This window comes from Neopsephotus bourkii, unplaced genomic scaffold (genome assembly GCF_033783945.1).
Source record: "Neopsephotus bourkii isolate Nb327-2 ecotype Australia unplaced genomic scaffold, CSIRO-AGI_Nbou_v1 NB_1707, whole genome shotgun sequence".
NCBI lineage: Eukaryota > Metazoa > Chordata > Aves > Psittaciformes > Psittacidae > Neopsephotus > Neopsephotus bourkii.
In genome coordinates this window covers 4,360,516-4,503,115 of record NW_026902181.1, presented here as the reverse complement: position 1 = coordinate 4,503,115, position 142,600 = coordinate 4,360,516, and the positions used below count along the sequence as shown (strand labels likewise).

Genomic DNA, 142,600 nt, shown 5'->3' with positions numbered 1-142,600 from the left:
TGACCACAGTTTATGATGATGATATTGTATGATTGCATGTATGTATTCATTATTATTACATGAATATTTCATAGATCAGTGGAAAATGTAATTACACCTTAGTATCTTTGCTTAATGTCAACAGTTTGATCAGGATTAGCATAAATCCAAGTTAGTTATTTTCTCAATATGGATCCAAGTTTCTCATCTTTGGTATCAGGATCAAGATTTTGGGGATCATAAATCATAATAAGATGCTCAGGGTACTTGATGTTTTCCATAGCTTGAATCACTCAATAAAAAACTTCTTAACTCAATGGCAAACATAGGAGAGGGGGAAAATCATGTTTAGTTTTCTTGAATGTTTAATCCTAGAAGAATTAAAAAGGTAGAACATTCAGTTGCTGAGTGTGAGGCAAAGATCTGCAGTCCATTTAAAGGTATTTGTCCATCATTCTTGCTAGTTTCAGGAAGAGTCCTTAATAAAAAAAATCTTTGTATCCTGCTGTCAGTAAGAATAAGATATTGTTTCATTGCATGCTAACACCTAAACTCGCAATTACATTAGTTGTTTACAAATTTCCCATTTGCCTGAAATGCTGGAAGTTCTCCACATTCCCTAAAAATTAAAGATCAGAGAGAAAATAAAGCACTCTTTCCTATTTTCATCAGTGTTTACTTTGTTCCGTTGTTCGTGTGTCCTACACAAAACCATTTCTGTTTCCTCCGTCAAGACAGTTTCACTTGCAGTTTCAGTATCTTTCTCACAAAGCAAGAGAAAACGTGCTTTAAAAATGGGAAAATGTGATTGTGAAACCACAAACTTGTGTTTTGTATGAAAGAGAGATGAATATGGAGAGACGAATAAAAGAGCTATTGCACAGAAACCCCTTTTATCTAAGTTTTGAATTGACAAAGTCTTATTAAAGGCAAAACTCTTCACTTTTATACTCATACCAGCCTTGGTATCAGAACCTGTGTACATTCGTGCGTGGGAAATGATTTCTCAATATTATTCAGCCACATAATTTCCCTTTTTTCTTGTGATTCCCCATTTTCAGCACCTTTTATTTGTTAGTACTGCTGCCCCAAATCATTGATCATTTCTGAAATACTTCTGCTGAGATCCTACATCATGAAGATTTCACTTGATTAATCCATCAGTGCTGCACTGCTGAGGCAGCAGCATGGGACTTGATTCAGGTCCATTGCTGGCTTGGTCTGCTTTGAATGTTGCTCAGGGTTTGGGGTTTTTGTAATGATGAAGGGATGGAAGGGAATGCGAGGTGGGAAAGAAACCCTTTCCATGGACAAGTTCACAGACAACTTGTTTTTCTGAGCCTCTCAATTGTGAAGTGTGTACTGACATTTTCTACTAGAGGTCTTGCCAATCTCTGATTGATGTATAGAGTTTTGCTTAGGTCTTTACATTTACTTGCCTTTCCTGTGTGTAAGGCAGAGCTTCATACGTCCTTCAAGGGACATATTCCCACCAGTGAAACCTGCCAGTGCTGCTTCTGATCCCATTCCCCTGGGCATTATGGATCCAGACCACATATGGAGGTCATGAGAGGTGGATGGCTGAGGCATGAGAAGGGCTTCTGAAGTTCAGGGTGCTGAAAAACCCCATGGGGAGAATCATCTGCTGGTCAGAAATCTCTTCAAGGCTGTGAGTGGTGTGTTCTCTTGGAAAAACTGATGGATTTTTGTTACTTTTAGGAAGTGATTTGGTTTGGAAGAGTTCTGGAAAAGGAGAGAGGATTTGTCTTTGCCAGAAGTCCTTCTAAGTCATGTTGGCTTATGAGATTGAGATGGTTCCCAGATGTCTGGACCAAAACCACCAGCCAAGGTGACTGTATGCACACAGTTTGTCAAACATAATGTGCATAGTGCCTGGCAACTAGGGTTTGTAACACATTGAGTTATGGGAAGAGAATGCCCAGGCCCAGTGTCCGATATTTACCTGTAAAAGGCCTCCAGTTACCAAAGCCTTGAAAGATGCTTGGCAGAGGGTTGACAAGAGCCACAGGTTCTCCAGGCACTGCTGATTTGGGGGGTGTATAGCACTCTGTGTTTCATCCCACGTGGGCTGTTTTTCTTGGCATAACAGGCTGGTTTCAGCACTTTGCTACCCCCTAACCACTGCACAGCCAGCACCATTGTACCTTCAGCTGCTAAGCCTTTGGCTCTTAGTTTTAATCTTACTATTCTTTTCCCTGTTTCAAACCTCAAAGGTCTGTCCTTTTATCTTTGCACTACTGCTTGTTCTGCAGCTGAATCTTTCCCTGATGCTTCCCTGGTGCTTTGCATCTGAGGCACAACACAAAGACATGCAATGAAATGTGCTCCCTCCTTATTATTATAGATTGATGTTGAAAGGAGTGCTGGATGTAAGATTTTAATCAAGAAACTGCAGCAAGTTTATGAGCAATATATATCTCTCTTAATTTGGCCAGCAATGAAAATATGGTTGGCAGGGGGAAAGAAGAAAACTTCTCTCTCACCAATGTACTTTCCAACATGAAAAAAAGGATTTTGAATAAAGTGGCAATATGGATGCATTGAAACTGCGAAATGTGATTCTTAATTGCTTGTGATTGTCTCTCCAACAACTGGTAGGTTAACCACGGCAGGCTGACAGCCTGTACTAACTGACAATCAATATTGTTGAAGCACAGAACCTTTGCCTGCAAGACACAAAAACATTTCATTTTCAAACACTACAGGACATCTGCTTCTGGAGAGAAAAAGTTGCTTCTTCTCGGCATTATGCACCAACTTGTAACTTGTTTTTTTTCCTTGCTCGGAGGAAACAAAAGTCTTCTGTATATCATATCCCTTCCACTAAGCTGGCAGCTATCCAGTGTGGGTTTAAACAGATGTTCTGGAAAAAAATACGGCATATACAAATGAGATGGAATCCAGGAACTCACTCATGGATTATTACAGATGTAAAATACAAAGGGCTGAATTCTTCCCAGATACACATTCTATATAACATTTGGCACTAGATCCAAGAGCAGCACACAAACAAATCATTAATACTCTCATTATAATAATTATTATATATTTAGCTCAAAGACCCCAGGCTGGCTTAAACCCTTCGCATTAAATACTGTACAGATGCACTTTCAGGCTGAGGAGTTTATTCAAATGGCTGCATGCACCAAAGTCTAAGATATGTAAGTAACTTTACTTGTGCATGTTTACAGGATTAAGCCTCACATATGATTATATTATTGCCAACAACAAGCAATGAATGATTTGTTGTTAAAGCATTTGAGTCTTGCTATGTATAAGTCTACTAAGTCTTAAGGCCGCTGCAGGGTTAGAAGCTCAGTGGTAGAAATCACATGGACACACACTTCATAAATATGTATTACACACAAGGCAATGAAACCGACAAAATTATTTATTTAAATGCTGAAAGACATCATATGGTCTACTGATGTGGAGGGCAACCACCTAAGGCCTGAGCTCTGGTAACACTTCTGGTGGGACCTGTAAATGCAGCTGGGAAAGGAAGCTTGTACCATGCGAATGATGGGGTGGGAATGATGGCTGCTGGCAACTTTGGGAAAGGCACAGAGAAATTGCTTTCAGCTTCTATTTGTATCATAGAGTGATTATGCCCTGATGAACACCCGGTCTTTTCACACTTCTGGGTGAATCCTTGCCTCCCATATTTAGCCTGAACTCCTGATGGCTGGGAATGAGCCTACCATAACCTGCTGTTCTCCAAAGCTTTTATTTTTAGCTTTTCCCATTTTCCCCCCTCCCTCACCTGATTTCATCTGAATTTGAAACAAATTTGCTTCAGGCAGTTCTGGTGTCCTTTCAACTAAATGTATGCTCCCAAAAAACAACCCCCCTTTTGAATACCCTAAGAATGTATAGCAACAAAGATCAGTACTTAATGGAAATAAACTAAAAAACCCCACTTTTTTAGCATTCACAAAGGACATGTGATGACTTAATAAATAATTCTGTTTCCTATTGTTCTTATTGCTGAACAAAATGTTGAGGAAATGCCATGGTGGGGAACGGGAATGATTTATTTGTCCCCATTTTCCCAACTGTTTTTCTTTCAGTCTCTAACTTCTCATAACTTTATCAGCTTCAGAAAAGTGACAGGAAAATTAAAGTACACTAAACTCTAGCTTTTCTACCCCATACTTTTTGAAATGAGAGCTCACTTGATGCGTTGCAATAGAGGAATAATATGTAAATAGAAAAAAAGAACTGGGAAGGCTTTTTTTCACCTGGACCCAAGATGAAACACTAAACAGCAGAAATTTACGAAATCCAAGGATATCAGAAAACTGCCATCCAAGAAATATTCCAAATGCAACTGGAAAAGCTGCTGCATTTGAAATGCCATGAAAGAAATACAACCTGTTCTTCCCTTTCCCCACTGCTGCTGCTGCTGCTGCTGCTGTGCATACTTTCTGCCTGACTGCTGCAAAGGGCTGAGCTCACTCCGAGAGCAGCACTGAGGGCAGATGTTCTGATGCTAGGAAAGCAGAGGTGATGGCACTGCCCATGCCAGCCTGCATCACTGCATGTACTCTCCCTAATGCACACAGCCACATAAACCCACCCGGCATCCACGAGTACTTTATGCCTCTGTGGAAATGCTGGTGAACAGTCACACAGAGCTGGTTTCATTACATACTCTTGAGCAATTTTAACCACAGAAGAAGGAGCTGAACTGAACATGCGGGCTGACTGCTGCAAACTGCCTGATTCTGGTTAAAAGCTCAAGAAACCAAGTGAAATAGAGAGCAAAGCTTGGTGTATCCTCTCTAAGCCAGTGAGCAATTCAGGCTTAGTGAGTTATTTAATGATATTTGACTCTCCTCTTATATGAATAACATCTGCAAATATGCTGAATCTCTTTGGAATTGTTTTTGCTTAAAAGAATTTGTTATTTAGAGCATTTAAACCAGTCACTCCCTGGCTTGCTGTTTTGGCTGGTCACAGTGTCACGTTTGAGCTTCCCCATCCCTGCCTCAAGAAACAGTATTTCATAATAATCAGGTGTTTGTTATAGAAGCCTCTAAATACAACAGGAGAGAGCACTCATGCTATGAGCCTACTGCTAGGGGTTAGAAATGAGGATGATGCTAAAGCAGAGAAAGAAGACAAAATTAAACGTAGAAAAAGATCCAATTTCCCAAATTCCAACAGCTATGCTTAGATTTCTCAGCAGCAGCCAGCTCAGTGTTAGGCTAGTTCATGTGTGTGTCCTGCTCCATGTCACTGCATCCACCTGACTGCTGTGGCAAGGCCAGTGACACCAGCAGCTTTAAGCATCCCAAAGGGTCTTCCTGAACAATGATGTCTGTTTTTTCTAGGAAAGAGCTCAGGCAGAATTATTTGCCTTTTTCAAACCAGTCAAGTCACAGGAAGGAATTAGGAGGACGATGCTAGAAAAATCAGTGGCCACCACACCTACCTCCATCATCTCCACCATGTCTAGAGGACTTTTGGAACTGCCACCTGCAGCAGAGCAAAAGCAAGCTTTCTGCTTTATCTCAAGATAGTAACATAAAAAAGGCACTGCACAAGTGCCAGCAGCGTGTCACCAGACAGATCAGCCTGTACCCAGCCTCTGCATGTGTTTAGAGAGACAGTGATGTTCTGCAGTTTTAATTTTTTCACTATTTGCCCAACATTACCTCCTCTTTCCTTCCAGACTTACTTTAAGGGAAGCAACCTTAAAAGCAGCTCCAGAAGTGGGCAGAGGCTGAAGAAGAAAGTTCCAGAAAACACATCTGGGCAGGGAGAGGTGGGAGGGAGGTACATTCCCGTTTGCACCATCACCAGCCTGCCTGATAAGCGAACTAATATCATTTGTGTGGGATTTTCCTTCCCCTCCCGCAGATCAAAAGGACAGCAGCAACGCAATCTGCTGTTTGTGTAGGAAATGTGTCAGAAGAGGGACGGAGGGGATACACGTGGGGACATCTGCTCTAAGAAGCCACTTGAAAATTAACCATTTAGGTCCTGATCCAGGGAGCACCTGTCTAGCGCCAAGCCTCAATGACACTGGGGCTGTGCCTGTTCACAGCATCTTCTACAGAGTCCTGAAGGAGGATGAGGATGATGAGCATCCTTCATTTTTCTCAGATGGTGCTTATGCAGGCAGATGGAGCCCTTCCTGGTGCTGCTGTCACTCTGATGGCTGCACTGAAGATGTGGAAAGAGTTGTGCATGTCCAGAGTCACTCATCTCCATCCAGGCAGACCTGGACTAGTGCAAGATTTGCATCTTGGCTCCCTGAGTCATTGGTGACAAGAGCAGGGCATGGAAGAGATTTGTCTCATCTGTCTGCAGGGATTTAAGCACCTAAAACTTCCTTTGTGCTCTGATTATTGCTCTCCTCCTCTTTCTGCTTCAGCTGGACCCAGCAGCCCTCAGCTAAAGAACCCATTGCAGAAAGTTAAAGGTGGGAGCTGAGACAAAGGGGGAGTTTTCTCCGAGTCAGAGCAGCACACCCTGAGGCTTCTCTTCTGTCTGTGACTATTTCAGGTGCCCTGGTCACTCACAGCTGCCCCTTGTGACCTTTGCACGAAAACTTGCACCAGAATAAAGTATTTGCTGACCTGGCTTTGTAACAGCACCACACGTAAAGATGAGTACAGAGGAAAAAAAAAAAAAAAAAAAAAAAAAAAAAAAAAAACCAAAAAACCAAACCCAAAACCAAAATCACAAGAAAAAGAAATAAAAAGGTCGCGTTCTTTCTTCCTCCTGCGCATAAAATTAAAAATCTCACATTGTCCCGGTGCAACTGACTGGAGCACAGAAGGGAAAAAACAGCCCCGTGTTGTTCTAGGCCAGGCGCCAAAACAACTTGTGCGAGTTTGTGCTGGCAGCCGCGTCCTGCGGCAGAGGGTCCGCGCTCGGCCGGGGCAGAGCTGTAACCACCGACCCGGCCCCCCAGGTCACTGCGCCACCTTCCTGTGAGCCCCCAGCCGCCCCGAGCTCCCGCACGCTTAGGCAAAGCGGGAGGGAGGGTATTTAATTTACTCGGTGCGCCCTGGGAAACGTGTCCCCTGCTTGCCGCTCGCTGCCTGGGCTGGCGCACGGAAGACTGCCGTCTCTGTGAAAACACCAGCCTTAACCCGGCTTTGGACGCGGTCCAACAAATCCTTTACCCACAAAAATACTTTTGCACAAGTATTTAAGTCAACAGGATTCCTTGCATGAGTAAGGGATTGTGGGATTTAGCCTTTACCCATCTTACTTTTCCAGTAAATAAAATGTACTGTTTTCAGCTGCTCTGGAGAGCCTCACCATTTTTATTCTTTTGCAGCTCTTCAAGTTTTGCCTATTTCCCCAGAGTTCCCTATCACTTCAAGCACCATTTAACTTGCAATTTCTTTCTTTCCAATCTCTCCTTGATAGAAATCTCCTTACATTTGCCCACCTTATCAGCAGACATAAGTTAAATTGGCAACCTGATCTCCTAGTTAGGAGAGAGAGATTGTTTGGATTTCAGTTTCTGCAGCAGAGCCAGTCTTCTCAGTAGTGATTCTGCATCAAATGCAGTGCTGGAAGAGCTGAGAGAGTCTTGGTAACTTCTGACAACCAGAAAGCCCACAATTTCAGGGGTTTCTTTATTGTAACTGGTCTTAAAAGGACCTTTGCTTTTCTCTTCTTGCACTGCCTTTTTACAAGTCTGGTCTAAACGTGTGTAGTCACAAATCTTCCCCCACATTCATCACTAAAACACATCAGAGAGCCTGTGAGTATCCTTATTACAAAGGTGTAGGTTGAATGTTGCTCTGGACTTGAACTGGAAGCTACCTATGCTTCACTTGGCTGAAAATAAATACTTAGCCTTTTGGACTGTGGAATTAAAAGCAGACATGAGCAGCAGCACATCACTTTGTGTATGCTGCTGGCTACAGAAACTAAAGTTCTACAGTCGTACCAGCCAAAAGGACCATCTAGGCACATCGTCCCGTCTAGGTCTTGAAGGTCATCCAAACTAAGAGCGATATAAAAACCACAGGGTTTTGGCTCACCGCTACTTCATCTGCAACTCTCGTTGTCCATTTAGTTTTACTCTTAATTCCCCCCCCCTTTTTTTCCCTGCAAAGGAACACTTGATTGTTGTGCCAACTTCTGCAAAACCCCTTTGTATACCACATGGAAATACTGTCATCAGCACTATTTCCATGACAGTGGTCCCTTCCTCCCATCCTGCTTTGACCAGACAACATCCTACCAGTGATGCCCAAGGTCCTCAGCAAGTGATTACCATTCCAGGTCTTTTCCTTTCACTTATTAACTGTTACAGGCTGACCTCCAGTTTAGCATGGTGTTAAGTGTCTTTTGGAAGCCTTTTTTTCAAATGTTCTTTAATAAGTGTCACTGGGTTCTCCAGACAAGACTGACACTTTGCAGAACATCGGGAGTATGTCTTAAAGAACTGGCATTTTTTTCACAAGGTTTTGTATGTTTTCTGGCATCTTCACTATCCATCTCATTTCCAAAAGCAACCTACTAAAAACTAGCTGTGGTGCAGGAGGAACTAGGTAATGTAATAGCTGGGATCCCAATCTGCAGCCTGAACCCCCAGTGCCATGAAGTGCGTCATTTAGTTGCACAGTGAAGCCATAAAGCAGGAGCAGTGTTCAACAGTGTTCAACAGTGTTCAACAGACAGGAAAAAAACTTCCACAGGCCAATGGGTCTACCTGAAGCTAAATTCAAACCCACTCAGTTTTTAGATCATCCCTGGTGCTCAGTGCTCCACAGGCCCAGCCAGGTGGCCAGCTTTAAGTACGTAACTCTGCAGCCATATTCTGAAGTTTAATGCGATTCACATATTTTAGTAATTCATTAAAACAGGACTTACACTGAGAGTTTAATTAAGACCAAAGTTCCACATGCATTTCCAGAGCACTAAAAGGCAAGTTATGTAAACTCACAGCAAGTACTTCTTCTTTTACCAGAAGAGCAAGATAAAAGCGTAAAGCACATCCATAGGCAAAACAGTAAAAGAGAGGAGTGAAGATTTTTGGCAGACAGTGCGTAAGAGAAGGAAGTCTAGAAAGATATTTTTATTTGCATTTCTTACATGACACTCTCTGGACTTTCCCTCCACCTGGAATACATCAGAGGGAAGTAGAGCGACCAGTGTGATGACTATTATACAGCCCCAAGAAACAGCAGCTCTGTTGGACTAGAAAAAAAAAGCTCTGTCTTGCTCCCCAGCCTCCCATTTCTCTTTCCATCCCTGGGGGCTGGGCTGCTGCAACAGGCATGGGTTTGGCATCCAGGCTCCAAAAAGGAGTCAAGCAGAGGTTGAGAGCATACCAAGCCCAGGTTCTCTCTGCACAGAGACTTACCCCCACATCCTTCCTATCCAGTGCCACTTCTCTCAAATCCTCATCCCAGCTCCTCTGACTAGAATCATAAAATCACAGACTCGCAGAACAGTTAGGGCTGGAAAGGACCTTAAGATCATCTCGTTGCAACCCCCTGCCATGGGAAGGGACACCTCACTCTAAACCATGTCACCCAAGGCTCTGTCCAACCTGGCCTTGAACACCGCCAGGAATGGAGCATTCAGTTTCCCTGGGCAGCCCATTCCAGTGCCTCACCAACCTAACGGTAAAGAACTTCCTCCTTATATCCAATCTAAACTTCCCCTGTTTAAGTTTTAACCCATTACCCCTTGTCCTATCACTACAGTCCCTAATGAAGAGTCCCTCCCCAGCATCCCTGTAGGCCCCCTTCAGATACTGGAAGGCTGCTATGAGGTCTCCACGCAGCCTTCTCTTCTCCAGGCTGAACAGCCCCAACTTTCTCAGCCTATCTTCATACAGGAGGTGCTCCAGTCCCCTGATCATCCTCATGGCCCTCCTCTGGACTTGTTCCAACAGTTCCGTGTCCTTTTTATGTTGAGGACACCAGAACTGCACACAATACTCCAAGTGAAGTCTCACGAGAGCAGAGTAGAGGGGCAGGATCACCTCCTTCGACCTGCTGGTCACGCTCCTTTGGACTACACTACGAATGACACCAAAGAAAGGTTGAGTCATGGCAAAGAACAAGACAGATGCCCATGCTGAAGGGGCCTTGCATGACAACACAAAAAGGATATGGGGTGAGGAAAGAATAAAATGTCCAGGGACGGTACAGAATGGGGTTAAAGATAATACCAGTGTGATCACTCCAAACTAAGGAGGGTCTTGGAGGTGGGAGCAAGGAGCTCGGTTCTCATTCAGTATCTGATAAAACAAGAAAGAAGCAATAGAGGTGATTGTTGCAGCTATGCAGATGGGTTTGAGAAGGCAGAAGTGGGAATCACTAAGGCCAACAACGACAATGTAGTACACATAGGACTGCGTAGCTCATGAAGGTTTTTGTATGGGGAATGAAGAAAAGTGAGATTATTAGGATTTTATTATTTTAACTGGCATCTGAGATGCTTCTGTTTGTTTATATTTGCTCAGGCTGGGTGGATTTGGAAACCCCATGGAAAAGCAAAACTCAAGAGAAGACCGAGATTACATGCCACACACATGGGAAAAGATAAGAGTCTTTTATGCCCTCTGATTGCTGCTTTATCTAATGAAGATCACAACACTTATTATAAGAATATTGTCAGCCAAACCCACAAGTCCCAAAAGATTAACGGATCCTGCTTGAGAGACCTTTTACAGACAGTGCGATAGGTACGCCAACTCTCTGCCATACAAAGCTCAGGCTAATTGTTAGAGGTAAATTGATTTATCCTGGGACAAAACATTTTCTGAGGGAGTGCTTCTAAACTGGCACCAGAACACTGTTAGTATGAAGCCCTTTATTCTAGGTTATACTTTCGCTTAGCAAGTATTTCCATTGTGAGATTTCCCAGGCCTAATCTAGCACTTCTGCAGTATTTAGCCCTCTCCTGGGAGTTGCTAAACTAAAGTGCATTGTTAACACAGTGTATTATTTGTTTACAAATAGAGCAATGCCAATTAGGAACCTCTCCTTTAATAAGAAATTAGTAACTACGCTGGACCCTACCAGTGCTGCTCTGCTGATCTGAGAAAATATCAGCATCTGATTTAAAGACATTTGCATGGGCCTGCTAAATCTTATGACTGGTCCCAAAGCAGACATCAATTTTGTCTCCTACTGTCCACTGGTATTTATGGCCTTTCACTGTCATTCTCCATATATCCCACTACAAACTTCTATACATGTTACTTTATGTACAAGTTAATTTATAATATGGGCTCTCAGATCTCATTCTTGGGGATGGCTAAATAAAACAAATCGTAAGAATTAAGTAACAGGCTTCATTGTATTAAATTATTTTTTAAGTAGATGCATATTATATTCTGAATGTGCCAAAGGAAACCCAAGAAACATTAAAATATGGCTGCCAGGGTGATTAGCAGGGGTGAAAGAGGAAAAAAACCCTCTCAAAGAGGAGAGTGTGTTTTATCAATGCCATGCAAATTTCCTTCACCACTGCAAACCAAGAAGTGTGTTCCCTTTATGGAAAAAAAACAATGTATTTTTAAAGGCTGAAAACGTACCTTCATTTACCATTTCTAGAAATCCGCAACACGGCAGATTGTAACAAAACCAACCAGAAGCTTAGGGTTTGGTAAGCTGAGTGCAGCTATTGAAGATGAATAACTGTGAGGAAGCTGTCTCCCAGCTGCTGACAAGGGAGCTGAAGTACAGGTGTAACATTAAATGCCTGGCTGGTTCAGATGGGGATATTGCAAGCTCTTGCTGTGGAGTCAAACATGACCTGTGCCACCGGTACCTCTGAAGAGTCCTTTGCGCTCTTAATGCATGTCGCTAGATTGGTGCATTCTGATTTGATAGCTGTGTTATAGCAAAATCAAGTTAATACGTAATTTATATATGCAGCTTAGTGCTGTGAGCCTATCTATTTGGTAGAATGATTTGACAATGGCCCTAGCTGCTTCAATATATACTCACAAATACTCCAGTTCACATAGGGTCTCGTTATCAGGGAGAAATCAGCAGGACAGCCATAAACAAAATACGACTCACATAAGCACACTTCTGAGGGGACTGCAATATATGCTCTGATTAATGCCTGGAATGGCAATAGTGCAAGTTAATGCTTGCTTGAGTCTTAGATGACCTGCTTGAAAAGATCTTTGGGAAGGTCATGCCCACTTTTATGACTGCAAACTGAGCAACCCCCTGAATCCTGACCTTGGATTTGACTGCAGGGTAAGTACTGGAGTAGATTGCTAATTGGGGAAGATCCATGGACACCGATGGAAGCTCCTTCTCTTACCACCCCAGTGCTCAGCTTCCTTTGGGGTTACATTTTTCCATTTCAGAGGAGGGAATGAAGCATTCAGTCCTTCTAATGCCCTTTGATGTCTGCATGAGATAAACCAACCTTTGGGAAAGTTTGGAAGAACTTCAGCAAACAAACCTCACTATGACCAATGCACTTAAATTAAACCTGCAAGTATTAAACAATCTCAGGCCCTGACTCTCCGTCTGAAATGCAACTGGACTACCACAAAGTTGCCCTACAAATAAAACAAAACAGAGCAAATGAACAACATAAAAGCACTACAATCATGTAGAAATGAACACAAAGAGGCTTCTGCCCAATGTGGTGAGAGAAAAAATGATTAAATCGCATGAAAAACCTGTTGCTACCACTTCTGCATTTGGCCAACAAAAAGGGCTAGAGAGGCCTTGCTCAGTAAATATATATTCTTGTTGGATCAAAGGGGTAAAAATGGAAGTGAGTCTTCAGGCTTTATGGACCTGATCCAGTTGGGTTTTCTGCTAATTTCTGTGGGCTTTGGCTGGTGTCCAGGCAGCATAAACAACCAGGAGTGGGGCTAGCCTTGCTTGGCAAGTGAAAGCTGTGCCAGCACCACTGATTTTCACTCTCTCTGCCCTAAACCTAGGCTTTATCATCAACTATAGAAGGCTCCATAAGCAGCATAAGGCTCGCTGGCACCCAGGAGGGTTTTAGCCAGACCCAGGAAAGCACGTGGCTGCACAAGGATGACTAACATAGTGGCTCCCAACATCTTCCATCAGTTCCTGTTCAATTTCAGCCATACTACTGGCAGCGCAATGGTTCTGATCTGCCCTGAGCAGGGACACTGGTTGGAGAGTTCTGTATCGTCCAAACAGCTGCTGCCTGGCTCTGTTCCCTCGAGGAAGGACTGAAAACGGAGCCTCTTCATTACTTCATGGTCAGGGAGCTGTCAACCTGCAAAGAGCTCAGGGGCCAGGGAGATGAAAGCCGAGGGTTTGCTTCCCGTGTCGTGCTTTCACAAGGGCCTTCAGAAACACAGGAGCACTTGAAATAAAGTTTCTGGGGCAGTTCTTCCTGTTGCCTTGCCTCCAGTAATGACTTCAGGCTTGTTTACATTAGAGAGTTGTACTACCAGTATTTTATACAACTGTAGTTAAATCAGTACAACACCTGTATTGTGTCTATCGTTGTCCTGGTGTGAAAGTGAGTATAGCACTTCTGAGCACTGGAAAAGCAAGCCAGCAACACGCAAAATGGATACCTAGAGAAAATGGGAATGCTGTTGTGTTTTCTGACATGTCAAACTCGGTAGTGACCAGAGACTTGTGAAATTGGTTTACTAAAAATAAGACACTGCCTAATTGTAGATAATTATTCCTAGCTTATAGCACCCAAACAGGACTTAGAGCCTTAGTTCTTTTTTTTTAATCGTATTTTTTCTCCCCATATTATTAAAGGGGAGAGGGAAAAATGAACAATGTATTACACAAAATAAGGGATTTCTGCCAAGCAGCGTAGTTTACATGAATGCAAGAGACTGCCTCACATTTCCAGTGTATGAAGACACCGAAACTCTGCAAGGCAACAAATCCTCGGAGTAACTTAGTGGAAGCAGCACTTGTACTTTGGGGAAGAAATTGTTCTGCTTTTGGAACAGGCTGTATTATCAGGCTGCACCTGTGGGGTAAGACCATCTTCAACAGGAGAGTGACCTCCATTCCCTGGTCGTGTCTGCCACTGTGGACAAAAAGATAAAAGCTCTCAGATTTATTGAACAGTGACAGATTTAACCACAGGACCTTTAACTATTTTGTTAGAGCTGGGCACCTTTATGTTCTGGGCTGCAGTTTCACAATTTGAACTGTATGGATGATAGTATTACCAAACAACTAAAAGCTCTATGATGCCGCAGTCATTAATGCTCAAAACCACCAAAATATCCTGGCATTCACTGCCAACGGCTTGAGGTCTGTGAGAAAAAATGTGTCAGCACTTCTCTGACAAACTGCCCAAAGATAAAATAACCAAAACCAGGATTAAGTTACTAACAAATATACCAGTTGATAACCTGATGTATGAAAGGTGCTGATACTACCATTGTGCATTGGAGAAGACATACTAAAAAAAAAAGAAAAAAAAAGGCAAAAAGTGCTATCCTGTGGTTATTATGATCTAGACAAGGCAACCCAGGGGAAGGAAAGGAAAGGAGTTTCCCTGCTCTACTCGTTGGTGGCTAAGACATGGGAGAGAGACTCTGACGGACACCTCATAGGGTGCTCGCAGTGAGCTCTGAAGTGACCCCACAACTCTGCTGCCCCCAAACCCAACAGGAGTCCCAAACTCGTCCCTTTTCCTTTCCAAGGACAGCAAACACCTAAGCATCAACCTCGACCCGGACCCCCAACCCGCTGCTTCAGGCCTGCAGCCACTCCAGCGCTGCCATGGCCGGAGCCTCCCGGGATATCCCCCGCAGCCCATCCCGCAGCTCATCCCCACGGCTGCAGCGTCCCGCGGAGGCTCCGGGACTCCGGCAACCGAAGTTCAGCGGCAGATCCCTGCGGTGGCCGGGTCTGACCCCGGGCGCTGCTGGGGGAACCGCGGCCAGGCCCCGTCCCCGCTCCCCTCCGCTCCCTCCTTCTGAAGGCGCTCACTTTTGATGGGATTACAGCTAATTAAAATTTAAAATTCAAATCAACGATCGAAAAGGTCATCTTGAAAAATCCGTAGGCATCTGGTATTTATCAGCTGACGCTCAACTACAGACAAATCCACGGGAGCGCCTCGCCTCCCATCGCCCCATCCCCGCCGCGGTGCAGGGGCCACACTCACACCCTCCCTCAACCCCGTCCTTCCGCGGACGCGGCCCCGCTCTCCGCGGCCAGCCGCCTCCCCCCCGACACGTCGGGCTGCAGCGGGCGGGCGGGCGGACGCGCCCTCTGCGCGGCGGCGCAGCGGAGTTGGGAGCGGGACGGCGGCGCTGCCAATGCAGCGGCCGGGAGGAGGGGGAGGAGAGGGGGAGGGCGCAGCCGGCAGCGCACACCGGCCGCCGCCGGCGGGGCTGGCCGGGGCGGCGGGGGCTATTGTGTGCACCAGACGGGGACACACGCACACGCTCAGACTCAGACACACACACACACACACACACACACACACACACACACACACACACACACACACACACACACACACACACACACACACACGGCTCGGAGGGAAAGTATCGCGAGAGCGGCCGGCTAACAACCTGCTCCACAACACCGCTGGCCCCGCGCCGCACCCGCGGAGCGCTGCGCACATGCGGACGCTGAGCCCCGCCGTCGCACGCCGGTGAGTCGCGGTGAGCTGGCCGGTCCCCCGTGCCCCCCCCTCCGCAAGGGAAAGTCCTCCCTGCAAAGTTAGGGAGCGCTGCTGCAGGCCCGGGGGGGGGGGGTGGTGGTGGTGTCCAAAAAGCGGCTCCGTGGTGTGTTTCCACACCCCCGCCCCCCCCCCCGCTCCGCGCTGCGCGGAGCCGGGCACCGGCGAAGGTCACCGGGGAGGGCTGCGGGGAGAAACTTTGCGAATGGAAGTGTGTGTGTGGGGGGGGTGTATCGGGGGGGCCGAGTGTATATGGGGGGGGCGGGCTCGGGGCAAGTTTGTGGGATTTAAGCGCGGGCTATAAATGGGGCTGCTGGAACTTTAAAAGGCAGCAAGCTGTGGTTGGCTGGTAGCGAGATTTGGAGTAACATATGGCATTAAAAGGCGCACAGCTGGAGGTAGCATTTCCATCGCAGTGAAGTCAGAGCAGCTGACTCTCCAGCTTGCGGTGTAATTAGCAAACCGAGCACTCCTCCTTCTCTCCCTCCCTCCCTCCTCCCTCCCGCTTGCCTCCCTCCTCCCGCCGCGCCTCGCTCGCACTCACACCCGCGCTCCCTCCTGCCCGCCCGGCTCCGCGCCCGCGGCCGCTCCGCCGCGCCCCGCGGGAAGGTAAGCGCCCGACCTCGGCGGATGGCCGGCTGCCGCCTCAGCCCTAACCCCTCTCTGTCCTCACGCCGCTGGTTTTGCTCCTTGGCTTTTAATAACTTCAAGGGAAACTTTTTTCCCCTTTATCCCCTTCTCCCCTTTCCGCATGCGGGGCCGCGGTCGCTGCCCTCCGCACACCCTCCCGCCGCCAGCACGCCGCTTCTCCGGCGCCGGCCGCGACCGTTTTGTTGTGATTTGGTGCATAACGATAGAGGCTAAAGTTTAAATATGCGTGTGTGCATGTGCGTGACGTGGGTAATAAGCTTTATTAAAAGATGCCCCGAGTTAGCGTTGCTGGGAGGACATCCTGGGAGTGTATGGTGGTGTCCCCCCCACCCGTGTTTGCGCTTTCCTGCTCTTAATTTTATTAAAGTGCTCAGTGGGAGAAACAAAGGTTGGAGGGGCTGCTGCTTTACTAGCTTTTGTTTACTTACAATCAAGTTTTTCCTGTTTGGAGCAGGTGCGAAAGGATGAGAAGCATGTTGTGTTGGTTCCCCCCCCTTAATAAAACTATTACAGACAATTAACAGTAAACGTTATCTCCAAGGCTGTTTCTTTGGCTTGTGTTACCAAAAAGCCGATCTGTTTGTTACAGCTGCTAGGAGGCTTTAGTTTACAGTAGCATTCAAGTTTTTCCTGTTTTGAACAGGTTATGAAGGAAGAATGGAGTTTCCAGACCATAGCCGCCAGTTGCTGCAGTGTCTGAGTCAGCAGCGTCACCAGGGCTTCCTGTGTGACTGTACTGTTTTAGTTGGAGAAGCTCAATTCAGAGCTCACAGAGCCGTTCTTGCCTCTTGCAGTATGTACTTCCATCTTTTCTACAGGGACCAGTTAGACAAAAGGGATATTGTGCATCTGAACAGTGACATTGTCACAGCCCCAGCCTTCAGCCTGCTGCTCGAATTCATGTATGAGGGAAAGCTGGAATTCAACAGTCTCCCGGTGGAAGATGTGCTGGCTGCGGCTAGCTACCTTCACATGTATGACATTGTGAAAGTCTGCAAGGGCAAGTTGAAAGATAAAGAATTATGTTCGGAAGAGAAGATCAATGATGAGACGGCTGGTTTGGAGAAAGCGGAGCATTTTCTAGATGCTGGAGTGCCACTGGTCCACGAGTTTGACCCAGGAAACAAACAGAAATTCAGCGTTGCAGAATATGAGAGAGCAGCAGGCAAAGAAAAGGTCAGCAGTCACCCTGCCTGGTCCTCTGATCATATAAGTGTCAGCTCTGTGCCGACAGAGGCAGAACCGTGTGCCACAGCAGCTGGAAAAACAAAGGCTAATGTCAATAGTTCCACAGGACCTTTGTCCCAAAGGTCTGTTAACTATCCCCTGGCTTCGAGTGATGTGGACTGCGCGCTGGATTTGTCTTTCAAGCCTGTGCTGGGGAGAGATTCCTTACACCCCTCTTATGTCTTTGGACAGCTGGCTTCCGACAGCCAGCAGCAGGGTACCGAGCCACTTGTTAAAGATGAACAAGACTTGCTGTCAGATCAGGAGGATGGTGAAGCCAGGAGTCCGGAGAGTCAGCATTTTGGGAATTCAGCCAAAAGCCTAGTGACAGGGTTAGGACACATGTTCGTGGGGAATGGCAGCTCTCATGCCCGAGAGGAGGATATAGATCAAGAGCGAGATGAGAGCGAGGATGACATGGATTCGGCGGACATCTCTGCGGGTGTCCTCGTGCCTGCGGGGCATATCTGCATTTGCCCCCTCTGTAGCAAGGTGTTCCCGAGCCCGCACATCCTTCAGCTGCACCTGAGCTCTCACTTCCGCGACAAGGACGGCTCCCGGACCCGCCTGTCCCCCGACGGGTCGGTCCCCACTTGTACCCTCTGCGGAAAGACTTTTTCTTGCATGTATACGTTGAAGAGGCACGAGAGGACTCACTCAGGGGAGAAGCCCTACACCTGCGGCCAGTGCGGAAAGAGCTTCCAGTATTCCCACAACCTCAGCCGCCATGCAGTCGTGCACACCAGGGAGAAACCCCATGGGTGCAAGTGGTGCGAGAGACGGTTCACGCAGTCTGGGGATTTGTACAGACATATCCGCAAATTTCATTGTGGCCTTGTAAAGTCCTTGGTGGTTTGAGACGTGGGATCCTTCTTTTTTTTTTCTTCTTTTTTTTTTTCTTTTTTTTTTCTTTTTTTTTTCATTTCTTTTTTTAACATTTAGTTTTGTTGTTATCCCCCCAACCCTTTTAAAACAAAACAGGAAAAAAAGGCAGCATCTGACTTATCCCTCCCCCCCCTTATTGTATTTTGGTGATACTTGCTTCAGGTATGTGATCTTAAAAGATGCAGAGGTATACACTTATACACTCCAGAGGCCTTTTAATGCAATCCTTCCACCCCTCCATCTCTTTTCCTGCCACCCTCCCTTCCCAGCACTGTCTTTTAGGTCTTCTCTTGCGCACACCCATGTTATATTATTAATGTGAAATGATCTAAGTAATTCTGCAATGATTTAGCATCTGTTTTCACACTGGGAGTATTCACTTTGTGGTCAGATTTTTTGTTTGATTGTTTGTTTTCTTGGTTTGTTTTTTTTTTTAATTTAGTATAAAGAAAGATGATCAGCAAATTCCAGAGAAAAATTTAGATTCCATTAAGCTCTCCTAATGCTCTCTGTGTGTTGCATAGAAACATCCAAAGAGATGAGCTATGATTTAAATGCATTTCAGTGTAGAGAAACTTGTCTGCATATCGCAGAGTAAGCGGATGTACTCTTATTTTATAGAGCTAGATGAGATGTTAAATTGGCCCAAATTATAAGAGGCGGTTGAAGATTCCTGGCTGTATCTTTGGTACTGGTCATTTTTATTCTCTTTATTATAGTAGAATAGTTCTGCATCGCTCCTGAAGTCTGAATGCGAAGGTTTTGCCTTGGGACTTGACTTAAATTTCCTCTCCCCACCCATCCTCCTCCTCCCTGGGCTGACCTACTGAAAAGCTGCTTTTGAGTATAGAATGTGAATGGAAAAATTCTTTCCCTCTGCAATGTATTCACTCCTGAAATGTAGAAGGATGCACACTAGGACATAATAAAAATCATATGGTATGTATCAATACCCAGGGGCTCATCCTGTTCCCCCTAAGGGAGACAGCAGCCCTACAGCAGTTAAATAACTCCTCTCAGTATGGGACTCCTGGGGTTTCGTAGTAAAAGGTAACTCATACCATGTGTGTTAGGAGGTGCCCTGATGTCTTGTCCGGGGAGTTTGCTGCTATACTAACATCGGCAGCTGACATTCTATTTTATTTTACTTTTTAAGAAGTCGGTGATTTCCTCTGCACCAAATTCTGTGCAATCGCTGGTGTTGTGAAGGGGCACTATGAAGATAAACCACTGGAGTGAAGACATGGCCCAGCATTTTCCCCCATGTCTCACCTTTACAGGGAGGTTTTGGGGGTATTTTCAGGTGCTGGGTTTTGGTTTGTTTGGGTGGTTTTTTTTCCAGTTTTGGTTGTAAACTGAGGCTGCTTCTAACTATAACCAGTTTTAGTCCAAATAACTGAATTACTTGCCTAATAGAGCATCCTTTGGTGTGTGCATGTTGGTAAATACGAGATTATTCCCTTCCAGTCAAATTACGTGTTCAAGGTACATGTACATGGGACTCAAAAATAGCAATAATAATAATATCTGAGGTTTTGAATGTCGTTCTGCTGTGTTAGCGTTGCCTCACCAGCTTTCCTGACACTCCTGAAGTTCTTTTGTGAAACTTAAGCATTTGTTTTGGAATTAATTTGAAGCACTGAGATAGATGAATTAAAAAAGTTGTGCTTAAAATACTGTATTTCATCTTAGGAAGAAGAAACTTCCCAATGCCTTCCCCCTCTGGTCCATAAACTGAGCACTACCTACATAAATAATATGGGATGGATTTTTTTATTTTAAATAAGTACTTCCTCTCTTAAAGAAAATCAGGATATACGTGTTACAGCCTCCTCTTGTTATTCATCTCTTAAAATATGAATGTACATGTGATGTGAAATTTTGCTTCTATTTATAGATTTGGGGGTTTCATTCTAATTTCTTAACTGTAAAATATTTTTGTTGAACCTGTTACATATGAAAGTTGTGGGAGAGTACTGTATCTTGAGCATAAGTGGCTTTGGTACTGTGGTCTTATTCTACTTAATCAGTTTTTTCTTTTTTTATTCCTTTTTGCTGTGATTGGAAATAGCACTGAACAAAATCTACTAAAATTAAGTTATTTTTCTTTCTACTAAAATTAAGTTATATTTTTTTTCTCCTGAAAATACTTGATATAGTATTTATTAGATTTTTTGTTGTTGGTGTTTTGTTTTTTCTTTTTTTCTTTTGAAGTGGAATTATTACTGTTAATCTATTTCAAAACTAGTTAATTTACACTTCACTTTAAATTCTGTAACGATGGGTTTTGCATGTTGAGCAACATGTAACAAGTTTAATGTAGAGACAGCATTACTGAAGCTGGTAATCTTAATTTTGCATTCTTGTTTTGCATTTCAGTCTTCAATTACTGTTTTTTTATTTTTTTATTTTTTCTTAGAAGATCATAAAGTAGGATGTGCCATAAGAACATAATTAGCAGGGAAAAGTTGAAATGAGTTTGTGTCTGATCTTAGTATAGAAATAATTCATTAAAACTGATGCTATGAGCATGCTCTGTACTGCAGTGAATATGGGGCAAAAGCGTGGGGTTTTTTTAAAGGAAAAAAAAGACTTTCTCATTCTTGACTATGGACACACTGTTCTCATAGTCTGGTATTTGTGTTCCCATTCCTCATAGCTTGAATTTCTAAAGTAAAAGAATGTTTGCACTTATTTTTGTTCTTAAGGTGACTTTTTTTTGCTATCTCTCTGTGTGTCTCTCTTACTTTTAAGTTGCAATAGCTTGGAGCATGTTTTCAAAATGGTTCATGAGTCTACAGAGAAGTACTAAAAACATGGCACACTTAATCCTTGTCTCTTCATGAACTGTTTCACTGTGGGGCAGTTACTGTCTCTTCAGAGAACAGGCCTGCTCTGCATTTTAAACACTGGATTTGACTTCTACTACAAACAAATACTGTGAAGTTAATGTAAAAAAAAAAATCATTGATATTTTTAATTGTTTTTAATCTTGGTGCAGTTCAGATTAAATATGTATATTTAAAGACACTAATTTTTGTGGGAGAGTTTTATAGTATACAGTATGTAGAAAAGCTATTGGAATGGAATATATTTTATAAAAACGTTCTATCACTGTTTTATAGTGAACTATTTTTTCTTCAGTGTTAGTGTAATACTGTTAGTCTAGATATGACAATCGCAGGAAGAGTGATTCAGGCTACTGTTAGCGCTTAGTTTTGTGTGGAGTTCTGTTTGCAACTGTATTGGTATGTGCTGTACAATGTGACAATCGTGACTAGGATTGTTGTCTTTATAAATTTACACAAAATAAAACGTGCTAGAGTTGTAAGCTTGAGCCTCCTCCTGCCCCCTTTAGCAGAAGGGGTGTGGTGTTCGGGTGTTTATTATTATTAATTATTATTACTAATGTTTTAAAGGTGGTTTGTAAAACTATTATGTACTCTAATAATTTCTTTCTTTTTCAGGGCCACATGGGATCTTAGCCATGTGAGGAGCTGCTATCTCTCAGTCAGAGCCTGACCGAGCACTTCCTTGGGCAGGGCTAAAACCAGCACCACTCCTGCATTTCAGCGAGAGTTTTGAGGAGGTTTGAAGGGCCTCAGCTCTCCCTCTGATGCCCCAAGTGAGCTTTGGGTCACCCCTGCCCTGACGATGCTGCTTTGCAGCCAGAGATGGGTGTTGGGGACCAGGTAACAAGCCTGTGAATGCAGAAGTGATGCAGTGTGTTAGGACTGGCTGACCAAAGCCATGTCAGCTAACTTGTGTGAGGGGGTTCTCTTAAGTGCCAAATCTCTCCCAGGCTTGGAAGAGCTGGTGTCTGATCCAGCTCCTGCTAACATCCATGTTAAAACTTGGGTTGACTTTAGCAGAAGCTGGGATTATGGGGAAGAATACTGGAGGTGTCTGCCAGCTGCTCCTCAGGGGAGGAAAACAAGCTGGTGGGTAGGTTTGCACCTGTACTACGTGCACTGTGTCTTACGTTTCTTAATTACTTGGAGGTGGAGGATCCTGGCGGAATCAGGCTGCTTGGAAATGGTGCTGGTTGAAGGATGGTTAAATCATAGTTAATGCTGATGTGGAAGCACAGCTCTCTCCCCTCTTGCTATCGTGTGGCTGCTGCTTTGCTACTGTCTCAAAAAAGGTAGGCATGTTCGAGCAGATGTCCTGCCTTGCAGAGGTAATGCCTCAATCCCTGTCTGCAGGGAGGGTGGAAAGCTGCGGGAGATGCACAGTGGTACTACTGTGATGTGGTAAAGTGTTAGAAACTAGAAATATATATATATATATTTAAAATCTCTTCCATTGAGGGGGTGAGTGTCCCCACAGCTATTTGTTTGTGGCACTCTGTTTTCACTTTTTCCTCCTGTTGTCTATGTATGAAAGAACATTCAAATGTGTTCTGTTTCCTTCCCTGCCCCCCCCCCCCAATAATGTGTCCAAATCTGCGTTCTGTGCAACAGAAAAGGGGAGCAAAAAGCTTTTCTTTGAGGGAGAGGGTGCTCAGAAAGAAGCAAGCTTGAAGCTAAACCTGGGAGGTGGCTGTCTTGCAAATAGGCTATAAATAACTGTGAGTGGATTGAGGAGAGCAGCCCACATCTACTCTGGCATGGGCATGCTGTGCCCATTTTCTTTGTTGATAGCAATTGCTAATGTGAATTCTGGCACTCCAAATCCTGATGCCTGTTGTTCTGATAACATAATTAAATCTTAGGAATGTGAAATATAAAAAGCTTTGAGAAGAAACCAGACCACTAAGCGGATACTGGGAAGGGGGGTGTGGGGTGTGTATGTACCGACTAAGCAATGGGATCCCTCTGGGCAGGGTTTCCTGCCTGCCAGCTGGAGGGTATGCTGGGAATGATTCTGCCTTTCCCTATGGGAAAAGGGGTGACCCCCTGGAGTGTCTGCTGTCCAAACCCCAGGCTGCAAGGGCTGTAATCTTCCAGGATTACAGCTCGGAATGGGCTCCTTAGGTTGGCAAGGGTCAGTCTTACCAATGCCAGCAGCTTGGGTTCCTGCCACCCTTGCGGAACCTGGTTCTCCTTGGGGTGGGTGTTGTGAAGCACTTTTATTTATTTTTAGCTTTTGTTTTGAAGTGCTAAGGGCCTTCTGGAGGTGGTCTGTCCTTGGTATGCACAGGGGTGGCTGTGGATGTCTGGGTGCATCTGGCCATGTGTCACTGAATGCCACCGTGCAGCTGGAGACCACAAAGGAATGACTTTTTCTTAGCTTGGATGGTGGGGTGTGGGTTTGGACTGAGTGCCTCTTGACTACTGAAAAGAGTTCATGCTAACTCATGGGGATGTCACCAGGTAAGGTCCGTGGTGCAGCTGGATCCTGTGCTGTGGGAAGCACTGTGCAGATGGACCATAATTACTGCTTAAATTGGATTCTTGCAGGTGAAATAAGCCTCCAGGCATGTTAATGAGGGAGTTCCCTCATGAGACGTAGATGCAGTGGAGGGGTAGAGGGATCTTTACGTTGCCTAGCTTGTTGGTAGTGCCATTGCCATCCAGCTGCTGGTGCCCAGGACTGGATCGTGCTACCCTGAGCGTTGCTTGCCCCTGTCTTTCTGCAATGTTCTGCTGAGCAAGGCACACAGAGAACATGAAGCAGCAGCTGTTATCTGAGGAAATTAATGGCAGGTGTGACCCAGCAAAAACAGCCTACGTAGGACAAAGCTGGGCTCAAGTGAAATGGAGGCAAGCCTACGGTGCAGTTGGTGTGTGAAAACGCCTTGTCCTGGGAGGAGTTGTGAGCAGGGCTGCGACTGACCTGCCTAGAGAGCATTTTGTCTCAGATTACTCCGTTTTTTGTGCTGGGGAGCACCTGGCTGAAAGTGCTGCAGACTGAGCAGCTTTGTGCAGCGGTGTCTTCACAGTAACTGCACCGAGGGATCCTGGTTTCTTACTTTTCCTAAGTGGGGATGAACTGCTGCGGAAGGATGCTGAGCACTTTCCAAGGAGTGAGCTTCTGTGTCTGCACCGTAGCCCTCTGTTCCTGACCAGCTCCTTTCATCCCAAAGCAAGAAAGAAAAAAGAAAACATTGCTAATGCTGTTTAACAGGAGGAGAGTGAACAAACATCGGTTATTGTTACCTGTTTCCTGTTTGTTTTTTCCTCTCCTACAGCTGCATGCTTCTGTACACAGCTGGCTCCTCTGCCCTTTCAAAATAATCTGTTGCAGAAAAGTAAATTACTTGCCAACCTGGCTTGAAAACAAAACAAACACCCCTAATACACCCCCCCAAGTGAAACCAAAAACCCCAACACACACACCTCCCCCAGTCCTCTGTTAAGATTTTGAGGCCTCATTATGTGCATCAACCTTGCATGTGCCCTACCCCAGCAAGAGGACTTTGGCACAGGCAGGGATGAGGGCTGGTGCTGCTGCCAGCCACAGCAGCCTGTGCTGGCCAGTACTGCCAGCATTTTCCAGTGGCAGAAGGTGGGCTCTGGCATCCCAAGGGGTTTTGAAGGCTTTCCCCAATGAATTTTGAAGGAATATGTTTTGTAGACCTTGGGACAGAATTGTTAGGAAAAGGATGGTGTAAGTCTTAATAACATAGGAATTTGGGGAAACAAAAGTTTGTATTACGACCTTATCCATAGGTTATTTATCCCTGGGGATAGCTTAGCCCCCGCAGACGGTACTCTCTGTTCCCCAGCCTTCCTTATCTCTCTCTTTTTTCTGTGCTATCCAGGTGGTGTTAGGAACCATCTGCTGCAGTGATTCAGCAGAATCCATTTAGCACTTTCCCAGAGAGGCCAGCATCTGCCAGGCAAGGGGGAGACCATGGGGAAGCCCAGCACATCTGCTGCTGTGTCTGCGAGCAAGGTCTGGGGTCAGCCCCTAACCTCCTCCCGGCTGCCTTGCTGGGCACAGGTTGTGTGGGGGGAGCACAGCGGTTTTCACCTTCATAGTCACGGCTTGTCTGGCTTGATCTGGGTGGTTAATTATCAAATGGCTGTTTTGGCTTTGGCTATGGAAGTGAAGAACCTCTCTTGCACTTTGTGATGTTCAGTGGTGTCTGGCTGGTGCTTGGCAGTCTCTGGGCTTCCTGGCTGGCACAAGATGGGAGACACTGCCATCTTCATTCCCAAAGTCACACTGAGACAGCTTGGACTCAGAAGTGCAAGAAATAAGGGTCTGAATTCCCCCGTGGGCAATAAGGCAGCTCCAGTCTATCAGGGTTTTGTAGACAAATGCTGTGTGGGGCTGGGCTGGGTTGCACGAAAGGGGCAGAAAGGGTGATGCCAATTCTGCCTTTAGTATCACAATTTCCATTCATTTGCTTTGGGGTAGGTCTGGTGGTAGGTCCTCGAGTGTGACAATTGCTTGAGTTTTGCTCCAGGATGGAGGGTGGGAGGTGTGTGTGATCTCCCACGTAATACAAAGAATTTCGTTAGCAGCACTGACTTCTCAACCTATTAGTAAAACTAGAGCTAATGCTTGGCAGTGACTGCCGGCCAATACTGAGTCAGTATGAAAAGTAACTACCTGGTAAGGTGTTCTGAAAGCCTGTACACTTGAGCCTCTGGCAGGAAACCTAATAGATCTTGTGTTCAGGAAATCCATCGCATCTGTGCAATAGGTTATGGCAATGAGCACTGAACAAGGACCAGGAATGAGTTGTGATATTTCTCATGTATCAGAAGCTGTCTTTATTTTATGGAGGACTAATGACATTTGTAGGAGCAGAAGCGTCTATCTCCCTTACTCTGTAAATTAAATCAAAGTATCTTAGTTTTGGTAGGCTAGGAGTAGTTGCCATGACTAGCATTTCAACCCTTCTGATATCTAACCAGCTGTCAGAAGACAGATGATGAGATTGTTCTACCTGGCTTCCTTTTCACAATTTTCTTAGATAAGTTCTTACACATCTAACAGTTCTGTTTCTGAAAATGTTTTGTAAGCAACATCTTTTACCCTGTTGCTGGCAAAGAATGTACATAAAATCATTGGAAGAGGAAAGGGATAGACCTTGTCTGAGCATCTAGTCTGTCATCTTGCTCTTGGGCAGGGCCAACTCACCGTTAGTTTTACCTGACAAATATGTGTCTAACCTGCTCATGGAAACCTCCTCGGGCAATGTGACGTGGCACCCACCTGTCCCTTACTTAGCCTGTAAAGACTTTTTTCTCTCCCTGATGTCTAGCCCACATGATAATCTCTGGTGCTTTTGTCTTTTTAGGTGGATAGGGAGGGTGGCTCTCCTGGCAGCGTGATGACTGAACTGGGCTTATGTGGGGAACTGACCCAATTTATAAACTAGACCTAGGTGAAGTCTTGGGTAAAGGAGCCAAACTGCAGAACGAGCTTATCCTAATATCCTCTGGGTGGGTTTTTTTTTCCTGACCAGTAAGGTACAGGTAGCCCCAGGCTGTAAACTCTGCTGTCTGTAAGTGGGCAGCACGAGAAGTGGGCCACTGGGTCAATGCACGCAGAAGTGCCTTCTGCAAAATGTGCAAGGTTAAGACCTCAGTGCTGTGTTTGTTCTTCAGGAAACTGTTAGGGGCCAACCTCTGCTTGGCCAAAAGTGGGCTGTGTTCTCCTAGGGCTTGTCTTAGCCTTTTGCTTAAGGTAAAATTTTGATCTCTTTTTAATGAACGACATTGAAATTTTCAGGGAAAAAACCCAAGCATCATTGCGTTCCATTTCTTGGAGCCTTCAAACTGAACCTCTGATTCTGACTTCAGAAATAACCCCATTAGCCTCTTACTAATGAAAGTAATTTCTCTCACATTAATTCAAAAGGAGGGTGTTCAGATACATTGTGCTAGGAAAAGAGGTGCAGGGACCAGGCTACACCAGGGGTTATTAACCTTGTGAGACCCATTAGACTGGAGCTGGACTGCTGTAGGACAGTGTAGCCTGTGGTGATGTTGGCAAGTGAATGAAGTAGTGAACATGACGGTCCTTCCTGTGTTCTGCCCTGTAAGGTCCAAGTGCTTCAGCTGATGTATGTTGAGAGTATGGTGGAGAAAATCACTGCTGGAGGGGTTAGGGTGTGATGATGCTCAGGGACTGCTGGGTCTGTGCAACTTGATGCTGCAAGTATCTATATGTCTGCTCTGGACTGATAAAGTGTGAAGTGGGATTAATACCTGCTCACCATCATCTGGTGCTTCTCCTGTGCCTGGCAGACACACTTTCAGCTGCATGCCTCTTGGGGAATGTGGAAAGATTGCTTAAGCTCAAGCTTGCCCAGAGGGTTGAGTTTTGCTTTAGCTGGGGAGCAGATCTGAGGGAGCTCTGCTGAGCTGTTTGACTGCCACCCAGTCCTAGTTTCAATGCCGTGAAACTGAAGCACTGAATTCTCTTCAGTTCCACACATTCATAGGTGGTACAGCCTCAAGCACCTGATGTCTTGTTTGAGCTTTCTAAAAGCTGGGGAAGGAAAGGAGCTGGAGCCAGTGGCCCTGCTCAGTGGAGTAAGTCAGATGTGGCAGTGCTTGCCCAGGAGGGATGCAGGCAGAGCTTCAGGCGTTTTGGGACTTGAACTTGTGCTCAACCTTACTGAGTGCCTCATTGCCTAGGATGCAGCCAGCAGTACCTGCAGGTGATTCTTCATCCCCTCCTGCAAGGGCAAGACTTGCCCAAAGGGACAGTGAAGATGGGAGGTAGGCTCTGCACTGGTGAGTGAAGACAGTTTTGGGGAGGGAGGAATCTGGGGCTGTGGAACTTGAACACAAATGTGGTGATTGGTTTTGGATCAAAGCACAGGGCTCTGGGCTGTGCTCTTACCTGAAAATGATTGTAATAGCGTTGCTGCTTCTTGTTGCTGGTGCTAACAGGGCTGAGATGCTCTGGTTCTTGGGAGAACCCTGAGTTCCAATGGGGCAGAGAAACTGCAATACTTCCTGAGCGCTGTGTTTAACTCCTCAGCAGAATCAGAAACTTTTGGTACCTCTAAAATTAGCCTGAAATGTCACCCGAAACTTTCCACAAGAAAAGCCACCTGGTTTACTGGTTGGTTTTTTTAAGGTTTTCTTAAGCCTTGCTGCTTGTAAAACTACAGTGTAAAAGATCAGACAACACTTTGTTCTTCAGTATTCACAAACATCAGAAGATGCCAAAACTCACTGAACACTGTTCTGAAGTAGGGTATGAGCCCAGTGACTTGCAGGGTTTTGCTGTGCCTCTGGTAGCATACCGGCAAGTTCCTGCAATATTTTGTTATTCACCTTCAAAACAGAAGTTCTGGCTTTTTTGTTTCACTTATTTCAAACCCAGCAAAAAATGTCAACTGCTTTCAGAATAGGGAAATGTAGGAGATTTATCTTGGAAAATGGGTTTTCAAAATACACCTTTTTATGTGTGTTTTTCTCTGTTTACTGGGTCTTCAGGGTATGTCATGCACTGTGTGCAGTTCATGGAGCACAGGGGAGTGCAGGGAGGTTATCGGGAATGTAACTACAAACCCCGAGTTTGTCCCTCAGGATGATCTCATGCACAGTCATGGTATCTGGATCTCTTAATTCTCCTCTAAAGTTGACATATCTGAAAGCCTCGTTGCTAAAATGTCAGCGCCGGGAGTTTCCCTGGGAGAGCCTGTCTCCACATCATGACCTGGCACAAACTCCCTGAGCTTTTACAACTCTCTGGTGTTAAAGGGTTCTGGGGAAGAAAAATAGATGTAGTGAGAGCTCTCACTGTGTCTCTGGCTTTTGGCACTGCAGCCAAAGCTGGCTGATTCAGTCGGGTTTAGAATGTGTGTTTAAATTATGATTTTTTTTTAAGTTTTTTTTTCTTTCATAAATCTGTTCAGGAGAGTAATAGATCTGCAGCCTTTCACTGGTATTCCTCGGGTTTGCCGTCCCCACTGATGTTCACATGTGGAGGTACCAAACTGCAGAAAATACAGTGCACTTTCTATGGAAAGTGTCTATGTTTTTGGCCTTATCCTGCAAAGCCCTGCCCTGTGGGGCAAACTCCAGTGCAGTGGTGCAGACTTTTGCCCATGTAAAGGCTGTTGAATGGGCTCTGATGTTGCACAACTTCCAAACAGGCACAGCGGCTTCAGCTACCTGCAAGCCTCTCCCTCTTCCTTGTGTACTTTGAAACCCCAAGGGAGGGAGAGTGGAGCATGAGTAAGTTATTGGGAGCAGATGTTGCACAGTAGCAGCGAAACAAATATTTTGTGTTTATGCTACTTCCATTCAAGGGTAATGTTAACACCAGTGTGTCTGTGTTAACTCGCCCTTTTCTCAGCATAACCCTGCTACAGAGCCATCAGAGCTGGTTAGTCATAAAACTCTGCTTGGAGCAGGGTGAGCACCGAAATCCTGAGCATGTACAGTTTGGTTCCTAATTCTGCAAAGCATGTTGGTTATTCCCTTGCTTATGTGTCATTTCTTCCCCTGCCTGACCTGTTTGCTATCCCCTAGCTGCGAGTGGCTGTTTGCTTTGCATGAGGAGGGAAGACACTACCCAGAAGGTCTCAGAATGTATTTTGCAGCTTCTTCCTTCCCCCCCTCCCAAAGCAGTTTCTGTGTGAGAAGCAGATACCCTGGGATCCTGGGGTCTATTTTTCTTCTCTCCCCCTTCCAAGACCTACCTATGCCTCTCTCCAGGCTTTTTCTCACAGACATGATGGGATTGAGGTGTACAGCTGCCCCTCCATCCCCTTGTCTCAGCTTGGTAGGCTGAGAAGCGCCCAGTTCCCCAACCCTGGAGGATATTATCCCCATGGCAGCATCTGGCTCTTGGCAGGCTCTGCGGGCAGCCGTGCTGGCAGGGTTTGGAGTTCCCTTTTAGCTTTGTCGTGTGGTAATCTGTCAGTTGGCTCTTCGGGCTCCCTTGTTCTCCTGCATGCCTTTTCTTCTCAACAAACCTCTTAATTCAGAGTTGGTCAATGAGAGCTTTGAGAATGCTCCTTGGGATTGCTCTCCATGAGGCGTTTCTTTTGCTTTGCTCCAGAGAGAGACTTTTGGCAAATCTTTATTTTATTGTAACAGTAGAAAGAGGGAAAAAAAGCTGATCAAGTTCCTAGTAGCTCAGTGGAGTCTGCTAGTGTCAGCGGACAGGATAATTTACTCAGCCGATTGTTCTGGCTCTGATTATTTACAGAAACCCTAAAAGCATTGCCTCCCTCCCCAGGAAGGAAGCACTGGTGGTTTCAAACAGCAAGAAAAGACTTTAAACAAACCAAGAGTAAAATATGAAATGCCAGCTCTACTTCCCCTCTTGAAAATGAGTGTGTCTGGGGACAGATCTGCAGCTGAAGCAAATCCCGCCTGTCCCCAGGACTGTGTCACCGTGCGTTGTTTCAGAACCGTCCCTCAAGGATATTACTATTCTTTTCTCCATGTATGAATAAGCTACTTACAGTGCATAGCTGCTATATTACAATTTCCTAAGAGGTGCTGGCATCTGGAGAGATTACATTCCACTGGCCCCTGGGATGGAAAGAATGAGTTCAAGAACAAAGAATGAAATCCTCACTTCTGCACTTAGAAATCCGATATTCACCAAAGGCTAGGGGTGAGCTGCTAATCAGACCTCAACATTAGCGGTGGTTGGTGCAACCTTCCCCTTCCCTGCCAAAAATTGGGCTGCACTGACACATCAGTAAAATTAAACTTGGTACCACTCAGGCTGGACTTGGTAGGTGGGGGGAAAAAATCAATCTCAGTGGTGAACTTTGCGATGCCAAAATGTGTAGGAATAACAGCTCCTATCTGGCATCTATTTGCAGGACTGGCACAGTTCATGCCGTGGTCTTGGCAGCCATGGTGCAGCCCCGGCACCTTGCTCTGCAGAGACACCTTTCTGGGTGGGAGGAGGATGTTGAGCGCCCGGCTGCCTGCCAGTTAACATTGAGCCGCCACGCAAATTGCAGTGTAGCTGCAGAAAATTGAGATCGCCCACTCCTAGCAGGCTGTGCCATCGGCTGTCTGGCAGGATTGATGGTTGTCAGTACCGAATGCTGCTGAACTGGAGCCAAAATCAAATGAGTGGATGGCCTCGTGAGCCTGCTTGAGGGGGGGAAGAAATTAAAAACCTAAGAACTTCTTTTCAGTTTAGAAGCTAAACTAAAGAGGCTTGTTCCACTTTATAATTGCTTAGCTGGGAAGAAGGGCTGGGAAATGTTCTGCTGCATGTGAAATTGAAAGGTCACAGGTTTTCAGCTGTTTCAGTATCATTTTAGGGTGCAGGAGCCTCCGGCAGGAAGGAGGAAGCATCTCCTGTGCTAAACTGTCCCTGGGAACCGAGGGATGTTTAACCATAGCCAGGCCTAATTTTAACAGCTGTGGTGTAATGTTGGTTGTGACAACGGGGGACAGGCTGATGCCCTTCAATGTTTTTCCCTTTTCATACACAGACAACCAGTCCTGGGCGTGCTCTGGGTCATGATTGTAGCAGTGGCTGATGCATGATGGCAATGAAGCAACTGGTTATAACCTCCTTGGTAAATCATAGAATCACAGAATGGTTTGGATTGGAAGGGACCTTTAAAGGTCATCTAGTTTCAATCCTCCTGCAATGATGTCTTCAACTAGATCAGGCTGCTTAGAGCCCTATTCTACCTGATCTTGAATGTTTCCGGGACAAAAAATGGGGACTAGGTTTCCTGAGTCTGAGTGAGGAGTGTAGCCAAAGGGTTTTTACAAAATCCTGGCAGGAATGTAATGTTAAAGCCTGGTTTGGCTGCAGTGGCTGAACTGAGCTAGATCCACAGCAGCAAAGCGGAGACCAGGCCCTGGCCTCCTGTAGCTCTAGTATGGTGTTTGTTTCCATTTCACTTTCCAAATCATTCACAAAACAGACAAGAAGTATCTAGACCAACATCCTGAAGGCTGAGAACAACGTGAAGAATGGTGTGCATTGATCTCTACTCCTTCACCTTTTGAAAGAGGGACAAAAGGAAGGAAAGCAAGCCAGAAAGGAAGGAGATATGCTTCCTTCTCTCCTCTATATTGAAAAAATGTGCTTATTCTTCTGCCTACTTCCTCTTTCCTTCCCTTATATCCTCAGTGTGGTGAGACACAGAGACTGAAAAGTGTTTTCCTTGACCATGTGTGTCAAGTTTCTATCCTAGGATGGGAGTGCTGTGGTGCTACTGCTCCCCAGGCTGGGGAGGCTGATTCTGGTGCTCCCTCTCCTTTTATTCTCACTGGTACAGGCAATCTGTGGGGAGCAGATCTGAACTATCTGAACTAAATCCATGGGCTCTGCGGGAAAAATGGTGCGACTTATTTTTGAGTTACGTCAGCAGATGTGAGTTTGCCTGAGGTGAGGAAAAGCTTCCTGTCTGGTGATGTGTCCTCTCCAGGATGTGTTCATATGTTTTCTTCTAGTGTCACTTCAGTGTACTGATCCTGGCAGTGAAGGTGGGCACCACTGTGGGGATGCTCTAGTGTCTGTGGTGGAAAGCAGTGAGGGGACAGGGGCATGCTTCTTTCCATGGCATTAGCAGCACCTACATTGCTTATTTGTTGTGGGTATCAAGTTGTAGAGATAAAATGCATGGTTTTTACTGCCTTGGCAGATAGCAAGACTGTAGCTATGCATGCTGTAGAAATTAATGTGTTTGTGATCTCACCAAGATGCTGAGCACCAGCTGTGTAGTTCTGCCTGGTACAAAATGAGTGGAGAAATCTGCCAGAAGGATGCAACGGCAGCAGCAAGGCAGGGATTGCATCCTCTGCCCTGCAGCCCAGGATTTCTTGGGGGTCATATCCTCGAAGATAAATCCGTCCATGCCTCCCCAGGTAGGGAGGTGAAGCTCTCCTCTTCCTTGGGAGCTCCTTCCCCATTTGGCCAGCACACTCTACTCTTCAGATGGGCTATAAATATGCATAGGAGGAAGCCTAAGTGCACCATGCTAGGCCAACACCACTGCGACTTGCAAACTTAATTTATTTACATAATTTGAGTTCGCAGTTTGGAGGCTACCTAAACAGTGTGTTTGAAACAAGTACTTCCTAGCTCCTTGAGCAGGCACTTCCTCTCTGTGTTGTCTTTAGGATGGTTGCTCACCCCACTATGCCTCCTTCCTGACTGTGGTCTCAGGTCCAGCCCACGGCCACCTTCAGCCTGAGACATCTTGCCATCACTCCTCTGCTTTAAAGAAAACCAGTTATGAGTGATATGCCTACCCCTGGGGCAGGCACACAGAGGATTCACTGGCCACTTGCTTGCATCCCACCAAAGATGGTACTTGGTTTGGTTCCTTCTCCCTCCCTTTTCCCTGTTAGGTTGGATAGTGTCTTTATGTTAAGTGGCGCAAGAGAAGAATGAAGATTTAAACTCATTTAACCTTGAACGTAGTCATTAGTTAAGCAATTAAAATTAAAGGGTGAGTTAATGGGCAGTGTCAAACATTCGGAGAAACATCTGTTGTAATAGAAGTCTGCCTTTTAGCTGATGAATAATTGATCCACTCTTTGTCAGCACCTAAAGCCTGCCGAGGCAGCAGTGCTGGTACTGCCAGAGCATCTTCAGTGTCCCCTGCCCAGCCATGAGCTCCAGGAGAGCAGGAGGACCTGACCACCACCACTTGAAGATACATTAGGCAACCCCCTGAATTGCACCCCTTCGGCTGTGGTTGTCCCTGCTGGGCCTTTTGCTTTCCTGGAATCAGATGTGTTATTTCAAGTCTAGAGGAATCAATGATCTATTTTTAAGTCTTTATTGATGCATGTGTGGATGGATGCGGTGTCTGTCCAGACACCGACAGCCAGGGATGTAGATAATTCAAGCCTTTTTGAATTGTATCACCAAGTCAAATTAACTTGCTTCTTGGCAAGCAGAGAAAGTGAGTGACTGTCTTCACTAAGGCATTAAGGGCAATACAGTAAATATTGCCCAGAATTTGAGGGATAAATACCACAGAGCTTTTGTCTCTTCGTTCTGGCAGAACCAATAATGCTGAAGTCACTGCTGCACTACTGTCATCTCCCATGGAAAGCCCCTTTTCTGAAGAATAACAAACAGCAAAAGGTATTTGGGTGCAGTCTTGGGTCCTGTGAAATGAAGAACTCTGCTGTTCACAGCAGTAAAATGGGATGTTACTCTGGGCACTTGGCTTTGCAGACCCACCTGGGAAGAGCTTCCATGCTGTGCAGAAAGTGCAGATGGAGCAAGGTGAAACAGTGTGGATATGTTCCCTGCATGAACTGAGTTTCAGCTGAACTGGGATCTGTGTGTGTTTGGGAGCACCTGAAAAGGGTAGGGTGACAGAGCAGGGTCTAGTTTATGGGCTGTGCTCCTCCACATACCCCACTGCTGAGGCCGGGGATGCAAGAAGTGACAGAGCGACCCAGAAACTGAATTGGGGGAATGAAACATTTTTAGCTTGGGATGGTGGGAGAAGGAAACCCAGGTCACAGAGGGTTCTTGATATGCTATTTTCTATATTAACTCTTAATCCCTTAAAAACCTCAAACTAGGCCTGTTGTGTGATTCCTCAAGTCTTGTGCTTGTGCAAAACTGTGCAACCAGCTGAACTAAACCCAACCTAGCTCCTAACTCCAGCAAGAAGGGGTCAGCAGGTTATTAGCAAGCCCAGATGAGCCCTTCCACCCTGATATTGGGGTGCCATGACCACAGACCTCTTTATAGAAGGCAGTTGGGAAAAAGCTGTGTGAGGGCAGCATAAAAAGTATGATGACAATTAATTTGAAGGTATATCAGAGGCGAATGTTGACAGGAGGTGGGTTATACCCCCGCCTCAAACTGAGTCTAGTCAAGTTTTTACCCTTTGAAGTACAAGGCAGTAATATCCATTTGTCTATTTGTTGGAGAGAAACATCACCTCCACATTCCTAAAGAAACCAGTTGTATTAATATTCGGTTTTCATTTACTCATCCCCATTGTTTTTTATTTTTCCTTCAAGACTATCTGTAGAACTTGAAATAATGCAGCAGTTCTGGTTTTGTTTAAAATCATGTTAATCTGTATTTGCATCATAAGCATAAAGAAAGAGAAATAAACCAGGATGGGAAAATCATCTGTGTGTCTTCAGCTGGTTTTAGCTGACAACAAGCAGAACCTGTAGCTTGGATTCTTCCCTCATCTCCCCCTCTGCACGCATAGTCTGCCTTAGCATCTGCCTGCACTTTTGCTGCTGCTTCAACTGTTTTGCTATTTTAGACCAGAGCATCTTTTTTTTCAATATAAAATAGTCCTTGGATTATTGTCAAGTGTTTGATGCATTGGTCCACTTTTACCTCTCATTAACTCATCAATATTGTCTTTAATGACATGTGAATGCAAACAGACCTTGCTTTGAAGCCTGTGTACAGTGGCCAATACATTTTGCTTGTTTTGGATCTCTCTGAGGTGAGTTGTGTTTAAACAAAATTTTAACTGCTGAGGTTATGAACGTGCATAACTGCTCATCCAAATGTGTGTAGGACATGTACAGAAAAGATGTTTGTGTTGAACTTGACATGGAAACTTTTTTAAAGCAAAGATAACTGAGAATTTTTATATCCTGGAGGAATTCTGTTTGAGGAAATGAGACTGATTAAATAAGGAGGTCGTGTTCAAAACTGTAATTCAGCCAGCCCAGGGCACTCCCTTCTCCCCCTCAAAAAAAAGAGCCATTTTCAAACTTCAGTACCAAAACAAAACCAACCTTAGGAACTAAAAAAATAATAAAAAAAGAAAAATGAAAAATAAAAAATAAAAAAAAAAAGAAAGAACTCTGACTTTTGAAATTTACTTATTTGTATGATGGGCTATAGTGTAGAGCCAAAAGTGTGTTTTTTCTACTTTATCCCAAAAATGCATGTTCATAGCTTCATCTCAACCACAACTTCAGCATTGTCTCTGTGGTTATATGAGTGACACTGTTTCCCTTATAATAACCTGGTTACCTTTTCTTGGCCATAAACCTACAGAAATCATAATTATACTTACTTTTACCCAACGATTTCGAACGAAGGATCTGTGAAGAAATCTCTGCTAAGTAGTTTAGCTGAGGTTTGTGTTTATTGACTTAAATGGAAGCAGATTTGGGCCTTGGGAAGGCTGCTGCCCTTCGGATAACTTCCCCAAACATCACTTTTTCATGTGTAGTAGCCAGATATTTTCTGAGCTGACTTCTTTTCAGCACTTCTGTTTACATCTACTGATAATATGAGGGGATTTACCCCAGAGCTTTCTGACAAGCATTCATCCCCCACATGCCACGTCTTCTCAGGGAAGGGAGCAAAGCAGTCTCAGTTTATCTGAGGATGAAGGTTTCAGGAACAGCCATTTTAGAAAAGCGTATTTTATGCATGTGACTAAAGGATAGATGAGAGCTGTGGACTAATCTGCTTACCCTGTACATTGTTATGGCAAAGGAGTTGAGTGGTAATGCTTAATTTTAAATTGCATTTTCATTAGGGTTATCAGCTAGTTATTTCATCCCTGTAGGTAGTGGCTGGGCAGGGAGGAAGGTGGCCAGAGCTACATGCACAAGGGCATCCCCTGCCTTCCCCACTAATGCCACAGTGCTCTCCTGGTGGGGGCAAACTCAGGGTCTCTGCCTAAGCTCTGCAGAGCCCAGATACAGGAGTCCTCCTTCAAAAATGGGTAATACTGTATTTGGAGGCCTGATAATAGGGATACTTGGCATAGCTGGTGCTCTCCTGCTCCTGGAAAGGCTGGATTTGGGTGCGTGACCTCTTCTTCAAAGCTGCTTTTGGATTTCTTAAGGAAAAGATGGGTGTGCTCCACTCTGTCCCATCCCTGGAGAGCACCTCTGCTGTGGGCTGAGGGTCGAGCATTTATTAGGAGGTGGCAGCAGGAAAGGGTGACAGGGCCTGGACTCCTCTTGCTGTGGTTGTAGCTACATCCATGGTCCTTCAGCTGTTGCCCACAGGTTGATGTGGTTTGAAGGTGAGTGTTGTGTTGCCATCCCAGCTTCACTCCCTGTGAGAGATGGACCTGAAGCCATTCAGACCAGAGCAGGCTGGTGGGCTTGAGCCAACTTCTGTCCAGAGCTGCTGCTGCTCCTTAGCAAAAGCAAAGCAGGGGCACTGCCAGGTTTTCACTTCGTCCTTTGGTCTGTCTTTTCACTTCATCCTTTGGTCTGACTTTTCCCAAGTGGATGCTTGGGAGGACAAAATGAAGTTGGGGAGGGAGAAGGAAACCTCTTCACATTGCAAAGACATAATAGAGATGCTGCTGAGGAAAGTCGGTGTAACTACTGCTTCTTTTCAAAATAAGAGAGGATTGATTTGGCATTTTCTTCTGAAAAGCTCCTTGCAATGTTAGCGACTACCCAGGCAAAATAAAGAAGAAAGGTACAACTTCCCAAGCCTTGGGTGCTCTGCCAGCGATTGACAGCTCCAGTCTTCTTGTCATCTGCAAACAAGCTGAATTCCTCGCCGTAACAACAGTTGGAAGAATCTGTTTTTATAGCCTAGAAATAGGGGTTTGGCCTTGGCCTTTTTTGGTAATCTGTTTGGAATTTGGTGGTGGTGATCAACAGTTGTTTAAAGCTGCTGGCAGCCTGCTGGACTTCACACAATGGCTCGGTGGTCTTGGGCTCTTTCCAGCTCTGTGCATTAAACATTGCTTTCCCATGATGCAAGGAAAAGGGTGCAGTCAACTCTAAAAGGCAGAAAATTTAAACCTGATGAAAGGAAATGCTTTTCCACACAATTATCCTTTGGGATTTGTTACCACATGGAGCTGCTTAGGCCAAACATTTTGCACTTATCTGGGAGAGGAAAGGGTATCTGGAGATTTATATGGAAAACAGATTTTCTGGGGAAAAAGGTTCAAATTTGAATGAGGGGTCTGAAGTTCAGAGCAGGAGTTTCAGCTTCAGTTTGAGGGATTAAGATGCTCTCTGGGCTGCAACAAGGTCTTGAATTGCAACCTGTAGTCCTAGGTGAGCGTCAGGACTACCAGTTGCATTGTTAATTTGCTTTTATAATTGGCTTCTCTACTACTAGTTCACCCAATAGCATGAACTTCCCCACCAGAGAAGTTTCAGCAGTGGTACAGTTTCTATTACCTTCCTCTGTGGGGCCATATTATGGCCTGGGTTTGATGGTTTTGTCTGTGGGCATCAGAGGCATTGGTAGCTTCTTCCATCACTCCAGCTGATGGGTGACTGTGCTGTGGCAGAGGCTGAAATCTACCTTCCCTTCAGACAGGGGCCAAGCACAGAAAGTTTTTCTGCATGAAAAGGCTGAAGGCTGGGGCAAGCCTTGCTACTGGGAAAGGTTTCTCCTGGCTGCAGCCTCATAGGCATTGGGCCCCTGAGGAGCCACCTGAGCCGGAGTTTTAGTGTGGTTATGACGGACACGACATCCTTTAGTCACCTCATGTTGAAATGAATGTGGCTTTTTACAGTGGGTTTTCCTTTCTCTTTTATTTTGAGAGTGCCAGAACCGTTTTTTTTTTGTTTGTTTGTTTTTTTTTTTTTAAAAACCACAAAACACAAAAATCCCCCCCGGGTTTTCCAAGTCCTCCTGAAACTGCAAGCCCTTCATTTAAAATCCTTTTGTTTTAGTTTAAATCTAACTTGACAGTCTAAATTTGCATCCAGGTGTTTTGTTACACGGGATTTGTTTCAATGTGCCACAATGGGTTTCATCCTGTTTGCTGAAACGGGCACTTTTAGAGAAAGTCTTTCGAAGTAGCAAAATAAACCCACAGCAGAGAGAGACACTACTGCTGATATAAACAAGCGCTGGGTACAACACAAATCTCTGCAGAAGATCCCTGATTACCAGTGGGAGAGAAGGCACTGCTGTGTGTCTGGGTTATACATGTAGCTATAATCTTGAATCAATGCGAGCACTCAGGTGCCTGCAGGGTGTGCTTAAACTTTCTGCTGGCCTCTGTGCTCCAGGCTGTTGTGTGAGGGTGTTTTGGACCCAGAAAAGGACCCAGAAATGCCCCCACTATACCTCAAGGATGGGGATGATGGGGAACCTGCTTGCATCCAGCAGTCTGGGTGCGGAGAGCCCCTGAAATGGATTTTCACTGAACCCTGGGAGCTGCTGCCCAGTGGGAGATCAGTGCTGCAGTGGGTTGTGTGCTTCTCCACAGCACTGCAGAAATGCACAACAGCCCCAAATTGCCTCCTTTCCTTCTTTGTTGTTTCTCATAATGGCTACAGCACTTGAGGATTTAGAAATGTCCTTTATCCGATATTTGCTCCATATTATCTGTCAAAATTATGTCCTGCGTAAAGTATAATGAGTAGGTGATTTAACCGTGTGCCCTCAACCCAAAACTATTGGGTTTTTCTAAGGCCCTGCTTGCCTGCCTGCACATTTTAAATGTATATCGAGCAGTAATAGCATTGCAAAAGAAAGGGGGAGTAGTTTTTGTCACTACTTTGTCATTTACATTACACTTTTGTCCCTACGTGAACATTTTCTTCTTATCTTTCTAAGCCTTGAAGCACCGTTTAAGTCTTGGATACACCTTGAAACAATTCCTGAGCCTTGAAGCGCTGCAAATTTGAGTAGAAGGAAGCAGTTTGACTCTCACTGATGACCCATGAGCATCCTCTAGTGTGCGTTTAAGGTAATACTTACACATCCCCTGCCTGGATGCCTTACGAAAAACTGTTATTATCAGGGCAAAGGAGCAAAAAGCCTTGCCTGAATCAGTTCATGGTGAAAGGCAGAATAAGATGCTAGCTAAGGAAGTAAATGCAAACACAGGCAGTAAGTGCTTGCATCCATTCAAGGCTGGTTTCAGGAGGAGTTAATAGCACTGAAAGGCCCACAGTGCTTTCTGTGGGATGGTTGAGTAGTTTGCATCTCTAAAACTCCAAGCAAAACTGAAAGCCAACCATTTCACAATGTTAAATGCATTAAATATGGAAGACCTGTTGCAGAAAAACACTTTAAAATGAATTAACATGCATATTATGTGCTTACAGATACAGTAATGTCTGTAAGGGGTGTGCTTTGACTATAGAAGTATTTTGGTAATTAGAAAAGGTAAGTGAAACCACCTTTGAGGTTGTGGGATATTTTTTCTCTTGCCATGAAAGCTACTTTGTATTTTTGGTAACAGTAAGCAGTTTTCACTACACTGTGAAAAATGGTGCAGAATGAAGATTGCAGCTAAAAATTTTAAAATAGCTATTACGTGTATTTATGCTGGTATGATATTACATGACACAAATCTCATCCCCCATGCCTTCTTTTTCCTTCTGTAAAATAGGAAAAAAAGGCTAATTTCCCTGCCTCAGAAAGGAACAAACCTGTTATCCTGAGCACTCGGCTATAACATGATGGGGATCTTTAAAAATATTACGAGTGAGTGGACATGTGGCCAGTGACAATATATTACCTCCCAATGTCTGGACAGGAGAAATTATGCCATACTTTCTTCTGCATCTCACTGCATGTTAGCATTTTGGCTTTCCTCAGCTAGCAAACTACCCATTGCCAGTAAAGTCTCGGCACAGACTTAGTTTTCATTTACCACCTCCTTTTGCGGAAAGTCGACTGCAAGCCTGACTCTGTGTATGCAGATGTTCATAGAATCACAGAATGGTTTGAGTTGGAAGGGACTTTAAAGCTCATTCAGTTGCAACACCCCTGCCATTGTCACAAACTGCTTCCACTAGACCAGGTTGCTCAAAGCCCCATCCAACCTGGCCTTGAACACTTTCGGAGATAGGGCTTCTCTGAGCAACCTCTGTCAGTGCCTCACCATCCTCACAGGGAAGAACTTCTGCCTAGTATCTAATCTAATCTACCCTCTTTCAGTTTAAAACTTTGTTCAGTCTCTACATCCCCTGATAAAGAGTTCCTCCCCATCTTTTCTGCAGGCCCCCATTAAGTACTGAAACCATCCTGTTATCAGGGTGGTTGCAGGATTTTTTGGTTGTTGCTGTTGTCTGCTAAAAGCCTGTGGCAAAACACTGCTGAAAACTTCTGCAGGAAAGGAAGGCAGCCTCTGATTTGGAGGAGCACAAATACTAGGACAAGTGACACACTCCATTTGTGTGCAAACCTCAAACAAGTAGAGAGTAAGGGTGAGATCAGGACAGCCACAGATTAGATTAATCTCACCTTGGTGGGATGAAAGTCTTTGAAAGAAACTTTGAAGGGATGGGCACTTACGGACGTGGAAGCAAATAGAAAATGAGATAACATGCAACAGAGCTTATCCAAAGTTAACCATGCCAGCCTAACCTGTTAGCTTTCTTTGATAAGAGAACTGATCTTCCAGACAAGAGCTACTGTATCCATACATTACTCGCTTTGAGTCTCTGAACAGTTGATAAAGTGCCATTTGGGAAGCTATGTATTAAGACAGAAATTAGTAGGAGTGTTGGAAGGGTAAGGAATTGGCCAGGGCAATGTGAGGAGTAGGGAAGACCTCAGGGTAGCTGCTGGAGCAGCTCTTCAAGGAGATTGGAAAACCATAGCCAGTACTGGGGAGCTGGTATATCCCAGTGGGTCACAGACAGAAAGAGTAGGAGAAAGGGGTAAAATTCAGTTGCTGTGAGCCTGAGCTCATGGAGCAATAACAGAGTTTTGCCACCCTTGTGGGGATGAGCATTAGAAAGAGCAGGCTAGAGTGATGTTCAAGGTAAAGCCTGATATGCTTATATGCAGGTGTTGTGATGTAGTTGCCTGAGGTTAACAGAGGACCAGGCTCAACCTGGGAGGTAGCTAAGCGTTATAATACACCTAAGGATCTCTGTGTTAAAAAAGGAGAAATGGGAAAGGGAAAAGGACCTGAAATTTGAGAGGATTTGTTTTTCAAGGGAGGAACATGAAATACTGAGCAGTAAGAAAGCCAAGTACGACAATTTTGAGTGAGTGCTCTGAAAGGAACTATCATCTGTGTATCCCACGGTAAGAGTGGCCTTCAAAGGAGGATCATTTTAAGGCATTTCCTGCTCCTGTTTTACCTCTGTATCACATCCCAGACACAGTGGTGTCTGCATTCAGGTGTGGAAGCAATTTCTGTTTCTATTTCTACCTCTTTAACTATACTGACATCAACATGAGAGATAATTCCTCACCCACCTCCCTCCTTCATTCAGGCACAGTTTTCAGTATAATTCTTTCATTTATTTTTGGAAGGGAAGATGGCTAGGCAGGGGTAAGCCAGACTTATACTGGTGGGCTGCATTAGAGTAAGTTTATTTAGCTTTCAAAAAAAAAAAAAAATTCACATTCTCAAAGGTTCTTTACGGTTGAGATTTCCTTTCAACTAAGCACACACTACTATATACAAATATTTATGTATTTGTATTTAAAGCCAATCATGGTGGTATTCATGTGCTGCACTGTATGGAATTAGTGTTGAAACAGCCGAAGAAATCACAGCATAAGCAGGAACTTGGAAAGTCCACTATATGAAGGAGTCCTAAAGTCCCTTATTTCATTTAGACACTCTCCAGATGATTCCTATGTATCAATATCTCTTGATCTGATCAAATAACAAAAGAACAAGTTCGCAGCCTATTACATATCTCGGAGAGGACTGAAACCACAAGTTGACATACCTTTTATAGGTGAGGTTGGCAGTGCTACTGCTACCTTCCTCTCATAAACCCATTTTCACTTAGTAATATTTGTTCTAAGGCTTAGTCATTTGGGTTAACCCCCTCCATCCTCTCTTTGCCTCAGGCCCAGAACTGAATCCAAGTTTCTTTTCAGTTACTTCTAAGAAAGACTAGAAAGGAAAAGAAAAGCTGGCAGCCCACTCTCTCCAGAAACTCTAGCAATGTGCTGTGTTTCAACGATACAGTGAGATGTGGCAGGAGCTTTTTCTTCATGGCTGCCTCTCTTCCACACTTGACCCACCTTCCTCAGTCAGACACTGACATATAATCAAATGGAGAAGGCCAAGTTGCTACCTATGCTCCCTCACCTGCCATTTCTCATTGCCTGAGTCTTCAGAGCAGGCTCTGACCTTAAGGGTCTTTTCCAACCTAAATCACAGAATGGTTGAGGTTGGAAGGAACTACTGGGGGTGAACTAGTCCAACCTCTCTGCTCAAGCAGGCTCATTGCCTGCTAAAACCTAAAGCACACTGCTCAAGACTGTGTGTAGATGGCTCTTGAGTATCTCCAGGGAAGGAGACTCCACAGCCTCTCTGGACAGTCTATTCCAACAGTCAATCACCCTCACAGTGAAGTTCTTCCTCAGAAGGCTTCCATGATTCTCTGATTATGAAGGAGTGAAAGAGCATGTGGATGAATCCAGAGCAACTGAATATGGCTCAGTCCTTACACCTCAGGCTTCAGGTCCCTGTCTACTTTTACACCATTTCAAGCCACAATAAAGTAGGATTTCCAGAAAGCCATCTTCACTGGCATCAAAGAACTTAAGTAAATTTAATCTAAGGCATGTGCTTGGCATGTCAAATTTTACAATAAATTCTTCTTGTAATGAAACTGCAAGTGAGAGAATATAAAACTACAAATAACTGAGGAAAGCCTAATCTACAGGGAGGTACTGGGCGTATCTACTGGGCAAGGCAGGTGACTCTGAAGAGAACATGCATAGTTTTTTTATAGGCAAATATTGCAGTTGAACTAGATAATCGTTGTAGATCCTTTCCAACTGGAAGTATTCTACTATAATACCTTAAAGAGAACTGCTGGGCATACACCATAATTTTGAGCTTACTTCTTTTGCTGACTTGTGATTTAATCAGGTCAGAGAACTAAACAGAAGATAAACAGGTTCAAGCAGCACAGATCTTGAAAACCAAACCAGAAACGTTCATGTCACCAAGGCCACTCTGGAGTTTGCCTGTTCAGGGTGCTACCTGAATTGCAGGTTGCCAAGTTTTGTGGACTGATGTCCTTCCATCTGCAGCTGGGGTGGTTCTATGCATTGGGAGTGTGTGTGTGAGTGTTTGCCCATGGACTTGCAATTGCTTACCTCCTGCACTGCTCTGATCCTGTATCCTCTGTGTAACCTATTGCAATCCTACCTTGATAGCACGCAGGTAGCATTTGGTTCATACTGGCAGTGACTTCAGTACGACAGTATGGATAGCAGAAGAATTTAAAAAATGTGTATCATGAATAGATACAGATGGCGCCAAATGAGGTGTCATTTGGTCAGTAGAAAGCCTCTTTCTAATACTTGATCAAGATATTAGAGCTGCTGCCTAACAGTGGTGAGGGGAGGTTTTGCTGGAGTTGTTTATCCAATGTCATGTATAATCTTGTAATGCCCTGCTATATTCTATCACTCCCTGCTGAAAAGAGCAGCAGTTTAGCTGCCAATCGAAATGAGCATTGGACCCCAGGTGCTGGTGAATGCTGTATTTCCTTCAACTCTCTGTTTTAAGTAGTAATGTCACCTGCAGCACTGTCTGCCAGTTTTCTCCCCAGATATTGAGTGGTGCTGCCTCTGCTGCCTTCTTGGTATCTCTGTCTTCCACCTTTCTAACCAGGGTTTACCCATTCCTCCAGCCTATGTTATTTTCCCCATGCCTGCTGCAGGAGGGTGGGCTCTGGAGTCACTCCTCTATTATTCTCTGGCTTCTTGGCTTCTGTCATTTTTATGGAAATCCATCCTACCTTCCCAACACTCAGCACTGGCCCCCAAACCCAGTCTTCTATCTGTGCCACTCTCTTCAAGTCTTAGATATCCAGAAGCTGCTTTTCTCCAGCAAAGGAGCTAAACTTGACTTACAGACTCTATGGTTGTGGTCAGTGCAGGTGACTGCTCAACTTCTTTTAAGCCTCTCCTTTTCCCTAGAAGGCTTAGCAGTTGCAAGATCCTTTGTACTCACCTCATGGACTTGCTGAGCACAGCAATTGCAGTGGGAAGCCTTCCAGAGCCATGTCGCTGCCTTGTGCATGACTCAATTCAGGTGAATCACCAGTGCTTAGAGCCAAAAAATCATAGTGATTGTGTGAAGACCTTAAGGAAAACTCAGTGCAAGCTGATATATAACAGCCTTCAAATCCAGTGAACCTCTCAAATATGAGTGTCTTAAATCCACTCTGCCTCCACTGGTACTGGGAAGCTCATAGTAGCCTGATAAAGGAAGGCAAAACTTTGTGTTCCATCTCTGTAGTGCAATATTATATTGCAAATGATAAAAGTTATCCTGAGTTCAGGGAGAGGCTGGGCAGAAGGCTGTTTAGCAGAGGCAAACCACACATGCCTCAGGAAGCCCCTGGGCTGTGAATGGCTGGCAGCTGGGCCATGCCAAAGGTAGTGGGTATTTTTGCATTTTACTTCAGGAATTTACTTTAGCTGTGGCCAGAGGCACTGCTGCCTACATGGCCCCTTGCCTGATGGGTACAGCCATTCCCAGGAAAGCTGTAGCTTCCCAGAGCATGGTGAGCTCTTGGGTCTCTTGCTCATCACACACCATCTCCCACCTGCTCTCCTTCTGCATGTCTGCCCGCAGTGGGAGCAGGTCCCCAGGGCATTGGGGACCTTTGTAGTCTGGACGTTCCTGCCCCATGTCAAGAGTAAAGCCAAAGCTGGTGTGCTGCCCAAAACGCAGCTGGCAGGGCTAATTTTAGGTCAAGAGCTTTAAGTTTCCCTTCGAATAGCAAAGGCTTCAGTTTAAACCTTTCCCTGAGCAGGGAGGGGTGTGTGTCCCTGACAGACAAGGACACAGAGTGTAAAAACTTGCCTTGCTGTAGTCAGCAGGACTTTACCCCTTTGCTTGAATGAGGGGCTTTTCTGGCCATCCCTTACATTTCCATTGCAAAGGAGCAGGAAGATGCAGTCCCACACAGCAGTCAGCAAATCCTCTTGTTGGGAGCAGTGAATTTATGAATTTTCATGGTATCCATTAGTAGTAAGCAGAAGTTGCCTTGAGACAGACTTTTTGTTAATTAATCTTCTTAACATGTACCTTTGTTTCTAACTGGTGAATGAATTTTTGTTCAAAGTCTTTTTCACATGTCCCTGCTTTTTTCTTTTTCTCTTCCAGATTAATGGCTTTTTAATCCTTCATGGGTAGTAAAACAATTACAAGGAGGCAAAAACTGTAATTACACAGAGCAGAATAAATGCATGTGGTCAGACCCTCTGCTAACATAGATTTTGAGAGATCTATTCCTACAAAGCCAGAAGAGGAATTTAGCATGTAAGTTCTTGGAGATGTTCCATCTTGCTGTTTATGTATGTTAAAATCTTCACATTTACTTCTTGGCTTTTTACTTTTACACTGTCTAGCAAAAGCCATCAGAGCATACACAGACTGCTCAGCTGTGCTAAATACTCCCAGCATGACTGCTTTGGTGACTGAAAACCAGAATCCCAAATGCTGAGTCTCTTGTGCTCCAGTATGTCCATGAAGCTGGACGGTGGCACATAGGGCTGGGAGGCTTTCAGGAGCAGTGCATGAGAGGAAAAGGCCCATCTCCACCCAGCAAGTGATCTCCTGATCTGAGAGGGCCAGAGGAAGATGTGGGGCTCTGCACAGGTGCTTAAGTGGACTTCTTCCACTCTCCCTTCTGGGAGAGAGAGCGCAGGGCTGAGCTCCTACCCGCACATGTTCTGGACTTTGGGAACCTGGAAGGACCAGCTGCAGCTCAGTTACATGATCATGAATTTTCATAGCCAGTTGCAGAGGAGGCAGTGGTACAAAACCAGCTCCATCTGGCACTCCTGCAAACTGTGACATCCCCGTTTCTTAATTGGAGTCAGTTTTACACGAAGTGCACAAACCACTCACCTCAGAAAAAGCAGCAAGGCTCCCTCCGTTTCTTGCTGAGTCTTCACCAAAGTCTGTATTTTACTCAAGACTTGCCAGTTTGTCAGTTCTTACTTCACTTATCTGGTACTTGAGAGTTATTAGTTATTGTGATAATTTATGATAGTACTTCAAACAATCAAGTGATCTACAAAAGGCAAATATCTTGCATCTTTTTAGTATCTGTTATCAACCAAACCAATAATTTAAGAAAAAATCAGGTTTCTTTCACAAGACCTTTTCCCTGTAAATCTTATTGACCCCAATTATTTCACTGACATTGGAATGGAAGGTTACAGATTCTTTAGAAAAGACAGGCCTGGCAGGCATGGAGGGGGAGTTGCCCTTTATGTTAGGAATAAGCTGGAGAGTATGGAACTCTGCCTGGGGACTGGTGAACAGTTAACAGAGAACTTGCGGGTCAGAGTTAAAGGGAAAACAGCGATTGGAGACATTACTGTGGGGATCTGTTACAGACCGACTGGTCAAGAGGAATCTGCGGATGAAGCACTCTATAGACAGATAGGAAAAGCCTCACACTCACAGGCCCTCGTTCTCATGGGGGACTTCAACCACCCTGATATCTGTTGGAATGACGGTACGGCCCGGCACAAGCAATCCAGGAGGTTCCTCGATTGTGTGGAAGACAACTTCCTTCTGCAAGTAATAGAGGAGCCGACAAGGAGAGGTGCCATGCTTGACCTCGTGCTCACCAACAGGGAAGGGCTTGTTGGAAATGTGGCACTCCAGGGCAGCCTTGGATGCAGTGACCACGAGATGGTTGAATTTGAGATCCTCAGGACAGTGAGAAGAGTGTGCAGCAAGCTCACTGCCATGGACTTCAAAAGAGCAGACTTTGGCCTCTTCAGGAGCCTGCTTAGTAAGGTTCCATGGGATATAGCCCTAGAGGGCAGGGGGGCCCCCAAGACTCTTGGTTGGTCTTCAAGGATCACCTGCTACAAGCTCAGGAGTGTTGCATCCCAACCAGAAGGAAGTGCAGCAGGAGGGCCAGGAGACCTCCTTGGATGGATAAGGAGCTCCTGAGGAAAATTCAAATGAAAAAAGAGTTTTATAGAAAGTGGAAGCAAGGACAGGCGGCCTGGGAAGAGTACAGGGATGTTGTCCGGGAAGCTAGGGACCAGGTTAGGAAAGCTAAGGCCCAGTTAGAATTAAACTTGGCTAGGGATATTAAGGATAACAGGAAGGGATTCTACAGGTACATAGCAAATAAAAAACAGATTAGGGAGAACGTAGGCCCCCTCAGGAAGCTCTCAGGTGAACTAGCTACACAGGATTTGGAGAAGGCTGAGGTTCTGAATGACTTCTTTGCCTCGGTCTTCTCTAGCAAAGGCTCTGACCGCACCACCCAAGTCTTGGAAGGCAGATGCAGGGACTGTGAGAATGAAGACCTTGGGCCCACTGTAGGAGAGGAATTGGTTCGAGACCATCTTAAAAATCTGAATGTGCACAAGTCCATGGGTCCTGATGAAATCCATCCGCGGGTCCTGAAGGAGCTGGTGAATGAAGTTGCGAAGCCTCTGGCCATCATATTTGAAAAATCATGGCAGTCAGATGAAGTTCCCGACGACTGGAAAAAGGGGAATATAACCCCCATTTTCAAGAAGGGGAAAATGGATGACCTGAGGAATTACAGACCAGTCAGTCTCACCTCTGTGCCTGGCAAAATCTTGGAGCAGATTCTCCTGGAAGGCATGCTAAGGCACATGAAAAACAACAAGGTTCTTGGTGACAGCCAGCACGGCTTCACTAAGGGGAAATCCTGCCTGACCAATTTGGTGGCCTTTTATGATGGGGCTACAGAACTGATGGATAGGGTTAGAGCAGTTGATGTCATCTCTCTGGACTTGTGCAAAGCGTTCCACACTGTCCCACACAACATCCTTGTCTCTAAATTGGAGAGACATCAATTTGATGGATGGACCACTCGGTGGATAAAGAACTGGCTGGATGGCTGCACACAAAGAGTTGTGGTCAATGGCTCAATGTCCGGCTGGAGACCTGTAACTAGTGGTGTCCCTCAGGGATTGGTGTTGGGACCTGTCTTGTTCAACATCGTCGTCGCTGACATGGACAGTGGGATTGAGTGCGCCCTCAGCAAGTTTGCTGATGACACCAAGCTGTGTGATTCGGTTGATACGCAGGAGGGAAGGAATGCCCTCCAGAGGGACCTTGACACGCTTGTGAGGTGGGCTGCTGCCAACCTCATGAAGTTTAACCATGCCAAGTGCAAGGTCCTACACCTGGGTGGGAGCAATCCCAGACACAGCTACAGGCTGGACAGAGAAGAGATTCAGAGCAGCCCTGCAGAGAAGGACTTGGGGGTGCTGGTCGATGAGAAAATGAACATGAGCCGGCTTCAGTGTGTGCTTGCAGCCCAGAAAGCCAACCGTATCCTGGGCTGCATCAAAAGGAGCGTGACCAGCAGGTCGAAGGAGGTGATCCTGCCCCTTTGCTCTCGTGAGACCTCACTTGGAGTATTGTGTGCAGTTCTGGTGTCCTCAACATAAAAAGGACATGGATCTGCTGGAACAAGTCCAGAGGAGGGCCACGAGAATGATCAGGGGACTGGAGCACCTCCTGTATGAAGACAGGCTGAGAAAGTTGGGGCTGTTCAGCCTGGAGAAGAGAAGGCTGCGTGGAGACCTCATAGCAGCCTTCCAGTATCTGAAGGGGGCATATAGGGATGCTCGGGATGGACTCTTCATTAGGGACTGTAGTGGTAGGACAAGGGGTAATGGGTTGAGACTTAAACAGGGGAAGTTTAGACTGGATATAAGGAGGAATTTTTTTCCTGTTAGGGTGGTGAGGCACTGGAATAGGTTGCCCAAGGAGGTTGTGAATGCTCCATCACTGGTAGTGTTCAAGGCCAGGTTGGACGAGGCCTTGGGTGATATGGTTTAGTGTGAGGTGTCCCTGCCCATGGCAGGGGGGTTGGAACTTGATGATTTTAAGGTCCTTTCCAACCCTAACTATTCTATGATTCTATGATTTGCTGACTTCTATACTAGCATTTCATTATTTTGCCCAGCATTGCTAAGCGACTGGCTTACAATTGCTTACATTACCCTAGCGATTTTTTTTTTTTTTTTATTTACCCAAAATGCAGCATTTGTCCAGTCCTCTAAAACATTTTCATAGAAGATTAAGTGGTAGTGCGTCAGAGATCCCTTGAGACAATTCATTTCAGTTGTGAGGATGACAGTTGTCTGGACCTGTTAAGGTAATACTGTTTATCTCTAGTAATGTTGTTTAATAGCCTCCTTGGTTACTAATGGGATGGAAAGTGCATTGTCCTCATGACATCAGTGCATGATTCTTGTTTCTAAATTCAGAACAAAAATATTTATTGAACACCTCAGTCCATTTCACATCATCAACAAATTTACCATTTCCATCTAGTCATGCAAATGCTTTTGAAGAGAGCATCATCTCAAATGTAATCTAGAGGCAAATGCCAGCTTATTGCCCTGTTCTAGTTAATGTACTTGTGACTGATTTAGGACCTGATTGTTCAAGACTTCAGCAATATGAAAGTCCCACTGAAATCCTAAGGGATATTCAGGGTTGAACTCAGCCTTCTAGATGTTGGGATCTTTTCCTACTGGCTGCCAAAATGACTTCAAAGATTAAAATGGGCAATGGCTAACACAGCAGACGATCTTATCGATTTTGTTAAAGCCAAAAATGGCTGCAATTCAAGTTTTAAATTAGTCTGAAAGGCAGCACGGTACTTTTCTTAAGCAAATGGTGTTCTTAAATTTATCTTACAACAGCAAACATCTTTCATACAATGTTTTTAAAAGCTGGTTTCTGTGCACCATCCGCTTTAAGTGCTTCTAATGTAAAAAAATAACCAGCTGTAGCTCAGAGACAGAAGAAAATGACTTAACTCTGATGGCACAGTGCAGAAATGGCACAGTTATGAAAGCGCACCATGAGGACATGCCCGATGGCCAATGACATCATTGCTCCCACCGTTAACATCTATGGTCTATGACCTGATCTTGTGGTTAAGGCTCTGAAGGTATTGACATCACTTCACATGGGTTGTGTTGCATCAGGTAGACTTCTCTCTTACTGGGCTCTCTTGGGCCCAAGCTTTGTGTTACTGTGAGTGGGGCAGCAGGGAGGGGGCTGGGCTCCTGCTGCTTGAGGGTTCCTGCAGTGGGAGCACCCCGGCCACACCAGCACAGTGCCTCTCCTCCTCTTCACTGTGCGTGGGGCTCTGTGGTGCACTAGGAATGATACAGTTGCTCTCATCCCCTTTTTCTTTAAGGGAAAAGAAAAAGCATATTTTAAAAGGTAGCTATTTTGTGTGGGTTTGGTTGTGGGTTTTGTTGGCTTTTTTTTTTTCTTCAAAGCAGAAATGTCACCTTTCTGAAAGCTATTGTGCCCAGTTCTGTTTGGAAAGGCAGATCTGTAGGCGCAAGGAAGCCTAAGCCATACTTCTGCATAACTTTATCCTTCAGGATGGGAAAAAGAAACCTGGCAAATAACTGGCCAATGCACTAGGCAGTGTTCAAAATGCTTTCAGGTATTAACTGGAGATTTCAAAAGTCCTTTTGTGCCACCAGGACAGTATTGTATTATGTTTTTTCCTACCTTCAAATACTTGCAAAAGATATTTGCATAAAGTTTGCTGAATTCACTGTGAAAGGGCACAGTGAGTTCTCCACAGAGTGCTTGAGGTTAACCTCAGCTACTCTCCTTGTCCAGACGTGTCCTGAGAAATCAGCTTATGGCTGACACCGGATCATAAGACGAGTTAAACTACGCACTGGAGAATTTCCTATTCATCTTCTCCTTGTGTTAATAACATGACTTGTTATAAATATGATCATTTGACTAAAAGATCTCGCTCAGTTTCTTTTTTTCTGCCCATCTTCTGTTGAATGATTATTTGTATTAGAGGAGTGCTAAGAAGCTCAATGCATAGTACGAAAAAAGCATTGAACACAGTCCCTGATTCAAAACACTTGCAGTCTACATGGGTACCAAAGATGACAGAAGGGAAAATAGCTGCAAAGTGGGACAACTCTTATATCCCACTTGCTGTTGCTACCTCTCAGTCTTGTACAACACCTAGGTTTACAGTCCTCAGCTTTTTCTTGCTCTCCTTGCATTTTCTTTCAAACTTGCTTTTTCCTGACTGTCCAGTCTCAACCACACCACTTGGAGAACCTCTTCATGGCACCTTTCTGCTGTGCTGGCTCCTCTGTTCTCCACTAGGTGTTCTAGCTGATGAATATGCAGCCCCAGGTACTCAGAAATGTCTAATGTAGTGTGGAGAAAACAACCAGAGAATGAATGAGAAATGAAGATAAAGTACAGTGCTAATTAATGTTTCTGTATTTAAAGTTAACTCATGGTGAGTGGGTACAAAGCTCTAGGATTTTTTTTCGAGATTCCAAAAGATGTTTGACCTGTAGCAACTAGTGGCAAAGGCAAAATGAAGCTAGATGTGAGGTGGTAATGTACTGTGGAGAGCACATCATCTGTCCTATGATGTGATGCAGAACCTATTCTGCAAGTCCCAGTGCAAAATAAAAAGAATGGTTACAGTTCCTTAGTGAGGTTTAGTAGTGTAACCCCTTCTCATCCCTAAATGCTCAGCTGCTGGGTATGTATGACCAACAGTGACTGGTGCTGCAGTTTCCTAGAGGTACTGCTTGCTGGTGTTAACAGCCTCCTTTTCTCTCTGGAACTGGTGCCACGGAGAGCAAGTCTTTGAAAAAGAGAAAGCCTGCACAAATCTGTGCCCCAGGGAAAGGAGAGGCATCAGTCAAAGTTGATGACTTGGACCCTCCTCTGAAAGCTCCTACAAGCTCTGATATTAGATCTGGTCAGTGAACTACAACATGGTCCTTCTGTCTGCAGTGGCCAGATGCAGCCAATTCAGAGTTGTTTTTGCTAAAGCTTTTCCTGCAGAAAATGCAATTCATCTCCAGACACTGAAGCTGGTTATTAACAAAGGCAGTTACCTCCCAGCAGGCATCCATCCTGTAGGTATATGTATTGAAAGAGCACAGAATTTTATTCATCTCAAAAAATACTGCAAGCTAGTGAAACTTAGTGGAGGTGAGAGGTGTTCTGAGTGTCTTCTGGACAATTTAAACAAAGCAGCCTGTGTGTGTAGGAAGTATGCAGTTGCTTCATATTGGCAGGTTACTAACACTATGGTACCTCTGGCTTTTCTTCGGATGTCACTTTGCCTTCCTCAGCCAATTATCTCACCTACCCACAATTCATTTCCAGGAGTTAATTTCACCAGCATGGAAATACCCTGGCACATGAGACTTGCCAGGAGTGTTGAAATGACTATGATCTGTGCCCAGCGTACCTGAGAGATTGTTTCAGTAGGGATTGTTCTACTTACCTGGAACAAATGGAGCTTCCTCTTCTAAAATCTGTAGTGAGAAGGACAGCCTCAAGCACGTATGTGCAGTTAGCTAACACACATATTTTGCAGGGTTTTAAGACAATGTAATGAATGTGGAATACATGGGAGTTCATGCACCTGCTGACTAAAGAAAATTATGCCAAAGTATCCTGAAGCTTTTAAGAACTGGCATGTAATGAATCCACTACTACTACAACTTGAAAATACTGCTCTGCTGGTCTTCTTCTGATGGCTTTTATTCTCCTGTGGTGCTGCTAATCCAGCTGTTTTCCTCAAAGAAATAAATATTGCTCTGATGAGTTCTTATAAAATGCCTGGCAAGCGTATAAATCTCCAACTGATAGCTTGTATGCTCTAAATTACTAAAGCTGCCCCTACAGTTGACCCTATAGAAGCAGACTGTCTTGTCCTGACACTGCTGACCTTTTCATCCATATTCATAACATTCTTCACCATTTTCAAGTGAAAGAAGAGCATCACTGAAGGTCAACACTGTGAAATACAGTTTTAACTTCACAGGGCAGAAAACAGGTGAATCTCCAGGGGATTTAATAAATTATTCCCTGCAGGCCAGCAAATTATGAATTTTCTCTTCCTGTGAGGCCTTTGCCAATACATTGGATATTACTGTAGATATATCCTTCAGTTTAAATGGAAATACGCATTTTTTTAATGTATCTGTTAAATATTTCATCAAGCTTTTAATCTTGCAGGCAAAAATTATAAAGCAATAGAATGCAAGAAAACAAAAAGATAGTTTCAAGCAGAACCGACGTTTTCATGAAACTGGAACAGTATGATCTAGTACCAGTTAGTATAGCAAATACTTGGCTACAGAGACAATAGTAATGATTCTTATAAAGATGCAACTGTCTATGGTAACCTAAAATCTCCCTTATTTATTTTCCTTATTTATAAGGCCAGCAAAGAAATTTCAGCAGTCTAGCATTTCCAGTAAAATATAGTAATGTGATCAAAATATAGAGAAGTGTCTTTTTTTTCATGAATTATCATTCACTGGTTGCCAAGTCTCTAAGTCTTGTCTAAATAAGTCTCTCAGGCAAGGAGCAGCTTTATGCAGTTCATATATCAGTGAGCAAGAAGACCCTTCACACAGGTTAACATTGAATCAGCTGCATGGAACAGTCTGCAATGAATATACTCTCAAAACAAACCTTGGGCTGGGTCTGAAAATGTGCAAGCACATGAGCAGAGTACTAGGGGAAAGAAAGGAAAAGAGGTAGTTACTGGAGCAAAACTGCTCAAGGAAATCTTGCACCTCTGATATTCAACCAATTATTCCTAACTTAGCAGTATAGTAACAACGACAGAGGAACAGGAGAAACAATTTGCTCATGGTTTGGCGGGCAAAGCACAGCCCTCTGGCCATACATGTTGCCATTGGATTCTCCAGGCCAGGTGAAGTAATTTTTCTGTTTAAGCAGGCTTGCAACCTTTCTCATATGTAATACGCACATACACAAAAAACAATTGAATGAATAAGAGGGAAAAGAAACCTGAAATAGAGACAATCTGAAGCTGCCCATTGTTCCATTCTCCAACACAGGAGTCCTCAAAACCCTGCTGCTTCTCTTATGAAACCAACCAACTTTCCCTAAGAAGCTATTTCTTTAAATGTGATACTGAAATATCTTTAACTTGCCATAAGGTGATTGATTCCTATTTAAGATGCCATACCATACAACCATGTATCATCTGACCTAATCTCATCAGACTCCATGACATCATCATTGCTGAGCTTTTACTAATTAAAAATGCCAAAAATTAGATCAGTTAAGTGTATGCTTTAATTCTTTCAACAAAATTTTATATCTCACAAATCCTAGAAGAGACATTCTGGCAATGTTCACAGCACACCAGCTCCAGTCTTTTATTGCACTGATATTTCTTCTTGCTCCCCCAGAGTTATGAGTGTCATAAATTAAAAACAGCTCTATGATTTCAGCTACATAACAAAAAGAAAGTAATTTATGTGGCGTAGCACAGGAATGAAAGAAGATGATTGGAGAAGGCCCATATTGCACATTCTGAAAAGAAGTGTTAACACATACAGGGTTTTATTTCAGTGAATTCCACAGTAGTAAAATTAAATTTCATGTTGGTGCATAGCACTGTGTTGTGGGTAAAAAAAGAAAAATACAGGAAAAATTCTCCAGCTGGTACAAACCAAGGATGCCAAACTGAAGCTGTCTGGAGCAATGCTACCATGCTCCAGCTACTCTGTCCCTATAGCTAGCTAATAAATGGGTTAAAAATACTAGTATTGTAAAAAGCCATCTTCTAGAACCATCCAAATGACAGGGGCCTGTCCCAGCCGGACTGTACCTCTGCAAACATTTATGCCAGTGAATAACCGTGCACATGAATGGTGTTACTGTTTTCCAGTTGACTAGGCAGGGTTGGGGCCTGTTCCCAGCTCTACAGGAGATGGGAATGTTGGCAAGCAGCGCAACTGAGATATCGGGCAAAACAAAAGATTGATGCCTAGACAGAGAGGAGAGGCAAATGGCTTTTGCTGGTCCAAACTCAGTTCAGCAATGTTGTTACATCAGCCTAGCTAAAATTAAGATAAATACCCATGTTCTTGACAATTACCTGGTCATTTAAAAATCAATCAACCAACAAGAAAAAAACAAGCAAACAATTAAGGGAAAGATTTGCAAAACAGCATTTAAAAAGAGCAATATCCAAAAGGGGGATTATCTTCATTTTATGATGATCCAGCTTGTGCTGATACCCAGAACTAGTGTTGAAAAGGTTTGGTCTCAGGCTCTATAGGAAAGGGCTTGATCCTGCACTTTCTGTTGGCAGCCAACAAGCCCATTAGCTGTAAAAAGGACACAGGTTCAGACCTGCAGACCTTGCAAAAGTCCACAGATCTTTCCTGCTGCCATTAAAAATCAAGGCAGAAATCCTGATCCAAAGTGAGAGCACTGTAGGCACAAGCCAGGAGTGCATAGTTCCCTGCAGCAAGGCCCGAAGAACTGGCCTGGCTGCAATTTTGGCTTTCTGGGAAAGAAAGTCATCGCCAGGAAGCAAAATCCATCCAAGTGAAGAAGGGGGTTAAGAAATCCTATGTGACCTCTTGTGAACCACTCCTGATGCATCTAAAAGTACATTAGCAAAGAACAAATGAAATAATCTTGGGGAACAGCGTCTGATGACTACTTCTACAGCCTCTTTGATGCAAAGCAGCCAGGAATTCATGAGCTGCACACGTGCCTGTTAATATATGTACATGCAGCTGTGCATACTGGATTTCAGCCAGCCTGTGATGGGTTAACTGGGGAGAGCTCACCTAGCAGTCCTGCAGACCTTTATTTATAAGTTACTCATCATGTCAATATGTAAGCAATAACCAAAAATATTTCTTTCCCTTAGTTCATGCACAGGGAATACTGCCTTTCAGGGGGAAGCCACATAGGATATCTGGATCAGGCTATGATCAACCTGGAACAGAAGCCTGCTCTGCAGCAAGATGCAGCAAGACAGTTCATGTTTGGGAACTCTGTCAAAAACCTCCCATACATCAGAGCCTGGCAGAAAGAGCTTGATTTAGTTTAGTTCCTCTGGGGATGGTGGGATTTTTGTTTTAAAGCAGGGATCTAAAGCAATTCTGCTGCAAGTTGTGATGGCTATGGATTCAGGCTGTCAGAAAAAAGGTATTTCAGTAGAGTAGAGGACTTGATTTATAGTATCGTAGAACAGTTAGGATTAGAAAGGACCTTAAGATCATCTAGTTCCAACCTCCTTGCCATGGGCAGGGGCAACAGTTCTGGATACAGGAAATCTGGATTTCCTATAGCCCTGTGACCTGCTGTTATCCTTCTGCATCTCACCTTCAATCTCCTTGTTTGCTGGGAATATGGTATTTCATGACAGGAACTGATCCTTACCCTACATTTCCACAATGCACAGTAAAGTGAAACTCCTAACACCTGGGTCATGCAGGTTAATACAGCTGTGGCCATGACCCTTGTACTTGAAGGTGACAGCACTGTAGATGAATGTAGAGAGATTTGTATGATAAGCACCTTCTGTCACAGACTTAGCATGAGCAGCATTGTGCTGCTGCGGCTGCACTCAGCTTCCTGAGACCTTTCCCAGGTCTTCCCTTCTCCCAGTGGGAAGAGATGATTTTAAGACACTTCTATAATATCATATTTTCAAAAGCAACTGTGTGCTTGGTCAGCCTGTGTTTTTGAGCAGCCCAAAGGTTGCAGTTGCTACGAAAAGGGTTTGTTCCAACAGGAAAAGTAAAAACTGAACTACAGCTTCTGTTTCCCACAGGCATGTTCTCTGTCTGGGACTCAAAAGATGACAATGTAGTATCAGGCTATACTGTAGCCCCTGATGCTTGCACACTATATTGGGAGGGGCGAGGAGAGAGAAGGAAGGACTAATTTTTATTCCTTTTAGATCACTGGAATAACATAAAGAGGCTGTAATGCAACATTCAGCATGGCCCAGAGTATTGGCCTAAGCTGCATCTTCAGTTAGATCAGAAGACGTGGTAGGAACAAGAACGATTTTTCTTCTTTATACATAGCAAGTGACTGCTCAGTTAATACACATGTATAAATGAATGGTAAAAACGGGCTTAAGGAGAGACTAAAGCAAACAGTAACCTTTTTATAGTAACTTATAACAAAGATTTGCCTAGATGGCAGGCTTGTATAAAGAAGTAAATTACCTACTTCCTCTCACTGGTATAGAGATGCTCTACAGATTGGCTTATAGGGCAGCCTCTCCAGTAACTAGCTGTAGCTCAGAAAAAAAGTGAGTAAATGAATACTATTTATAAAAACTTAAGCTATAGGTCAGTTCAATCAATAATAAACCATCACTCAATGACAGGACTATCTGGCAAATATGGGCAAAGTCCTTTTTTACTTAAAAAGTATTTCTACTACTTCATGGCAGTGCACAATGCAAAAGCCCTCAAAGTGCCCCAGAAGCGGTGGCTGCTTATTCCTTCCTCCTGCCTGGCATCCAAGGGACATGGCATGCTGCAAGGGTGTGGTGCTCGGCTCCAGGGAGATACCAATAAAACACGGATGCTGCAGCCTCAGCCAGCTTTAAAGCCTTTGAAGATAATGACACCTTGAAATCACCCTGGAGCATGATGTATTTGCCAGGAACAAGTCAAATGTTTATTAAAGAAGGAATTAAACTATTATTTAAATAATAACAAAGTCCTACTGCTCTTCAGAAAGAGGAGGCAAAAGAAGAAATGCTGTTTTTCTTCCCTCCTCACAGTCTGCTGCAGCTTGCTGAATACACCATCCTTGGTTCCTCAGCTTTCCAGTAAGACTGTAGTCCAGGAGTGAGCCTGTGGAGTGATGGACTGTCCCCAGTGAGTGGCATACTGGACCTATGGTTTCAAATGACATCAGACTTCATTAAGGCTATATCCTGAGCCAAAATTCTAAATGAGTGTACTGAAGACACAAAAGGGAGCTCCCGCAGGTGACTGAGAAAGTCTGTTCAACACTGAATATACAGCATAAAATGCAAAGGCAGCTTTCCAGCTGCAGTATGGGCCTGGAGAAATATCTATATGAACTTGCTGTCTTCCTATAGTATTTTGTTAGCAGTCTATGACAGCTGGAACAAGAGAGCCAATGCAAAACTTCTGCTTCTTTCCAGCTCCACTGATTTCTGCCTGAGCTGAAAGCTCTCTTGAAAAAGTTCTTGCATCAGCAAATAGTTGGATCCATTACTATAACACTCAGTCTTTCTCCCTATGGGGAAAAAAGAGTGGTCATTGGTCCCTGCACTTCAGAAGTTTTCTGGTTACCTACAACTAAATAGAACCCATAAAATGGCACACCTTTTCACAGCACCTATTTCAGGCTCCTAGTCGAAAGCCAGGTCCTCGAGATTAATTCAGTCCTGTTGACTGCCTTTAGGTACTGCGCTGCAAGAGGACCTGAGGTGTGTAAGTGGAGATGGATGTCAAGCTACTTCCTGAAGCCCTGTTGCGAGTAGAAGAGGCTGGCACCGGGGCTAGCTCCCGTGGCTAGCAGCAGCAGCATCTCCTGCCCCCACGACGGAGAGGTTGCCTGTAAGGCCTCCCGAGGTCGGGGACAGTTGTGTTCGGAGAGCCCCTCCCAAAGCCTGCGATGAGGGGTGCTGAACCACAAACCCTGTCGGGAGCTGCCACACCTGCCGCTCAGGGGGGGCCAGCATCGGGCACCGCCGGAGCCGCGCAGGGCGGGGCAGGGCCGCGGTGAAGGGGGCGGTGGGGCAGCGGCCGGGCCCAGCGGCTGGAGCCGCCTCCTGACGTCGGGAACCTGCCGCGCGGGGGCGGGGCGGGCGCCGGGAGCGGCCCGCGGGGCAGGCAGAGCCGGCTGGCGGGGCGCGGCGTCCGGCCTGCCACCGCGCAGAGGCCGCAGCAGGTAGGGCGGCGGGAGGGTGTCTGAGAGGGAGTCGGGCCCCGGCAGATAAAGGGCCGCGCTCGCGCGCTCGCTCGCTCGCTCGACGGTGGCGGCTGCGGGGAGTGGGGATTCCGCGCCACACCTGGCTCGCTGCGGCCCTTAGGCGGTTCCGGCTGCTCGCCCTTCCTCTCTTCCCTTACCTCCCGTCAGCAGCGAGAGGGGCCCGGCAGGGGAAGGAACCGGCCCTTGCAGCCGGCTAAGGGGCTCGGCCGGTGGCTCCCGACTCCCCTCCCCCCGGGGGCTTTGTCGGGGAGGCGGCGGGAGCGGTGTGTCGGGGCCGCTCGCACGTCGTGACACGGGCACGGAAGCCCGTACCGCCGGCTCCCAGAGCGGTCTCTTCTCATTCCTCCAGGCCTGCGCCTTGCCGGGGGAGGTCTGTCGTCCTCCCGGCTGGTGTCACCTGCGCCTGCCCGGGGCTGCTGCGGAGGGGAAGGCGGGCGGTCAGGCTGTGAGCGCCGCGCAGCCCAGATAAAATGGAGATCTTCCCTCGGTGCATTTAGGAATGCAACTTGGATCCAGGGAGGTGGGTGAGGGGAAGGCGAGAGCCTGATGTGTGACACTCCATTTTCCTCCACCCAGGGAGAGGAAAAGGCAATGTTGTGGGAGGGGGAGGAGGCGAGGCCACGGGAGCAGGCTGCCTGCAGCCGGGCTGTAGCAGCCACAACAAACAGGTGTGGCTGGGAGTGTTCCGATAAGCGCTGCCCGCCGCTGCTGCCCGCGCAGGTTATAGCTGCCCATTCTTCTGCGTGTTGCGGGGCAAAGAGGGGCAATGCTACCAAAACCCTCCGGTGGGGACTGCAGCCCATGTTTCCTGTCCGGGGGTTGGTTCTTCGACCAGCTCAAGCAGTGAGGAAGGGAGGGAGGCAGGCAGGAAGGAAGGAAGGATCTGTGGGCTCCCGACTTACATCAGTGTGGAAGTGGGATGAGCAATAAAAGAGGCTGTTCTCCACCCAGCACTCGTGTAACCGCGCCTGGGAGTGTACTGTGAAAGGTTAGAGGAGCCTGGTTGTATCACCTTAATGATGTGCTGGTCCAGATCTTTGATGATGGTGGAAGCTCAAGCTGTGATCTGTGTGCACAGTGATAGCGACAAGGAAATGTTCTGGAAAAGAGGTCTTTTTTTTTTTTTTTTTTTTCCCCTCCCCAGCATATTTATCATTTCATTGATTGGATTCAGCTGCATGTTTCTTTTTTTTAAAGAATCCTTTCTTCAGATCCTTAGTCTTACATGCTGTGGGAATATTTTCAGGGCTGCAGAGCTCCTGCATGTGGCACATGGGCAGCAGATACTGGCACACTTCACAACTGCTGATTGCAGCAAGAAATTTAAGACATGAACACAAAGTGCAAGTGTCAGTGCTGGGTCCTGTGGTGTAGGGAAATTTGGGAACTGCAGCTATGCACTGGCGTACGTCGAGGCTTCATTAATAGCTCACTGTTTGTTACGTCTTTTTGTGTTTAGGATGCATAAAGATTAAGTGTCAAGCGCCAAAATGAGTGTGACTTCGTGGTTCTTGGTGAGCAGCACTGGCATTCGCCATCGGCTCCCTCGGGAGATGATATTTGTTGGCAGAGATGACTGTGAACTGATGCTGCAGGTAATACGGATTTTTTTGTTGTTATTTCTTCAGACGATGCAGTAGATGTTGATGTAATGCTGGATATGTGTAGGTGTTGTGTGTTTTCCTGAAATGACATCTTTTAAAAGGAGCTTCCCTTTTTATGTTGAGTCTGCAGTTCCCATGAAGACTTCCCATATTTGTGAAAGTGCAAGTGAGGTTTCTTTCAAATTGCCGTGTCATCAGATGGATAGGAGCTGTACTGGTGGGAGATTAATCAAATAGATTAACTATGTTGACGCTACTAGAACTAGTAAGCCAAGACATACTGTTCTGGCCTGATCTGCAATTATGCTGCTTTTTTTTTGTAGCTTTTAATATATCCACTGTTTACTAGAATGTTTCATTTGAATGGGGGCAGGTTTTTTGTTTGCTTATTTTTCCCTTTAAATTTGGTTAAATTGTCAGTGCTTGTATTTCTCATTTAGTTTTTTGGTTTTTTTTATTATGGTGGGAAATCCTGATGTTAAGTAGAGAAACTAGCTCTTTTGGTGGGGTAAGTAAGGTGGTGACCTCTTCTCAAAGTAATTGTGTTACTCGGGCAAACTTGCAGCTTCTGTTAGTGTTTTCCATACCAGCATGTGTCTCTGCTGGACCTAATTCAATGTATCTCAAGTGTTGACTGTGGTCTGATGCTTGACAGCATAATGTAATAGATGTCACTCCAAACAAATGGAGCTGGAATCTTGCAAAGAGCTTTTGACAGGAGCACTTGAGCTCAGGAATTTATAGAAGCTTGAAATTAATTTAGTGTTTCTGCAAGACCCATGCCATGGGGGAAAAAAAAGTTTGACTGTATCTGCATGACCCCTGTTTACCCTTTACAAAGGTGGTAAATGCGCCTTTTGGTTGGTGGTAAAATTAGGAAGCTGCCTGCACAACAGGGACTCCCTCCTCATAATTTCCACTGCTGAGCTGGTCACAGGTATGTCCTAAATGCTTTGTTGATGTACTGCCAAGCAGGCTGTGTTTGTATTTACTACAGGGATTTTGTGTGATGCATTAACAGGAGGTCTGTTCAGGGGGTAGGAGTTCTTGTACAAGGTGTACTTGGAAGCAAGGTGTCGTCTAGCTGTAATAACGTATTACCATCTGCAAAAGGAGTGCTGGCAGTGTTTGTACTGCTCTGTTAGCTGGCAGTGAATGGCATAGGTGTACAGTGGTAGAGCCTGAAGCATGCTCCTATTCAGCAGCAGATTGTTTGTTTGGGCTTTCCCATGAATCACACTGTCTTTTTATTTCATGCTTCTACGTGTCTGACTGGTGAGACATGTAAAGGTGAGACATTAAAAATGTCCTGGTATTTTCTATAAGTCTGCATTTGGCAGCTCCAGGAGCCTGATTGCTGTGTTCTCTTGCAACTTGGAGTAAACATATACAGTGGCCTTGGTTTCCAAAAATGGCCCAAGTTTTAGAGTGCTCATCTTAATACCTTTTGAGGTAGTTGTGGGGTATTTCATGCTTCTGGAGTATTACACATGGAGTATTATACATAGAGTATTTCATGATTCTTTCCAAGTCTGAGCTGGCTTGTCAGTGTTGCATGTGAGAGTGAAGCAATTGTATTTTAAAGGTTTTCATTATTTCACCAGGGGAAGGCTCTAGATTGCCTGTAAAAGCCAGCTGTTTATGCTCATAGGGTGAGTTACATGTGACCCTTTATAAGCATATTAGTTTACTATCTCCAGTAAGAAAGCTTTTTCTAGGATCACATATAAATTCTTAATTTGAACAGCACAGCACATTATTTGTCTAGCCATTTGCTTATAGAGATGTTTTCCAGAGCTACCTTGGCCTACAAATGAGATGACTATAGTAAGACTCAGTGTGGAAGAGAGATTGTGAGCGGAGACTTGATATCCAAGCAAAATGGTATGTGAGCAGATGGAGGATGAGATCTAAAAATAGACTTTTTCCTGCTGTGACTGTCCATGTCACAAAATCATTGTGCAGACTGGCACAATCATTTGTCTTGGGGAAAGCGTAAGAAGCAGGGCAGTTATCACAACAGATGGACAGAGCTCTAGTGACAGCGTTTGCACCTGGAGTATTTCTGTGGTACTGACCCTGAAACGTTTTTGCACAGTGATTCTGCTTACGTATTTCAAGATTTTGCTTTATCCCTTGGAGTGCGCAACTGGAAGCAAACTGGCAATATTTGGGGAGTGGACTGAATGACCTGGTCTGTAGTTTTAGTCTCTTAAGACTGTTGCTGCTTAGTGATTTCATTGTTATACAGCTTGTGGTTCCCTGTTGAGACTGTGTGTCTTAGATGGTGCACAAACATACAACACGGAGATACAACACTGATATTTGTCCTGGAGACCTTGCAGTCTTGCCTTTCTCATTTTACTGTTTTAGGAGTGTGTTGTCTTCTGATATTTTCTTGGAACATGTTATCTTAAGGTATCATATCACTGAACACCAAAAAATTATGGCTTTGTCACCAAACAATCAAGCTTTCATTTTGCCGGTTAATCCTTATTTCATACAAGTACTAGATTTGCTTTTTGGGTTAACAAAGAGATGAAGAAAACCGGAGTCTTAAAGCTTAATTTTAAGTAGGTTTGATAGTAGGGAAGCATAATCTACCTTGAAATCTTTTATACCTATTAAGAAGATTAGAAATATTTTACATGTTTTTGCAGCATTGTAAAGCTTCTAGTACAACTAAATGCGAGATTTACATTTATTTTGAATGTTAATGCATGACAAAAATGCCATTTAGCGTTGCTTGGCATGCCCAGTGTTGTTACACAGTGTCAGGGACTCAGTTCTGACGTTTTTCTGATGAACAGTGCTTGATTTCTTCAGCAGTCTCACTGGCTCCCTCCAGGTAACAAACAGCAGGCGTGTAGAAATCTAGACCTTCAATACTTGTAGTAGCGTGTTTTTTTTTTTCTGTGGGACTTGGGGATGGTGGAAAGGAATTATCTGAAAAGGTTTGCTTTTTTTATTTTTTTACCAAAAAAAAGAAGGTTTTTGGACTATCAAACAAAGTAGTTCTCCCCTTGCCACTCTTCCCCAAAATCCTTCTTGGGAAGTATAGTTGCCCTTTTTATGAGTTTTGATCATTAGCTTAATGGGATGGGTATTTACTTAAGGGAATAAACATTTTGCAAACTTAGAATTTTCACGTAACCATTAAAATCTTCCCTCTGTCCCTAAACAAAGTGTTCTTTGCATCTTTGAAAAGTGTAAATATTTAAAAGAAGGGAAAGCAGGGCCATAACTTTCTCGGTTTTGTGTGAGAAGGAGAGGAATGTTTACTGAAAAAATTGCAAAAGCAAAATGTTTAACCAGTGCTCCCTATACTATGCCCCTCTCTTTAGAGCAGTGGTTTGGGCATGCTATTGTCCTACACCAGGTGAATTTATATATATGAGTTACAGCAGGAGTAGGTAATAGATGGCGTGATGCATCTGTTTTATGCCTATGTCCTGTGTGACTCTTAAGACAGCTTGACACTTCCTACCAGGAGATGCTTTTTTTCAACTGCTTATAGCTCTATTAAACTTCGTAACTGTTTGGCATGAGAGTTTATTTTCCAGGCGTCTGTTTTAGGCAGTGTATTCTGGACACAATCAGCTGCCTTCTTTGGTCTTTGGTGTGAGCAACTATGAGAAAAAATAGCATTTTCTTCATGTAAACTATTTAAAACTGTCTTCAATGTGTTCTTTTAAGTTCTGGCATTGTACAGCTGGGTTCTGATTTTTTTCAAGAGTGAAAGTCTAGGTCAGAGGCTATTCCTCCCCCCCCCCCCATCAATAATCTAAAATCATTTGGACAAGTTCCAAACATTTGAGAAAAAGAAATTGGTGTTTGCATGTGATCAGCAGGTACTTCTTTGATACTGTTGTCTAAAGTCATATTTCATCTGGGAGTGAGGTTAGTAAGGGGAGAGATTGGAGGGCAGAACTGTTGTAGGTTGGGCAAAGAGGAAATAGGTGCGGGGATGTGCAAGGCTGGGGTTTAGATGTAAGAGGAACTGCACTAGATTAGATCAAATTGCGCCTAGCCTGGTATCCTGACTCAGACAGTGGTCAAAGCAGCTGTCGAGGAAAATGTGGGGACAAGCCAAGAGTATAATAATACTTCCAGCGTACTTGCTCAACCTCTTGACCCATGTTTCAGGAAGCCAGAGACCAGATCTTTGCATCTGGTTGTTGAATTTCTACTCTATAAAGCCTCACCATGAGATTAAGATTTGGCTGAGCAGGGAGGCACAAAGAGGAGCCTGTCATTTGTGCAGAGTGAGGGAAGGAGCAGCAGCAGAGTTTGGAGAAGTGGAAGGTGGTGCATATAGGGCAGAAGCTGTTAAGTGTGGGGGAAGTGGGCATTACAGGATGTGGCTGCTGAGTGGCATCTCCCTTGGGCCTGAGGTGGGTCAAGACTTGCTTTTATTCTGGTGTCAGCAGCTAGCTGCGAAATTTACTAGCCGTGCATCTGGCATTGGTCCGTGTGGGATATCACGTGCTGCTTATCATGTCAGTTCATGGTATTTATTCATTCAAGTGGTGTAGGGGCTTGTGAGCTGAACATGCAAGTTCATTCTGCTACTGAATTGGATAAATGGTAACGATACAGCTTAAATAGATGTTTTCCTTTTTTTGTCTTGCTTTTGTAAAAAGTTAGGAAATGACAAGTGTTCTAGACACCTAAGGAACATTGTTACGGCTGCTAAGTGTTTATAACTGCAGAGCAGTTATGACATACCAGAGTGAAGATTGCCTGTGTAATCCTGCTTCTGCCCCTGTGTATGTAGGCATGACGATGCAATCTGTTATTGTGTCATTACTGGATATGTTTTCCCCGCAGGATCTGTCCAGTGTTTGGTACACAGGGTGCACGATGCACCCTGCAAATAATGCGGTGCAGTGATGAACTCTGTGTGTATGACGTCTGGTCAAATTAAGGTTACCTTGACCTAATATATCCTACCTTCCCTGGGCTGTGCTTGATAATATGATGTCTCTCCTATGTAGTTTATAAGTGTATACATGAACATGTGTGGATAGGTGTGGTGTAGCTTGTCTACAGCATTATGCTGGGAGGAAGCAGATGGTGTGAATTTGGTAGATTATCTTTTCACTGGTACTTGTAGGTGAATTCACTGTGGTACAGAAGTCTGTCCATCACTCAGGTGTTTCCTGTGTTGGGAGTTCCCAGTAGAAGCCATGGGGAATCTGTGCTGCGTTTTGTGTCCTCTCCTTCTTCCCTATGGAAGTGTGGATCTGGAGTGGGAAGCTATAGTCAGGACAGGGTGGTGCCCCACTCATGCTATTTTTCTGCAGTTACCCAGAGAGTGTAAACCATTACCTAAGTTAGTCCCTGGGCGCTGGGAATTGCCAAGAGTTATTCATTAGGTGTAGGTGTCTTACAGGCAGAAGAGAAAGGATCTAGCCTTGGGAAGGCTCTACTCTTTGACAGGTAGTGTTTCTAGGTGCCTGGGCAGCAACTATGGGAGGAAGGATGCACATCCCGTAATTCCAGGCCTAGAGTTGTTATTTTGGCTCTTGCCTCCCCCATTATTTTCTGTTAATGTGCAGTTGATGGGAGGATCATGGTGTCTGATGAAATGTGTGCTGAGGAGGCTGGAGGCATGGCAGCACTGGCAAACTTGGGAGGGGAGTTCATTGCTGGAGACAGGGTAAGGAGAGAGGTGATGGTGGCACTGCAGGCAGGTGGCTGTTAGGGGTGAGAGGACTGCTTGTGGCTGGCAATGTCCTTGAAGCTTGGCCTGTGAGGGAAGTGTTTGTTCTGCTCTGCAGTGGGCAGAGAAAGTGGGGACCCCTTCCATGTCTGAGATCCTGATCTAGATGCTAGCATGCAGCTTGGCTGTGCTATAGAAATCCAGGGTTCTGTCCCACCTAAGGTGATGCTTTTCTGTACCTCCTAAGTGCCCATAAAAAACAAAGGGAAAAAGCCAGTGCATCTGTGGGCAGCATGTTCCATTTCTGCAGTCAGTATCTGATACTGGGTCACTTGGAACTGGTGTTCCACTTTGGAAAGGGGAAACCAGCAAGCAAACGCCCATTTCACCCCCAAATTAACGGGTTAAGTTTTTATGGGAACAATGCCAACTTCCAAATCCCTTTGCCAAGATGTGGGGATTACAGTTTCATTTTCCTGGGGGATTTCTTTCTTTTGTTCAAGGCCTTATTTTTTGCCTGAATGCTCTGGCCCTGGTCCTGCCACAGCTCCACTAATCCTGTGGTCTTGGCTGCAGCAAAGCTGAAGGCAGGAGCTTCTGCAGTTTGGAAGCTGTAAAGTGAGTCCAGCCCCAAGACAAGAAGGCTACACTTGCTGAAGAGACATTTGTCTGCTCAGGCAGAGTCATGTGGAAACTGGCAGCACATACTCCTGGGAGTGATTGAGCTGCGTCTTGTGGGGGTGTCACACTCACAACCAGCCTCGGGCAGGATGCAGTATCCACTAATATTCTGGAAAAGTACTGGAGTGAAGTGTGGTCAAAGAGGGAGACCCAGTATTCATATCTGTCATTAGACATTACCTGGGGTTTTACTTCTGAGTAGCAAAAATCATATTTGAAGCCAGAATGCAAGGATTTTTATTTTATTTTGCCCTTTAAAAAAAAAGAAAAGGCTTTTTCTGTCTCCTTTCTACAGTGGGACACTAGGAGGGGTTTGTCTTTCCTTGCCGGGACACTTCTGCAGAGCACAGCACTCGCAGAAATGTAACCTGGTCACTGTGGAAAGTATTTGAGCAAATGTTTATTGCTTGCTGCCACCAGAATGCTGCAGTTATCTTGTGCCAGACGTGCACAACAAACTGCAGTGAGGAATAGGGAAACTGCTCTAATTTGTTTATTTTATCTCCAGTACCACGGTGCCTCATCGCACTGGCAGGGCTGAGGTCCAAATCTCAACCCTGAACAGTAGTTTTTTTGCTTGTGGTAATTCTCCTGGGGAAAAGGTAGCATCTGTATCCACATAGACAGCTGAGCTGTGTCTGCTTGCTGGCCCTGTGGGGAAATGCAGGCTGTCTGGCTGTATTTCTCCTCCTGCCTCCCTAGGCAGGTCTTGTTTCCTTGTGGGTTTTGCTTGGCATCTCTGCAGCTTGTGCTTTCATCCTGAGTGCCCTGTTCTGTGTATCAGATCCTTCACCACACAAAGCTATAAGGTATCTGCAGCACATGCAGCCAGCGTGATATGTACCTCCATGGAGACTCCTGAGCACTTCTGAAGCTGCTTTTGCTGCTCCCATTCTAAGCAGGGGCTTTTGCTGATTTGATGTGTGCAGTTTTGGGAATCACAAGTGAGCAGCCTAAAGACTGAAGATGTGGGTACTGATATGGGACTGTCAGACCCAGATGTGCCATTTCTGTCTCTGATTTAGCCTATCTGCTTAATATGATCTTGGAAGAAAGAAGAACTGTAACATAGCTCTGTCTTCAGATATATATGCTGCATGTGCATTTTGTCTATGAGGTATTTAAAATGTAACGCATTGGAGATAGATGGTGGAGAAGCAGGGCAGCCTTACATTAGGAAGTGATTTGAATGTCTGGAAATGCAAGCCCTGGATGAGAAATATTAGTGTAGTAACAAATCAGTGTCCATGTTTTCCCTTCAGACAAGTGTAAATGTTAATCAGTAAAGCACACATTGTGTTTTCCGGAGTTATTTTCATTTGATAAATGGTCCGGTGTTGGGACATGGTGAGAATGCTGTGTTCTTCCCTCATTCCCACCCTCTTGGAGTGTAGCTTTATTTCTTGCCTGAAGATCACTAGTGCTTAGGTGGACATCTCTCTTCCTTGTCTTTTTTTCTCCTCATTGTTATCTGAGGCACTCCAGCTCCGATTTTGTTGTTTGATCCAAGCAGAATCGCAGTGATCCTTCCCATAGCTCAGGAGTGCTGCTCATCCCATCACAAGTGCTTTTCTGGTGAAACAGGTTAACTGCTAGGGGGTACTTGTTATTTTTTGCTTTTAACATCTGGATATAGGCACTTTGGGGTTTTTTAACACTTTATTAGAACATACATTTTTTTCTGCTTGGGCCCCTGTGTCCACTCCCAATAGATGGCTCAGCCTTGCCTTTTGTTGTGGAGGTTGCGGTTGGAAGGGTTGGAAAGGACCTTAAAGGTAATCTAGCTCCAATCCCCTGCCTTGGGCACGGACACCTTTCACTAGACTAGGTTGCTCAAAGCCCCATCCTGCTTGATCATAAGCAAGGCTCAGTATTTGATACAAGTATGCATTTTAACCTAGGGATCCCCTTATATTTGTGATTCAGTCGACTTGATTGAAGCTTTTCAATTTATGGATGCTTAAAATCTTGCCAGTGGAGTTGCAGACTGTTGGGAGCTCTCACCCATGGCCTGCTCTGTAATGTGTCAACTTGGGCTTCTTAAATCACTTTCTGTAATTCAGGTGGGCCATGCATTAGAAACCACTGATCTGCTGGGATGAAGTGGCTTCCATAGGACTGTTCTCAGGCTCTCAGCTGTTACCACTCTGAAAACTAGTTAGTCTTTTCTTTGGAAGTGGGATTGAGGCAGTCTGCTCCTCTCTGAAAACAAAACCCTGATCAGGCACTGGGTTGCTGCTGTCACTGCACACAAGAGCAGTTTATGTTAAATGTAACTGATGTTGAAATAAACCACACCTCAGTTCTCAAGTAAAAGTGACCTTTGGCAAGTCTGCATCAAAATAAATAAGGTGTGAGTTTAGTTATTTTGAGTTTCCTTGGAGACAGGCCCTTAGGAACTCCTGCTGCCACTTCTTGTGATGTTTGCTGGTTTAACATAAACAAAACTGAGAAAATTCCCCTCTGTCCACAAAAGAATGAAATTTCACAGAAGCGTGGTTTGTGTAATAGTTTGCCGTGTTCCTTGTGTGTTCTTTAAAGAGATGCTGAGAAGTTGTATCAAGACTGTGGGCCAAATTTTGCATATCATTGCAAAGGGCTGTCTTGAGCACAGTTGAAACTTCCTTAGAAATGAGCATAGATTGGTTCTTTCGGTGACCTCTTCCTGCTTTTATGTAGGGTTATATCATGCTGCTGGAACACATCTCTGCTCCATGGCAGGGGGGTTGGAACTTGATGATCTTAAGGTCCTTTCCAACCCTAACTATTCTGTGAGTCTATGATTCTATTCTCCTCTGATGACTGTTGTTTGGTTTGGGACCCTTGAGTAGCTGTAGTCAGCTGTTGTAAAATACAGCACCCCAAAGGCAATGCTTACATCAGGGTCATTTGCAGGGCAAATTGAATTTCTGGGAGACAGCTGGTTCCCAGAAATAAACCCTTTTAAAATGTCCTGTGATTCATTTAACATCAGATACCAGATTAAAATCTACCCTAATTTTTGTCTGTATTAGCTTTTTGGGATGGAATCCTTTCTGTCATTGATGGGGGGGGGGTGTCTAGAGGAATTGTTCTGCCTTTAAAATCTGTTAATTTTTAAATGAGTCTTTATGGCATACTGTAAAAAGGTAAAGCAGACATTGCTGCAAGAGTTAGTCCATGTTCCTTTACATCCCATTGGGAACAGTGGTGTCTACAATTTTGGGTAGCACAGGAACTGGGGAAGACCTGCATCTGTCCTGTGCAGGCAGGACCTATGTGCATATTTATCTTTAAGTCCATGAGGGTGAAAGGTAGTTATATTTATGTCTCTGTATGGGAGGTCAGGTACAACTCCAATTCTTACAGAATCAGGTGCTGTGATACATGAGGCTGTGGCTGGAGATGTTCCCTTCATCAGGGCCATGTGCCAAGTTGCAGGTCTTGCGGAGCATCCCTCAACCATCCTTGCCCAGACAGTTGTTATCTTATGATGTGTGTACCTGCCACATCACTTAGGCTGTTGCAGACTGAACTGAGGTGCTTCATCTAATGTGTAACAGAGAAAAGCAATAGCTTCTCACTGCAAACACTCAAGACCTGTCCTATGTTGAGGTCAGGGTCAGACACCAAGTGTGGTGATTGCATGAGGGCAAGAGATGTATGCGTGTGCCTCCTGGAGGGCCTTGCTGTGCTTCACTTCCCATTTTTAGGGCTTGATGTATCAGGAGATGCAAGTGGGGTGTCCCCAACCACATTGTCTCTGCCTCTGTTTCTTTGGGGAGCATTTGCTGTCTGAGCAGCACCATTTGGGCAGTAGAGTGTTGAGTGCTGCCTCGTGTTTCATCTGGGATTTATTTGAGCTGACACCTTGCAAATTCAGCAGTGCTAAGTAGCTGTATTAGTGAGGCAGCTGGAGGTTTGGAGTCAGTCACCTGCCCTCTACTTGTGGTGGCATGTCGTGAATGGTGTGAGGGACGTCACAAGGTGGAAGGGCAGTCTTCTGGCCAAGTGCATGCTTTCTTCATACTAGTACTTTGGGGTTATTCTGGAGGACAGGTCTCCTGGGCTGACATATGCTTTGCAAGGGGGATGAAGTGACATTTATCAGTTACTAGGATATTAACAGTGTGTTGACGTTGGCAGGGGCAGAAGAAATTCCTGCAAATGGAGCAGTTTGTCCAGCAAAACCTCTGTATTTTCACTAAGGAATTCCCCTGAAACAATCTTTGCCTCAACATGCTTGTAAGGAAGTAGATAATGGCTTGCTGAGAGCGGTGCTGTGGAAACTAGTATATTTATACTTGAGGAAACGGGAAGCACTTTCACCAAGAACGTGTTGGTCAATGCCCAGGAAGAGGAGGATTTGCTGATTTAGAGCCTGGCTTGTCTCCCTGCTTTGGTAGCATGTCCTACCCTCCCCTGCCCAAGATACCAGGGAGTTCTCGGTGTTGTGTGTGCATGCTGATGGAGTGACTGGTTCCAGTGACTGGTTGAGGTCAACTGCAGCAAGAATTCAAGTTATGAGAGGCAGATCTAAATACAGTCTGGTGTCTTTAAAGCTGTAACACAGCATATTTCAAAATTATGTAGAACTTTTGATCTAACACTTGTTCCTCAGAAGTCTCACACTATTCTCGCCAAAGTGTCATTCTCTGTTCTGAAGATGCAGTGCATTTATTACTTGTGCATCATGGCAAAGCTGGTTGCACCAAATCACTGTTCAGTTCAGTGTTCTCGAACCTAGCCTTAAATTTGAATTTTCCTGGAGTTGCTTTTTTTTCCTCATAGCAAGTTTACTAACTTCTCTTCAACTTGAAAAGCATCCTAGAATTTAAGTAAAATCTGGGACATAATCGTGGGAACAGAATACATTGTTGTAACTTAAGAAAATGGTTTATCTTTCCTTGAAATAGGAATTAATCATCCCAAATAGGAATGTCCCTAGTGATGAGGCCACCAGCTTTGGCTGGTGAAAAATGAAGCTCTGCTAGTTCACACTGGCTGAGATCCTGCCCCAGGCTTTCCATTTGGCTGGTTTTATTTTCAGTGTGTATTGATATAATTCATTGAAATTATGGCATAGTCTTTACAGCCTTCAGTGATTTGCCCTTCCCCCCCCCCCCCCCCCCAGTTGAACCATTTAAACAACCATGGAAGCATTTACTGTTAATCCTTTGGTTGTTTGTAGTAGTAAATATTATTTAATCCTTCCTACTTTTAGCTTTTCTCCCTTTACCCCATATCAAATTAGCTTAATGTTGAAATGTTGCATTGATTAACACTGTGTCTTATGCGTGACCAGTCTCACATTCATTATGCTTTCATTGCCAGTCCCGCAGTGTCGATAAGCAGCATGCTGTGATCAACTATGACAAGGAGAAAGATGAGCACTGGGTGAAGGATCTCGGGAGCTTAAATGGCGTAAGTAGTAAACCTCCTGGATTATGAAAGCAAACGTGCACCATGCTGAATCTGCAAGTGCTTGTGCACTTAATTCTGTTAGACCCTTTTGGGTTGCTGCAACTCTTTGCATGAGTTAAGCAAATGTACATAATTATTTGCAAAGCCTGAGATGGAGGTCGTATAGCACCTCATCTTAGAAGAGAGAAGCTTTCGTGCATTTTGTATTTCTTTTTCCATTTCTTCTGTGTCCTTGCAGAACAGTTCAGAGCTCATAAAATCACAGAGCTGTTCACAAAAGAGGAGGAAATAAATTTAGTCTCATTTGGGGGATGTTAACATTGAACTGGTGAAGATTCTGGAGCAGCTGTTCAGCGTGAGCAGGGTGACCTAGCAGTTCAGTTGTCAGTGCATGCAGTGATTTATGGGATGACGAGACATTTAATTTCTTTGGGGAGAAACTATTTAAAACCACCTTTTCTATCTCCCCCCCCCCCCCAAAAAAAAAAAAAAAAAAAATTGCTCTTTTGTCTTTCTTGAGCCTGGTCTGTGTGAAGACCAAGGGGTAATATGACCCCAGAACAGGGAGCTGAGCCTGCCTTAATATTAACCGTTGTTCTGGTCCCAGTTCACACCAGTGGTGTTAAGGAGGGCTTTGTCTGCCCACCTGCATTCTGTGGTTTTTTAATATACCATTGTAGCAATCTGTCCTAATGTCATGGCATGCCTCTTCTTTGGCTGTTTATACCAGCAGAGGAATTCCTCTGCTGGAGCAGGTCTAAGTTAGATTCACATAATTGTCTTCCCAGTAGGGGTTTTAGTGCAATCATTTTTTTGGGCTTAGAAACAGAAGCCCTTCACCATCACTACCACAAGACAATCTCAGAAACTTGTACAAAAACAGCAGCTAAAGCAGATCTCAAGTGTTCTGCTGCTTCTGGCATCTGGAAACAGCAAGAATGAGTGTTACTCCTTCTCAGCCTTATAGCTGAAGGCACAGAGCCCTGCTGAGATGGGAATGTTTTCAGTAACTGGTCTGGGCTCTAGTTGGATCTATGGTTCAAAACCTGTTGTATTTAACTCCTGGTGGCAAAATAGCAGCTGAAAATTCTGCTTGCAAATAAGTGAAGGACTGTACCACTAATTCTTTTCTGTATTCATATGAGTTTACAAGATTTTAATGATTGACTTGTGCTCTGAGGGGCAGTGGAGTAAAAAGAGTTACAGCAGTGTCTGCCTTCTGCATCTCGTCAGATACACTTCTGCTGCAGAAGACTGTTGGGGCCAAACTGAATCTCTTTAGCATGAAAGAAACATAAGTCCTTACTTGAAAATTTTCATCAAAACCTGGTTTTCCCCCTAAACCTAAAGAAGTCACTTTTGAGGACCTAGATTTTTAATTTCGCTTGCAGAATTTGCTTTTATTTTGAGTTTACTTCATGGCTTTTCAACAGTGCATTATATGGCTTTGCTGGATAATCTGGTTCTTACTAACTGTTGAAATGTTTTATATTGTTTTTACTATAATGTTCAACTGATTCTTCAGTCTATGAAGGGGCTTTTGGTTTTGAAGGTAGCGTTTCTGTCTGCAGTAAGCAGTTTGCTTGGCTTATTTTATTTGAAGTAACCACAGATGAATAGGTAATGACATCAAAATGGGTTTTCTTGCAGACCCTTTTTTTTTGCAGAAAATTCACTAAATAATTATTCTTGCTCCAGATGTGATTCTTGTGGGATTTTTAAATATTATAAAAAATCATGACAATTGGAATTCCTTGCCTTTTAACCAGCCTCACTGCTTTTATTCTGAAATTACAGATCTTTCACTCAGCTCTTCTGTAAATTGCCAGGAAGCTGGGGGTTGTTGTCTGCTGAAGTTCTAGTTTCCTGCTTTAGCATTTATTTTTCCCCTGTGGTTAATACTTGGTCTTATCATGGATATTTGACTTGGCTGAGGTGAGAAGGCAGAGGACTGTGCCTCAGTGGTGAAAGCATGTAAATACATTTTCTAGCATAATTTTGATTCATCCGAGCATAGCTGCATTTGCATTGAGGCTGCAAAGAGGCAGCAGTGGGTTCCTGGTCTGTGAGACTGGGTGAATCCCACCTTGTGAGGTAGGGAAACTCCTGGTGTCTGTGACTGCCCGTCACTGATCCCCATCAGCATGCTGGTACTTCTTCAGCTGAGTTCCTGATTTATTTTTGGTTTTAGGCAGCCCTGGTTATTACAAAAGTGTGGGGGTTTATTTGTGGAAGATGACCATGAGTGCTTGATTTGTTCCTCTAGTGTTCTGTGAGAATTGCTCCTTATAGGGTCCCCGGGAAAGAAGGCATCTGAGACATCCCAGACATTTGTTCACAGCTATGAAATACATTTCTTGTACCTTTATGAGGGTAATTTAATTTCTTTGAGCCCCAATGAACTGTCTGGAGCATGGGAAAAATGAGTGTGTGAATCTTGTATGTGAGGGGCCTATTATACTGACATATAATGTCTTGGACAAAGTGGCCTCGGACATCATGGTGTTACTACTGCAAATGCTTGGGTTTCTTTTTGGTGCATTTTCATTTTCCCCTTCCTCTATGACAGGCTTTGCTCGTTAGATTATCAGGCCTTGCAGGTGACACCAGTGTTGTCTGACGTCCAGTGCAAAGCTGGTTCCCAGCTCAGTAATTAGAGTATGAGTTGCACTGTTTGCTACTCTTGTTGGATGTGGAGGGCCGAGGAGAGCTGAGAGCATCTGAAGTTCCTAACTGCAGGCACCTCATTTACCTGTTTAAGCTGGGGACTAAAATTTCATTTGCAGTTGGTGGAAAGGTGAATCTCCCTAGAAGTCCTGTCAGAGCACCTTGCTTTGAAGCATAATTGGGGTGCTCTAACTTGCCCATGGGAGCTACTTGCTAGTGTTGATTTTTGTAGGGAGCTTACCTCCTCACCTGGCTGACTTTGTGCTAGTGCACCCTGTGTGCAGTGTGGTTAGCAGATGGATCGTGGTGCCCTCCAGGAGCCCTGTGTATTTGGGATGCATCACTGTGATACCCTCAGTCAAAAACTATTCCTGTGCTTCTTTCCTGCAGACATTCGTCAATGACATGAGAATTCCAGACCAGAAGTACATCACCCTAAAACTGAATGATGTCATTCGCTTTGGCTATGATATCCTTCTCATCTGAAGAGGGAGTGGGACAGTGTCTCTGACTGGGTTTTTGCTGTTTGCTCTATGGGGAGTTAACAGTGCTAATGGTGACTAATGAATAAGGGTGTTTATTTTCCCTCCTGGAGCCTTTGGATGGCTCATAAACTTTGGTTTCTCCACCATGGACCTGATTCAAAGCATACTAATCATGATGACTCACTGGACTTTGAACCAGGCCTTGCACTGGCAGTAGTGACTGTGGAGTTGCCTCTTCGGTCTCTGTGGCACTGTAACTGGTACAAGTTGGGGAACAAATATATTCCATATGCTTTTATATGAATTAACATCTTCCTATTTTTTTTAATCCAACTTGTGTGCTTTTGTCAGTCATTTCACCCAAGTGCTTGCCTTCAGACAGTTTGCAGGTTTTCAGCATTTAGCTCTGGGGCTTGTGGTCAGGCTCCTGACTTTATCAGCTGAAGTTTGCCCATGAAAAATTGCTTTTGCTACAAAATACACAAGCAAATCTCTCTTTTTCACCAGCAGATTTCCCCTTTATTGAGGAAGGCTGGGCTGCAGTTACTACTTTGTTTACAGAAAAATTCTGCTAGTGTCTGCTAAAGCACCTTTGTCTTCGTCCCTTTCCTTTTTATACTGATGCGGCTGTATGACTGGATGTAAGCTAGATGTTTCATTCTGAGCCTACAGAGCTACTGCGGTAAGTAGAGGCTCCTATTGCTGCCTTTTCATGTAATCTCATACTTTCTTTATTCACTTTTTTTCAGTTGCTTCTGTCTGCTAAACTTCACCCACTTGGGCTGAACTTAGAACTAGCAGGTATCTTCTCCAGGTTTCTTTTTTTGTGGGGAAATTTCACTTAAAAAGAGTCAAGACATTTCTGAGAATAGAGGCAGAGGCTGAAGTTTTACCACTGGGTAGGGGGAAATGTTTGGCTGGAAAACTTGTGTGCATCCTTGACCCCAGGGCCACATTCTTGTGCCAAGCAGTTTTTGCTTGGCTGTTCTGGAGCCCTTGAAGTACTCCCAACCTTGCTGGAGTCCAGATAGGTGAGGCACTAAGAGGAGACTGAGCCTTTCTAGTCTTCAAATGATCTGGGCAGCTCAGCTCTAACCACTGACAGTGCAGGAGGTGCACTCACATTTGCAGCAGGGTTTTTTAAATTGATGTGTGCAGTCCTGGATATGCTGGAAAAGAGGGTTTTCTAGGCCTTGTGTAAGGTTGTACTCTTGGTTCTGGTCTTGCTCTGTCTCTTGCCATTTTAGATGCAAAAAAAATCCTTGCATTGCAGTGGTATTTCTAATTTTTACAAGTGAGGTAATTGCTGAATCTTAAAAAAAAAAAAAAAAAAGGGAGATAGATTATTTCCCTTTAGATTGGTATTTGAACAACTTGCAGCTGATGGAGATTACAGGAGAACGTGGTGGTGGTGGGGATTCTGTGATACTGAGTAGCCCCGTACTGGGTGCTGTCTGATAGAAGAGCACTGTCATTTGGGATCATGTCATTAAAGGTGGTGTCTCGGTGCACATGCTATGAAGCCTCTTACAACCTCAGTTCTAGCTTTGCAAATTGGCAGGTATTTTTGATGTAGCTGGTCATGTATCTTCTGGTCTTTAGATGTGTGGAGAAACTCATAGAAGATTTGCTCTGAACTGTAGCCTAGTGAAGGCATAAGCCAGTGCCTAGAGCATGGGTAGGTTTTAATGGCGTGATACAGGTTTAAACATTTTATAGAAAGCAGTTCTGAGTATTAAGCAGCTGAATTGAAGTTTAATCCCGTAGCCCTCACACTGATATTCATGTGAAATGAATGATTGCATTTACGAATTGTAGAATTTATTGCCACCAACAGGAAAATTATAAAGAATTGCAGGTCTTAGTGTTATTTACTTCAGCGTAGTTAGTATGGCAGTTACAAACTCTTCCTTTCCTTTGCTGCTTCAGTGCCACTCTTTAGTAGTGTTTTCTGTGCATACCACATAGCTCGGTGTTGATGGCAGCATCTCCTGAGGTCTGAGTCATCTGTGTGCTGTTGCATAAGAGCTTTTGCCTCTTTTCCATTTACAGTTTCACATACAGGCTGTGCAGATTCCCTGCTATGCCAGTATCACTTGGTTTATTTTTAGTGTAATGTTTTCCATCTTTCCTTTTTCCTCCCCTTTGCGCTGTGCTGTGCTGATTGGGTTGTTTGTGTTGACACTGCCATATGCTTCCTTTATTTATTTATTTTTTTACATAGTGTTGCTGAGGATTATTGCCTAGGCTCAATTATGTTGAATGCCTCCGTTCCAAAGAGGTCACAGCAGCTTATGACCTGATTTACTTTTCATCCAGGAAACTGCAGTGCCTGAAAGGCTTTGTCAGGGCAAGAGAGCATGATAGTGCCAGGCATCCCTGCAGGGAGCTGGACTCTACTATTCCCTTGTCCAGAGCAGACTAGATTGCCTCATCTTGGCCAGGATACCATGGGGAGAGAGCAACCTCTCTGCAGCTGCCAGCTGGGTGGAGAGGAGTGGGGTGTGAGTTGAGTCAGGGTTCTGGTTGCTTCCTTGGGTCCTGCATGGAGCTGCTAGTGCTCCCCCTAGTTTTTCCTGCCCTGCTCCCTTATCTGCTACCCCTCAGTTGGCGTGGGTCTCGCCAGCAGATGTGATTGCATGCTGTCTTGCAAAACATGCATGGCAGAGTCCGTGGTGAGTTACAGAAGAGGAAACTTTTAGTACCATGCAAGTTTTAAGCTTCTCTGATATTATATCTTGTTTTCTTTCCATGACTAAATGCTAGATTTCTCTGTCCGTCCACTTTGTTTGCCTTTTCCTTAATGAGTGCTGTACATTCAAACATGTATGTCCTGGAACAAATTCAACACAAAGTCCCAGAAGAAGCGTTAAAGGTAAGGGTGTCTGGATGCAGGTGCATTTAGGAAAAAAAAAAACATAATTTAAGTGCTCCTGTAGTGGCCAAGCAGACCAAAATATTAAAATACTCTTCATAGCAGTGGAATGTTCCACCATGTGGGGCTTTCCTTGGATCAGGACTTAATGAAACCTTTATTTGAGGAGAGATACATTTCCCAGTTACCCTGGCTCTGATCCCTGTGCTAACGTGTAGATAAAGATATTGATGACTTCATGAGTGCCAACAGAAAAGGTTACTAAAGCTGTAACATATTAAAGAACAGCCACCACATAAGCTTGTGGGTGAAGCACAGCAGATCTTCCCTCCCAGAAGTGGAGCAGAGATGCCTCTTTCTTAAGCTTTGTGGCTTAGACCAGCTCCATCACACTTCCTCCGGCAGACTTAAGTTTACTTAATTTATTCCTGTATATTATCTAATTTTTGCCTTTGAGCTCCCAATTTTTACTTACTGAGCAGTCCTCTTTTGAATGAGGTGTCTTTAAACAAAGAATTCAGTAGCAGGTACAAAATATTCAAGCATCCTCTTATCTAAAGCAGAAAAGCAACCTCCTCTAGGCAAGAAAGCTGTTATGTTCAGCTGAGGGACTGGGCTATCAGTGCCAGGCATCACCGTGTGGCTAGCAGCTACTGTCTTAGCCCTGGTTCCATGTTTAGGACTTGGAGAGGATTGGAAATGTAGCAGCTGAAATTGGAAAAATGATTCATTGAATTTACTCGGGGGATAATCTTTATGGCTACACACTTTTATTAATTTATTTGTAATAAACCCACTTTTAAATAGCTCATTTATTATGTGGAGCCTGTTTTACTGCGCTTTCCTATCTGGGGAGGGGGTTTGGCAAGAAATAATTTAAATATATTTTAATTGCCTTTCCTGAAAAAATGAGATAATGCAGATGACTGTCCTGAAAGAATTTATGATGTTGCCTTAAGAACAAAGGCGATTTCAGCATTCGAATCCTGAGTAAGAAATGACCTAAGTTCTGATTGTTCTCAGTTTATTCTTTAAAAGGTTTTCTAATTAAATATTTTGCAGAGCTAAGTCACAGTGATGTTCTCATGGACTAGAATTGTCACTCAGTCTTTCAACTGGGGAATTTGAAAGCCTCTCTGCTGGCATTTCTGCTGTATTTTGTAGCCTCTGCTCAGGTGTGCTTGCTTTCTCTTGCAGAACATAGCTGCAGTGTTTGCCTTTGCATGATCTGTTTGCAGGGAAGGTTTTCTGTGGGCTAGCACACAGATCATACTGGCACACTACAACTGTTGCTTGTCTCTGCAGCATGAGAAGTACACCAGCCAACTTCAGATGAATTACAAAGGCACGGCAATGAAGAGGGCAGAGCAGCCCATGGAGCACAGTGGCTACACAGAGTCTCCTCAAGCAAAGCTGGAGAAAGGAGAGAGGAAAGCAATTACAGGTACTTGCTCAGGAACCAGTCAATCAAGATTCAGAACAAAGTGCAGCTTGAGCCCTGCAGTGAGTCGTGATGCTGACGTTATGGTGTTGTGGGTTACATCTAGGAGCAGTTCCAGAAGGGTCATCTTTCTAAACCTCTTGAGTACTCCAGACTCAGATTTTGGAGATTCAACGTCCAAAAAAAATCATGGTGTGATGGCACACACTCCTTGTGTCACTGTGTGTGTGCTTGAGAACCTGTGGGCTGAGCAGGTTTGGTAAGTTCTTTGGCACCTGTCTGGTCTATTTTAATTTCCTAATTGTGAACTTGTGTTTGAACAGAGATGGTGACTCAGAGTAGAAAATGTATGGCTGCCATGGCATGGTGCCGGCAGGCAGGCAAAGAAGCAACAAGCCATTTCTTTCAAAAGCCCAACATGGTTTTAAATGGCTGTACTTCCTAACATACCAATGTGTGGGATTGAAACTGACTGCCAAACTGCAAGGTGCTTGCTTCAGGTTCACTATTCCCCAGCCGCAATCCTTTTCAGTTTGAAAAATTCCTTTTCTTCTTCATTTCTTTACCCACTGCTGCCCCTTTAAAGTCCCTTTAAAACCTTGTTTCTTCCCTGTTCCCCATTATGGTGGGCCAAGACCTCCCCAGGAGTCTTGGGTCTCAGCCATCTCACCTGACTTCCTACCTGCCCTCGCAGGTCTCTTCCCAATTCTGCTTTTGTATCAGTGGATTTCTAGAGCTTGATGATGCATAGGAAGAACAAATATGGTTTCAAAGCATCCCAGAGATGAATGACGGCCAGTGGTGGTCTTGGGGCACCAGGATGGCAGAGTGATAGGAAGACTTCAGGGTTAGCAGAGAGCCTGCCCACTGGCTCTGTTGGAAAAAGAAGCAAGGATGTGAATGGAGGGAAGAGGGTAGGTGAGTAAAAGAGGCGAGATAAGGATAGATAACAGCAGCTTTCTAGAAGAGTGTACAACTTCGAGTGAAGCTGCCAAGGCTTTATGATAACTAATTGGAGTGTGTTAGCTGACCTTGATCTCCCATGCATTGACTGTCTTTATGAAAATCCCTTTAAGCTGACAGTGTACTAAAACTGTACGTTTTCTCCCTGGTCTTGCTGTTGCCTTCAGCTGTTCATGGAAGCACATGGGCATGCACCCATGTGCCTGGCTCCCATTTTCTGCACTGCAAGACCTTTTTTCATGTTGCTTCAGCTGTGTCTGTTGCCCTCCCCCACGGATGTGACATTTGTGACTTTGCCTCACAAGCGTGCAGTTAAAGGGATGAAGTTGGTGTTGATTAACCATGACGCTGCAGAAGGTGAAAAGAGGTGAATCTCACTGTGGGGGAAAGCTCTCCAGCTGCCTTTCAAGTGATGCGCGGGGCATGGGATACTGGGCCAGTTTGCCAACAGCTGGAACCGCGTTGTATTTGTTGCTGCGTGGTTGTGTGAAAACTCCCATTTTTATTTTTGCCACCTTCCAAAAATTCACGAGTTGATTTTAACCTACATAGCGTAAGCAGGTGATATTTGGAACACCTTCAAAGTCAGGATGTTAAGTGACTCTTCAGCAAGGTGACCCATTTCTCCAGCATGTGGTTCTCAGACCTGTGTTACGTTTCTGTCATCGTCAGAGAGCACAGACCATGGGTCTAAACCAAAAAGGACTGTGATTACTTACTGGGGACCAGTGCTGAAGTATGTCATGTGCAGTGGGACTGATAGACATATTAAAAAAATAATCTCTGAAGTGCTGCTAACCCCACTGGAAGATGGTGGAATTCAGGACTTCTTGTTGGAAATATATTGCTAGATTGGACTGAAGCCTGTTCAAGCAAGAAGGGAGCCTGAGCATTAAATCAGCACCTTACTCTCCTAAAAGCATCTGTCATGTGAGCAAAATGATTATTGAGTCCCTTTTTTCATCTGCAATGTGACTAATTCACCTTGTCTTCGGCTGCACACATGCACAGTTTCTTCTTGGTTGCTTAGAGGAGTGGCAGCAATTTAAAATGATCAGTGGAAAGAAGAATTTGGTATTCTCACGGGGAGTGGGCTTGCCTAGTGGCGGCACAAGGAGGCTTTGGGGAAAGAACTGTTTCACTAAGCCTGTAGGTATTTGGGAACTTGCATTGACTAATTAAAGCAAGGTCTAGGGTGACAAAAGCCTTTAGAAGGATAGCTTCCCAGGGCCTGAGTCTAAAAGAGGCAGAGGGAATAGCAAGCTTTCAGGGAAGAGGTTTAACAAAACAATGTGAACAATTATTGCTGCTTAGGAGGAGATTCGGGACTGAAGATAAAGAGATCCAGTGGAGTGAATGGGAAACAGCCATTTAGTCTTTATGCTGTTGTGCTTGCAGCTTTTGAGTGTACGTAAGCAGAAAACCATCAGTCTTTGTGAAATGTTTGGAGTGGGGAGCTTGGTGAGCCCTATGGGTTGGATGTGGATAAGAGAAGTGCCCACAGTTCAGCTAATTAATGCTAAAAATAGCCATTGGCTTTCATGTTCAAAGCCTTAAGCAGTCAGGAGGTCAGGTATAGCCTTGAACTGAGCTGATTTAACTCACAATCCCCATCTGTTGCTACCTGAGTTGAGGTACTGAAGGAGATAAGCTACTTTGTGGTCTTCTGTTCTCAACACATAGCTAATCCTCAGGCTGATCTTAATTTATTTAATTTTAAAGGCCTGATGGGAATAGATAATGCTGAATCTGATGAGTAACTTCTGAGTAACTGCTGCAGGCCTGAGTTTTCGGGGTGGAGGCTGCCTGCAGCATTTAGTTGAAATGGGCATCACCAGCTGCAGAAGCAGGACTTGAGCCAGGATCTGTGAAATAGTCTTGCTCACGAGGTTAGCATCTGTGCCATTAGGGAGTCCTTTCAACTGAGTGTCCAACTTGAAAGTCTTGTTGGTGTCCGAGGCTGAGGTCTAGCAGGCAGAATGGACAGAGGCAGTGGGTGTTGTGCTCAGTTGTGGTTTCCATGGACTTTGGCTGCTTTCCCCATGAGATCATGGTAATAGCTATTTAGGCACACAGCTCTACCCTAGCCTTTCATTTAAGGAAGTGGTGGTGGTATATCTGTTTTTTGTCTGAGCTAGGGTAATGGTACCTGCAACATGTTAAAGGTTTGACATGTAATTGAGACAAATTTGTGATTATCAGTCAGATTTGAAAGCCTCTGGGGTCTGTCTATATTCACAGCAGGTACGTAAGGCCAGGGCTCAGGTTTGCCGTGCACATGTGAAATAAATACTGCAACAAAGAGTCAGAGAATGGTTTTATGGTTATTTCTTCTAGGTCTGAATCCTCTATTTCAGAGAGGAGTTAAAAAACAGAAATGGAAGGAATTCATTTTAAAATGTTATAGTAAGATCATCTATTTTTCCCCCTAAGGCCTCTGCTGTAGGAAGCCTACTCTGCATCTTCTGAGAATGGACAGTATTGTTACTAATAATGAATCAAAAATGGTTTGAGTTAAAGCAAGCTGGATTTCTCATGCTTCTGTTATGACTTGCTGTAGACAGCTTCAAAGCTGATGTGCTTCTATTGGCAAATCAATTTATCGTTTCTGTCTGTGTCGTGATGGCTTGAAGCTTTGTGAGGAAACGCAGCCCTCAGTCCTCTCCTGGCCACAGGGGACACCCTTGTGGGAAATCAGACCCCTCTGTAGTGGGAGCTGTGTGCTTGTCATGAAAGCTCTTCTGCCCACTCGCTGGTAGAAAGCAGCATTAACACAGGCTTCCTCCTTGCCCTTTCATCACCTGGATTGTATTTTTCTTCCTGCCTTTGTGTTCTGTGTGATTAATTTCTCCATAAATGCATCCTTTGTATTGACACATCTCATTTTCTCTTGTTGTGGTGCCTCTCCTTCAGCTGATCAATAGTTTGGTATTAATTTAGCAGGCCACGTTCTTATCAGACTTGTTAAACAAATGAACCTGCCTTGTTTTATGCTAAAACAGTCTTCCTTTTTCTTTTGCGTGACTGCCCCAAACACATATCCAGGAGCAGAACATGTGTATGTCAGGGGTCTTCCCTGTATTACACTGTCACAGGTAGCTCAGCATTTATGTGGCTGAATGCTTGTGCTGACCTCAACTCAGTTATCTAAAAGGGTGGCTTTTGGACTGTCTGCCTGAATAAATGAGCCAAGAAATATGTCTAAATGAATTGGCACCATCTGGGCAGCCTGGCACAGAGTGGAGAGAGGTGGTAACTAGCTGCCATCAATTGGAGGAAGTCTCATGTCATTAAAATGACTGAGCAGTTAGTTTTCATTGGTGTTCCTCGCTTCACTGCTGACTTGGGCAAGCCCCAGGTCTCTCTGTTCTTGCAAGAGCTTTCATTTTACACTAAAATATAACAGACAGGCAGTAGCTTCAGGATGATATGTGACTCTTGGGACACAGGCAAGCGCATTGCTCAGGACGCTGTGAGTCCAGGTTGAGATTGCTACCTAAAATGCATCCCCTCTGGTAAAGAGCAAAGCCCCTTGGCATAAATGTTTATGTAGCTCCTCCCTGCCCCACTTCTTTCACTGCCATCTGATTTAGCTGACTTTCTATGTGCCTCCCCCTCCATCCTCCTCCCTCCCCTTTTTATACGATACTGTTGTGTTAGAGCTGGAGTAGTGAGAAGCATCAGGTTGGTTGTGACTGCAAATTAGAAGGGATGGAAGCTTCTGACGTGAACAGGGCAGCAAGGTCATGTAGCTCTTCTGAACTCAGGGAAATCTTGTTCAAGCTCAGGATCTGGCCACTTTCAACAGTAGCTGAGAACGAGGGTGTCTGTATCATTTGATAATGCTATGCAAAATGCAGACTAATATGAAGGCTCAGTGGAAACATAATTGCTCTTAAAATACTGAAACTGTCCCCAGATAACAAAATGCTGACTCCTTAGCTTTTCATCTGTGCTTTTTGCAGTCTTTAAAATGAAGTTCCAGTTTATTGTGGAGGCTTGGAGAGGGGAGGAATGGAAAAACAAAAGCAAACACAAAAACAAAGACCACAGAAGTGTTACACATGGCTGTAGCTGAGTGTTGCAGGTGGGGCCTGGCAAGCTCTGTGTTGTGGGGCAGGAGGGACCTTCTGCTGCCATTCAGTCAGTGCAGCAGAGTGGCTCCCCCTCTGGTAGGCACAGGTCTGTGCACTCTGGCCAACCTGATGTGCTTTCTGTAGGTGCTGCTTGACATTGTCCTGGCGTTTTGACTTTGTGCTAGCTTTTGTCAGAGGGGGAAATTGGGGAATTTCCAGGCATTTTTTAGGGATTTTTAGGTGGAGGGGAAAAATTGGATTGAATCATTAGTCTTTGCAAATACTCCTTTTGGTTTTTTTTCCCTCCCTTTCACCTTTCCTTGCAATCCCAAAGTTTCCTGTGTTCAGTATGCAGATGGCACACAGACCTTGAGGCTAGAGCAGCTTCTGGGAAGGAGTCTGTCCTGCAGGATGCATGCGAGCTCTCTTTGCTTGTTTCTGCTGCTTTGGAAAAAAAGTAAAAAATCTTGGACTAGGCAACTAGAATTTTCTAGAGTAGGGGGGCTTTGGGATCCCAAGAGGAGCTGGAGTGTGCTGGAGGCATGAGCTTGTAATGAGGCAGCTCCTTGCAAGGTGCAAGCAATAACAGCACCCATGCTCGGGAAAGTGCTGCTTATGCAGGATGGTCTTTGTATTTCATCTGTAGGGTAGTATGCTCAGGATTGTTCCACCAGCAACTTAAAATAAACCACTTTTGTAACTGGTCATATTAATCTGAGACAGGTATCCAAAATCTCATGTGTTTCTTCATGGTTGAGCCCTTCACTGTGCCTCATTGAACTTTTTAGGCATAAGTTACCCCAGACATAACTAGCTGTTAATGGATTTGTCCATCACCCAAAATTCATCACCTTCTCCCTGATTGCCTCTTGGCTGTCAACCCTAGGATCATTACTTCAGATCAGAAGGGGATAATTCATTGCAGTGTGTGCCCAAAAGAAGTGCCTGATGTTAGCAGAGCAGATCCTGTGTGGTTGGGCTGTGGGTCTAGTGTGTAAGTCATAGCATGAAAAGGGGTGGTTGGTCTCAGCCTAGTAGAGTCTAAACTCTGCATTTGGGAGCCTCTGTTCATTGACAAGCTTGTGAATATTTTTATTTTCCTTTTTTTATTCCTTCCCCTCTCCCTTGAGTTAACCCATCCTCAGTTATGAAACATATTGCTCGGCAATTCCAATTTATTCCTGGTGAAAAATGCTTCCTCCTTTGAACTTTCAAAGGCCGCCTACATAATGGGAACACAGTTTATTTTTCACGTACTCTAGGCAGAAAGGAGAGTAATACTTTCAGCCTCTTTTGATCCTCAGTGTGAAGGGAGGCAGTGTGGTTAATTTTGAAACATGAGGAACATATCTTGAAAAGGGCGTGGGGGCTGCATCTATAAAGCAAAATTTTTGCTTGTGGACTGTCAGTGTAGGAGCTGTACCTCTGGAAGTACTGAGGAATAAAAACATCTGAAGTATCAAGTTCAGGTTGGATGGGGCTTTGAGCAACCTGGTCTAGTGGAAGGTGTCCCTGCCCATAGCAGGGGGGTTGGAACTAGATGATCTTTAAGGTCCCTTTCAACCCAAACCATTCTGTGGTTCTATGAAGTAGTGGCCGTTGGGTCTATGTAGCTTTAGAAATGGCAGCATAGAATCAGGCTTTCTTTTTTCTTTGAGATGTTTAATTTTCCTTCCTCTCCTAACTTCCCTTATGCTGATGACTACTTTCTGTCATGTCCCTGTTAAAGTGGGGAATGCAGAATTGCAGGGCTGTTTGAGGGTGGCTTTACAGAGCAGTGTGTGGTTTTTAAAACCACAAGCCGAGCAGCAGCTGGCAGTAGAAGCCCAGCTATGGCTGTGTAGCTGGAGCCAGGGTTTAAGATGTGGCCGGTAGAGTGTGTGCTGATGGCTGTTAAAAGCAGAGGAAGAAGCAGCTAACAAAGCTGAAGCTGAACCTCAGCCCCTGACCTATTCTTGTGTTTCTGTCACCTCTAGATGAAAGAACAAAAGCTACTGTATTTGCTTTTATGAAACTGTTATAAAGACATAATAACTATACCATAGATAAATTGAGGTGTATTGTTTGTACTTATAGCATAAACAGCAGCAGCAGAAGGCACTGCCAAGGCACTGTCTTATTTTGCAGGAGACAAAATGAGAAGCAGGTCATCAGGCCCTTTGGGCACCAGTTGCTACAGTAAAGCCCTGATCTTACAGTGAGTGCTTACTAAGCAGAGAAAACGATAGATTCCTGGTTCTTCTAGGAGAAGCTTCTCGATGAGAAAAACCTGTGTCCTGCAGTGACCCTGAAATCCACTGGGTTTACTTTAAGATTTAGAGAACAAGAGTTTACTACTTCTTCATGTATGTGTAAGGTCATGGTTTTACCATTTTCCCAAAATTTGTAACGCATCAAGAATTTCCTGTTGTGGGATGTGTGTCACTTAGAGCGGGCATGGTGAATAGCTGGAAAAAAATCTTTGGCCTCACAACATCCAAGAAAGGGCACAGCTAAAGTCTTCCCAGTTAAGGTCAGGAAAAAGTCTGCTTTTCACCTGAACTGCAAGTGATTTGCAGACAATTTTGTGGTTGGTTTTCTGTAGCCTGTCCTGCCAAAAGTCTTTCACTTCTGTGAATAATGAGGCTGGAAAGGGAGAAAAGCTAGTATTTGGGAAACATGGCTATGGTAGACAATGAAGGGAGGTGGCATCAGCATCTTGCAGCTGAATGTAAACAAAAAAGGAGGGAAAATTGAAAAGCCTGAACACACTCATTATGATGTATAAGCTGTTGTTATAATTGCAGTGTAACAGGTACATGATCTCATCTGACCCTGCTATTTTTCCTGTTTTGGCATCTGGTTGACCTCTGTGAACGTGATAAATTGATATTTTCTTTGTCAAAGTATTTGCTTATCCTCTTCCTAGAAACCAGTACTTACCGCACCCCGCTTTATGGTCAGCCCTCCTGGTGGGGGGAAGATGATGAAAATAACAAGGAGGACAGAAGGCAAGAGGAACATTATTCAGGTAATGGAGGTGACTTTGGGGTGGGAGAAGATGGTTGGGGGGGGACGTAATTGCTCCACAGTTTTGACCTTTACTGTGCGAAGCCATCCTGCTTCAAGGCTTTAATTATCACTTTTTTTTTTTTGGTGGTAGTATTTGCATATTCCTGTCTGTAGATTGCTGATGATGAAACCAGAATAAGAGAAAATTAAAATGTTTCTCTGAAAGTATTTAAACATTAGAAATGGCAGTTGTGGAATAATTCACTATGGATGAGAAAGGCCTTGCTAAGCTTGTCTGAGACTAATCATACAGCAGTGCTCCATCTGTGACTGCAGCCCACCTAAGTAAACCATTCAGTGTCTCCTAGGAGTTTCCTATCTAAAAGGTGCTTTAAGAGCTGATGCATTGACTGGATTTGATTAATATGGAAGCAACGTGTTTCTTAACTCGTCATCCTTGGAAGCCATTTAGCCTTACCATTTCTGCCGTGAATCTCTATGCATGGAGGATGCATCATTTTTCACTTGTGCAGTAAACCTGCAATACGCTTTAAAACCAAGCATATGCTTTACTGCACCAAGAAGTGCTTTATTTTGATGCACATGATGCATGTGCAGCGTATCTGTTCTCTAGCAGAGAAGTGCTGTGATTAGCAGCCCTCCCAAGAGGTTGAAATAAGTAAGTGACCAAGTGCCAAGAAGTTTGGGTACTACCAAAAATATGTGGTTTTGTCCTTGGTCATATTACAGAATTAGGTGTTGCTCCAGCAAAAACCATGTCTGTGATTCGCTTTGCACACACTCAAGCTTTTCCTTTGAATTGTGGAAAGCTGAGTAGGTGTGCATGCAAGTGAATTTGGCAAACTGAAACAGGATCTTCCTCCTACATCAGCCCTGGCATACAGAAACCTTAAAATGCTACCAGCCGCACAGGTTCTCTCAAAGCATAGAACTGTGTGTGTATGTGCTCAGCTCTCTCTTTGGGGAGCAGTGGAAAAAAGGACAAAGTGGTTATCACAAATGCTGGTCAATGCATTTGTGATCACAGCAGTGCAGTAATCGCCTATTTCAGTGATGAAGCCAGGGCACCATGCTATCTAAACCAGAACCTGTATTTTTTTCTTTAATCCATTTAACCTAATTCTTGTGAGTTTAAGGTGTTCTTGCTGTTGTTGTTTTGTTTGTTTTTTTTTTTTTTTTCCTTTTGTAGGAAGACCAAAAGAGATAACCCAACATGAAGAGGAACTGAATGGTAATATTTCTGCTTATAGAGATGCCCAGGAACAGTCTGTGTTTGCCTTCCGTAGAGAGCCGAGTTACTTTGAGATTCCAACTAAAGAATTTCAGCAGCCATCAAAATCTCAAGAAACACAGGTTCATGAGATCCCAACAAAGGATATTGATGCTGTAGTAGCCCCTGTTGTACAGAGTCATGCCTCTTTCACCATTGAATTTGATGATGGTACCCCGGGTAAAATAAAGATAAAAGACCACGTGACTAAATTTTCACTCAGACAGAGAAGACTGTATAGTAAAGAGCCAGCTCATACAGAAGTGATGTCAGCAGAGAGCAAAGTGGCTGACTGGCTTGTCCAGAATGACCCAAGCTTAATGAGACGGCAGTCTCCAAGTGATGATGTGTACAGCACAAAGAGTGACCTGCCGGTTCACGTGCGGACACTTAAAGGTGAGTGAATGTCTTGTCATGTGACATAGTTCTCTGTTGGGCATACAAATGCAGCATAAGAAAGGGGGAAACCCCTTATTCTGTCAAGGAGGATTGAACGTAATTATCTCTGCTCCAAATCTGCAAGATGAAGAATATTTGTTTAATGGCTGTTAATGGTTCTGAATCCAGCTAGCAGGCTCTTCACCTGGCCCTGAAGTCATGTGTGATGCTGGCCTGGGGACACTCTAATCTGGTTCCTCTGAATCTGTAATGCCAGCTCAGCAGTTAACAGTGATTGAAAAAAGAATTTTGATTTTGAAATGTGTGACGTAATATCCATGTGCTTGGGCAGGCTGGTAAACACAACTATTCCAGTGGATTTTCTTCTCTTGGCTTCTAACTGAAGGGATGATTTTTGGTTTTAGTTGTAGTCAGAAATATGCTGTGATCATCTTGATGGCTGTAATGACCAGAACCACTTGGTTAGATGGCAGAATGTCCTGGCGTGGAGATGGGTGATTGAGTTGAGGTATATGCAGTCACCAGAGGAGGAAATTGTACTTGTAGAAGAAGGTTTCTTCTCTTAAACTAAAGCTTCTCTGAAACCCTGCTCTGTTCAAAAACTTCAGGTTTTGTGGACCTGTGTCCTGTTAAGTGTGTCACTGTGAGGAATTCTTTGGGCATTTTCAAAGGTTTGAAGTGTATTTTGGAGCCCAGTTTTTAGTGCAGCTGCTGGGACTCAACATGATTCGCATGTGACTTTGAATGTGTTTTGCAAGATTTGGGCTGGCTTAGATGTCTCTCTTGGGCCATACACTGAACGGATAGGAGGGAGACCACAGATTCCTGCGTTCTCACTGTCGTGCAGGCTTCTGGAAAAACTCTCCTATGAACTGCAACTTTAACTGATTAAGTCATATTGAAGGTAATCAGACCTACATGTGTTTGAGGTCCTTAAACAAGAGCAGTACCTCATTTTCACTTAAATGAGTATTTGGTTGGTCCTTGTTGGAAGAAAACCTCCTCATAATATGAAGAGTTTTGCCCATTACACCTCCCAACTTGCTGTTTTGTGTATGTTGTTTTTGAGAAGCCCCGATGGTCAAGAGGTCTCACATATCCAGCCTTGGGATTTGGCATGGCAAATCATTGAACTGTTTTATTGTCGTTATTTGTTTCTAGTTCTTCCCAATAAGGGCCCTGATTGATTATTTGGGGTCTTATTTTCAGTTTAATGCGACTGTGTGGTAGAGGGTTTGGGTTGATTTGGATTTTTTTTTGTTGCTGTGGTACTGGATTTTGTTGACTTGAGCATTGACAAGGATAGAAATGTGCTTCAGTAGATTTACTCTTGGAGAAAACTAGAGTTAGGTTAGAGTTAGACTCTTTACGGTCAATAAGGAAGGAAGCTGAAGTAATTTAATGCATAATTTGCATATAAAGAAATCAACTCTTTGGACATTTGATTAAAACATACAGTGATGGTGGCCTGAGGAGTTTACACATCTCTGCTTTCACAGAAGACAGGGTGTTATTTATCTGTGATAGCTGTGTAACATGTTCTTCTGGCATGGCTAATTTTGAAGATGTCTTGGAGGCTACCTCTGGCTGCCTGCCAGGTTTGGGTCTTCAGGATCAGAGATGCCCACCATCAGGGTTCTTACTTACATTCTTCACTTTCAGGAGCAATGTGGTCAATGTCGAGCCTGTTATCAAGACTATAGAGTTCAGGTCTTAGCAGCTTGAGGGTATGTGCATGGTGTTCTGCCGGAGCATCCAGCGGCACAGTGGGTGTTTCTCCTTGTGTCCTCACTGTTTTGCATTCAGCAGAGTTCTTAGCCAAGAACCTTTAATTTAAGAAATTTCCCTTCCAAGGATGAAGCTTATCAGCCCTTGGGGCACAATGCAAAGTTTGCTGGCTCCCTTCATTGAGGGTGTTAGGAAACTCTTCAGAGGACTGACTCCTGGGTTAAATGGATCTTGTATTAAATTCTAATCTTTCACAGCTAACTTGAGGTAATAAATGGTCTTCATGCATGTGCCTGGAGAACTTGTAATGTAGGTCTGAGCAGTTTCCCTGACAAACACGTGGTATTTTAGACAGTATGTCTTGCTACATATTACAGTCTAGAGCGCAGAGACCTCTTTCCCCGTTCTCCCAATGACAGGTTCCTGGTCGTTGACTGAATCGTGTTGTGTGCCTTCACACCCGTTTCCTTCTCCAAAAAAAGGTTTGTTTTTTGTTTTATTTTAACTTTTTGTTTAACTTGCTTTCTGAGAGTCCTGAACTGTGGTGCTGAGGGGCAGGCATCACTGATACATAGAGAAGGTTGTAAAGATGGTTGTTGCTAACAGGAGCGAAAATAATTTTAAGCTTATTTTAAGCTCAGTGAACTCTTATGTAATGATTTAACCTTTGCTTGGCTGGTGATAGGATGATGCAACTAATGGGGATGTTGTTGTGTGATTCTTAAATCTTCAGAAATGTAAAAAAATCACTTTTCTGTTTAGCCTCTGGTTTAGTTCTACCTTGTAGAGAAGGATGATGTAGGTACTCAGCAGTGCATGCACTGATCTGGTCTTTCACTGTGAGGATTTGGTTTCATGCGTTGCAGTGTGTGGGGATTATTTGCGGATCCTGCAGAGATATTTCTGTTCTGTAACAGAGCCTAGTGAGATGATCTTGAACCATTGTAATTGAGCAGCACAGCAAAATAATGTCAAATTTTTTATTTAAATGGGAAAAAGAAAGAAGTAAAACATTAGCTATCTAAAACAATCAGTGTTAAAAAATTGGAAACCTTTGAGGTTGAAATTACTTCTTGAATTGTTTTTTAATAACTTGATAGCCAATCAGTTGTGAAAAGTAGGGTCAGGAGATATCTGCCTTCTCTTCTGTTTCCTCTGATGGGATGCAATCCCTGCACCACAGCAGATGTCTCTGGAGTTGTGGGTTTTTTGGGGTTGTTTTTTTTTTTTTTGTTTGTTTGGTTTGTTTGGTTTTTTTCTTTTAATTGGAATGATAAATTTCAACTAGGCGGTAATGACAGGGCTACAGCAACTGAGAGTATGAAAGTCAAATCTACATACCCTGTTTCCAGGCAATAGGCACGAGGACGGGACGCAGAGCGACTCTGAAGACCCCGTGGTCCCTAAGGCTGAGAAGGAGATGACGACTGGCAGTGAACGTGCGACAGAGCAAACCAAGCTGCAGCGCCAGATGAGGCGTGATCCCCACGAGATGCTGCACAACAAGCAGGCCTTTGTCATTGAATTCTTTGAGGACACGCCGCGGAAGAAGCGGTCGCAGTCCTTCACACACAGTGCTCACTCCTCCCAGAGCGACACTGATCCAGGGATGAAGACCAAGGCTGAAAAGCGCAAGAATGCATTGCCAGCGGAGAAGTTGGGAAATACGGTGCCACCATCCCACCTTGGAGCCCAGACAGGCAAACCCATTAGCAGCTCCTCTGGGACCCAAAGAGCTGGCTCCTTCAAGAGGGAGAAGACAGAGGATCGGATCAGCAATTCATCCTCCTCTACTTCCAGAGTCAAAAGTTACGGGAGTGTTGGGAGGAAGTCTAAAATGGCTCAGGATTTTATGGCTGAGTACTTGCGGGAGACTGCTCAGTCTGGGAAGCCAAATGCTGAGAAACCAGCACCTCTGCCTGTGCCGGTAGCTCCGCGTGTGGTTATATCGTCAGAACCAGAGTCTGCCTCTATTCCACCTCCAGACGTAAAGTCTGCCCAGGGCAGGAGGAATGATGAGGAAGACAGTGTAAGTGAGACGGGCACATACACAATTGAGACGGAGTCACAGGATAAAGAGGTGGAGGAAGCACGAAAAATGATAGATCAGGTAAATGCTGCTTTTCTGTGCTTAGCCAGTGATCTGAGGGCTGAAGGCTTGGACTTCTGCACCTTCTGCTGGAGGGCCTACCTTTGATAGCTGTTGCTACGAAGGGCTGCTCCCTTTTGAACTGGATGCAGGAGGGGTTTATGGTTAGGGGTGGGAAATCATCCTGGGTGACCTGTGTTAAGGATAGGTCCCCGCAAACTGTGGGGCTTGTCTTTAAAAAAACCCAACAAAACAACTGTATTACAAACAAATAAAAAACCCACAAAGTGCAAGAAGGCAAGGTAAAATCACAACAAAGAGCTGCCTTGCTTCCAAAATGGGATTTAGATGCAAAAACGCAAGACTGGGCTTGCTGTCTGTTTAGAGGAACTGAATAAAGATTAGGCTTATCCTGCCAACAGCCGTGGCTGGGAGCTCCTGTTCTCCAGAGCTGCTCTCAAGTCTCTGCCTTGGCCTTGTCTCACTTCCTGCCCACTGTTACAAAGACAGGAACTGCAGCCCATCATTGATGCAGCATCCCATGCTAGGCCAAAGTGAATGTAGGCTAAGGGCTGAGTTTTTTTATCCTTCACAAGCCTTAGTGGTAGATGATTCTGTAGCTGGTTATGCCTGGTTAGAAAGGGAGTGCTTGCTGGCAGGGCAAGTGGCAGCTAGTTGAGATAGCAAAGGGTGTGCTCTAGGGCAGAGGCAATCCTAGATGGATCTATGCTTGTTTGGAGTTTGCAGAGTGCCTAAAAACAAAACCGCAGAGAGGAGGGAGAGGGAAAAATGAAAACAAAACCACCAAAACCCACCCAACTAAGCAACTGCAGGCCAAACCAAAGTTTGGCTGGTTTTCAGGTTTAACTTTCATCTGCAGTCTATTACGAAAACAAAACTGGCAAGTTGCTATGAAGATTTAGTGTAATGCAGGCAGGAAGATGGTGAGGTTTAAAGGAAGCCTTAATTGAACCTGGTTTTAAAGCTTTGTGTACAGTGTTTTGTGAGCCTTGATTTAGCTTCCCTCTTTTGTTTACTTATTACATTTGTTCCTTACATCTTGTTTGAAATGCGATTGGAAGTTTTCAGGGTGTTTAAGCCACAGCAAGGCCCTGGTCCTGACATTAGACAGTTGATTGTAATGGTTGGGAAATAGGAGGAAAAATGCCACAAAAACACGATTATTTCTGGGGAGTAGTCTTGGCAGCCGTGTGACTTGGGCAGGCAAACTGACTCTGCTGTAGTCGTGGTCCAGTGCTGTTGTGGTTTAGGAAGAAAATTAGCCCAGCTAAAACCAGGACAAGTGCAGACCTGCCACTTCAGAAACAACTAATAATTGGACCTCCGTGTTTCTGTCCAGGAAGAAAGATGGTATGAATTCTGGACTTGAGATTTTTGAGGTGATTCTGCTCTTTATTCCACCACCTTTATACACAAGAATGGAGAATTTTATGGGTATCTCTGCCCAGCATAGACACCTTTTTCTGATGACATCTTCCTCTGAACTACCTGTAGTCAGGAATGAGAAACAGGCCCTTCTGAAGCATGGATCTTGGTCACCCCCATAGTACAGCCTGTTTATCTCCAGAGGGAATCTGGCCAAGTGGCTCAAAGACTCACAAGTCTGAAGTGCATCCTTTCCTAGGTCCTCACATGGCAGTGGAGGGTTGCTTTGCTCAGCACACTTTCTGCTAGTCTATAGATGGAACACCAGTGTCTTTCCCCCCCTCCCCTAATTTTTCATGAATGGGTTGGTAAATAGATTTACTGACACTTATCCTACATTTCTCAGGGTTGAAAAGTGACTCCTTTTCAGTGAAAGTTACTACTGTTTTAAAGGCAACACACTGAAATGTGGGAGAGGGGAAAGGTGGGCATGAGGGGGATTCTATGAATAAGTGGATTTAAAGCTGCTACTGCAGGGTACAGAAGAAAATCATTTACACAGGTGGTATGAAAGGATTGGCAAATATTTCTTGCCCCTTGGGATCATAGTTTGTGTTTGACTAATGCTTCATGAGTTTGGATTTTGGGCTAATGTTTTTCATTTTCTAGGGGTTTAATTTTTCCCATACATACACCTTTTCAGGTTTTTGGTGTTCTTGAGTCTCCTGAATTTTCCAGAATCTCTTCAGCTTTTAGACCAATAATTAAAGGTGAAAAAGATGACTCCAGTTCTCATCAGCATCTAATCAGTGAAAATGGTGCTAGTCAGAAGTCACCCTTGCTCCAGGCATTTGCCTCAAAAGCTGTGAGTGGGTCTCAGGCTGATGCACAGGTATGGGCAGTTGAGGTGGATTTGCTGGGATGGTGGAGGTGTAGATGGGGTTTCTGTCTAGATGGAGATATGATGTGTAAATTGATTTCCATTTTGAGGAGACTGAATGCTGTGTGTATGAGAGGAGAGATTTTTGTGGCTAGAATTTGGTTCAAAACCCCTCCTTCTGATACTACCTTCCCTACCTTGTTGTAGATGTCTGCAGCATCTCAAGGGAGTCAGAAGTGGGTGTCTAGGTGGGCAAGCCTTGCGGACAGTTACTCTGACTCTGGATCTGTCTCTGGGCAGGGTGATGGAGGTGCAGGTAAGTCTCATCCTGACATTCGTGTTCGAAGGTGGCTAAATCTAAACCAGGATGATAGAGAAAGCAGAAATTAAGGGCATCTGTGCATCTGGCCATGGCTTAGTTTCTGTTTTAGCGAATGTATTTGGGGATGGGAAGGACAGAGTGAATCTCTCCCAGTGGAGTAAAGATGGAGAAAGAGAGCTTCTGGTTTGCATTTCAGTGTGATCCAAGGTCTTAAATGTTAGGTTTAAAATGACTAAAGGGCATCTGGGAAGAAGAAGGATCGTAAGGGCCTTGGATGTCAACTACCCCTAAGTAGTGATTCTTTAGACTGCCTTATGATGCCAGATGAAAGCCCTGTGCAAGTTGCCTGGATTTGGTTGCTGACTTCTGGGGTTTTTCTGTGTGCTTCTCCTATATCTGGCTGTGCTGAGAATTTTAGGCAGTTTTTGGATTGGCCCAGTCATTAGACAGGTTTAAAGCATGGGATCAGATTAGAAAGCTGCATATAAAGGGGAGAAAGAGAGTGGGAGGGGATCAGGGTCTCATCATAGCTAAGAAGACAGCTTTACAGACACCATGGCCTGGTTGGTTTGTGAGAAAGGGAGAAGGGTGCTTTGTTGGCTTTTGTAAACCTTTTCAACATTTGCTTGGAAATACTTGTCATTGCCTTCTTGCCATCAACAGCTATAGATAGATTCAGTAAAGACTAGAAGAAACCTTTGTTTCAGAGGTCATTGCCACTGTTTTCGCACTGTGTGAGAACCTGACTCCTTGAATGTTTGAAATATTACCATAGTCAAATAACCAGTTATCCTAGTATTTAGAGGCAGAATCAGATACGAAGTCCTGGCAAGTGGTGTGTGAGACAGAAAAGGACTCTTTCTATAAAGTGTATCTGTTCTGCTAAGTCCACCCACTTTGGTAGTTAGCAATAATTTATAGTCTTTTAATTGTTATAGGGTCTTTCTCTTGAAGCTTTGCTGCTTGATATGATTGTATGAGAACGTGTGCTGTGAAAAACACCATCTATTTATGTGTTCAAAAGCCATGTAGATGAGGCCCTCAGAGATACAGTTTAGTGGTAGTCTTAGCAGTCCTGAGGTAATGGTTGGACTTCCTGATCTTAAAGGTCTTTTCCAACCTAGTTGATTTTACAAATCTATGAATGCTAAAATATTGCATTGCTGTAGTGGGTGTGTCTGATGGCCTTTCATCTCTTTTCTGTGGGCTTATTTATGGTAGATGGATGCCAGCGATGCTGTTAGAGGCTAAAGCATGTGCTAGTACTGAGAATATTATGGGAGAATTAATCTGAAATCCTGCCTTGAGAGAGGGAAGGTGTTGAGCACTCCGATACAGCAAAAGAATGAAGTATAGAGTCTGTATTGATAAACCGGAGGGAGTAGATACCATCCAGGCCCTACTAATGTTCATATTACGTAAAAGCTTAGTTCTAAGCACATATATTGTCAGTGCTTTTGTGGAGCTGAACTTTGCAGGATGAAGCTCTTCCTAAATAAATAAATAAGTGGTATAGTTGTATGACAATTGATTCTTGCCAACTTAACTCTTTTCCAGAAAATGGTGTAGCCCCAAAATCTGGGGAACCAGAAAACACTGTGCCCTTGAGAACAAGACGCCTTCTTCCCCAACTCCCACCAAATGATAAATCTAACAGTCCTACACCCACAGTCCTGGTTTGCCAGGAGTCCTGTTCTGAGGTTACCAAACGAACCATTGTGAAGGACCACTGCATGGAAGCCTATGGCGATGCCAGCAGCCGTCTCTTCATCCAAGAAGACTTGGATCCAGATAGCCTTAGTGATGCCAGCAGATCTGATGATGGCTTCAGCACAGAAAAAGGCAAGAAATATAAAGAGAACAATAAAATGCTAGAGCAGATGGGAGAAGACACAAGATCAGAGAGTCAGCAGTCAGGAGTCTCCCGAGTGTCAAATGTGAGAGCTGTAAGTGAGCCGGTTTCTACTTCATTCTACATTGGTGATGACAGCAACGAAGTGGGGATTCCCTCCAAGCTCTCTCTGAGCATGTCCCATGCTCGATCAGACAAAGACAGCAAGGATCAGGAGTTTTCCTTCAAGTCTGCTGGCACACCAGTTCCTGGAAAGTCGTCTGTCAAAGATGTTAGCGCTTATGTAAGTGCATCTGGAAAAGTAGTTATTTCCCTTCATCAGAGTCTTCCTCAAGATCAAGAAAACATGGCAGGAACGGAAGCATCATCTTTTGTTAGACAGGAAAGTTTTACCAAAGATAAATCTAGCAGTGGTGCTCCTCAAAATAAACTCCCACATATTTCAAGTCACCCTCTACTTAAAGATTTAGAGGCTGTTCGGTCAACTCGTATGGACTTTGGTCAGGAGACTCACCTTCTCCTTAAGGACACTGAAACTGCTTTGGCAGCACTGGAAGCCAAATTACTTGGTCAAAGCCAACAGTTGGAGCCCTTGGAAACTGCTGGTCAGCTGGAGGACTCTTTGTCTGGGGACTCGGATGTGGATACTGCCAGCACAGTCAGCATGGTGAGTGGCAAAAATGTCCCAACAACTGCCCCGAAACGCAAAGTGATTGCGAGCTTGCAGAAGGAAAAATCTTCCTCCACGCCGTCCATCCAGGACCAGTGTGGGCAGCCCACAGCTCGGGACAGACTGACAGAGAAGCAGAAGACACAAGCACCAGAGGCATTAAACCGCATGGAGGCTGCCAAACGCTTCCAGATGAAGCGCAGTGCTGGGACTCGAGGGTCTCTTGACTTCACAGATGATGAGAGAAGCTCAGGCTTGCCCTACTTGCCCGTTCCTGATGCAGTTGTGTCTGACCATGAGCACCCTGTAACCCGTCAGGTTCCCAGAAGAAAACCTTTTACTCAGGCCATCAAGGAGGACCACAGCAAAACAACCTCCAATGTGCAGAAAATCCAGCAAGTCCTCACCCGCTCTAACAGTTTATCCACCCCGCGACCCACAAGGGCCTCGAAGCTACGTCGTGCCCGACTGGGAGATGCCTCAGATAATGAATGTGTCGATACTGAGAAAACAACTTCCAACCCTGAAGCCACTGCTTCTGGCCCCAAGCAGTCCACAGAGACAAAGAAGCTCTCCCGGCTGGACATCCTCGCAATGCCAAGGAAAAGGGCAGGTTCATTTACAGTGCCCAGTGACTCTGAGACGGCACAGGCGAGGACGGGGTTTTCTGGCCGGAGTGTGGAGTCCTATCGGAAGACGGGTGTTTCAGATGTTAGAGCTGTGGCGAGGAAAATGGCAGCCGCTGCCTCTGCAAAGCAGCCTCTCAACAGGGCCCGTTCAAGCAGTGTCAAGTATTCCTCCTCATCTGGTAAGTGCTCTTGCTTTATATTTCTCCCCTTTCCCCTCTTTCTGATTTATAGGCTGTATGTGGTTGCCAAGGATTGGTATCTTGGTAATACAAGTGCTGCATCAGTGAGTACAAAGTCTGCATTAACAGGCAGTATGGAGGTTGACTTCCTGTGGGATTGAAGACACCAGAGCATCTCTCATACCCTGTGAGATATTTTTGTGGTGGTGTCTGTGAGAATATTGCAAATAGTTTTGTTTTTTTTTTCCCCTTCTGTTTCACAGAAGCGTGTTAACAATTTAAAGAGATAGAATTTAATGCACTTTCCAGTGCCACTAGGAATCCTAGTTTTCATTAACTTCTAAGATTAAAAGTTTGCTCCCAGAGAGCTTGGTTAGTGTTAATGACAGCTGATGTCCAAGGTGGCAGGTTTGAAGGCATCTGAAACAGGAGAACAAGAAATAAATGTCCCTGTGTTGTTATTCCTGTAAGAGCAAATGTGGAGCTGACAGTACATGTTGATTGCCCCAAGGGATTCCCATTACTGTGTATTTTCATTCACTTCTGCTGTAGGTAAGGGAGGTGCACAGTTGTGTTACCCACAAGGCAGAGGTCTGGGGGGGCTGTCTTGCCCAGTAGCTATGCACTCAGCAGACTCTTGCAATATCAACGTTTGTCATATAGAAATCAGCCTTTAGTTAAGAGATGGGAACAATGCAGATGGCAACTCTAAGGTGGTAATTGGTAATCAGAGGTTGTCTCTGTGACACCTTTGGTCTAAGTCCTGGTCTATGCTTGTAGTCCTTGACCTACCATGGATGTGGCAAAGCAGCGTCTGTTTAGGATTTTAGGAATGAGGGGGGCCAAAGGGACAGGAAGAAGCCTTTTGGCTGATTTCTTGGGCCTGTTGAAAGGAATGCTATTTTCAACAGAACTGTGTTTTTGAAGGGGTCTTACAGTTCTGGTTGTGTCCTTTTCATGCATTTTCATACAGCTGAAATAATTATTCTTTTTGCATTATTTGTTTTTATTGCATGCTAAAAATGTTACTTGCTGCTTGTTTTGATTTGGATTGTTTTAGTGCATCCAGCTTCCTTTTTTATTTTGATGATTTTTTTTTTTCCTGACACATTTGTATATGCATGTAGATCAGAACATGAATAAGCTAAAAGAGTATGTACAGTTTCTTCTCTTGCCTTTTTTGAGCTGATGCTAGTACTGATTTGTTGTTAAACAATAACAAATTTAAAGCAAAATAATGTGGTTAGAGTTTTCCAAACAGGAGGCACTCTTTGCACTCCCTCTGCCTTTGGACCACAGACTTCAAATCATTCGGAGAAAAATGATAAGTGTTGGCCAGTTCTTTGTTTAAATGAATTGGTTTTTTATTTCTATAACTCCGTAATAGCATGCTAACACCTTCCTTGTCCATAGTTGCAGCAGATGATGCTAATCCTTTCTCTGAATTAGTTGCTTTTAAAATACTAACCTCCTAATTCCTTGATAGGACTATGGACCTTGTGCATCCTAGTGTGCTTCATGCTTCATTGTGTTGTACCAAGTGTGATGTGTGTGCCAGTAGTAATGCTATTATAGATGTAGTGAATCATCACCTAGCACCGTGTTCCTGTGAAGTGAAATATTGATAAACTGAGCTATTGCACTGTGCCATCAAGACATTTTTTAGGTTGACACAATAACCCTTAAAAGCATTGAGTGTTAAGCCTTGGGAGCAAGGAAGCAAATGTAGCTGATTTATTCAAAGATTTCTTAAAGTGTTTAGCTAACCACAGTAGTTCCCAACTGTCCCAGTGGGAGAAAGTTAATCTTGCTAACGGAGGAACAGAATGAACTGTCCAGTCATGAGGCAAGATATGCCGGTAGATTCTTGGGCCATCTGAAATAACTTCATGTGAAATGCACAGATAACATCAGAATAATCCAAGTTACCAATTCTGAAAGCTAAGGGCCTGTCTCCTATGCTCCTTTGAGTACATGATTTGTTTACCCCATGTAATTTGAATGGTACTGAGGGAGTTGATTCTGCTTTCCTTTGGCATAGAGGAGTGGAAAATCAGGCTCTTGAATTCAAAATTGCTGTTCAGTGAGAGAGGATGACCTCTTGATTCTAAACCTGTATTTGAAAAAAAACCCAAACATCTCTGCAGATGGAATATGACATAATATATTTTTCTGTGTGTATATACACATAAACCTTAACCCAAGACATTTATATAGCTATAGCTAAGATAGCAATGTCTAGGAATACTTTTTTCACTATACAGTAGTAATCTGTAGTTTCTACCTATATTTTATATGCCAAATTTGTTACTTTTGTTTGTATGATCTATGATGCTGGCTTAATTTGCTTGCAATATTTCTGTGTTATGATAAGCTTGGTAACATGGTGAAGCATTTAGGTGTTGTAATACTAAATAACTTGTCTGGTTCTGTGTTTGGTGGGTCTTCATTCTCCATGGAAGGGCAGAAGGGAATGAAGTATCTGTAGAGAGTGTAGTGAGGCACCAAACACCAGGAGCCCAGTTTTCAAATGATAATCTTGATACTTCCCATGCAAGGAGGACCTGGCTGTCTGTAGATCTTCAGAAACAGTTGGGATAAGTGAGCAGCTTCCACTTGGCTTCAAGGGTTGGAACCAGTCCTGACTGTGTGAACAGTCATTAATGTGAATTGTGAGGCAGGAGGTCAGTGCTGGTGTTTGGACTCCAGCAAATAACACCAACCACCACAATCTGTTCTTCACTCAAAACCCCTTTTGCTTGTAGTTGCAGCTAACGGGAAGGGTGTCTGCAGGCTTGAAAATTTGTCTCTTTTTGGAAAAGGACTTCTGTGGGTCTGTGAAGTGTCTGAAATGTGATCTACTGACACACAGAGCTTCTGTGCACATAAAGCCAAGTCTATGGTAATGATTTACTACACTGGAGTGAACACAGTCATTTTACTTTTCCATTGGAATTTTCTACTCCAAATTTGTGTAGGGAATGTGAGCCATAGAAGTGCTCAACTTTGAAGTTAGCTCTGAGAATGTGCTGTTTATCTTAATCTGCACAGAAACTCTGCTTTCCTTGTGCTCTTGGGCTAGTTTTGTGTTACCTTTTTGCCCTTTTGTAGTTACTCTTTACTGCCTTCCTCTATCTGAAACCAATTCATTTTTTGTAAGCGTCAAGGCGGAGACCACAGGGTTCAGATTACACTTCTACTTCGGAGGAGGAATATGGCTCAAATCACAGCTCCCCTAAACACAAACGCTCCCATACTTCAACAGCCACACAAACACCGAGGATACGTGGCTCTGGGCTGAGCAAGCAGAAGCACAATGGCAGAGAAACAGATGATGATGAAGAATTTGATGACCATCCTGACCCCTACAACTTCATGGCGCAAACAGCAGAGATAGCAGAAATAGCCAGGTGAGGTGGAGCTTTATGTATTGACCCACATGTTGAAAATGAGTGGAGTTCTTCTTGGTGTCCAAATCAAACCCAGGTGCAGAGGTAGGAGAGGCACTCTCTCCTGTTTGCGTGCTCTCTGTCTGCTTCATATCTGAACATTGACTTGTTCAGACTTGGCAGGTTTTTATGAAACCTGTAGCCTGTGCAAGGATGTGCTCGTTGTACCTTCTCTGTAGAAAATGCCAAGGTGCAGGACATTTTATTTCGGTTTGTTTCTTGTTCAAGCTGTGGATAGGCCTTCTTGTAGTCTGAAGTCTGTCAAGATGTAACTGTCTATACCTGCTTACCTCTGCTTTTTACTGGAAGTCACTGTGTGTGCATGGAGCAGTTGGTGTGAACTGTCCTAATTCTCTTGCAGAGGAAATCAAATGGATTAGCAAAGACTGAATATGTAGACTGTTAAAGCTGCTTTGCCTGAAGCCATTAAGGGAGCAGTAAGCAGTCACTGCAGGGCAGAAACCTTTTTGCTTGGCACAGCTGAATCCAAATCTGTCTAGGCCTTGTGTAAAAATGAGTCATTGCTTAGCTTGATATTCCTGGATACGAGGAGCTATTGTATACTGGTGGTCTGAAGGTTGCCTGGAGGACCTCAGCAGTAAAACAAATAGATTCTTTTTTTAAACAGTGGCATTTGAGGTTTGACATCTCTAATATACAACTGTGTTATGCCAACTTTCCAGAAATACTGGTCTTCCATTGTACTGGCCATACTTGAAATACTTCTGACTGAGGAGGCTGTCTCCTGTCTACTTTTGGTCAGCAGTTCCACATCACCCATATTGCTTGCTGCACTGATCTCAAAAGGGCTTTTTTTGCCTGAATGTTGCTGACAAGCTGCTGGAAAGTGTGTCAGCCTTCAAATAAGGCTTTGTTACCTGTGCCGCACGAAGTGTGCATGCGGGGGATGCTGGCTTTCCTCCTTGAAGCATTCCTGGCGCAGGAGAGCGCTTCGGGTTGCAGCAGCTATAAATATATGGTTGCATCAGACTTGTCTGGCACTGCACATTGCAGGGCTCGGTCACAGAGTCTGCTTCATAATTGCAGTTCTGATTTCCGTTGCTGCTCCCAGATTAACTGGGAGGGGTGTAGAAGAGTCAGGGAGAGTTGAAAGGGAAAATGCCACTTGCTTACAATAAGTGAATCATGCAATGGATGTGTTTGGTGGCAGCTCTATCAAAACCAGCACAGATAGGGGGCACCTTAGGCAGGCAGATCAAATTGCTTTTTATTAGTTCGATTATGCATTTTCTTTCCGAGGAAATGTTTTGATGAACTGACAGTTTTATCACATTGCTTGGTTCTCTTCAGTTAAAGAAGAAAGTGTCTTTCAGATGAAGCTGGCTAGCTGTAAGATTGTCTTTTTTTCTCTCAGAAGCGTTTCTTTAAAGTTACCACAATGGCTACCTTTGGTCTGAAAGGGTTTTTTGGTAACCTCTGCTAGCAACAATCCAGAGACTTAAAACTGTTTTTGAGATGTAGAGCAGAGTGCTGCAATCAGAGTGTTAACTGGACACCTGTCAGGGTGCTCGAAGTTTCAAGACTTGGTTTCCAACAAGATCCCTCTAAGGTATGCTTTGGTTAGCCTGGTAATCCCTCAGTCCTTCTGGAGAAGCTGGAAACATATTTCAATATATAGTCTATAAACCATGAGGAAAAGTGAAAGAGCGTTTGAATTCTTACTATTTGAATAACAAAGTAAAAAACTTTCCTTGTATTTGTAAGGGAAAACAAAGAAGTCCCAAGAAGAAAAATGTCTGTATTCTATAAAAAAGAAAAAAAAAAGAAGCAGAGTGGATAGGTGAGGGAGCAGTAACATACAGGCTCCTTATGGATTGTCTCCAATACATTCTGGTAGAATGTAGTCACTAGAATTTGCTTTTTATCAAATCTCTGCTTTGAAGCTGGGTTCAGGAGGGGAGTAGATTTGCTTTGTATGCAGCCAGAGTGCTCCTCAGTGCCCTGCTAAGATGCCCAAAAAAGCCTCTTCATTTCCTAACCTATGCAGGGTTACAGTTCCCACAAACTTTTTGTGGTTGTTCTTTTTATATTTTATGAGTGTGAGGCTTGCTGTATCATGTGTCCTAATGGCTCTACTGTATGCCCTGTGCGTTAGGCTCAGCCAAACCTTGGTTAAGGATGTGGCCATCCTTGCTCGGGAGATTCATGATGTTGCTGGAGATGGGGACTCGCAGAGTTCATCGGGAACAGGACCAAGCACCTCCCTCAGCTCTATGCCCAACACTCCTGCTTCTACCATATCAGCGAGAGAAGAGGTAAGAACTCAGACAACAGAAATGCTAGTAAGTATACGGGGCATGGTTGTGATAGGAGACCAGGACAGCATCTCCAGTTGCTGCAGCATTGAAAAACCTTCATCTCCTGTCCTAAAAAACATCAGCGTAAAGATTGCAGTTTATTTAGAGCACTCTTTATTTTGCCCTCCTCTGTGTCACAGCCAGCACTGCAAGAGGTGAAAGTCATGTTATTTCTTAAGGATCTCATGTTGGACTGAGATCATGGAAGTCGTGTTATTTCTTAAGGATCTCATGTTTGACATCCATGCCTCTAGTTGGACTTTGGTCCCTGAAGTCTGCATCTGAAGAACAGGATGGTCTGGGTGTGCTACACTACTGTGCTAGGGATCCAGAGTTTCCCTCCTTGTTTCAGACAAGGCACAGACCATGTACTCTGGCTGCACGCTCTGTATGGGTTGTATTTTGTACCTCTACTGTGTCCTTTCTCCCAGAGCTGTTGAAACTCTGTGCAGGATTCCTTGAATCCCTTTCCCCAGCTGTGCATTGATGGGTGAGAGCAGGGACTCTGCTCTCCAGTGAGTGAGTTAGGCAAAAAGGAATGCAGTTAGTTTGGGAAGTGCTGTCTCCAGCTCTTCAGTGAAGCTGTGGCTTCTTCCTGAACTGTGTCTGCACTGGAGTGGGAATGAGAGAAGTGATTTCTTAATTTGGCTTACTAGTGCCACAGCACAGGGACTCAGCTCAAACTTGACAGCAAGGTCACCAGGAGGTTCCAGCTGCTAAAGCAAAATTGGTTTTGTTGCTGTGTAAACCCCACATCCCTCCTGTCTACCACCAGTGTGGGCTTAAAAAAATGCACATCTCTCTTCATTAGCTTCATTAGTTCAGATGTGCCTCTTTGTCCTCTCTTGGTTTTGACTGCTGAGAGAAGTGCAGACCTGTCCTACGCAGTATTCAGAATTGAGGACCAAACCTGTTACCCTGCCAGAGAGTACTTGGAGGCCCTGTGACCCTGCTGTGATCATCACTGAAGATGCAAAGCAGAAAATTAGGGAGATATCCAAAAGATCAGGCAAGGGTGGCTAATGAGGTCATTTGTAGCCTGCTCAGGGAGGTGTTTTATCCCGGGGCTGTTCAGAGCCACAGTACACAAATGTTTTGCAATAACTCCAGGCTTTGAGGGAGTGTTTTATTGCTTTGTTTCCTTGCAAGTGGCACACCTGCAAAACTGCCTTTTTGAGCACTTAAGGTGACAAATCTAGTTTACTTCTGACTTGCAAATGAAACATTTGCTGTAGGTTGGTAATGACCAGTACTTGGCACTCACTTCCTTCCAGGGTACCTACTTTATTTTTGTGAGTGCCACTGAAGGGTACAGCCATAAGTCAGCTCATACAGAGGGATATGTCCTCTGCTGCTAAAGGAACATCTTTAAAACCGTGTTTCTACTCTGTGCAAAGCAGTGGTCTCCAAAGTGCATGGTTGTGATGATGAGTGCTAGGAGCACAAAGCCAGAATTGCTCAGATCCAGAATTGAGGGTTTCTCTGTGATGTGGCTTTGCAGCTGCTCTATGGAACATACGAGTCAGCCCCCTTGCAATAAATAGTCAGGAGAGCAAAATTAGGATTGTGTCTTGATGTAGTTAGTGCTCCCCCCGGTATCCACTGCTATAGAGTAGTTTCTGAGTTCTTACAGGGTGTAAAGGAAGAAGCACAGGTAGGGGCCTATGAAGGCCTCTATAGGTCAGGAGCCATAACCTTTGGTGTGTTCACCTAGTGTTCTTTTTTAAGTGGACTCAGGTTTAGATAGCACTATGGTTTTCAGCAGGGCCAGTGGCTGAGAGGCCATTTGAATTACACCCAAAATGCCACCATGCATCAGTGGAGCTGCCTCATGTTAGTTGGTAGTCAGAAAGAGGTTAAATCAGCAGGACTTATACTGACAATGCTGAGATGTAAAGCTGGATCCTGAATGGTGCATCTTGGGGGTCATGTTCTGAATGGGAGCAATATAAACTAATGTGGGTTTAATAAACGTATTTCTTCTTTGGAGCTGGACTAGAATCAGCAGGCATGCTTCCCTCAGCTTACATGCTGCTGGATCTGTGCTAAAATAGTTATTTTGGCTTAATGCATGGAAGTTGCTAGGAAACATTTGAATATCAGTGTATATGATGCTAAGCACTGTGATTTTTTTTTTTTTTGAGTGTTTAATAAAGTAGTTTATATTAAATATTCTAGGAGAGGACATAGTGATGAGAATAGCTACAATAGTTACAACAGTAATGTACTGAAACATCTGATAAAAGGAAGTCTGTGACTAAGAAATGTTTGCTGTGTGTGACTGTCTCTTGTACTGTGCTGGCTCTTGCAGTATTGTATGCCATTCTGCTGGCTCTTGATTTAGTACTACTAAATATTGATACTTGTTCTAACAATGTGGGGGAAAAAGCAGAGCTTAATGCCATAGCAGAAGGTTCACTTTGGACCAGTGTGTGGCATTTCTCAGCCTTAAATGAGTTGCCTCTTAAAATACTTCTATCGCAAAGCTTGGTTAAAGATTAAAATCATATGTGTTCTCTTCAAAGTTATGATGGAGCCTTAGATTTAATCCTTATTCTTCATGTTCTGTTCTTTCAGGTCTGGTGTTGTCTTGGATGTTTGTGAGGGAGGTTTTCAGTTTCCCCAGTGCATGTTTCGGTTGGTTTTGGTTTTGTAGGCTCAGCTGTATAGTTTATAATAATCTAAATTCTTGGCATGCTGAGCTGACTGTTGCTACAAACTAAGAAAAAAAACCCCAAACAAATCCCAAACAAAACATGAAAATTATTCAGCAGGGTGAAACCTTGATGATACCTGTTTACCAAAGTCACAGGTTGCTTGGGATGCCTTGGGTTGTGGGTGTGTAGGCTTTGTAGGACCCAGCCTTCTGCAGAGCAGAGCAATCAAACTGAGCACAGCTGCTGCAAACAGTCTAGTAGGTCAATCCAAATCACTGGCCACTTCTGTATATTTTAGCCCTGTGTGAAATTCTTTTGGTTGGTCTTATTTATAAGTTGATACAGCTAAAACTGAAGAGCCCAATTACATTTGTTAAGTTGTTGCTTAATGTAATCAGTATGAGTATTGGTATGACAGGAGGAAATGCTTTCACGTGTGGCAGAACAGAAAACATGAGAAGAGACCAGGTCACATATGAAACTCAAGGTGATGGTAGAGCAGGTGCTGTTCCTACTGTGTTTTTAACTGGTTGTGGTGAGAACTGCTGGACTGGAGGAATATCTCATTCCCTTCTGATGCTGTTTGACTGCTTCAGGCAGTTTCTGCACTTCATGAAAAGATGTTTAGCTAATAAGCTTCTTATAAGCTGCTTCTTCTAATAAGCTTCTCTTTTTAAGCGTTTTGACTGTTGTGCTCCTATACCATAATATCTCATACCTTCTGCCTGTGTATAACCCAAGTGCTATTGCATTGTGGGGAGACTGGACCTTGGATGGCACATGGTTTCCTCACAAGAGCTGTGTGCTTTGCCAGTGAAAGAGCCTCCTGGGCTGTATGTTTAACCCATTCTCTGTGCTTGGAGGGCTGCTGGATTTCACTCAGTCCATTTCAAAGTAACTGGGGAGCTGCCCAAGACCACCCCTGCAGAGCTAGTTGGTTACCAGGACTTCCATGGGCTTCAGTGCATGTGTGAGGGTGGGCATTGAGTGTTGGTCCTCAGGAATGCCACTTTTGGGAATGTCAACCCAAAATAACCCCAAACCATGTGTTCTCTTTGATACTTGCTGTCACAGCCATTCACTAGCATTGATCTCTTTGTTTCTGTTTTAACACAGATTGCTCGTAGATCTTTTCGGCTGGCATATCCATCTCAGGTGCACTTTCCATCCCATTATTTTTGTATCTCTGTCTTGTCACTGTTATTTTCCTCCCCTTTTTAGAGTTTCTGTCTGTCAGTCAACCACACAGGAGTAGCTGTCTTGTCTTTTCTGTTCTTCCTGTTAATTATTTCCATTATCAGTGGGTTTGTAGTGCTTTTTCATCTCTTCCATGTGTTACTAAATGGTTTCTGAATGATTTTAATGTGGCTTTAATGTTGCATTGATATGTTAAAACATAAGATACGGGAAAACATGTCCTTTTTGGGTTTTAGCTAAAATAAAAAAGGCAAAGATGTACTTTTCAAATACTTGCTCAAAAATCAAAATTATAAAGTGAAATAGCCCCACTGAGTTTCATATGATGACTGCAGTGGGTAGACGCTTGCAGGATTGGGGTCTAGTAATTTGCTTAGGAACCCATACCTGTCTGAAAAAGACTTAAATGAATCAGTGTTCCTCTGGGGCTTGACTAAAAATCTGCAATACCTGCAGTGAGTGCCTGTGTGCCTCCTTCCCTACTAATTTTTAATGACTCATTACTCATTATTTCCAAGTTGGTGCAGCACATTCCAGAAGCAAGTCTGAACTACCAGAAAGTGCCTCCAGGATCAGTGGAACTGAAGGATTTTGACCAAAATATGAATGATAATAGAGAAGAGGATCCCTCAAGAAAAACAAGGACAAGAAACCGTGAGGAGGCAGGCCACCTTTTTCTTTACATTATATATGACATTGGTTTAAGCTGCAGTATGTATAGCTGCTCTTTCTAAGCTGCCAAAGGCTGCTACTCCAAAAAAAAAAGAAAAAAGCACTTCTCAAGAGCTCTGACTTGCAGGTTGTAGGCACAGTGTTTAAAAAAGAAAGGAATGGAATCACCCTTCTTGCCAATACCGACTGAAAGTTTCTTCTTTGTTTGGGAGAAGGCATTCAATGTCAGAACCCACGTAAGCTATTTCACTGCTATTTTATAGAAAAATACAAAAATGTCAACTTTGGAATCTGCAGCACTGATAGTTTAATGGCGCCTTACTTTTCTGTAACTTGAATCCTGGTTAGTGCTGCCCATGGAGGAGCAGTGGCAGAATGTGGACCTTCTACAGGAGGTCTACAAGGAGTTTCTGCAGCTGGGCTTGAGCGCTGCATTGCTCCCTACAAGGTATACAATTTGATGCAGTTCTTCAGGGCTGAGAGAGCAGGGTAACGTGGAAATCACTGGGATGATGCTAAAGGGTGAGAAGGCCTGGTCTGAATATTGAGGCTGGGAATGGTGTTGGCGTGAGGGGTATAGCGGGGTGATGGTGCTGGAGAGCAGAGGAACAATACTTGGCTGTTGCTTCTGCTTACTTTCTCTGACTAAGGTGGAAGAGCTGGAGCAGACTCCAGGGAGGCACTGCAGGCAGGAGGGGAGGGCTGGGCTCCAGCACAGTCACTCTGGAAATGGAATATGATTTAGACAGGCAGATGAAGGGGGAACTTGGGCTGAGCACTGGTACTGATCCTGCCAGTGACTGACTTCAAGCATTCTCTCCCTCGCCTGAGGCTGAATAAAAGGTGCAAGTTCAGAGAGTCCCCAGCTGAATTGGGCCTTCCTGGCAGAACCCCAGGGGCTCTGCTGAGCCACGGGACTTGAATATTTGGGTTTTGGTGGTTTTTCTGTTGTGTTTAATAAAGCAGAATGTTACGTGGTGGGATGCCTGGCTGTGGAGGTGGCTTGAACTCATATAAATTATATTAGATGTGTTCAGTGAGACTGCTTGTGTATTTTCTTGCATTGTGATTAGGCATTTTGGGTTGGGGAAAGCAGGGTGGAGGGTAGGGGCTGAGGTGCTTGTGAGACTTGGGAAGTCTTAAGCATGTTCTTTCAGAAATGCTTAAATAGTAACATTACTGCAGATAACTCCGTCTCTCCGTCAAGTCTGAATAAATTAGTATTGATCTTTTTGTGGAAGTGCTACAACAAAGCTGCACATCATCTTAATCTCCCTTGAGCTTCAAGTATCATCCACATAGATGAAGATGTTTCAGTGGAGATCATTTACTGTAAAAAAATAAAAAATCCGGTTTTGTAATATGCCACTTCTGCTAAATGTTCTTTGATTTGTCCTTACATACTAGGTAATCTTTGACAATCTGATGTTGAACCCAGTGTCCCAGTTATCACATACAATCCGTGAAAATACAGAAAACCTTGCTGAAAAAATGAAGTAAGTGAGTTTGTCTCTGGCCTGAAATGTTGACTTGCTGCTGAGTTTGTTGGCTTGCTACTTGTGGAAGATAATGCGTTGTTGCCTTGAAAACGCTTGTTATCATGATGCAGGGAATCTAGATGTGGGAAACTCTGTATGTAGCACAGAGTAGTATGGTAATTGTGTACTACTTTTGTAGTACAGAACTGGGGTAATAAGATTATTTGCCATCTCTTTTCCTCATTTGGCCTTTGGAATTTTAATGTTGGATTTGTAATTCCTGTTAATGCCTGTTGATGCCTTAACTTCAAAATGTTGTCTGTACAAAGATACAGCAGGAAATTGGTGGATTGTCTCTTTCCTTCTCTGTCCCAAGGCTCTCAGAAGGCCTGCAGGTCACTAAGCTTGTGAAATCTCTTCAAAGCTTCTTGTTGCTCTAGGAGACATCAATTAGGGAAGGACTTCGGATTGTCCCTAAATCAGATGAAAGATGCTTTGTCCAGTTGCTAATCCACTAATCTCCTTTGTTCCTACATGTTGTGATAATTAAGTCATTTAAACAAGTAGCTTCTGGATGACAATTTTAAGACTTTCTTCACTTCTTGTACTGCAGGATTCTGTTTCAAAACTCAGAAAGGACCTGGGAGGAGATGGAGGCCAAAATTAATTCAGAAAATGAAGTGCCAATTCTGAAAACTTCAAACAAGGTAAGACCATGCAGACAAGTCATACTGAAGGCTTTTGGTTGTGGAGGCTTTGTAAGAAGCCTAAACAAGCTCTGGCTCTTCTCATATCCATTTCTGAACTTTCCAGTCCTTTTCCATATGTTGAGCTACTGGGTTTTTCTTGCTGTTTGAAGTGTGGCAAAGTAAGTTCTTTCAGCTGTTGTGTTTCACTGAACTCTTCCCCTCTCCCTTTGTGATTCATCTTCAAAGATCCTTAACAGAAGTTCAAGTTCAGGGTTGTTAGGCCTAATTTAAACAACGAAGTATTGCTTACCATTCAGTTGACACAGCTTCAGTTGTAGATAGGTGTTTCTTGTGAATGGTTATTTTCTTTATTTGTAACAGTTTGATAATAGGATAATTAAAAAGCCTCAGCCCTAAGGTGGTGTTTGTGTTGTTACAGTGTCTTACTGTCCTTGATGGGGACTGCCAGTGGGGATTTAAGTACAGTGGTGGACTTAGCAAATATAGTTAATGCTATGCCTACAAATAACACTGTGCAGGACCTGTGTAGCTTGGTGCTACAGCAGTATACGTGTGGCCAACTGCTTTGTCTGATCTGGGAGCTGAATTTACAAATACCGTTGTGTATTTGGTATTAAGGAGGCTATGGAGGAGTCTTTGCACAATTAATCTGGCTAGCATTTCAAATCTGAAAACCAGTGTAGCTGTGAACTGGGTGGTGGTGTAGTACTTAGTGAAATGATGCAGAGCAGAGGGCCCTGTGCACTGGCCAGATACACCTAGGTACAGGTACTAGCTTTGTCTTTTGTGTTAAACAAGCAAGGCTGGAACTGACTTTGAGCCTTACTATCAGGTAAGGCAGAAAGAATAAGACTAGATTTCCATGTCAGTTGAGTACTTGTTTAATTTTCCATTCTGATGCTTTTGTTTGTAGGAAATCAGTTCTATCCTGAAGGAGCTCAGGAGAGTTCAAAAACAGCTTGAAGGTTGGTTATTTAAAATGTTTTTTCTCACTCAAATGCCAGTATGTTGGACAAAATAATGTGGCTTGATGTGCCTATGAAAGCTGGGAAAGGATGCAGAAGTTTAGTTTGTTAGCAGAGTGCTCTCTGATGAGTGCATATGGAATGAACAGTAGATTTATCTTGTGCTGCCAATTTTGAAGAAGATTGTTGACTTTAAAGTGTGGAAGTTGTTGCTATGGAAACGCTTTGTGGGAATTAACATATTTCTATATGATTAACTGACAAAAGCCTGTTCTGCTGAAACAGTATTTAGCAGCTCATTCAGCCAATGGGCTCTGCTATGCTTTTTGGACTTGAATTTTGCACGTAGAGCTCTGTGTGACATAAAAGGCAAGACAAGCTCGTGCATCATCTAGAAGCTTGATAAAGACATACAAAAACATAGAGGTGACATTTTGGGCTCCTACTAAAAGCTTGCCATTTGGCTGCTGTAGATTGTCTTTTCCAATTTAACCAGAAAGTCGAATGTTCTCATAGCTTCAGTTTCGGAGAGGTCTTGCTGCTTAGGCCTGAAGCTACTAATGAGGAAAATGCCAAAATCAACACAAGTGCTGCCTACAGTGCCTACAGAAGGCACCAACCTTATGTTTAGAAACTCTGCTGAGTGCTGCTAATAAGTCTGTATATGTTTTATTGTTTTGTTGTTGTTTTTTTTTTTTTCTTCCTTCCTTCCCCCAGTCATAAACGCAATCATTGACCCTACTGGAAACTTGGATGTAGTTGCCAGTAACAAAGCATCTGCTGCTGCTAAACAATCTACAGCCACTAAAGTCAGGACTGCTAACAATTCTGGGTCGACACTGGAGACTTTGTCTGCAGCACAGATGAGAAACTACACGCAGAAATCGAACTGTGGGTCTTCTAGCTTACAAGATTCGAATTTCATTCCAGATGGAGAGAAATATGTGATCTGATAGAATATTTTATATTGCTATCATATTGTATTCTACTGTTGCATTAGTATTGTGTATGAGTGGTTTGTGGACGGTTTGTGTGGAGCAGTTGTTTAGATTGCTAACACGTTGCACAAAAAAAATAATCTATGCTGTGAGGGTGGATGGAAGGTCTGTGTATGCCTTTTAAACAAGACTAGCACTGTGGAGCAGCACATATTCAGCATAGAGGCAAACTGATTTTTGGAAAATTACTCGCTACTTCTTCCAGTGTGCCATAAGAAAACAGGCTTTGCACATGCTCCATCCAATACTGTAGAAGATAAAGTGTTGTTGCATTGACCTGTTCATAATTTTTCAGTTGTAATGAGGTGCAATTTTAAAAACACTCTTTTTGGTACTATACTTGTTTTGGTTTTATTTGTTTTTCTTTTTTTTAAGTGTACAAGTGAAGCATAACAACTCTCTTGGAATCAATGTGCAAATCCAACAGAATGATCGTGCAATATCATGGGTTTCTGTTTGAAACTCTTAGTGCAGTTGTGTGAGAAGCCATAAAAAGGCAACCACAGTGAAGCTGTGCATCCTTTTCAGTCCAGGACCCAAACCAGAACAGAATAAACTATTTTTTTTTTCCTCTATGGAAAGTGTAAAAGTTAATACTGATAGGAATGTAAAGACTACTAATACAGTTACTATTTTTGATGATCTTTCAGGCCCAGAGTTTGGGGTAGGTACAAAAAGTCAGATTTTACAGTTTAGCTTGCCAAATTTTCATGACTTTGGTACAAATGCTGTCTTTAAGCTGCTTTTTGGTTTTGATTGTTTTGAAACAAATCAAACCCCCCCCCTTTACATATACAACCTTTTACAATGAGCTACAAATGCTCTTGGCTGAGCTGAAGACTAAAATATTGTGATTAGCTAAGAAAAACATCTGTTCCAATGGCTCATGCAATAAACGTAATTGTGCAGTTGCTGTGAACTAGTGTTCACTGACAGCACTGAAAAAAATGATGGCTTAAAATGTAGCTTCACCTTTTATGGCTAGTTCTGTTATGAGTCTTTTTCAATGCAAAAGTGCTTGAAGACCATCATTCTGTGGTATTCTTCAGATACTGTTCAACAGTGTCAGGCACTTGGTACATTTGGCATTTTTGTCTGCATTTTGGTTTTGGTCTGTTAATATCCTAGAAACACTAAGGGTTATGAGCAGTTGCACTGAGCAATTTCTTGTTTAAAACCAGCTAGTTTTTTGTATTCTTTCTGCTAAACTGCAGGACACTTAAGCAATTTTTGTGGCTTGAAGAACTAAGTTTTTTTCGTTTTTTTTTTTAGGGGGCCTCTTCCAGATGTGTTTGCTCCCAGTTTTTTCAGTCTTGTATCAATTCCTTTTTCATTCTTCCTGGTCAATAAAAAGTAATTGGGTAAATGAGTTCTTTTGTAGCTGACGACGATACCTTTACTGGGAAAGGTGAGCAGATGAGTTCCACTTTGCCCTCATACAGTGCATAGTTTAACTAGTGAAAATGGTTTCCCAAGCTTGACTGCTTCTTGTGTGCTGACTTCATATTTTGGGGGTGGGTAGTGGATTCTTTAGTTAGCTTCAGTAGTTACCTGAGCTTTTCTGCTAGAATGTTGTAACAGTGGGAACCTGTTAAAATTATTTAAATAAATAGGGATACTCACAAAGTGTTTAATCTTACTAGCCAAGATCGTGATGGCTTTTCTGGTGATGCCAGTGTGAGTTGTCTATCAATTCAGCAGTAACAGGATCAGTCCCAAAGTGGGAGTATGCCAACAGGCCATTAGTTTCTTTGAGTGTGCAAGATGCTGGCTGATAAACAATAGGTGCAGATATCCTTCCAAGATTTCCAGTAGGTTATAAGACTCATCAGCTTGTGTGGAGATGCTCTTCCATGAAGAAGTCTGCTGGAATTCATGTAGATGAATGCAGAATGAAAAAGAATTTGCCCTTGATGTTCTTCTGCCTGTAATATGCGCACTATCTGAATGTGTTCAGTCATTTATTCTGATCTGTCTTTTCTTGAAATACCTGCGTCCTTGATGAATATCGTAAGTGGTGGTATTGTTTCTGACATATGAGACAGTTTTTCAGGCTCTTCTGGGTTAGGGTTTGAACCAACCAGGTGCTACCTCAACTCACTAGGAGTTGAAGGGCCTTCACCGATTAGGCATTGTTGTTAGTGTCAGTTTTGCTGTAGAGACAAGTGAATTATGCAGACATCTGACATGTATTATTATTCTATAATTTATTCTATTATAGCTGTGTTTCTACATCTTCGTGGTTATGCTCTAGTGGATTTTATTTCTCTAAACAGAGGTCCTATCATGTACTTTCACTTGAAAATCGCTTTCTTCTTCTTTCATCCATGAATACATCAGGGATGGATTTTATTCCTTGGCTGCTCTGCTCTGAACTCAGGAGAGAGCCCACAGACACCTTGCATCAATTAACCGACAAAATATGGTACCTCTTCAAGTGACTAATAAAGATGCAACAATTGGTGTCTGTTTATAATTTGGAAATGTGTGTGTGAAGGGGGTGGAGGATTCACAGCTTGATTTGTTTTATTTGTGACTCACCTGAACTATAAAATGCTTCTGTGTCTTGACATGACATTCCTTGGATCTCTGCATTTAAAGCAGTTTTGCGAGTTAATGATGAAATGGAACATATTTTTATTTTCTTCTTGTATTCACTGCTTCAGAAGTACACCCCATTTGCACTTGTCTGCTCCAGATAAGCCAAAGAGCTGGCCACCTAACTAACTCCTTCATTGATTGTTCATTATTATAAGCAGTACTGTACACGATCATTAAAACATGCCTCTGGGTGACTCCACTAGAAGTGGTGTATCTAGGTGGCCCAGGATCAGTGTGTGAAATACCTGTTGGCTTCTATGAGGTACAAATGGGCCTCGTGTTGAGGTTGGTAGTAGTAACAATGGTCTGTGGGTCACTTTCATACCATATTGCTTTCATGTGTTTTGTATCTGACTAAAAATATGTAATGAAGGATGGGATTCTCAAAGTCTTGGGGGAAGCAAATGCTCATGTCCATTTGGGTCGCCATACTCTTTGGGTGCCTGATGCCGTGAACACCTTTCAAAATCCCAGCCTCAGTTCTTCCGTTATACTTGAAAACCATGTTCTCAGTCTGACGCTTTCAAATGTAAAAAACCTGTTACTCTGTTCTGATAGTGTGAATGTAAATTCCTGGGAGAATGTGTACAAGCTTTGGGAGCAATGACCTAAATGTATCTACAATAACGTCATGATGTGGTCGTGCTCCAGGAGAAAAGGAACACATGCATCGTCTTTTGAGTATTTCAGTAAAGGTACAACTAGTGGAATGTTTACGTACAGCCTACTGAAACAAGAAGGAGGAGAGAGAAGAAAGATAAAGTGTATAGTATTTAAGTGCAAGATTCTGCTAGTTTTTTATTGTTTTGCAGATGACACTAGCTATTTTTGAAGTTCTGTAAATGTTTATAACTCTTGCAAAGACCAGGCAGAACTACCTGTTCACGTTCAATGTGCCCTGTGCTGAATTGTGCCTATTTCACTCTCTGCTGTTGTTATGCTGCTGATTCTGCTGTTCTGAACTGTTCACTGGATCATTCCATTTGCATGCAACACAAATGCAAGCTGAGCTGTCTGAGAGTAAAGCTGAAACACGTTTGTATAACTTGAATCAATGACTTTCTGTTTTCCACACCCTCTTGAAATGCTGTGTATATTTTTGATTTGTTTCTTCTGCCCAAATTGTTTTCCTCTTTTGTTTTCTTTTGAATGGTAATTTATTTTTGTTCGGATTATAGGCAGTATCTGTACATTTTGTTTCAAGGTGATGTTGTGGACATCTTTAAAAGACAAATTGTTATTTTATATAATTTTATCATAAAATTGCTCTAATAAATCATTCTTTTATCATGTGACAATGATTCTGGATTTTGTGTGTTAATTTTGGGGGGTGTATGTGTTTGGACTAGGTCTGTTTACACTCGTGCTAAGTACAGCATACTGAAAGAATTGTCAACGACTGAAGGCTCACAGTGCAAGTGGGTCTGTCCTGGTGACACCTATTGCTGGGTCAGATCTCTCCCCAAGAGTCCAGGAGTCCCCTTTCCTCTGTACTTACAGGTTGAAGTCCCCATCACCCAAAGGTGGTCTTACTTCTGAGTATAGTATGGTGATATTTGATTTAATTTTTAGTGCTGTTGTATTTCATTGCCGTGATTAACAGTGGTAGCTAAATCCAGCCTGGATATGATAATTCCCCAACATTATTAGACTCTCTCTCTTGCTTTCATCATATATATATTTTTACATATATATGTAGGAGTTTATGTGTCAGTGGAATTCTTTTGATTTTTCGATTCATTCCATCACTGTCCTCCCTCCCTTCTGCAGTCCTGTCTGACCTTCCTGGTACTTTTGAAAAATAACATTAATTCCTTCTTCCCCTTTGCAAAGCCTTCAGGTACCTGCAACCTCCCCCATCCTGCTCAGTGCTGTTTGGGACTCTGCCTCCATGTTCTCTGCAGTAGCACACCTTCTACAGGGCACAGAGCATGTGTAGCTGATAAAACTATTGCATTGCTTGCCAGCAATAACTAAACCATGCACAGACACACAAAAATTCTTCCTCTCAGAAGGCTTGCTTAAGCTTGGTTTGTGTATGCTGTGTCTGCAGAGGGGGTTTTCTGTGTTCTCTAACATTCAGGGCTAGTCACACACTATATTACTTTTCCACAGGCTTCCCCAGCCACACTGAGTGGTATTTGAGTTAGGATGCTATGTGAAGTGCCCTTTTGAAATCAATAGTGCATCCACTTCATTAATTTTTAATGGACTGAATAAATATAAGAGGCAGTGGAACTGTGTCCAAAACTGCTCGCAGTGTAATGAAAGCTGCTATCTGGCACAATTTAAAAAACAAAGGACAGATGGCAAAAGTGCATCTTCCTACTGAGTGTTCAGCTGCAGTCCTGCCTGGCTTTTCAACATCCTCATCTGCTTTGGGAAATAGAGCCAGGTTTTCCACGTGTGTATAAAAGGGAACACCAGAAAGAATTGCCTTGAGCAGGGTTTGCAGGACCCTTCCTTGGAGCAAATCTTTCAGTCAGTGGCGAGGCAGGTTCTCAGTTTTTGATACTCTGTGAAGGTTTACCACTAGACCCTCCTCTACTGTGTCCTGCCCGTGGAATGGTGTGAGAGGACTGTGCCTTTTTTCAACACTGGCATTTGTGGACTGCTCAAGAGCAAAGCTGTGGTACCCTCTGCCCTCACCTGTTTCTGATGCAATGAGGTTGATGTGGGGCCACAGTGGGAGTTTTGGCTGGGGTGGTGGGTTGCTTTCCTTAGCAGGGGCACAAGCATTTGGATGCAGCCCTGCAGAAGCTTGGAGCACCTGCACAAATAAGCACACCTGATGCGGTTATCTAGAAAAGCTGCCTGAGTCTCCTGATGATGTGGGCTGAGCAAGGAAAGGCAAGAAAAATGAACCTAAGAAACTAGTACTCACTAGGACTTGCTTTCTGTCTCCTAAACAGAAATCACTGAAAATACTTTACTGGCCAAAAGAACTGTCACCAGAAAAGATTTGTTCAACAGTAACACTTCTGCCTCTGTCTACATCCAACTCAACAGGAACCACAGGCAGTAATAAAAAGAACCCAAACCCATAATGTGGCATCCACATGGGGACATGTTGTAGACAAGATCCAGAGACAGAGGTGAAATTCAGCCTCAGCAAGAGGATCTGTGGCTTTAGCACAGTGGTAGCCATATATGTACAGCAGGTCACTTCTTTGGTGGTATGTTTCTCTCAGGGAATGGATCTCTCCCCAGCTGCTGATTGCTGGGCAGGTTACCAGACAGTGGATGACAGCAAGAGGATGGAAGGTAACACACCTTGGCCACAGGCAAAGAAAGTAACCTCTCTGTAAGCAACAAAACTGTTCTTCAGGAGGTGAAGATCAGGCATCAGGCCAGTGGTTTCCTGGCCAGATACTTTGCAAATTGGAGTGTAATTTTTGTAGTGCAAAGCCAGATACATTCAAGGCAGACAACACAGATGATGCTTTTCCTAATACCTGCACCAGGAAAAGAAAACTATGCCTGGAGGGCAAGTGCCAGACAAGAAGAGTGACAAGAGTGAGAAGCAAAGGCCTCTCTGCAATCACTTGAGCTATGAAAATCACTGATATTTTTTTATTTTTTTTTACATATATTTTAAGGATGAGAAAATTATTCCAAGTAAGTGTTAAATATTTCAAGTTAAATGTTTCAAGTCTATGGTTAGATACCTTAGTGAATTGATCGGATTTTTTTTTAAGTGGAAATTGAGGAAATATTTTAAAATATTTCCAAACAAAAGAATCATAATTTTGATTTTATTTATGTTCTCTAGGCTTGTCAGCTGAATCACTTCCCAGTTCTTGACCTGAAATGACTTCTTCCCAGCTCATTTGAGTATACAATCTTTTGGCACAAATTATACATGGAGCATTTTTAACTACTCCTGCCTCCCGTCCTTCTGTAACTGTTGGTGTTTGGAGCCCTGCCACCCAGTCCTCATGAAATGGAAAATGTAAATTTGTAGTAATGGCTGCGGTGGTAGCAACGTTTTTGTCTATTATTAGCTCTCGGAGATGAGAACGTGTTAAACTGGCAGTTTCTTCTTAGTAAACCTCCCACGCAGGCATTAAAAGATCTTTCACTGTATTTTTTAGCACACTCTTCTAGCAACCTGAAGTCCAAGCATGCTTTTTAGAGGGTGTAAGTTAATCACAGTGACATCCAGTTGTACGGTGAGAGACGTATTTACTCTCTGTGTGGGGTGGTGGCAAGGCAGCCAGAGCAACTGGTAGAAGGAACCTTGCCTGAGAGATGGGGGAGAAGAGGAATAAAAAAGATTGTTTCTTTGCCCTGAAACTTGCCAGTCTTTTTTTCTTTCCTCTCTCCAGTTGCATGGGTGGGTCAAATAAATCATATTCTCCCCACAAAAGTGCTTCCATCCTTAAACCCTCAAAGCTACAGCACTGCTAGCAGGGTCAGAAATGCGTCACTGATGTTGGGCTGGTAAATGAGATCAGATAAGCAGAAGGAAACCAGGGTTTTGCAGGCTGTAGAGGAGGAGGGAATATGATGAGATTAATCAGTCCTGTAAGTGGTTAGAGAGCTGCCAAGGAGGAGGAGAAATATGGGTCCTTTTTCTGGAAGCTGCTCTTCCCATTGGTGTAACCCAGCCTCTCCCAGTTTGAATTAAACCGATGGTACTGAAGCAATAAATGATAAGTCCTGAACTTCATATAAATGTTCTACTGTTTGTGTGGTACGAGCCTGAACTCGCTGCATCAGTGGGAGCTTTTGTGATTTATGTCAGCATAGTGCATGCCAGGATTTCAGTCCCGTGCATAAACAGAGCAACAAGGCTTGTTGTTAAGCTTCCTGACATGAAACGTTTAGCTGCAATACTTAGTTTGGATGCTCTGCCTCTGAAGTCAATGGAGGGACAGGGACATTTACCCAGAGGCGATCTGAGCCTTTAGCATGGTGGCTCACTGGAATTGCTTTTTTATTCCTGCCTGCAGAGGAAGCCTTAGTGAAGCAGGATCCTTCAGCTTTCAGCTGAATTCTTCAGCTTTCTGGTAACTGGAGTCTACAGGGATGGCAGGAGCCTTTGCCTTGTTTTTAAGCTCTGTTTTAACAGAGATTTGGGATGGCCCCAGTGATTGGTGATCTGTGCGCAGCAGTAAATTCAGGATAGAGGTGGCTGGTCAGGCAGGGATCCTGCTCCACCATCTTCTTTTCTTTCACTTTTGACATCTGAGTTACTGCTTGTGTTTTCATAGAATCATACAGTGGTTTGCGTTGAAGGGACCTTAAAAATCCTCTAGTTCTGCACCCCCTGCCTTGGTGTTCCTTGGTTCCTTTTTCCCCCTTTTTAAAAATAAGGGGTTTAGCCGCAGGGGAAGCAGAGGATTCGTGACACATTCAGCTTCCAGAGAAAGGCCTCTTTCTGCCAGACCTGACTTACCCTCTGGCTCCTTTTAGCTTTTCCATCTTTAGCAGCTTAATATAAAGTATGATAAAGCCTTGTGAACATTATTAGTCCTCAGGTATCTCTCCATTTTTTCTCTCCCTTAGAGCAGGCTTCCTCAGGTACTGGACTAGGGAACTGCACCCTTTGGTTCAATAGGGTGGAGGGACTGCCTGGAGAATTACAACAGCATTGCCATATTGGGTTGCACTGGCTGAAGTGCAGCCTTTGGATTTTTACTGAAGACATAATTCTTAGAAACTGCTTCAAACTCAACATTGCATTTAACTTCCCCTTCAGCAATGTCACTACAAATTCCAAACACCATTTGTTTAAGAGAAAAGCTGTATTATTTCAGCACAGGCAGTTTGCTCCCTTATGTTTGTCCAAGGATGACCGGGTAGGAGAGTGCTTGCAAGAGGAACTGGGTAGGAAGATGGATTTGGAGGGTTGGTTTGTCTGTTTAAAATCAAGCTTCTGGTGGTCTAAGAATGAAGCAGTGAGAATAGTGCCATGTCTGGGATGCAAACTGCACTGAAGCTGAGCAGTCCTTTCAGCTAGTGCCTTCTAGTGCTGATCTAGACTGATCTTAGACACTGGGGCAGTGGGAGCTTAGCCGTTCAACGCAGTTTGGACCAGGTCACAAAGTTACATCAGAGAGGTGAGGATCAGGACCTGGAGCTTAAGAACTGGATCACAACAACTAGATGATTAGATGAACAACCTCACTTGGAGTATTGTGTACATTTCTGGTGTCCTCAACATAAAAAAGACATGGATCTGTTGGAACAAGCCCAGAGGAGGGCCACAAGGATGATCAGGGGACTGGAGCACCTCCTGTATGAAGATCGGCTGAGAAAGTTGGGGCTGTTCAGCCTGGAGAAGAGAAGGCTGCATGGAGACCTCATAGCAGCCTTCCAGTGTCTGAAGGGGGGGCTATAGGGATGCTGGGGAGGGACTCTTCATGAGGGACTGTAGTGATAGGACAAGGGGTAACGGGTTAAAACTTAAACAGGGGAAGTTTAGATTGGATATAAGGAGGAAATTCTTTACTGTGAGGTTGGTGAGGCACTGGAATAGCTTGCCCAGGGAGGTTGTGAATGCTCCATCCCTGGCGGTGTTCAAGGCCAGGTTGGAGAGAGCCTTGGGTGACATGGTTTAGTGTGAGGTGTTCCTGCCCATGGAACTTGATGATCTTAAGGTTCTTTCCAACCCTAACTATTCTATGAGTCTGTGATTCTATGATAACTTGGGACTCTCAATTGTCAGTGCCTGTTGTGAAACTCCATGATTAAGAGGAAGTATCTGCAGCAGGAAGAGGAAAATACAGAAGAGCCCTAAATAAATCTGCTAGTGAAAAGCATGTGCGCTGCTTCTTGTAAACAGAGTTGGAGTAACACCAGACTGCAGTAGGAGATCCACACAGGAGGAAGACTTACAGGATGGTAAGTATATTTGCCATCATCTTGAGAGTACTGGGGGTTCATCTGAGAGCACTTTGCTCATCTAAGGAGCTTCAAACAGCTTCTTGGGGATGGTTTTGTATAATGAAAAGTCTCATCCTTGTGTTTGAAATCCAAAATGTGAAACAGGTTGATGCTGATGGAGAAAAGAAGTACCAAAAGTTATTTAGGGGGCAAGGAGAAACCAGCTTTAATGTTATAAACAAGTCTTCTGTGTGCACTCAGCAGACTGTGGTATCAGCTTGTGTTCGTCTGTGAAGGAGCGCTAAGCAATACTTGTATTTATTGCTCTTGGATAAACTTTAGTCATTGAAATTGGCAGCTGGTAAAGCTCTGAAAGCTTTGAGGAAGCAGCAGTTAATTACTGACCAGCTACAATATTATTCTTAAGCATTCTGGCTGAGTCTGTGCTGTTTTCTTTCTTGAAAGTTAAACTTCATATTTTAGTGCAGTTCTCATGACTTCTGTAAGGGAGCTGGGAATCTAACCCATTATCAGTCAAAGACACCAAGAAGCACTTTGACCCAAATGGTACATGATTTTATGATTGTGGCACATACGAGATCTGTTCACTTTCATATTTTTATGAGAACTGCTGCTTTTCGAAGCCATTTTGTAACTGTTGCTGGAAAAGAGAACTGAAACAATTTGTTTCTCAGAAGCTCCTTCCTTCTAAAGCCATCAAATGGCTGTAAATGCCCTTGCAGCTGCAGTTCCTTACCAAGATCCTGTTTGGGTCACTTCATTGTACTGTGGGGAGCACTTTAGCTTTGGGGGCCAGAGGGACAAGGTGACACCTCTCCGGTTCTGATTCTTTGATGAGAACTGGTGGGGACAGCTGCTGCCAAAGCTGTGAGCTGTGCAGTGTGACCTGCATCCTCACTGGGTGCTCCTGGCCAAGGCTGAAGGGCTGCTGCTGCTGGTTTTCAGCTGCCTTTCTCTTCCTCCTTTAAAATCCCTTTGCTTCAGTTTCCTACAATCTCCTCAGCATCTTCTCTCTTGCTCTTTCTTCCTTTTCTTCCCACTACATTTTCTGGGTTGGTATTTGACCACTTCCTCTCAAGATGGGGGAATGATCCGTGCTGCTGTCACACAGCTTTCTCTGCTTGCTGTGTGTTATATTCCCCCTCTCTGCTTGCTGTGTACTATATTCCCCCTCTCTGCTTGCTGTGTACTATATTCCCCCTCTCTGCTTGGGCTGTAAGCTCCTGGGGGTAAGACGCTGCATCTTTGTGCTGTGCTTAAAACACGAGCTGGGACTTCAGGGCCATGGAAACCTGATATGCACCAGGGAGTGGCCCACTGTCTGTCACTGCTGGCAGCAGCTCAGTTCCTCCAGGGCTGAGAGGGTAGGTATTTCACTGCCAGCGTTTATAACTATTTCTAGTGTAAAAGCTTCCATCTGAATTTGGAGGCAGCAAAAGAAGTGCTAGTGAAAAGTGTGAGTAAAACTGCCTTAGAAAGAAGGTACCACTGTGGTGATTACAACTAATAACAACAAGCAGGCTCTGGAACAGAAACTTAGCTTTCATCTCTGTAGCTCTAGCATGCTTGATTGTTCCTACCTTTGCTTTTTCCTCTCCTATTTCCTCTTAACTTTCTTATTCTCCCTTGCCTGTTCTTTTACCTTGGGTGCTCTCTTTTCAAATCCCTCTCTGTGTTCCCCAAGTCATTGTTTCCAAGACATTTTCCACCTCTTCGGTTCAATCATACTAATTCTTGTGAGTTAGGTCCCATAAGAAGCCTTTGGGGCTATGTCACTGCAGTGTCCGACTCCTGCTTGTTCCATGTGGTCACAGCATCTGTACAGAAAGGTGGAGTAGGCAGGAGCTGGATGCACCATGGGCATGCGTGGCCATACTGCCTTATGCATCTGGGAAGGCAGACGCCATGAGCCCATCCAATTCAGGTGACAATAGCTGAGCACATAGGGCAAGACGGATGGGACAAGCCTGGCAGGATCCTTCCTACCTAAAACTTGTTTGAGTGTGGCCACCCACCACATATGCTCTGTTGCCACAGAGCAACTGCATATCTGATACTGTAACAGCATGTTTACCTTCCTGGCTACAAATGGCCAGTGGCTCAGGGATAGGAAGTGGTGGATTGGGACTGTGCAGACGGTGATATCATCTGCTAGCACTTTTTGAAATCTACCATATCCCAGGATGTGCTTCTTGCTTCTAAGCATGAAAAATGTTCAGGTCTAGTGGAAGGTGTCCCTGCCCATGACAGGGCGGTTGGAACTAGATGATCTTAAGGTTCTTTCCAACCCTAACCTTTCTATGAGCCTATGTTTCTGACAGCTGACTCCTATGCGGTAAATTCAGCACTGCTGATGCAGGGATAATTCATGATCTATTGGGCATGTGTGAAGTTCTTGGCTTGACCTTTTGAGAAGGCAAAGTAGGCAAGTGGCCACCTACCCCTTGCCTAGTAACTGCTTTGACTTTTGCCGTATTTTGGTACTTTGTTTTGGGGTTACCTCTGCTGGTGATAACACAAAATTGGAGCAACATTGCCTGAGAAAGAAAAGAAATTAACTTATATTCTAGGGTCACGATTGCAACAGGGGTGAAGAGGAATTTCTGTTTTGGGCTGGTCCCCATCGCCTTAACAAAGTCCCTTCTGGATGTGGCACTGGCATTGCAGATAACTCACAGGCATAGGAAGAGAGCAGGAGCCTAATGGAGTCACACACAGGATGACATTGATATTGCATGCTACCACTCACAGTTCCTGCACTTAATCATTGCTTGTTGGCAAATATTTTAGTTTGCAGCAGGACGAAAGTGGGTGTTGAAAGATAACTTGAAAAGGGAGAGATGCAGTTCTTTACACATTTATCACTGAAGTGATTTTGGTGTGTAGACAGCACCAGGGAAAAAGCACAGGGACCTGTCTCTCCCTCTCCCTTTGGAATCTGTTAATGTCACTCAAGAGCCATAATACAGTGAGGATGTTGCACAGATCCGTACTTAAATCTTGGAGTGCTGTATAAAGCAATGGCAGTAACCTGCATTTTTAGTCCATAACTGGCTTTTTACAAATGTTGCCATAAGGCTTTATTTTTCCCCTTGCATGCATTTCTGTTTTTCAGATTGTGAAAAAAGTGTTAAAAACATCCCTGATGTTTAATGAATCTTCCAACATGAAATTAAGTGTGAACAATCAAAAAGACGTCAAAACGGTAATTATTGGGAAACACTACATTTGCTTACAAGAACTGAGATTACACTGGCATTTCTGGAAAGATGAAACAGATTAAGAGGAATGATTTTATTGCTCATTATAGAAATCCATATAGATTTCAATCTTATTTGTAAACAAGTGAGGAGGACAGCAACCCTCATTGATTTATCCAGTAGAATGATCAAACCTTGCCGAGAGGGAGTAATGTGGAATCTAATCCTGCAGCCCTGGCTCTGGACAGTGTGTTATGGATTTCCTTCTTTTGATTTTTGTGGAGTTTTTGTTGAACACCCATTTGTCTTGTGCTAAAATAAAGCCAATAAATGTCAAATCAGTCACAACGTTCCAGAAAAAAAAAACAAGTTTTCTGATATGTTGGCACAGGAAAAATTAAAGCAAAACTAAAATCTCAGTCCTCACATAAACCAACCCCTCTGTAACTTGTGATCCACATTTTCAGTGGTGTATCTAAGAGTGCTGTCTGCCAGTAGCTGAAAGCAGAACTACTGTTCAAAGATTGTGAGTTACCTGTAACAGGTAGTCATCCATTAGCTGGTGTATCAGTGACTTGGTGATCACTTAAATCTTGTCCTATTTGCATTCTATTCTAGTTTCAAATCTTAGGGGCAGTTTTGATACTTGGTCTTGTTGTCTTGGCTGTTTACTTCATGAAAGTGGAAAGCAAAGTTGGTCCTAGCAGAGAAAAAGCATTTGTCAACATTTACAAAGAGATGGAGGAGGAAGAAGAACTCTATGGAGATCTCCCAGGAGCCACAGTAACTGAGGAGGACACCAATGGATCAAATGACTCCTGCAGGTATCCCAGGCTTGATGGCACATGGAGAAGTAATCACCCAGTGGAACAATAGTTACAGTGCTGACAGTATCAGCATGGCTTTTGTTCTCTTCCCATTGTATAATAAGTGACAAAGTACCACTAATTTGGGAAGAGTGAAGGGTTTGTTTAGGCATTGGGTCATTAGTAGTTGACTGTTATGAGGGGCAGTAGGGGCAACATCAGTACTCCAGGACTGGTCCTATGCTTGTATGTTCAGCACACCTCTGTTGCGTCTCCACCATCTCCAGACATCCTCCCTTTGTGGCAGTGGTGGGAGGCAGCAGGGCAACCAGTAGGCAAAGCATCCCCTGCTGAGCTCACCTACTTTCAGAGGCCAGAGGGATTAGTGGATGTTTGTCCTGGCAGAGGGAAGGGGTACCAAAGCGACATCCAGCCCCAGGGTTTACTTTTCTTCTCATCTTTAGGATGAGAAGATAAAGAGCTCAGAACAGCTACTAATAAGCCATTGTGCTGGATTTGGGACCATGATGTATAATATACACTTGGCTGTAATGACTGGGCATAGAGAGTAGTCCCATCTTATTTGTCCAGCTCTGCTTGTTTGCATTTGAGGTTGATGTCCAAAATGGACAATTGTATGGCTTGAGAGCTTTCCTGCTTAGTTTCCTGCTTGGGTGACAGTCACTTGCTTCACAACATGCAACTGTCATTGCAGCTTTGAGCTGGTGGAAAATGTGCCTTATGACTTAGCTTTTGAGATAAACAGCACTGCAGCCAAACCCCTGTACAAAGCCTGGATGAGACTCCTTGATATAGCCCAGGAAAAAGTTTATGTGGCTTCTTACTATTGGTCTCTTGCTGGGAAGGATGTCAACGTCAATGATTCATCTTCCAAGCAGGTAAGACCAAATCAATGACAAGCACATTTACGGTTGTATGTACATGTGGTAGATGGCAGGCTGACTGTGAGGCCTGTCTTCCAGATGCTTCCTGCAAACCCAGAAAGGTTTTCCGTGCTGGTCTAAAGCAACACACCAACTTTCCTCCTCCAGCCAAGTTAGACTCCGTATGGGCTCTGTTTTCTCTGAATATTTCTGTGCCGTGTTTTAAGAGCAACCGGACAGAGGCCAGCCTCAAAACCACACTCTCTCACCCTGCAGAGGGTCAGCCTGCAGTAGGGGCAGCCATTGGCACGGCCAGAGAGCTTGCAGGATCCGTATACACAAGTGAACATGCCAATTCCCGCTAGCTAGCTGGAAGGGTCAGGAAACAAAGTCTGCTGGACTTTTACCTGCTTCAGAGGCTGCTTCTCTCCCATGTACAGAGACAGAATCTGCATCCACCCAATTTGCAGATGTTCCTGAACTATGCCATTGGGCAGCTGTTCAGGACATTCATTCTTCTCCTGGGCACCCTGTGCAGTCAGGTTTCCTGCAGGGCCTCTCTGGCTCCACCACCAAAAATAAATGAGAGAGGCTACGGCACAGACTCACCTCTCTACTGTCCATCGTGTTTAAGTGTCCCCTGGCTCTATCCTGGCCTGTGGCAGCTGACAGCCTCCCAGGCAACCCTGAGCAGGGTCTGGGGGCCTATTCTGAAGAGCAGAAGGGACAAGACCACCCTATTTCAGGTAGGTGTGGAGTTCAGTCATGTGTCAGGAATTGTGCTGTTTGCTGTCAGACCAGGTACTGGCCTGTTTATTACTCTAGGCCACAGCTCTGCCTCTGCCCTGGCACGTCTTCCTTGGTCTCATGGGCTCTCTGGGATTTGTCTTCCCCCCAGCATGGTCCTGGTGATGTAAGATGACTCATTTCCTCTACAGAAAAAGAAGGGAAAGTAACAGATGTAAGGCTGAGCCCTGTCTCTGCTAAAGGGACAGCTCAGTGTAGGGCAGCTCTGTTATTTTATCCTTGGGGAGAACTGACGCAGTGTTATCTGTTGAGCATCAGCATCCAGCAGCTGATCTTCATTGGGGCATTCACCTTTGAAGTCTGGGATATTTGTGGTTGTTTTTTTAAGCCTTACCTCTAATAGCATTAAACAACAGAAAATAAACTTTGATTCATACATTGGATTCGAATCTTTGCTCCCTTTTTTCTCTGCTTGAAGACAACCTAAAATAGATGAAATTTCTGACCTTTCTCGTGTTAGGATTCTTCAAACAAAGCACCCATTAGTAAAACTGTACTTGTGTGTATCTTACTAAATGTTCTATAACAAAACACAAAAAATAGCAATGTACCATGCAGGGTGAAGATATTCTGAAGAGGTTTGAAAGACTACTTGCAGAGGATGTCTCTGTGTATGTTGCAGCAAGTATTCCAACTCTGGCAACTAATTCAACTGACCTTGAGCTTTTAGAGGAAAAAGGTAATTATTCAGTGATGCTCTCAGAACTTCTGCATTGCAATAGGGCATCTGAGACAAACTGGTCTCCAGGGCCTATTCTGGCATGGTGTTTATGTGAGTTCACAGGACAAGCACTATGGGCTCACTAATTCATTTTTGTGTATATTGTCATGCCCTTAAGGATTTTTCTGAAATTTCACATTTTATATATTTTTGCAAGTTACTGTATCCCCAGGAATGAGCACTTGTGAATTTTGGTAGTTATTAGTGGCTGCAAGTATTAGACATCCAGACATGTCCTGGCTATCAGGGGAGCAGTATAAATTACCATCTCCAGCTGTGTCTAAACTCTTTTTGCCTCTCCCCATTTTTCTTCAGGAGCTCATGTAAAGAAGGTTGATTTTGGACGTTTGGCAGGAGGAGTGTTGCACAGTAAATTCTGGATTGTAGACATGAAACACATATACATTGGTAGTGCAAATATGGACTGGAGATCTTTATCTCAGGTAAGCTCTGCTTCAAAAAAGCTGGGAGAAAATTCATGTGCTAGCACATAAGAGAGGAACATCATGATGTAAAATACTGATTGAGTGGGAGAAACAGCAAAGAAACCCTTGGAGGTGGCTCTTTCTGGGGCTGTGACGTAGCTTGCTCTCTTTGTAGGTGAAAGAATTTGGTGCTGTGATATACAACTGCAGCTGCTTGGCCAAAGACCTCTGGAAAACATTTAGTACTTACTGGGATCTTGGACTTCCTAATGCTACAGTCCCATTCCCTTGGCCTCTTAATTATTCTACCCACATTAACATGCATCAGCCTCTGGAAGTAGAATTCAATGGAATCTTGACAAAAGCCTATTTTTCTGTAAGTATGTTTAGAAGTATCGGGATAGAGTGTGAACTATATTTTAACATAGGCCAGAAAATTTTCTTCAGCAGTCTTCAGTTACTTGTGTTCCAGTTGGATAATAATTAATTCAACAGGTTTCTCTGGAACTGCTCAGCGAATAAGGGCTGACCCAGCTTCATCCATCAGGTAGTATGGCAAGAATGGGGTGCAGGTCTTCTTTGATCACCTGTGGGCTCAATATATCAGTATCTAACCCATCAGGTCATGTAAGGCATGAGGAAAGATAGTGGTCCACTTTAAGTGCTTTGTGCTATTGTAATGAAAACTGAACAGATCTGAACATAAATGACTCACAGAATCTCACAGAAAAAAAAGGATGAAATCACTGACATGTGTGTTTTCTTCTTTTCAGGCTTCCCCTCCAGCATTTTGTCCAGAAGGTCGTACCAAAGACCTCTTTGCTATAACCAGTATTATCAGTGAGGCACAGAAATTTGTCTATGTTTCTGTTATGGAATATTTCCCTACCAGCCGTTTCATTCACCCAGAAAGGTACAATTTGTATATTGAGCAAATCAGTTGACTGCCCTTTTTAAAGGAAAATTCTGCTATTCTGCTATATTCTGCTATATTCTGCTATTCTGCTCCTTCTGCAACAGAAGTATTCAGAGTGGAGAGAACTGAGGCTTTGCTCTGCACTCTTGACTGCCTCATGGACTATGCAAATACTGATGCTATAGGAAGGATGGTATCCAGTACTGTCCATTGTGCTTCACTAGTGTTTTAAATCAGCCTCCCATTCTCTTCACACAGCAAGAAAACTGTGAAGTGACAGACTAGGGACAATCAGGATACATCTCTCTTCAAAACATAGCAGAGCAGCTTTGTGAATAGAGAGAGGAATGGGAACAGCAGAAAGATACCTGACATCAGGCTTTTCAGGGAAAATATTCTTGTTCCCCTCTTCTGCTCCTGTTTCTTTCTTTCTGTTCTTTACTTCTGAAGACTCTTGACTTCTGGTTCTGCTGCCTGTTTGATGTACTTGACCCATAGTTAAAAGGGTGATTCTTAACTGTCCTTGCTGACCAGGAGGCTGAACCAGTCTGTAAAAGAAGCTTCTGGGCTTTTATTTTCCTTTTTTTACAGTTCCATCTAAGGACATCCAAGTTCCTAAAGCATGCTGCATGCATGCATATAGCAGCTGCTCTCAAAAAGAAGGTGGTAGTGGTGATCTGGAGTGATCAGGTTGTGTGTAGTGGACCACTGCCTAAGGTCACAGCAGAATTATGCAGACTCTCTACGTCAGCTCGTATCTGAGTAACACAAAAAGTTAGTCAGTCATGGGGCAACCACTAAGACTCCAAATCCTCTTAGATATGCTTGAATTAAGATATTTACATGCAACCAAGTGTCCTGAGTATTATCTGCTTGTAACATTTGTGAGTTTTCCAGTCATTTAAATAATCTGACTGAGAAAGAAGCTCAGGCAAAATAATTATGTACAACATGGATTGTAAGGAATAGGGTGAGCTCTAGCTTTCTGTTTAGTCAGAATTATACCATGCATCATGTCCTGTGGCATGATGGTGTAAAGACTCTGTTGTTCAGCTGGGCATGTATTAGCAGGAAGGGTAATAGATAGATACAGATAATTCCACTGTCTTTGAAATGAAATCTCAAAGAGGAGCTTCTGCTTGGAGGACACTTTTTATAAATCAAACAACTTTGAGGATTTTCAGTTTCTGTGTTGTACAGTTGAATATCTGTGTTTCTCATCTCCTGCTACTAGCTAAGAATAGGTTCACAGAAAGTCTTTCTTTCCCCTTAGGAATGAGTGTGTTAATACTCCTCATTTTCATCTAAAGCCTTAATCCACCATTTGTGACATCTAGGGTCTGATCGGATGCAAAAAAGTTTGAAAGGCCTAGGGAAAGCTGTGCGGGGCCTCGGGCTATCTCCACAGCAATCAGCTGTAGTGCAATGAATTGAGGCTGATTAGTTCAGGTTAGGTTCCTCCAGCAGCTGAGGCAGAAGGAACAAAGCTGGTATCTTAATGCCTGTTAATCAGCTCAAGCCTGATATACTTAAAAAATGGAAACTGTTGAAAAATAGGATTTTTAAATATGTTTTTCTGAATTTTTCAGGATCTGCAAGACAACCTGACCCTGAAAGCACACGGCTAATCTGCTGATTGTGATAGGACAATGTGCAATGGAAAATTAGAGAATTCAGGGCTTTGTACATAAGGCCCAAAGAATAAGTTAGGCAAACTAATTAATCATTGCCCATGGGACTGTGAGCGAATGCTGGACCTCTCTGTATCGGTCCTCCAATCTATACTGAAAATGCTTGTTTTCCTCCATGCAGCTCTTGTTAGGAACTACAGGATGAAAGTCCTATACAGGCATTTGGAGTTACTAGTCTTGGGATGTACATTGTACAGCACTTAGTGTTGTGTAGTTGGGTCAAGGATGCTAAAAATTTTCCCCTAAGCTACTATCAAAACAAGTGTCATGGAAATGGAGAGCCCTGTGTCCATGAGAGCACAGCTGTGTCCGTTACCTCGAGGGCACATGGCATACTAAAGAGGACAAGGAGGGATAGGAGGGATAGTGTCCATGCTAAGTCCTGAAATGGCCATATTCTACAAAGTGGTTCTTAGGCTTTCCTCTGGGCTCTGCGCTGTCCTTTTTACTTCATGCTGTATGATATGGCTTTACATTGGAGTTGTTCTTTTTAGTTTCCTAATGCAATGAACATGATGGCACCATGCAGTGTGTGTAGCTGTGTACATGTGCTTTACTAAGCTTTAAACTTCTTGATAATTTTCAACCTAATTTGGCAGAGACTGGAGGTCTCAAAATGCCCTGTGAAATGAATTGGCTGGGTAGAAGGCAGAAATCTTACTTTACCTCCAGTGAAGACACAAGTGCTCCTCTTACTAGGTACCCAACATCCCACCTGGGCACAATGTTACTCATATTCTGTTTATTCTTGCAGGTTTCTACTGAACTGTTTCAAAACTGTCCCTTTTTCTTCCCACCTACTTTTCTCTAGATATTGGCCAGCCATTGACAACACTCTGAGACGTGCAGCTTTCGAACACAGAGTACAAATTCGGCTTCTGGTCAGCTGCTGGACCCACTCTGACCCAGCCATGTTCTACTATTTGAGGTCACTGCGTGCTCTCAACAATCCACATGCCCACATCAGTGTCAGCGTGGTACGATAAGAAACCTGATTTTGGAAAGATAGCTTGAGGATACAGGCCTTCCACTGGCTTTTGAGTCTAAGCTGCCAGTTATGTGTGCAAGTACTAGGTTTTAGAGAAGCAGGTTGTCATAGAATCATAGAGTAGTTAGGGTTGGAAAGGACCTTAAGATCATCTAGTTCCACCCCCCCTGCCATGGGCAGGGACACCTCACACTAAACCATGTCACCCAAGGCCTCATCCAACCTGGCCTTGAAAGCTGCCAGGGATGGAGCATTCACAGCTTCCCTGGGCAACCCATTCCTGTGCCTCACCAACCAAACAGTAAAGATTGTCTTCTTTATATCCAATCTAAACTTCCCCTGTTTAAGTTTTAACCAGTTACCCCTTGTCCTGTCACTACAGTCCCTAATGAAATGTCCATCCCCAGCATCCCTATAGGCCCCCTTCAGATACTGGAAGGCTGCTATGAGGTCTCCACGCAGCCTTCTCTTCTCCAGGCTGAACAGCCCCAACTTTCTCAGCCTATCTTCATATGGGAGGTGCTCCAGTCCCCTGATCATCCTTGTGGCCCTCCTCTGGACGTGTTCCAACAGATCCATGTCTTTTTTATGTTGAGGACACCAGAACTGCACACAATACTCCAAGTGAGGTCTCACAAGAGCAGAATAAAGGGGCAGGATAACCTCCTTCAACCTGCTGGTCACACTCCTTTTGATGCAGCCCAAGATACGGTTGGCTTTCTGGGCTGCAAGCGCACACTGCCGGCTCATGTTCATTTTCTCATTGACTTGCACCCCCAAGTCCTTCTCCACAGGGCTGTTCTGAATCTCTTTCCTGCCCAATCTGTAGCTGTGTCTGGGATTGCTCCCACCCAGGTGTAGGACCTTGCACTTGGCATAGTTAAACTTCATGAGGATGGCATCAGCCCACCTCACAAGATTGTCAAGGTCCCTCTGGATGGCATTCCTTCCCTCCAGCGTATCAACCGAACCACACAGCTTGGTGTCATCGGCAAACTTGCTGAGGGCGCACTCAATCCCACTGTCCATGTCAGCGACGACGATGTTGAACAAGACCGGTTCCAACACCAATCCCTAAGGGACACCACTCATTACAGGTCTCCAGACGGACATTGAGCCATTGACCACAACTCTTTGTGTGTGGCCATCCAGCCAGTTCTTTATCTGCCGAGTGGTCCATTCATCAAATTGATGTCTCTCCAATTTAGAGACAAGGATGTCGTGTGGGACAGTGTCGAACACTTTGCACAAATCCAGGTAGATGACATCAACTGCTCTACCGCTGTCCATCAGTTCTGTAGCCCCACTGTAGAAGGCCACCAAATTGGTCAGGCAGCATTTCCCCTTAGAGAAGCCACGATGGGATCGCAGTGACTGTTTCAGGTCCTTGAGAAAATAAGGCCCAATGGATAATCTTGAAGAAGCTATTGCAAACTACTAGTGATATCAAGGGATGTGCCTAACTGCAGCACTTGTGACAAGGGCTAACGGCTTTAAGCTGAAAGAGGATAGATCCAGATTAGATATTAGGAAGAATTTCTTTACTAGGAGAGTGGTGAGGCACTTGCACAGGCTGCCCAGAGAAGTTGTGGCTGCCCCATCCCTGGATGTGTTCAAGGCCAGGTTGGACAGGGCTTTGAGCAGCCTGGCCTACTGGAAGGTTTCCCTGCCCATGACAGGAAGGTTGGAACTGGATGATCTTTAAGGTCCCTTCAAACCCAAACCATTCTCTGATTACCCAGTCAGTAGCTTTTGCTGAGCACCATGACAGTGGCAGTTTATATGACAACCTAGTGCTCTTTTCATAGACCTTTTCCTGTATTAAGCATCTTAAATGGGTCTAGTTACTGTCAGTTTCTTACAACTGAGATCTCTGCTGACTGCCTAGACAAATGGACCTGTTTGTGAACACTAAGTATTACACACAGGCCATAGGCACTAGTCTGGAGTGCATCAAGTGGAGGGAGGTGGTATGGAAGCTCCTGACACGATGCAGTTACCATGACAGAGTGGAGTCACAGAACTAAGGTGGAATGCTTTTTACCAAAAGGAAAAAACAAGCAAACAAACAAGACAAAAAAAAGTAGAGTCTGATAAGAGTTAGCACAAAAAGTTTGGCATTTTTGCTGCCTGCAGTACCTCTTGTATCTGTGATCAGCCCATTCTAGCACAAAATAAGAGCAGCAATCAGTGGTAAATGCAGACCTATTAAACAGCTGCTTAAAACTGCATTTAATTGTCTGCCCTGTAATGATAATAGCTGTGCCACTAATGGAACATTGTGAAGCAAACATTATCCTTATCTGATCTCAATTGCTTATCCAATTTCATGTATAGTGGAAATACTATTTGTTAGTTCTCTTGGATAAGAGTAAAATCTCTTTTATGGTACATTTAATAACAGTGGGTGGACTATTCTGTTCTTTCTGTACTATTCTAGTCTTTGTAAATATAGAAAATCTGCATCGTCCAATCATGCAGTCTGTTCCTCACTATGGTATTTCTATTTGTATTTTAAATTTCTTTCTGTCCAGAAACTCTTCATTGTTCCAGTTATGAATCACACAAATATTCCTCATGGGAGAGTGAATCACAACAAATATATGGTCACTGATAAAGTAGCCTATATTGGTAGGTATTCCATTATTCCAAACACACTATATTTAGAACTATAGGGTTGAGGCTGAGATAAGATGGGCTGCAATATCAAAAAAGCCCCCATTTTGCCATGTAAATCAGTCTACCCTGGGTAAAGAAGTAGAGATGTGAAAGGGAGACAATAATGTAGGTCAGATTCAGTAAGAGATTATTTCATATGACTGTGAACTGTTAAGAACAGAGCATGACAAGTCTGAGTTCACAGTTTGTGACAAGCACAGTAGGAATTTCACAGACTGCGTGCTCGTAGTGATTCAGTGATAGCTGATGCTCTAGTATATAACATCGTGCTTTAATAAAACTAAATTGCTGGGAGGAATTAATTCCATGCACATGTTTGTTGAACAGAACTCTAGGAAAGGAAATGAGAAAACAGAATGTCAATTGCTGCTCAATTCCTGAAAGTCAGAATTATGTTTATTTTTTACTCTCTTATTAGGATCCCTCAAGAAAGGCAATGTTGAAAGGGCTCTGTCATTTCAGTCAGCTCATTCTACCAGCAAGGCAAACCAGCAAATAGCCTAATCTTCCAACAGGCTGAGCACTTGCAGTTCCAATTGCCTTTAATAGAATTTGTTTCTTACTGAATTGTCTTTTGAAGACAGGTATGCAGATAATTTGTTTTCATGGCTAAGCACCTTCCGGAATTGACGTCGATTTTTCTAGCTAAGGCACATACCAGGAAAAGTGCTAAGTGATAAAATGTGCATTTTTTTACACAATATTTGATTTACTGAATTATGGTAGCTTTGGAGAGAGCCCTAGACAATGGCTGCTGCTGGATTCCCAACTTTGCCTGGTTTAAAAGCTGGCATTGCATGCTGAGCTCAGAGCAGCTCTCAAGGTTTTATTGATCAAGGGTCCAGTTTCTTCTCTTGTTTAACAAGATAATTGAGTCCATTAAGGATTTTTTTTCTTTAAACACAGAAACCCATATCAAACGCTGACTTTTACCTCTTTTAATACCTCAGTGTAGCACTCTATTTGCATATTGGTAATAATTAGGTTTGTGCATCTCTGTCACAGGCTGTAAGGAATCAGAAGGTTATGAAGCTTCAGGGTTGCAGTTAGTATTCACTTTTCAAAACCTGAGGTCTGGAATAAGAAGGAGGTGACCTCATTTCTGCTGCTCCATTGGTCCTAATGAGATTTGCAGTTGTACAGCAAATCAGCAAAGCCAGGCAAATGTGGACTTAACAAGAATGGGGATGAAACAGAACACTGGGAAATTAATGTTTTCTAATTAGATACTTTTTCTTGCATAGGGACTTCGAATTGGTCAGAAGATTACTTCATTAACACTGCTGGAGTGGGACTAATTATCAAACAGAATTCAACCAACCTGCAGAGAAGGCAACTGCCTATCCAGGAACAATTAAAACATCTTTTTGAACGAGACTGGAATTCCAAATACGCAGTGAATCTGGAAGATGTGCAGGGACAGAAAGACTGTAACTGGAGAGGCAGGCCCTGAAGTGAATTGAAATACAAATTTAAATAAAACAAAAAGCCCCACTTGAATCTTCTTCCCTGGGCAGAACAGGGAGTTTTCTCTTTCTGTCTTTGTCAGAAAAATAGTTTCAATATGGTATCCACACTGACAAGGTGAGAACTTCTCATAGTTGACTCTGCCTGCAAACCCATTAGTCAGTGTGACACTTCTCTTTTTTGTGTGATTCCCTCACTCTGGAGTTAATGAAATGCATGCAGTGTTATACGACAAGCTATCTGATATTAAAGCAAACATGGAAGATACAACTGGATCTTAGTACATCAGAGACGTAGATTGGCATGCTATTTTATCTTAGGAAGCTATATACTTCAACCTTAATGTTCCATTAACAGTATTTGCTTACATGTGTTTAACCATATTTTTAATAAACTCCTGGCCACTTTAAGATTTTGAGCCGTGTAAGTAATTGCCTACAATAGCGAGGGCAGATTTTTAAAAGCATTTAGGAATTAGAGGTACAGGGAAATACCCATATTTAAGTGTTGAGGCTAGTTTCCAGAATTAAGAATCTGTGATTTAAATCTGGAGCCCTGAGTGTTTGGGGATGCTTGGATATCTGTGCATTGGCCACAGGCAGTAAATGGGATGGCAAAAGAAGAGCAAAGCTGGTGTGTGAGTGCTGGGTTGACAACAGCATCCCACCTACTCTGTGGGCAGTGCTTGGGAAGCCTCCTTGCTCATTTGGGGCTGTCTTGGTCCTGGCCCTGACCAGTGTTGTGTCTCTGGGCTTCCTTTTCTACTGCAGTCACATAGGGACCATAAACCTGAGCCATCTGGTGCCTTCTGTCCATATCCACCACTGCATAGTGGCTCTGTCCTGGATGACTCTCAGAAGTGACAGGAAAGGAAAGCAGAGCACATGCGCCAGCAATGGAGATGTGTGAATGACACTGGCCTTAGGCTCTGTGAACCTTGCCAGGGCTGCACACTTTGCCTGGGCACTGGAAAGGGAGTAGCAGTGTGAACCTTTTGCTTTGGGACTGATGTGCGGCAGAGGCGAGAGAGCCCAAGGTGAAAGCCCACTGCACTGAAAAAGATATTTCTGATATTGTTCTTGCATGCAAGTATCAACACATGGTCAGGTATATTTGTTAGTACAGGCTAATAAACCCATGAAATGGAGCTAGTGAAAACCAGCTGGGAAGGTTCTATTTTGCTAGGGATTTTAATTAATGAGTGGAAATCTCAAAATATAAAGCAGCCTTTAAAAAGGAAATAGGGGAGGAGAGCACTAAAAGCACCTGCATCTTCCTCAGTATGTTTGCACATATGTGATACGGAAGTTCAGTGTTACCTGTAAATGTATTAAAAATCTGCATTAGTAACAGCAAGCATTTGATCTGCAATGATAGATAAAACAATCCAAGGGTCTTGGAAGTGTTTGGAAGAGATAGCTGAGCAGCAGCTGGGAAAGCAAAAAATGGAAAATTGGTTTGGATCATCTCCAAAAGACCTTATAGAGAAAGAGACACATTCGTATGGGGATTTGTGTGTTCACAGAGATTCAAGTCAGTTCACACACAGACAATCACAGCAGGTCCCTTTGTTATCTCAGCACAGGGCAGATATTCAAAAGTACGAAAATGCTTCCTCTGGAGGATGGGGAGGTTGCACTGTGATGGGGAAGTCTGTACTCCCACTACCCTGTCCATGTCTGCACCAAGAGCCAAAATGCACCTGAATGAGGCCCTGCCAAGAGGGGTGTGAAGCTGAGCGGCCACAGGCCTTTTGAGGCTGGCAAGGTCCGCAGCACTTTCACAGCTCAGAGATGGAGTGCCAGGACAGGGACTTTGCCCGACCTCCCCGTGGAGCCGTGCTCTGGGGTCTATGCAGTGAGCACATGTGAGTGGTGGGGCAGTCTCAAAAGCTGTTTGAGCAGCTGCATCTTGAGCCAACAAAAGTGTTTTCTGTAGTGTAGTGTGCTCCTCTAGATGGCACTCGAAGCTGTATTTTCACTGATTTGGGGATGATGGATATTGCGGGAACAAGAAGGGAACTTCTCCACTTGTGAGCTCAAATCTGACAGTACTGGATGAGTTCAGAGTTTCTGGACAAGCTGTGAGACTTGTATTCTGGTAATGTAAGACTCGTATGAGGTCAGGTTCAGCTTATATAAGAAAAAAATGATGCTTATGTGAGTGCTCTTTGCTGGCATCACTTGTATTGGTTTTCCTCCCCAAATGAAGGAGGGGTTTACAATTAAGACGATAAACTGGATCTAAGAGGAACTTGAGTTTATTTCCCTGCTTTCTTGTGAAACTTCTTAGGCCCCTTCATAGTTTCGTTCTAAATTACTTGTTGTCTGTTACAAAGGTAGAATATGGTGTAAATCATAACCAGGCTTTGAATCTCTTAATAATTTTGTTTTCCATTTATGAAACAGGGTTAATAATAGTCCTTATCCATTCACCTGTTACTTATTGTTTTAATTTAGATTGTGATTTCTTCAAGTTAAAGAGTATACCAAGTGTAAGTTGGGGCCTCCAGAAGTATTCATTAGCATCTATTTATTTTCCTTGAATGGATTTTCTAGTTTGGTTTTAGGTAGTTCAGATTTTTCTCAGTATTAGTTTATTAGTGTCTAGGAAAAGTTGTTGGTTTGGATGTTGAGCATGGATACTCTCTTCTGATCAGCTCATCTCATGTACCTATGTTATGCTGGAGTACAACTTAAGCAAACCAGCCTTGCTTTACATGAGTGGCTTTCACGCAGAGCTGCTGCATTGCTCTCCCAGCAGTCTCTGATAGAACTTGGTTTGATGCAGTGCCTTGTGGCTACAGTGCTACTGACACTAGTGTCAGATAACAGCAAGACAGAACATAGCTGGCTCTATAGGTCTGTGAGTTCTGGCAGGACTAAAAGTCACCTGGCTTCACACATTACACACTACCTTGTTCCAAGAGCTTTTGTGTTACCTGTTTTCCTTTTTCTCCATTATCCAGCATTTTCCTTTCCCAGTTGTTTCAGATGAAACACACCTTTGTTGCTTTCATCCAAGTATTGAGAAAAACTCTCATTTACAATTTATGCTATATCAATGAACATTTAATTTTTTGAAAGTCATAAATATCTCCATAATCCCTGGAAGATAGCTCCCCTGTCATGGGCACTGATTCACAGACCTCATTGCTCCCTGCAGCTTCCTGAGGAAAAGTGAAGAGTGAGGTGCTGCTCTCTTCTCCCTGGTACAGGATAGGATGTATGTGAATGGATGCACCAGAGGAGGTTCAGACTTGACATTAGAAAACATTTCCTTACCAAGAGGGTGGTCAAACACTGGAACAGGCTTCCTAGAGAGATGGTCAATGTTCCAAGCCTATCAGTGTGTAAGAGGTATTTTGGACAATTCCCTTAATGACATGCTTTGATTTTTGGTCTGCCCTTAAGTGGCCAATCAGTAGGTCCCTCCCAAATGAACTGTTCTGTTCTGTTCCATTCCATTCTTTAGCTGTCTTGCCTCTGGGATATGTGAGAGGTCCTGCTTCAAATATAACAACAAAATAGCCAATCAACAACTCAAGAAATTACCAAGGTGGGAATGTCTTTCTTTTAAATGCATTTATACATTCTTTTAGATGTCAAAACACAGTTGCAGGTTTGTTAGGCTGGAGACTGTATGTAGAAGCTTAGCTGAATAGCCCACTTTTTCAGACGTTAAAAAACACCAGTAATGAAGGAAACCTACCACAGTTAAAAGAACAACCTAAGCATCTCAAATTAAGGATGCAGGTGGGATCAGAACCAGCCTGTTGACAAAATGTCTATGTTCTGCAGGTTTGTGTCTGTGCTCCTTGCATCCCTTTGAGCTCTGTTCTTAGCTACGCCTGTGGTCAGATCCTTGGGTTAACCTGGTTGCTTATTCGCTAACTTCCAACTTTCTCAAAGCTGACAGTAGCCTATTTGGAGGATTGCTGCTTCTTTTTTCTACTGCTC

At 43.9% G+C, this 142,600-nt stretch overlaps 3 protein-coding genes and 1 long non-coding RNA gene across 15 annotated transcripts; all 4 read left to right on the top strand.

Annotated features, from left to right (window-relative positions):
• The first annotated feature begins 15,431 nt into the window (after positions 1-15,431).
• Positions 15,432-18,452, top strand: ZBTB42 (zinc finger and BTB domain containing 42). Of its 2 annotated transcripts, none has more exons than XM_061376475.1 (2): positions 15,432-15,588; positions 16,910-18,452. In XM_061376475.1, exon 2 carries the CDS (start codon positions 16,924-16,926, stop codon positions 18,349-18,351), a length of 1,428 nt encoding a protein of 475 aa, XP_061232459.1. In that variant the 5' UTR covers positions 15,432-15,588; positions 16,910-16,923; the 3' UTR covers positions 18,352-18,452. The 2 variants fall into 2 exon arrangements, with proteins under 2 accessions (XP_061232459.1, XP_061232460.1); XM_061376476.1 differs by lacking the exon at positions 15,432-15,588 and adding an exon at positions 15,944-16,224.
• A 3,977-nt stretch (positions 18,453-22,429) lies between these two features.
• On the top strand, positions 22,430-139,051 carry PLD4 (phospholipase D family member 4). Of its 2 annotated transcripts, none has more exons than XM_061376489.1 (11): positions 22,430-22,433; positions 127,173-127,262; positions 127,876-128,081; positions 128,779-128,962; positions 130,313-130,433; positions 130,791-130,918; positions 131,076-131,276; positions 131,674-131,813; positions 134,319-134,484; positions 137,030-137,126; positions 138,419-139,051. In XM_061376489.1, the coding sequence occupies exons 1-11, from the start codon at positions 22,431-22,433 to the stop codon at positions 138,625-138,627; spliced, it is 1,545 nt and encodes a 514-aa protein (XP_061232473.1). In that variant the 5' UTR covers position 22,430; the 3' UTR covers positions 138,628-139,051. The 2 variants fall into 2 exon arrangements, with proteins under 2 accessions (XP_061232473.1, XP_061232472.1); XM_061376488.1 differs by lacking the exon at positions 22,430-22,433 and adding an exon at positions 123,943-124,054.
• On the top strand, positions 59,747-118,506 carry CEP170B (centrosomal protein 170B). 10 transcript variants are annotated; one of them, XM_061376225.1, is made up of 21 exons: positions 59,747-59,842; positions 61,344-61,479; positions 73,148-73,237; positions 76,295-76,375; positions 79,208-79,264; positions 80,570-80,708; positions 88,653-88,754; positions 89,946-90,422; positions 92,573-92,635; positions 93,506-94,263; positions 96,332-96,520; positions 96,716-96,824; positions 98,388-100,160; positions 103,321-103,570; positions 105,726-105,885; positions 109,701-109,739; positions 110,300-110,443; positions 111,861-111,949; positions 112,545-112,638; positions 113,555-113,606; positions 114,324-118,506. In XM_061376225.1, exons 2-21 carry the CDS (start codon positions 61,375-61,377, stop codon positions 114,557-114,559), a joined length of 5,007 nt encoding a protein of 1,668 aa, XP_061232209.1. In that variant the 5' UTR covers positions 59,747-59,842; positions 61,344-61,374; the 3' UTR covers positions 114,560-118,506. The 10 variants fall into 10 exon arrangements, with proteins under 10 accessions (XP_061232209.1, XP_061232218.1, XP_061232217.1 ...); XM_061376226.1 differs by lacking the exon at positions 59,747-59,842 and adding an exon at positions 60,385-60,404; XM_061376230.1 differs by lacking the exon at positions 59,747-59,842 and adding an exon at positions 60,452-60,552 and having other exon boundaries at positions 103,426-103,570.
• LOC133224718 (uncharacterized) lies at positions 134,487-136,896 on the top strand. The gene is made up of 2 exons (XR_009728939.1): positions 134,487-134,596; positions 135,850-136,896. It is a non-coding gene; the product is annotated as an uncharacterized LOC133224718 (long non-coding RNA).
• Positions 139,052-142,600: the final 3,549 nt, after the last annotated feature.

Coding starts and splice junctions, on each gene's coding strand:
- CEP170B (XM_061376225.1), top strand. CDS start 61,375: ATGAGTGTGACTTCGTGGTTCTTGGTGAGCAGCACTGGCATTCGCCAT. Junction 73,238..76,294: donor ATCTCGGGAGCTTAAATGGC/GTAAGTAGTAAA, acceptor TCTTTCCTGCAG/ACATTCGTCAATGACATGAG. Junction 96,825..98,387: donor GCAGGGTGATGGAGGTGCAG/GTAAGTCTCATC, acceptor ACTCTTTTCCAG/AAAATGGTGTAGCCCCAAAA.
- ZBTB42 (XM_061376475.1), top strand. CDS start 16,924: ATGGAGTTTCCAGACCATAGCCGCCAGTTGCTGCAGTGTCTGAGTCAG.
- PLD4 (XM_061376489.1), top strand. Junction 130,919..131,075: donor ACTGGAGATCTTTATCTCAG/GTAAGCTCTGCT, acceptor CTCTCTTTGTAG/GTGAAAGAATTTGGTGCTGT. Junction 131,814..134,318: donor CGTTTCATTCACCCAGAAAG/GTACAATTTGTA, acceptor ACTTTTCTCTAG/ATATTGGCCAGCCATTGACA.